At 42.8% G+C, this 144,179-nt stretch overlaps 1 protein-coding gene across 2 annotated transcripts; it reads left to right on the top strand.

Annotated features, from left to right (window-relative positions):
• Nucleotides 1-37,475: 37,475 nt before the first annotated feature.
• Nucleotides 37,476-116,914, top strand: LOC147428106 (28 kDa ribonucleoprotein, chloroplastic-like). 2 transcript variants are annotated; one of them, XM_086496325.1, is made up of 4 exons: nt 37,476-38,137; nt 95,875-96,046; nt 116,197-116,243; nt 116,319-116,914. In XM_086496325.1, the coding sequence occupies exons 1-4, from the start codon at nt 37,560-37,562 to the stop codon at nt 116,647-116,649; spliced, it is 1,128 nt and encodes a 375-aa protein (XP_086352451.1). In that variant the 5' UTR covers nt 37,476-37,559; the 3' UTR covers nt 116,650-116,914. The 2 variants fall into 2 exon arrangements, with proteins under 2 accessions (XP_086352451.1, XP_086352452.1); XM_086496326.1 differs by having other exon boundaries at nt 37,476-38,104.
• Nucleotides 116,915-144,179: the final 27,265 nt, after the last annotated feature.

A 144,179-nucleotide genomic window follows, 5' to 3' on the forward strand; every position in this document is an offset into this window, starting at 1 on the left:
TAAGAGATTCTTCTTGATCCCAAGTACATAAAGTGCATCAACAAGTGTGAAGAAACTGCCATTAGCAGCAGTAAGCTCAATCTTTCCAACTCCCTGAACGGGATAAGAGGCATTGTTGGCACAAGTGACAGAATTCCCATGAGGGACAGACTCGAGAGAGGTAAACAATTCACGATGTGAGGTAATGTGCTTTGTAGCACCACTGTCGAAATACCACACATGTTGTTGGGCTCAAGCCCTTGTCGGTCATCTATTTGTGGAAAACTCCCTTGGAGCATGCAGAGGGGAGTTAAGTTAGAAGTCGAGTTGTTTTTGCATGGCTATCTAAAAGCCTCTTATATATGTAGAAGTTTCACATAAGAAAAATATAGGTAGCGTGTTCTTTTACTTCACAAAAACTGTGTCGAATCTCTCTCTCTCTCTCTCTTCTCTCGCCTTCTGCTGCATCTCCACCTGCACCACCATGCATCCCCCGTAGCTGCAGCACCAACAACTGGTATCAGAGCTTGTTATCGGCCTTGGCTCGACTTAGCGCGCGGGAACCGCTGTCTACAAAGGGGAACATGAAGCAGTCGACCTGCATCAAAATGAGCACGCTCTACATCAGCATGAACGCCCTGGCTTGAGAAGCATTTGTCGACACTGTAGCACCTGCCAATTCGGCCTCTTGAGCATGTTGTGAAGCAAACAGTAATCGGCGCTGTCGCCTGTAGAGAGTTCGCCATTTCTGGTTTTTTTTTTTTTAATTTCCTGTTTATTAAACTGTCCCCTTATTTGAAGTCTTTGCATTTAAGTGAGAGCCCATTCACACCTCGCATGAGCATCCACATCCTTTGGTGCTCAGTCGTAGCAGATAGACAGGTGGTTTTGAAGGCTTACATAACACTAAAAATTTCCAAATTGATAGCATATTGGAAAGTTTTTATTCAAAGCTTATAAACCCCAATTTGAACGGCAACAAACACAAAGTGGTCTTCAACATTATAGCTCTGAAAGCTGCTAAGAGCATAGCATCATATCAAAAGGACGCTCGTTTTTAGCTACATGTGCAATAACCAACAGCGACCACCCTCATTACCAAGCTTCTTAAAGACTTCAATATGACATCAAAAGTCGACAAATTCAATGGATCCGGCTTCCACACTTGGCAGATCAAAGTTAAAGGCTATTTGATGCAGAAAACCTTATGGACGTGGTCAAGCCTCTCGCAGCCGACAAATCTAGAACATCCGCTGCAGTTACAAGGGCATTATCTGCCAAGCTACAAAGGAAAGACGAACAAGCCTTTGGTATTATCCTAACCTCCTTAGAAGACGATTTTATTCATTATTTGGACGATGTTGATTCTTCAAGTGCTGAAGCTCTTCGGTGCCAAAGCTAAGTATTCAAAAATGAGTTTAAAAATGGAATTATATTCCATCCGCATGCGTGAAGATGAAAATATTTCAGCTTTAGCCATTAGACTGAAGAGTATTAGAACTCAACTTGTTTATGTCGAAGCTTCAGTACCAGAAGAAGATCTCATAGCCATTTTGTTAAAACGTTTGACTGACAAATTTCATCATATTGTTACTGTTTTAAAAGAGAAAGATCCGCTGCCCTCCTTGGATGGTATCATAAATTGATTGCAGGAAGAAGAACACAGGGTACCTAGTACCAATTCTACTATCATTCCCAGTGCATATACAGCCTCGAATGCTGTATTCCCCACCAATTCTTCTAATACTTCCAGTGCATATGCATTCACTAAATGTGTTGCTATAGCAGCTTCATCTTGACCATTCAATGGAACCAGAACTTGTGCCATTTGTGGGTGCAACAATCATCAGACGAAAGACTATTTCAAGAAGAATCCTTGTGTTCACTGTGGTAAAACAAATCATCCGTCAAATGAGTGCTTTCAAAAGGGTAAAACTCAAATTCATGTGGTTGAGGAAGACACTGAATCTCCAATATATTCTGTTGATGAGGAAATTTATTAGATCAACTCTTTTCATGTTGTTTAGTCAAAATAAATTGTACGGGCTATAGACACTACCACCCATGAGTGGCAAGACCTCCCAATTTATCAGTTTTTGTTCTCAAGTACCATTTTGTCCGCTCCTCATGAGGTTACTCGGTACACCTTAAACCCAAGGTTTGGCAATGAACCAAAAACTCCACTTTTGGTAGCTAATTTTTTGATCTACACCCTATCTGTTCAAGGGGGGTTACTCACCTAGCACCAGGTTATGGATAAACCAAAAATCCTTCGTTGTGAGAAAACCTAAAACTCACGGTTGACGAGTATACCAAAAAAACTCGAGGTATCATGGGAGGGTCTGTCTAGTTCGGGCTTGAGGGGGGGATTGTTGGGTTCAAGCCCTTGTCAGACATCTATTTGTGGGAAACTCCCTTGGAGCATGCAGAGGAGAGTTAAGTTAGAAGTCGAGTTGTTTTTGCATGGCTATCTAAAAGCCTCTTATATATGTAGAAGTTTCACATAAGAAAAATATACGTAGCGTGTTCTTTTACTTCACAAAAACTGTGTCGAATCTCTCTCTCTCTCTCTCTCTCTCTCTTCTCTCGTCTTCTGCTGCATCTCCACCTGCACCACCATGCATCCCCCGTAGCTGCAGCACCAACACAGGTGAATCTGTAGCAACTGACAAGCATGCATCATGGACAGCAGGATTGTAAGTGCACTCTGCGCTAAAAACCCATTCTGCATCAACATCACATCACAGTCTCCTTCACAGAAGACTCAACAATGGCTGCATTTGTAGTGGAACCAGCATTTGTAGTGGAACTGCCCTCTTTCTTCTTAGCCTCTTTGGCCTTCAACTTAGGACATGACTTGATCAAGTGATCATTAGCTTTACAATAATGGCAACGCATCTTCTTTTGTCCTTATCACCAGAATTGCCTGACGAAGTGCTGCCAACAGAAGCATTACGAACAGAATTTTTGCCACTCGCAGCAGAACCATAAGAAGTGGCTGCATTGCTGTTACCACCCTTTCTTTGAGAAAAAATAAAAGCATGTTCAACTGCACGCTGCCTAGTCCTGTTTTTTTTTGGTAAGTGACTCTTGCAACAGCAATGTGCATAATGCATCAAACTTGACAACTTTAGGATTTCCTTGGGTCGTCAATCTCCTAGTACTAGCAAAAGTCTAGTAAGAATCTGGTAAGGCATCAAGAACAGTCTGCACAAGGGAACTGTCTGAAATGACTTCTCCTGCAAAAATAAGTTGCTCATCGATATCCTTGACACTAGCAAGGAAAGTGTCCATATCATCTTCCTCATGCATAATCTTCGACTCCAGCTCTTTACGCAGCAAAGCAATTTTAGCCTCATGGTGACTTGCATAAAGACCAGCCAAAATATCCCAAGCATGTTTTGCAGATTTTGCTGAACGAATGTGAGGAACAATGGTGCGCTTCACAGACAACGCAATCAATGCATGAGCCTGCGCATCCTTTACATCCCATCAGGAGAAATATGAACCTTGCATGGGCCTTGTAAGGAATCCTAATTTTTAGGGATTAAGGCTAATGTTGTGTGGGGTTTAGAAGGCAAGGGCATTGAAGAAGGTAGTTTTGAGTAGGCTTTTCTAGCCTTTTTTGTAGACAAATGTAGGATGTGGACCTAAAAGGTTGCTTTCTCTCTCTAGCTTTTTTTAAAGTGAAGGAAGCATAGGGGTGTGTCCACATCAGCAATTCCGTGGGTCAAAAAGAGTCAAAATTTGACTTTTTTTATAAAAAAAATCATTTTTATTTGTTTTTTACTTAAAACTCCCTCCCAACATATATACATATCCAAAAATCATTTTTTGACCCATTTTTTAACCCACAAGCTTAGAAAGTCCATTTTTTCAAAAATCTTTTCCCCCAAAAAGTAATAAACATTTTGTTCTCTCATCCTCCTCCCTCCTCCCTCCTCTCTCCCTCTCCCTCTCTACCCCTACCTTCCTCCTCCTCCCCAATCTCTCCCTCCCCTCCCTCCCTCCTTCTCTCCTCCCATCCTACTCGGCCTGTCAACCCTTCCCCCTCTATCTTTTCATCATTTGCTTCCTCATGCAACAGCTTCCATGGTGCTCACGGACATCACAAATGGTTTGCTTCCACCACCACGTACTCCGCACACCAAAAGCATACATATTCGCTTACCCACGGCATTTGCACCGAAGACCACTAGTGAAGGTGATCAAAGGTCATCACAGGAACGTCGCACCGCTTGTGAGACCAATGTTGACATTTGGGTGGATGGCCATTTGTACCCTTACGATCCTATAAGCCGCTTCCATCCACCGTTTAATAGCCTTTCCACATTTCTTCAATTTCTTGGGAGGGGAGAAGCAAGCTTGTTAGGCTATTGCAAGCGGCTGTGTATGGGTGCAGGTGCTTCTTTGCATATGTGGATGCACGAATGTCAAGCTCTTCACCTCAAGACGACGGCATTACAAGAGAGTGTTGCCTCTTCGAAGAGGGTAGTTAAAAGTCTTGAACAACAAATGCAAGAAAAGGAGTCCCACATCCAGAAGCTTACCAACACCATCACATACTTGAAAGAAACACCCCTTGGTGCAAGGGAACGCAAACGCCCGTATTCATCCATTGAAACTCTTGCACAAGCCGGAGGAGCACGCAAACGACGAGTTACAGCCACAAGGTGATTTGGTCTTTACTTGCATGCTGCATTCTTACTTCACACTATTTTCTAACATTTATGTTTATTTGTTGCTAGAAACTTCATCCAGGAGGCATGCGGTGGAACAAGCCAAGATAATCGAGTCAACCTTCTCACTAGTTGTCTCAATACCGAGGACGTTATTTCTATCTTACAATCACCTGGAGGTAAGCACATTAAGGATGCAGTCACCAAGGACCTTATGCGTAAATTAAGAAATGTGGTTAATGATGATGACGTTCAACAAGCTTGTGATGAGGCTGGAATCAGTACCAAAGCCTATCGGGCTATTTTTCAACTCCTAAAGGATGCCCTCAAAGAACATGGCATTGTGGAAAACCTATTTCCTGTTCCTCACAAGGTCAAGCTCGCAAAGAAGGCCACAAACGAAGATGTGTTCTCCCGCATTGGGACATACCTACACATTGAGGACACAATGCCAATTTCCCTTTATGCTTCGTGCGCAACAAAGACAAGGGGAAAAGGTAAGAAACAATCCATAAGACCTTCGAATAAGGGCTTTCCTTACACAATGTGGAACAATATTTTCGTGGATCTTAGAAGGCTTCAAGAAGCCATGCTTAGATTTTACGAGTTACCTGAAGAAGGTGACACACTTTACTTTTTTCTTTGGTATTATTCTTTTCATAGAAGCTGAAGTTTAAGGTCTTAGCACTATTTATTTTGTAGTGCTTGGCACAAAAGTCACTTTTGTGCTGAAACTCGATGAGTGTCAAATAGTGAAAGGCCGAAGGTTAGAGAGGCTAAGTGTCACTCTAATGAACGAGGCCCTTCTGCAAACCAAGCGAAGGGATTCAGTCGAGCCATATCCCACCCTATCTTTTAGCGTGCAATCAGAGAAAGACATTTGGTGGTTGGGTGCTATTGAGGTGCCCAAAGAGACCAATGGAGTACTTTCGTGGATTTTTGAGAGAACTCCATGGATCACAGAAGTAATACACTCCCAAATTGCAGGTCAGAAGTTGGAGATTGAGGGCTTTGGTAGTTATGATGTGGAGTGGCACTTAGGTGGGGATTTGAAGACCATAAAGTGTTTGCTTAGCTGCAAACAAGGGGCTTCTTCTCTCATGCCTTGTCCATTTTGCACTCGAGGGTACAAACCTAATGGACAAAAATCACATAAGAGCACTGCAAAGGCCAGTTACATGCTTCCATGGCAAGGGCATGGAGAACAAGGGTTAGATTGTCATGATGTCGGAGATGAAGGTAGAGAATGGGAAGCGTCTATTCTGAGATGTCCCATGCTCAATGCCCCAGACCGTGATCAAAAGGACCACACTTGGAATCCAATCTTTCGATTTCCTCTATCGAATGTACATTTTTGTACATTACACGCATTCATGCGTATTTTTGATAGGCTATTGAAGCTCCACATTGACTATGCTTTCACAATGAAGCCGTTGGAAAAGTCCCAGGAAGCGATCGAAAGAGTGGAGATACTCTTGAATTCCATTGGCTGTCATGGTGGAAATGTGTCTATAGTTGCTGCAAAGAACACAGGGGAGGCCCATGAAATTGCTCAACAAGTGTCAATGAGTGGACAAAAAGCTAGACACTTTTTGAAGAAAGTTTTCCAAGGAAAGCCAAGTCGATATGATGCTCAAAGCAGCTCCAACCAGCAGGCAGGTAACCTTTGGGAGCTTTGGAAGGAGTTATGCAAAGCTACTACTGACAATGATTCAAATGGCGAGCTTGCAAACAAGCGCAAGCAAGTTTGGGCCCATTTTGATAAAATGGTCAAGCTTATGAGCCTTAACAGCACAACAGAAGAACAACGGCAATCATTTCAAGAAGCTTTGGCGGATTTTACCAAGGTCTTCACCCTTTCTTGGGGTGAAAATAACATCACACATTACATGGTAAGTCATTCATGGTGTATTCATTACAAGGGATTGTTTTTATTTACTAATGTGGATCGTTTGCTCATGTGAACAGCATATCTTATTTGCGCATGGTGCATTTTTTATGCACAAGTATGGATCGCTTGAAATTTTTAGCACTCAAGGCATGGAGAAGTCCCATTATCGAGCAAGGGGAGTGTACTTCAAAAATACTCGACATGGTGGTGGAATGGTGCAATCCAATTATTTGGAGGAGATGTTCAACTGGTTTTTTTGCACAACATTTGCTTGTAAGCTCACAATGGAGCGTGCGCGACAATCCAAGATTGCTATTGAAGTGCGCCAATGGAGTCGTCAAGAGCATAGCAACAAGTGGCAAATGTCGCAAGGTCCCACCAAGCATGTTGCATGGCGGCGATGCAGAGTGCGACAAGGATCAAAGTGGATATTGCGCGAGTCACTAAACGTGAACGCAGGGTCCAACTCTTAGCGACATGTTTATTTAAAAAATAATACTTCTTTTAAAAAAATTAGTGTGAACAGGGCCCTTTTTAAATGGGCCCTTATAAATATTGCATGCTCTCATAAATCACTCATTTCTTAAGAACAGGTGAGCTCTTACCAACGAAATGGCGCGCACCAAACAAACCGCGAAAGAGCATCCGCCTGCCAACAAAAACACCCTCCAAGGATGTGAGAAGCCGTCATGGCTTAAAGGCACAAGAAAACGGCCACGAACACCTGGCCGTTCCAGGAACTCTTCTAGTAGTGGGCATAGTGGTAGGGCACGAGAGTCATCAAGGACTGTTGAATCTCCACCTCCTCAAGATATAACACCTGGAAAGAGAATGAAGCAACGTGCCCAGCGCTGGAGAGAAGTAGAGGGCCAGCAAACATCAGAGTCCGATAGAGAGCAGCCGTCGCGCCCCCAATCACAAGCAGGACCATCCAGGACTTGGGTGGTCAATACAGACACCGAATCAGAGAGTGAGCCACCATGGCTGCGAGAAAACATACCGCGCACACACCGGGTGGCCGTTGGGGGGAAGACATTGCCTCAAGGCAAGGGAGCTCTCCCCACACGACAAGATCGGCAACCAAGGGAAGAGGAAGAATCAAAACAGGCTGCAGAACCAGCCCCTAAGCATGTAAACAGACGCAAGTCTAAGTTTTTCAAGAAGCCTTCACGCCGCCCGCCAGCAAATGTGCAAGTGCCCCCAAGACAACCGCAGCGGCGCCGAAAAATAGCAAGGACATTTGCAGAAATCCGCCACTACCAGAAGACGACGGAGCTCTTGATTCGACGTGCCCCCTTTGCTCGCACTGTGAAGGAAGTGCTTCAAAGCTATGGAAATCAGTATAGAATGCAAGCAATAGCGCTAGAGGCTATTCAAGAAGCTGCAGAGGCCCACATCATTTCAGTGTTGGAAGATACCAACCTATGTGCCATTCATGCAAAGCGAGTGACAATACAGCCAAAAGATATGCAGCTTGCACGACGATTGCGAAGAGACTTCGAGCATTAGCCGAAGTTACCCCTCTTTTTGTATTGCACACCCTTATCTTTGTAATGATTTGACTTTCCAATGACAATATGATCAACAGTTGTGTCTACTCTGTCTATTATCTTTGTAATTTCAAGTTCTGTATGTAATTGTAGTCAATTTCAGTAAATTTGTGCATTTTAAGTAACCTTAGGGGTAGATAAGCCTACAAGGGGCAGAAAAAGGCCTGGCCACAAGGGCGCGCAAATGGCCCATCCAAAACTAATGGATGGGCCATTTGCGCGCCCTTGTGGCCAGGCCTTTTTTTGCCCCTTGTAGGCTTATCTACCCCCAAGGGTACTTAAAATAACCAAATTTACTAAAACCTATTGGTTTTGCATCAATATTTTATATGGATCCTTATGGACACCTTTTTTTGGTCATTTCAAGCTTTGAATTCCTTATAGGATATCAAAACAAATAACATATTGTGAAACCAAGTGTCCAATGTAATTTGACTTTTTGGTGCAAGGGTGTAGTAGGTAGAGCTAAAGCAACTGATAGTTTGCTGGAAACTTCATTTCATAATTGATTTGAGCTTTTCTAGTGTCCTTGAGTGTGAACATATACTGGAATTTCCATAAAAAGGTTGCATTTAAATGAATGATGCAAAACCAATCCATTGCAATAAATTTGTGCTTTTTAAGTACCCTAGGGGGTAGATTGGCCTATAAGGGGCAAAAAAATGCCTGGCCACAAGGGCGCGCAAATGGCCCATCCAAAACTGATGGATGGGCCATTTGCGCGCCCTTATGGCCAGGCCTTTTTCTGCCCCTTGTAGGCTTATCTACCCCCAAGGATACTTAAAACAACCAAATTTACTAAAACCTATTGGTTTTGCATCAATATTTTATATGGATCCTTATGGACACCTTTTTTTGTTCATTTCAAGCTTTGAATTCCTTATAGGATATCAAAACAAATAACATATTGGGAAACCAAGTGTCCAATGTAATTTGACTTTTTGGTGCAAGGGTGTAGTAGGTAGAACTAAAGCAAGTGATAGTTTGCTGGAAACTTCATTTCATAATTGATTTGAGCTTTTCTAGTGTCCTTGAGTGTGAATAGATACTGGAATTGCCATAAAAAGGTTGCATTTAAATGAATGATGCAAAACCAATCCATTGCAATAAATTTGTGCTTTTTAAGTACCCTAGGGGGTAGATTGGCCTATAAGGGGCAAAAAAATGCTTGGCCACAAGGGCACGCAAATGGCCCATCCAAAACTGATGGATGGGCCATTTGCGCGCCCTTGTGGCCAGGCATTTTTTGCCCCTTATAGGCTAATCTAACCCCCTAGGGTACTTAAAAATCACAATTATACTCAAATTGACTGCAATTACATACCTTGAAATAACAAAGTCAAAAACCAATTCATATCACCAATTGAAACAATTTTCAAGATTGACAAATCAGATTGAAAAGAATTTGCAATATAGAGAGACAATTTCAAATATTTTTTATTCCTTCTAGCACGGTGATTTTACATCATGTATCTGAGGAGTTCAGAATTTTTTTGACCATTTCCTGGCGCCTATTTTGCGCGTAAGGCAACTCCCCAGTCAAGAGGGACTGCGCTATGGCATTTGGGTCAGTTAAGCCAATGGAAGCATGTATCCCTATCTGGGCAAGCACTTTACCACGAAATCCAGTTCCAAACGCTGGGCATACAAGGGATCTACGCACTAGGAACACTTGATGCGCAGTTTGAGCAATGGTACTCAAACACAAAAACTTGCTCAAAGCTTTTAACGACCAAGTCATAAAATGGGCTTGGGGAGTAAATTCATTATGGATAATGGCCACATCGCCAGGGGGGGAGTTGTCCGAGGTAATGAGCAAGGGAAGCTTGAGGTCCAAAGCCCGTCCGCTTGCCACCCGTCCTTGCAACAAAATCATCAACCTCCACAACATCCTGTCATAAACCGATGAAGGTTGAGAAAAAAGACAACGAAGGATAAAATAGTAACATGAAAATTAGGATACAGTTTACCTCCTGCTCCTTGTCATCCTCCTCCCTGTTGCCCTTTGCATCCTAGTCAATGGTCCCATGCACCACAGATACAAGCTTTGGATCATCAGATGGGAGGTTGCATAATGGCATAGGCATCCTAGCAGCCTCAACCTTGGCTTGCGTGGCTTGGAAATCTTCGTCATCCACGTGCAACTACTCTGCTGCCAGGACCTCCGCACATACAACTGCAATAGTGTCAGCAACAGAGTCCCCATCTGGCAAGAGCTTGCTTTCTAGGGCATCTGGCGTATTGTCTAAGGGACATTTGCTGTTGTTGCATAGCACGCTCAAGCATTCATCCATGCGCAGGCCAAATGCTTTTTCCAAATCATGCAGGAACACAAACTCCTCCCCATCCACTAACACTGAGGAGAAGCGGCTAATTTCTACCTCTGGGATAGCCACATCCGTCAGTGGTAGTGGCACTGGAGTGTCACTAGGGCTAGCCGCAACTATGGATTTCTCAACCACTTCCTCAAGACCCCTAGGGTACTTGAGCTGGTGTGCTTTTCCTTCCGCTGCAGGGTTCATGGGGATAACCTGCTACTCCTTGGTGTCCTTGATAAAGGACCCAACTTGAAGGTGTAGTAAGCGGAGCTCCTCCAAATCAGGTTCCTCGCTCACCAAGAAGATAAATGTTGCGAGCCGAGAAAGGTACTCCAACCCCAACTTGCGCTTCTTGAGCGCTGACACCCCAGGGGCTTGCTCGTCCAAGTAATGGCCTGCATTGGTTGCAATTTCTTGGAATCGTTGCAACCTCTTGGCGAATGGGCGATCACCTTTGTATATATAGCGCAAAAGATCGCAAGGCACCCAGATCCCTGCATGTGGGGGGATAGATACAGAATATTTTATGATGTGCTCCTCCATGAACGCAGAAATCTCCTCAAATGCATCCATGTGAAGGGCAACTGTGGCGTCAAGGTCAGGGAGACGAGTAAAAAAGGTGTGGAGGTCCAACTTCCCTTTGTATTTGGTGTCCTCGAGGAAGAGGATGAAGCGTGACAAAGGGGTGGATGTGGGTACAGATGCAGAGGCTGTGGCAGCATCCATGTTTAGCCTGGGGTGTGGATAGAGAGTGGAGGAGCTCAGGAGTTGCAAAAGTGAAAATAGTGAATGAGTTAGGTGGCCCCCCTTTTATAATGTACCCTTTTTTTGAGACATTAAAAAAAAAGGCACTTTCACCAAAAAATGATTTCTCATCCCAATGCAAAAAATTATATTAAAAGGCATGATTTGCCGAAGCAAATCATGTTGATTATAGCGGGGATCAATATGAAAATTGCAAGAGTTACAAAGTTATAAGATCGATAGCATAGTTCCATCTATCCCCCAGTCCTCCTCGACCTTCAATTTGTCTTCCATTCTCTTCCCAATCTGCGGACATTCATTACAATAAGCATCTAATGATCAACAAACCATGATGTATTGAAAATGTGGTGGAAGGATTCTCAACTTGTGACCTTGTAAACGAAATTGTGCTTGTTGAAGGGCCTCAAAACCCATAATAACCAAATGTTCTCGAACATTACTGAGAGTCCAATGCTTGTTCACTTGGACTGCCTCCAAAGCATCGTTGGGCATCTTCACTGCAATGTCAAAGCTTGCAATAGCGCCGTCTACACTCTGTAAGGGAGTCCACACTCCAAGCTTGCACATCCAACGATCATAGTGAAATCGTATGTACAAGGAGGTGCGGGATTTCAAATAGCGCATTCCAATACCTGAAGCTCCAACCTTACAACGGTACCGGTCCCCGTTGTGCATGCCCTCCACAAAACCCCAGTCCTCTTCTAAAAGCCTTCCTAATTCCTCGTAATGCGCATCTTTACATACAAGCATTGTGGTAGTCTCCACAAATCCAAACTCTTTAAAAATGTGCACAAAACAATGAATAGGCAAACACCAGCTCAAGCCCACAGACCTAGAAGCTTTAGAGTATTTCAAAGAGTTTTGGACATCCATTATCATCTTTTGCTTGAAAGATGCTACCGACCACAAATCTGGGACCGGCCACTCCATACTTAATAAGGAAGTTACTTTGATGGGTTCAAGCGTTCCAAATGCTTGTGTAGAAGTAGGGACAATATAGGAGTGAGAATAGAAGAAAATCCTTCTTTGAGCCAGTTTGGTTGGGCAAAGATGCGGGAACATTATTGCTCCAATATCCGCATGTATAGCATTGAATGTGTCGAAGAGACTATGTAGTGGCTGCTCCTCCACCAACGTGGATGGAAATATGACTATAAATGCATGACAAATGTTAAGTATGAATCCATAATAACATTACACTGTGATTTCACACCTAGCTTTGTATTCTCAAAACATGTACTTACAATGTGTTGGAAATCGAGGTGGTTGTTGCAAGTGCATGGTTGACATTGAGAAAACATGTTGCACAATGGCTATGGTCCCCTTGTCTTTGCGGTTCTTGAAGCCAAGGAGCTTTCCTTTCCAATGAAGATCCAAGTTTGCACGATTCCGCACACGATGAGGGCCAACAGCAAATGGTTGCATGTATACCCAAGCACCTTTGGTGAACTCTTGTGGCACCCACTCATCATCTACACCTCTAGTGTTGTGGCATGCAAGTGCTATGACCTCATCCTTTGGTCGCCTTTGCGAAGTAGAGTTGGCCATGGTTGAGCAAAGCAAACTAAGAGGAGGAGAAGAACCTTGCTTGTTGCTACAATGTAGGTGTGATAAAGTGATATGAGAAAATGGTCAACCCTTGTGGCAATGGGAGGAGAAGATGGACAACCCTTGCTTTGTCGCACTGGGAGAAGAAGGTGGATAAGCCTTACTTGGTGTGGCAATGGAAGGTGGTAGGGGAGGAGAGAGGAGCTTCCTTGCTGCAGCAATGGAGATGGTGTAAAGAGAGACAGTGTTGGAGTAGAGGATGAGTGTGATGGTTGCAACCAAGGAGGGGTTGGAAAAGGGGTTCTAGAGAGAGAAAATCCCTTTTTGCCTAATAACTAATTTTGGGGGAGCTCTGGATAGCAAAAAAAGATTTTTTAAAATTTTTGAATTTTAGGGTTTTTGGATGCACATTTTGACTTTTTGAGATCAAAAAATGCTTTTTTGACCATAAAATAGTTTTAGGGGGGTTTTCAGAAGATGAAATTTGAGTTTTGAAATTTTTGAAAAATTTCAAATTTTTGGGATTTTTTCAAAACCGGATCAAAAAGGAGGGAAGTTGGAGGTTCCATATGGCCCACCCCCCCCCCCCCCCCCACCCCACCTTCTCACTAGGTAAGAGCCCATTTAAAAAGTGTAAGACTACTTTGTCCCCCTACATTTTTGAGGGCATAGAGTGTGTCCACCACCCTCTTCTCATTGGCCGGCCTCTAATTAACCTTAATCCCAAAGGGCCCCTAGAGGGTTCATATTTTTCCTAATGCCAACGAGCTTGTCTGTCGTAGGCAAAACAACTCTAATAGCAGCAAGACCTGCAACATCCTCAACATCGCCTACATCCTCAGAACCAGGACGTACATCAATGCCCTGCACAATGTTTCAGACACCCTTTGACACAAGAACATGTTGCATCATATAAGCCCACATAGGGTAGTTGTCCCCATCCAACCTGTCCTCAGCAGCAAACATCTTGAACACATCTGTGTTAGTGTTGTCCGCCATGGTAACTACTGCACATAAACCACGACATACATCAATGCCCTGCACAATATTCTAGGCGCCCTTTGACACAAAAACATGTTGCATCATATAAGCCCACATAGGGTAATTGTCCCCATCCAACCTGTCCTCAGCAACAAACATCTTGAACACATCTGTGTTAGTGTTGTCAGCCATGGTAAATGTTGCACCTGATGTGAAAACTGCCCGAAAATAGGAGAAATGGAACGGGAACAACACATGCTATATAGCAAAAACCGTAGAAGACTATAAGGCACCTGTTATGCAAAAAACGACACTGACAAAAACTCTACACAAAATGACGAAATAGCGTGTGCAGCACTGCCTGTAGTGGAAACGGAGGCCGAAATGAGCCCAAATCAAAAATCTGAGCAGACTGAGCTCTTCGAGCACGCCCGAAAATTTTGTCGACCTGCGAACGCTTGCCAAAGCACACTGAAATTGGAGAAAGTGAGCAGGCGTGTGTTGGAGCAGCTAGCGACTAAGCCCGGGAGGACGTAACCTGCTCTGATACCAATTGTTGGAATTAGGGTTGCAAAGAAACGCACACAGCTTGGAGAAGATGAAGGAAGCTCAAGGCACACAATAGAGAGTGTATTACTTAGTGTGCAATGGAAAGACAGATAGCCCTAGAGTGATGGGCCTATATACAATGCTCGGGGGAAAAAACCTCCTAAAGAGGGAAAAAATTCCCCTGGCGATCCTAATGTGTTCACGCGTTAGTAAATTTGTGTCTTGTTTCACGTATATCACACTTGCCAATATGCCTTTCACTTGCTAGTACTCATACTAATAGTAAATCGATGACATGTATAATGATTACTAGATTTGTATAATAATGACCTAACTTCAAAACATGGTCCATTTACTTCTAGAACTTTCGATATGAAGTATTTCTAAGTTTCCAAAAAATATGTTTTTGCTAACAATGGTTGTAACATTTAATGGCCTAGTAACTTGTGTGTAGCGGAAAATAACATAAACATAGTGAGCATTTCATTAGAATAGATTCCTAATGAGCATAGCAAGAGTGCTTGGATGGAGAGAGCAACAAAAAGCATAACACCTAGTTAGAAAGGCATGAACAATACTTCAAAAAAAGAGAGAAATTAAGCTATTGACAATAGTTGAGGACCGGATTTACAAGGAGCAGGTCCCCCCTCCAAAAGGCTTTGTATTATAGGTTTCCCCCATCAAGGGAGAGATTTTACAATACAATACTTTGTGTTCCTTCAATAACTTGTTGGTGCAATGAAGATGGAAGCTTCAAGCACCTAGCTCACACTTATAAAACACAACATCAATTCCCTCACGGTCTCAGACCCAAGACCTCACACACCTTCGAAGATGGTGAGAGCTAGCGGGGTATGAGAGTCGATTGAGAGGAAGAAGGAGTATTGTTACGCGAAAGAAGTATATCTCCTCACATAATCACTCATAATAGCTTAGCATAGCTTAGTAATTAGCATGGTAGAGGAGACGAGCATGCATTGGAGCTTGGCTCTTGGTTGGATTTGCATCACAAAGCCAAGAGTTGTTGGTGTAGGCCTCCCTTCTCACAAGCTTGGAGTAGATGATGAGCTTTCCATTAAAGCTTGAGAATGAGAGAGAGTCTTCTTTGCTTCACACATGAGATTGTGTGAGTGTGTGTGTGTGATAATGCCTTGCCAAAATCATCCCCCTCTCTCTCTCTTGGTCGACCCCTCTTGATTTTTACTCATGTTGGCATCCCATTGGACCCTACAAAGCTTAGCCAATGATAATTAAGAAGCACAAGTGATAGTCTTGTGACATGTGTTCCCCTTTCCCCTTTTGTGAGAGCTTCAGGTAATTAAATAATGCAATTAAACTCTTATTGGACCCGTTAGTCTTCTGGCCAATAGGAATCAGGCAAGCCATTGGGCTATTGAATGCTCATTGGACCCCTTGGGAGACTGTCCAATAGTCTTCTAGAGAGCTTAATTCCTGTTGGTTCTTTTATCAAGTGTTTTAAAATGAATTAAACTAAATGTACTCTAGCCTAATTCTCATTGGTCCGCCTCTATGGCCATCCAATAGGATTTGAATGCACCTTGGGGACAACTGGGCTAGGGAGCTGACATGCGTCCCCTATTCCCTTTGTGTAAAGGGAGCCCGTTAGACTGTGTGTGTGTGTGTGTGTGTGTGTGTGTGTGTGTGTGTGTGTGTGTGTGTGTGTGTGTGTGTGTGTGTGTGTGTGTGTGTGTGTGTGTGTGTGTGTGTGTGTTTTTTCTCCTCCCCTACAATTTGGGCTCGCCCCCTCCTATCTAGGGATATGTGAATGGTCTTCTCATAAGCATTCAATTTTACCTAGAGTTTGACCATTGGACATAACCTTTGAATTTTGGAACCTTAGCATTTTGGAAGTTTTAATGGGCTGAACCGTAGGTCTTTGAAGCCCATTGTTGCACATTTATCTTTTGCACATGGCCCCCCCTTTGGATCCCTATTATGACCAATCTGTCAGCTTAACCAATATTCTAGCTTTTTCTCCCCTGGTACTTCCCCATATTAAATGATCAATTTACCATGAGAAAATCATTTAGGAGAATTAGATATTAGTTATTATGACATTACCTCTCTCTTGAAATCATAGTTGTCCTTGACTATGAGGTAGAGAAGATAAAGCCTATTCATTAGTCCTTTTTCTAGTGGGTAGAGGATCCCTATCTTACCCTACGACATTGTTCCAGAATAGATGACTAATCCATTTGGTGTTTGAGAGCCTAAGTTTCCACAAGCATGTTTGCGCATTAGTCCTATCAATCTTCCATAGTAGAGTGACAAGCTCTATTTGGTGTTTGGAAGACGTCTCTCCGCAAACCTGATCCTAAACATGCATACTACTTAACATTTGTGCACTATAAAGGAAAAGAGAGTCTTATAAGACAAAAACTTTGTTCAATTTAAACATTTGTGCATTTGCTTACTCTAGGGAAGCATTGTAAGCATTGACAAGGTTTAGGTTATTATTTAATTGTATGCCTTGCATCCATCTAGCATCTTCAAAAGGATAGTTCTTAAACTTAATAAGATACCGTCGAATAATCTTACCACTTCTCAATACCTTGTCTTCATGTCGGAGAATGGATTCGGGCTGCAGCACCTCTTCTTGGTCCTCGATCTCCGGTGGGTCTTTAATAGTTGGTTCTTGAGGTGGCTCTCCACTGTAAGGCTTTAGTAGGCGCACATGGAAAGCATTGGGTATGAGACAATGACTAGGCAACTTGAGTTGATAGGCCATCTCATTGATTGGTCTAAGAATCTGGAAGGGACCATAGTACCTTTTTGCTAACTTAGCATAGTACTTTTGGTGTCCCGTAGGATTTTTTCCCGTCATGTGCCTTAATCGAGCCTTGGAAAATTTAACCAAGACCCAATCATTTTCTTTAAAAGCTTGGCTCTTCTGTGATTATCAGCAACATCCTTTTGCCTTTGGTGTGAGATAGAGATAACATCCTTAATCTTTTGAAAAGATTCTTGTAAGTCTCGGCTATACTCATCTGTAGTGAAGATCTTCCCATGTACTTTAAGTAGCAAGGGACTTTTGGATCTTCCCTCAATTACCTTGAAAGGTGCTTTTCATGGAGGTATGTACAGTATTATTATAGGCATACTCCACTAAGGCACCTTTCAATTACCTTGAAAGGTGCTTTTCATGGAGGTATGTACAGTATTATTATAGGCATACTCCACTAAGGGTAAGTACTTCTCCCATTGGGACCTTTGACCTACTTTCGCTACATAGGCTTTTAATAGATCAAGAATTGTTAGGTTAGATATTTCACTTTGGCCATCCATTTGTGGGTGATAGGCCGAAGAGAAGTTTAGCCTTGTCCCTAAATTCTCAAAGAGACCCTTCCAAAAATTACTGTTCATTCTAGGATCTCTATTCAACACTATGGACACTGGCAAGGCATGGTACTTGAAGATTTGTGATATAAAGAGGGTTGCCATTTGATGGGCTTTGATAGTCTTTTTAACAGGTATAAAATGAGCTTGTTTGCTGAACCTGTCTACTATCGTCCATATTCCCGTATCCCCATGGATAGACTTGGGCAATCCAAAGATAAAGTCCATGGATATGCTCTCCCATGGTGAATTAGGGATTGGAAAAGGTTGAAGCAATCCAGGTTTCTTCCCTCTATCTTAGCATATTACACATTTAGAAACATACTCTTGTATGTTTGCTTTCATGGCAGGCCAAGAGAAATATGTTTCTATCCCTTTTAGGGTAGACTGAATCCATCTATGCCTCGCATAAGGAGGAGCATGAGATTCATACATTACTTTCTCACGCAGTGAGTTAGTAACGCATAGTCTATTGCCATAGAGAAGATAACCATCTTGTAAAGTAAATGGTTCCTCTTTCTTCCCTAGTGCAAGGGCTGAAATCACATCTCTATAATCGGAATCAATAGCGTACTCATCTATCATAGAAGTTAAATCTTTGTGAGTTACTATGGAAACCGCATTCACTCTCAGCCGTCTTCAGAGTGCATCGGCTACTTGATTATGCTTGCCAGCAATGTGAGCAATATGAAAAAGAAATTGCGAAAGGAAATTTGCCCACCTCATTTGTTTGTCGGACAGGTTGGTCTGCGTCATGAAGTACTCAAGGCTTTGGTGATCCGTCCGCCGCAGAATGAAAGGAGTCCCCAATAAATAGTGCTTCCACGAGTCTAAGGCATGTAGAACTGCAAGAAGTTCCTTTTCATATATTCCTAGAGCTTGCTCAACAGGGTCGAGCCTTCGACTTTCATAGGCTATGGCGTGCCCTTCTTGGAGTAAAACAGCTCCAAGGCAATCACCACAAACGTCACATTGGACCTCAAATGACTTTGAGAGATCCGGTAGTGTAAGCACAAGTTGAGAGATAAGATTTTCTTTGAGCTTTTCAAAAGCATTGTTCTCCTTGGCAGACCATGTATACCTAACGTTTTTCTTTGTTAATTCATGTAATGATCCCGCGATTTGTGAGAACTTTTCTATGAAGCGTATATAGTATGCACACTTACGTATAAAGCTTCTTAGTTCATGAAGATTCCTTGGATTAGGCCATCCTTTTATTACCTCTAGCTTTGATGGATCCATTTGGATGCCATCTTGAGAGATAATGTGACCTAAATAATGAATCTCTTGTAAGAAAAACTCACTTTTCTTTCGATTAATATAAAGTTTATTCTCTCGTAAGGCTTGAAATATCATCTGGAGGTGTTGCTTGTGCTTGTCTAATGAATTAGAGTAGATGATAATATCATCAAAGAACACTCCAGTAAAGGTTCGATGAGGCCTCAATAGCTTCTCCATCAAGCGGTTAAATGTGGCTTGTGCATTGGTCAAGCCAAAATGCATGACAATGTATTTGTAAAGACCAAACGTAGTGCAAAATGCAGTCTTTACAATGTCCTGATCAACTATCCTTATTTGATGGTAGCCACTTTTTAGGTCAATCCTACTGAAGTAGGTCAACCCTTGTAGCTTATCAAATAGGTCTTCTACCCGTGGAACGGGAAACCTATTTTTCATAGTGATCCTATTTAGTGCTCTATAGTCGACACACAAACAATATGTGTCGTCTTTCTTTTGCACTAATAACACAGGTGAACAAAATGGAGATAAGCTAGGCCTAACCCTGCCCTTCTCAACTAACTCATGCACTTGCCGCATAATCTCCTCTTGTTGAGCTTGAGAAACTCTATAAGGAGGTTTATTAGGTGGTGAACTTCCTGAAAGAAGTTCAATTGCATGGTCATCATTACCTCGTTTAGGAGGTATAGTTCACAAGGGATGCCGTCAATAAAAACATCTTGAAATCCCTTGAGAAAATTGGATAACTCTAATCATGTACACGGAAATAGAGCTCTTTATTGACTTATTGAAAGCTTGCGTATGTAAAATGGGTATGGTGTTACCCAACTCCTTAGCATCTATGTACATATCTTTTTCCTTGAACCTAAAGTAGATTTTCCTTTTAGGAAATTTAACATTGGCAGCCATGAGATCAAACCATAGTGCCCCTAGGATTACATCCTTGTGCTTGAGAGGAGAGATAAAGAAGTCCTCTTTGTCCACATAGCTTTGGACATGGAGCCTCAATTTCCCAATTAAGGGAGTGACTAAAGCTTCTTGCCCCTTTAAAGCACCATCGGTGGGTAGGAAATCTCCCATCTCATAGGCTTGGATGCCTAGATTGGTGGCCAACTATGTGGATATGAAATTGTGAATAGAATTAGGGTCAAAGAGAATAAAAGCATCATGTTCTCTTACCTTTCCCCAATCATGGCATAGAGGAGATCCTTTATGGTGAGCATCCTCTTCTTGGATTTCGACCAAGGTAGCTCTAGGAGGCTCATTTCGTGTATTCTTGTGGGCACAAGCACGGTAATCATGCCCTTGTTCCCAGTGCTTGAAACAACGGTTATCCTTACGATAACGCTCAAGCTCTTCAAGAGAGAGTTTATTTTTGCCTTTATAAACTCCCTTCTCCTTAGCTTTGTTGTTGTTGGCGTTGCCTTCAGGAGACTTTTGGACTGTGTCCTTCCCCTTAGGCTCATTATTATTACGATCCTTGTTCTCCGTGGGCTTAAGATTTCTCTTAGCCCCTTGTTGGAAATTGATTCGTGAAGCCACCATGGTATGGTGTATGACCGCATATATAGTGTGTGGCCTTTGGGAGTTGACATACTCCGCCATATCTTGTTAGACCCGCACAAAATTGTTGTTTTTGCTCTCCAAAATCCATCTAGTGGCTTTGAGCTGTAAGTCCCAAAACTTGTCTACATATTTGTAAATAGATTCATAGGGAGAGAGCTTTAAGCTTCACCATACGGTGAGTACTTTGTATTTGGCATCGGTAGCCAAAAACTGCATCATGATGGAAGCTCTTAAAGCTTTCCATGTTTGTGGAGCTTCACCATTTGCCCGTAGGCTAGACCACCATTGCCTGGCAGACTTTTGAAAATGCATAGCTACATGGTGTAGCTTAGAGGACTCTGTGAAGCCCTCATGTCCAAACGCCACATCGAATTATTGGATGAAGGCCAAGACTTTGTCCGTAGCACCAAAGATGCCATCGAAGGTAAGGAAAGAGACATTCTTTCCTCCCTCTTTGAACTTCTTGAGCTTGGATGACCTCTTTCACGTGGCATAGGATTTCCTATGGCCTCTTCTTTTTGGTGATTCGAAAGTTGCACCATCACTTTCTTCAGAGGAGGAATAATTTGAGGAGGATGGAGAAGAGGGTGACCTCTTTCTCGCCTTTTTCTTCCCTTGTTCCTCCTTGTCTGCACCCTCACTTTCTTCATAAGAGGAACATGATGAAGAAGATGGAGAAGAGGGTGACCTCTTTCCCACCTTTTTCTTCTCTTGTTTTCTGTCATCCCTCTTTGAATTATGGTGTGGAGAAGTGTGCGATGGTCTTCTCTGTTTAGGGGGTGTTGGAGAGCATTTTACCCGCCATCTTTGTGGAGCCATCTGCGCCGAGGTGGTAGGAGACTCACTTCTTTCTCGTTCTTTTGGTGGGGGACTCTTGAGTTCTCCTTTGGGAAGGAGATGCGTCGTCAAGTAGTAGATTTTTGAGCCCTTCGTACGGATCCTCTTCTTCTTCCCGAATCGGAGAGAGGCCTCTTTTGGAAGTCTCACAAGGAGGATTCCTAGGTACTCTCTCTTCTTGGTGGGGAGTTTGGAGAATCCCATGAGCACGTAGCTGCCGTTGCACATCACTTTGGAGGGATGGATTGCCATGGCTTATTGAAGCCTAGAAACAAGGTATTTAACAAGCATAGGGGCATCATTACTAGCCTGCTCATCATCAAAATCAAAGCTATCAACATTAATTTCACTCTCTTTTCTATTGTCAGCCATTCTAACAACTTTTAGGTGTAAATTTTTAAGCGTACTTTGGCACTTCAAGCCCTAGTTGCTACTCCTCTTAACCCCTTTAGAAAAGCACTCAAGCTCCTGTACCTATGGCTCGAATATCATTAATTGCAAGGAACAGAAGAAAGAGACTTTCAACACCAAAACAACACCGGCTCCTATCAAGCTTCTAATAGCTCAATAGTGGTTAAGCCATAGGCAGGCCCCGTAGGACTCCACTATGAAGACCATAGCTCTCGATGGTGATGCCCCGTTATCTGCACGAAGCAAGCGCACTGCAAGGCTGAAAAATCCCTATTCTACTTACTCAATTGCAATTAATAATACCAACCATTTATAGGTAGCTTGAGGACCTCCCTTCTTGAGCAAGAAAAGAGAAACCTTGAGCTGTGATACCAATGTGACATTTAATGGCCTAGTCACTTGTGAGTAGCGGAAAATAGCATAAACATAGTGAGCATTTCATTAGAATAGATTCCTAATGAGCATAGCAAGAGTGCTTGGATGGAGAGAGCAACAAAAATCATAACACCTAGTTAGATAGACATGAACAATACTTCAAAAAGTGAGAGAAATTAAGCTATTGACAACAATTGAGGACCGGATTCACATGGAGCCGGTCCCCCCTCCAAAAGGCTTTGTATTATAGGTTTCCCCCATCAAGGGAGAGATTTTACAATACAATACTTTGTGTTCCTTCAATAACTTGCTGGTGCAATGAAGATGGAAGCTTCAAGCGCCTAGCTCACACTTATAAAACACAACATCAATTCCCTCACGGTCTCAGACCCAAGACCTCACACACCTTCGAAGATGGTGAGAGCTAGCAGGGTATGAGAGTCGATTGAGAGGAAGAAGGAGTATTGTTACGCGAAAGAAGTATATCTCCTCACATAATCACTCATAATAGCTTAGCATAGCTTAGTAATTAGCATGGTAGAGGAGACAAGCATGCATTGGAGCTTGGCTCTTGGTTGGATTTGCATCACAAAGCCAAGAGTTGTTGGTGTAGGCCTCCCTTCTCACAAGCTTGGAGTAGATGATGAGCTTTCCATTAAAGCTTGAGAATGAGAGAGAGTCTTCTTTGCTTCACACATGAGATTGTGTGAGTGTGTGTGTGATAATGCCTTGCCAAAATCATCCCCCTCTCTCTCTTGGTCGACCCCTCTTGATTTTTACTCATGTTGGCATCCCATTGGACCCTACAAAGCTTAGCCAATGATAATTAAGAAGCATAAGTGATAGCCTTGTGACATGTGTTCCCCTTACCCCTTTTGTGAGAGCTTTAGGTAATTAAATAATGCAATTAAACTCTCATTGGACCCGTTAGTCTTCTGGCCAATAGGAATCAGGTAAGCCATTGGGCTGCTGAATGCTCATTGGACCCCTTGGGAAACTGTCCAATAGTCTTCTAGAGAGCTTAATTCCTGTTGGTTCTTTTATCAAGTGTTTTAAAATTAATTAAACTAAATGTACTCTAGCCTAATTCTCATTGGTCCACTTCTATGGCCATCCAATAGGATTTGAATGCACCTTGGGGGCAACTGGGCTAGGGAGTTGACATGTGTCCCCTATTCCCTTTGTGTAAAGGGAGCCTGTTAGAGTGTGTGTGTGTGTGTGTGTTTCTCTCTCCTCCCCTACAATTTGAGCTTTCCTCCTCCTATCTAGGGATATGTGAAGACTTTATGGTCTTCACATAAGCATTCAATTTTACCTAGAGTTTGACCATTGGACATAACCTTTGAATTTTGGAACCTTAGCATTTTGGAAGTCTTAATGGGCTGAACCTTAGGGTCTTTGAAGCCCATTGTTGCACATTGCTCTTTTGCACATGGCCCCCCCTTTGGATCCCTATTTTCCCTCCTTTGGATCCCTACTGTGACCAGTCTGCCAGCTTAACCAATATTCTAGCTTTTTCTCCCCTGGTACTTCCCCATATTAAATGATAAGTTTAACATGAGAAAATCATTTAGGAGAATTAGATATTAGTTATTATGACAATGGTACTGATATTTATTGTTTGGTTTTAGAGAGAACTCTCTCTCTCTCTCTCTCTCTCTCTCTCTCTCTCTCTCTCTCTCTCTCTCTCTCTCTCTCTCTCTCTCTCTCTCTCTCTCTCTCTCTCTCTCAGTATACATATACTTGAGCAGCTCACTTAATAACTTTGCACCTTCCACAAAATCGGTACACACCAATCCAAACATTCTATAGCTATATGTTAAACTATAACTTCAATCATTGAAATTAAAGGCGTGTGATAAGTTGATGTCATCACTTGTCCAAATAAACTAGAGGGATAACAATGAGTTGTAAGATGATCATGATATAATAGTGATGTAAAATTGCCCCCCCTTTCATCGATGAGTTTCTGAATGGGATGCATACGTTGGTGAACAAGAATCTAGACACTCAAAATTAATATCCCACTACTAACTAAAAATAGCATTTCCATATCAATTAGCATATTCCCTTTAGTAATCTACCAATAAATAAATTTGTAAGATATAGTTCAATTGCTTTGGTATGAAATGAGTGCAGTCTTGAAAATTCCTTTGTGCGTTTTGCCCCTTTCTAGCACAAGCTTTCATATTGTCTATATCATTACCTCCCACAATTTTAAAGATTAGACCACAATACTTGGATGTCAATATCACAAAGTTCAAGGTGCAACAACAGTGGGTAGGTCTTACGAGTTCCATCTAACTTGGCTACACTATGGTATGCATATTGTACCTTCATTAAGTGCATGATCTGCATATGGAAATCATAGCACGAAAGTGATTCTTTCCAATGATGAATTTCTTGCGTTTAAAATGACTGCACTATTTTGGTGGCGTAAAGACTTCTTCTCAATGTATCATGGTCACCTCCTAGCTCATCTAGTGCCAAATTCTCCTAGTTAACACTACACATGTGTACCTCATCTAGTGCCAAATTCTCCCCATTAACAACTCTCGCAGTTAACACTAGACATGTATACCTCTAAATCTCTATTCTAGCACAAGACACAAGTTTATGCTTGAAGATTTTGACTGATCAATAATCTCAATAGACAAATTATATGTGTGAATTGTGAAGATTGGATTGTCAAACTCTCCAATGCAATTTTTGCTTTATCATACCTCCTTATATCTTTCACTATCTTTAAGATAAGACCTAGCAGAGTTGATCGTTACAACTTGCATATAGAATTTCAATACTAATTATCTACAAATCGACAACAATATCCTTTGAAATTGTCAAGTAAGCATGCCTTGTCCGTTGACTCCTGTGGATCTCCTCTTGGCCACCTTGTTATTAATTATGTTTAGGATATTATCTTTCATAGGTTGACCACCAACTAACCTCCATCACTTTAGGTACTATAAGAAACCTATATAAGAATTTAAAAAAAGGATGTACCACTCTCTTTTTGAAAATAAGTCATCTTATTGAATTAATTTTTGAGGTTGACATGCACCCCCCATTCTCTCTCTCTCTCTCTCTCTCTCTCTCTCTCTCTCTCTCTCTCTCTCTCTCTCTCTCTCTCTCTCTCTCTCTCTCTCTCTCTCTCTCTGTGTTGACCGCTGGGTCAACAACACAACATAACTCAAGTTTCGTACCAAAGTCTTATCTTTTGCGAGTTATGAAATGCTGCGGATTATGGCTATAAACGTCATTTGTAATGAGTAGTTATTCTAGTTTCAGAAGCCGGGGTGCAATGGCACTTCCAGATTGTAAATACAAAGCCATTTGACCCTTTCAACCCCATTTTTGGTTAAACCTAAGGTAGCCTTAGTATATAAGGTACCTAGGTCATTTTGTAAAGAGACTTTTATCATAATCAAACTTGAGCGCTGTCGTCTACTGTGTGTGAGAGAGAAAGAGAGTGAGTGTGAGCTTCATCCTCTCGCTACGCCCCGCTCGCTCAACACATTGGAGATCCGACTGCACCATTGTTGTAGGCTCGAGGAGAGCTACGCGACAACGCCAAGCATTCCACGCGAGACGAAGCGCACACACCGACGCATCTACGAGCTATTTGTGGCCGTAAGTGTATCAAACGATGTCTGTTTTCTGCGTGCTAGTAGTCTATAGAATCATGGCGACATAAGCTACGCATAGGTACTCATAAATTTCAGTTTCGGGCACTTTCAAAATTCTGCTCTGTCATCCTACGCGTTTTCCGCAGACGGGTTTAGAGTGAGGGTTTTGAGTGTAGAAGCTTAGGGATAGGTGTATCCTAGTGAGGGGATGGTGTTCCTTAAGTTTCGTATGAATCTGGCATGATTAGGTGAGTTACCTTCCGTATGTGTGTATGTGGCTAGGTGGTGTAGTTGAGAGCAGTGAGGTTCTTGATTGTGGTTTAGTTGGCCTTCCAGAGTGTTGTATGTGTAGGATGGTCTCAGCCTGACAAGCTTAAGAGATTTCCTCCGTGTGCCTATCGTGTCATATGTGTCCTCGATTGACATTATGTTGATCTAGGTAGTGTTTGCATGCACTTCATGGGTGTGTGAGTCTCCCCCGTCCAACATTGGCGCCGCTGTCGGGGACACAAGGACCTAAGTAGGTTTCCTACTAACACTCGTGTGATGGTTGCTTGATTTAGTTTTGGCTAAAGAAAGCGTTTTTCTTAAGTGGATCCGGAAGAGGATATTCCGCGATCAAGTGGATAGCCAGGAAGCGTGTGTCTTGCCAAGGGTCTGCGACTAGATAGGTTTAGTTAGGATATGTGGATTAGAGTAGTTGCTGGTAGTCGAGTGATTTGTGAGGTGATAAAAGCGTTTACTAGTCCATGTGTGGCAGTGAAGCGTTTTTCTACTCATAGATGCAAAACCCCATATGATTTGTAGGAGTAGCTTTAGGTAAGTGATCTGATTCTGATCTAGAGCTATTCATCACTAAATTATTTGCTAAAGTACTTGATTGCATTTGAAATCACGGAAAAGTGTGCTTTTGAGGGTAAAAATGCATTAAACAAGCTTTTGTGGATATTTTTGTATGACTGACTGATGCTATGCATATAAAAGAGCAATTGCAAGGATTCTATGAAGAAAACCTGCAATTCTGTAAACATAGACATCCTACGCGTAGGATGTCTCAAGAGGGTTTTGGAGACCAAATTTTGAAATTCTGAGTTGACCAGTGGATTCAAAGGGTAGGTTTTACCCTAGTAACATATTGACTTGGGTGTTTTTCCCTACTTTTGTTGACCTAAAGCCAAAAGGCGGAGTCAGAAAACGCAAAATTTCAGAAAAGGCTTAAAATGAGTGATTTTTGCATGTTTTTGCAATTGTGAAGCATACTTGCACTTGCTGAGAGCATAAGGAAGCATCAGGGACACTTCAGTCTCAAAAAATCAGCAGTAGACATCCTACGCGTAGGATGTCTACAGGGTGATCTGGGCGTTTTTTTTGAAAATCTGAGGTTACCAGTGTGTTTAGAAGGTAGGTTTTACCCTATTTTCACCTGGAAAGTGGAAATTTGACCAAATTTTGACAGATCAAGACCAAAAGATGAGAATGGCCAGACATCCTACCCAAATTGTGCCCAAGGCATAATTTTTGAGACCAAACCATAGGGTGACTTCATGTGCATGTTATACATGATGTTTTGAGTGCATGGGATAAATTTCATCTCATTTGAGTCAGTGAAAGGGAAGATTGAGCGGACTTTAACACTTTTGACTGAAAAAGACAAGAACAGCTAAAATTTGGGACTTTTGAAATCCAAACCAAAATTTAAGCAGACCATTGGATTGCTGACATCAAGGGGAAGCTTTGGGTTAAGTATGGGGTCAAACAGGCCAAAAAGACATCCTACGCGTAGGATGTCATATGTGTGATTTTGCACTCCAAACTTAATTTTGAGCATACTAGAGTGATCAGCACCTTAAGGAGAGTCTGTAGTTCAAATTTGGGTTCATTCTGAGCAAAAAGACATCCTACGCGTAGGATGTCTCCTGCATGATTTTGAGACCAAAATTCTACTTTGACCATACCATGCTGTCATATAGCCTTAGGCAAGCCTCCTAGTCAATTTTGGTCCAATTTGGAGTTGAGTTGACTTGGGAATTCATCAGAACAGACATCAGGATTTTGGAACAGATTCTTGATCATTTGACCAACCTATAGGTGTCAAAATCAAAAAGTAAAAATAGCTGTGAGTTAAGCACATCAAGGGGAAGCTACAGTGCAAGTTTCAGCTGAAACAGAGCAAAAAGACATCCTACGCGTAGGATGTCTCTAGCTTGATTTAGGACTCCAAACCAACTTATGAGCACACCACTGTGATCAGCACACCAAGGAGAAGCTGGGGTGAAAATTTCAAGTCATTCTGAGCAAAAAGACATCCTACGCGTAGAATGTCTCAAAGCCATTTTTAAATCCAAATGAAAATATGAGCATACCATTGGGTTGCTGGACTTAAGGGGAGTCTATGAACCAAATTTTGTTAAATTCTGAGTATATAGACATACTACGCGTAGGATGTCTCTAGGCCAGTTTTAGGGTCTAACTGTACTTTTTGACCATACAGAAGTGTTCACAGTGTCACAGAGATCCCAAATCTTCTTCCATTCTAAACTGCATTTCATTGTTTTGGCCATAACTTTCACAAACGGTATCGGATCGGAAAAGTTTTTATATCAAAACGTAGCCTGAGAGCGGCTCGACAGATCTTAGTGCAAAACTTGAACCATATAGTTCAATTTTGAAAAAAACATCGTTTGAGGCCTCAAAATTCATCCGGAAGTCAGAGGTGTCTAAAAGCTACAATTTGCGAGAATTGTGACGAAACGGTTGCGGTTTTGGACAAAGTTTCGACTTTTCCCTAACCAAAGCACTTGAACACGTGGACTAAGTCTACTTGTATTAAGAAAAAGCTCTTAAGCCCAGAAATCATGTCTACCCAAGATTCAAACGCAGCTTACACAAGATTGGAGATCTTGACGATAGAGGAATATCCTCCCACAATGGATCTTCCAAACTTGCAATTGATAAAGACCCATCTTGTTGAGAGAGTTTGGATGATTGGTCATGAGAGTGAAGGACTATATAGGTACATTGACGACAATGAGGTCAATCTTTATAAGTGCTCAGATCCATACCTAGAAGAGATAACGGATTACAAGCTCTTATATGTCTACACATACGAAGTCGACTGTCAATGGAGATCTATAGTTGTCGACAAGTATGGACGAGAATACAGAGTTGTAGAAAGCACAAATCCACAGACTGTACTAGAAAGAGGTGGATATTTGGTCAATGAAGGACCACAAATGCCTCCACCAAACACGAGAACTCCTATAGGAATTCCAAGAAGAGAGCCACCAGGATTCCCTTCAAGAGCGATAACGAGAGAAGGATTGGGAGAGTCTCTGGTTAGACTTGTAGACAATCGACGAGTTAGACCATCCCAAGTCCAGAAATGGGTAAACAGAAAATACTCCGGAGATGAAGATCCGAGAGATCACGTAGCGGCTTTTAGAAGAGTGATTAGAGCAGAGGAAGTTTCAGATTTTGCGACACAGTTTGCAGGATTTGGATTGACTCTAGAAGATGATGCAGCTACTTGGTTCGACTCGGTGGAAATATGGGATTTTGAGACCCTAGATGAGCTGTTTGAGGAGTTTATTGAAGAATTCTTGCCAAAAGGCATTGCTCACAACACGGTCTTGCAAATTTATAGATTCAAACAGAAAGAGGATGAATCAGTACGCAAAGCATCATTACGACTCAAGAGATATGTTAAGCTCTGTCCGAGAGCGGAATTACCTACGCAAGCACGACTGATGCTGATCTTTATCCAGGGAATGAGACATACGGGCCTTCAAAAGGATCTGCATATGATAAGGAGGATGACGTTAAACGAGTTGATCAAAGAACCTCTTTATCTAGTGGATAACTGTGAGGCATACAAAGAAAAGGACTTAAAGAGTCAAGGAGATGGCACATCCTCTCAGAACAGTGTTTCACAGATAAGTGAGTCCATTGCCAAGCCAACGGCACCTATTGATCAAGAAAACCTTATTGACGACTTGGTCAAGAGGTTGATTCCTCTTGTAAGGTCTGATTCGGGAGAACCGAAGTGGTGTGAAATTGAGAGAAAATGGACGAACCATACGGAGGAAGAGTGTTATTATAGCATGGAAAATGCTAGGGAGAGGTATGTACAACCTGTTCCAGAAGCACCTACTCCACCTAGATACATTACGGGGAATGCGCTAAGACCAGTAAGAGTTTTAAGGCCACAGCTTGTCTTAGGACAACAACCTCCGCTGCCAGGTGCTAGAATGCCGGTAGACATGAGATACATGCCAATGATGGAAGCATCAAATAAACCAACGCCAGTACTAGCTACAATGTGGTATAGCAACCAAAGTGAGTACTATCCTTCGGAGCAACAAAATGTGAGAGAAACACATGGAGTGGTGAGGCCGGTACAACCTCCACCTCCTGGGTTTCAGTCGAAAGAAAGAAGGTATGAAATGGACGAAAGGACATTACGATTCATTGAAAATAACGGCTTATCTAGGTCAAAGCTTGCTTATAGCCAAGAGGAAATGCTAAAAGAATCTCCTCAACCAGAGACAGATTGTCACAAAAGTCGTGACAACCACTTGGTCAAACAATGTCCTCATTCGGAGATCATTGAAGTAAATGCCTATTGTCTTGAGTGTGGCATCACTCACTTGATCCCCGATTGCCCGAAAAAACCAAACCAAATCAGGAAAAGCACGACAAATGTATTAGGGATTGTTCAACTACCTAGTAGCTCAGAAAATGAAAATGTCGTACCAGTTCAAGTGGTTACGAGAGCACAAGCCCAAAAGAAAGCTGATGAGAATCCAGAGACAAAGAACACGAAAAGTGACACGAGTCCAAAGACAGATGATGGACCAAAGACCGACGCACCTAGTCAAAAAACCAAGGGCAAACGAAATAGTTGGAAACCTAGAAAGACTAGGATGAAAGCACGCAGGGAACGAGAGCAAAAATCCTTAGCTGAGAAGCTTATCGAAGCTGAGGAGAAGATAAAACAACATGAGGAAAAGGAGGCACCTTCTCTTACACATATGGTTAAACCTCTAGAAGAACCATCCACGGATGAGAAACCAAGAAGTTCTAGTTCAGAAGGATCTGTGTTGGTAGAGAAGTTTAATGAGACATTAGATGCCCTCTTGAAAGCCTATGATGCGAGGCTCAAAAACAACCAAACCCAAGAACAAAGGTGGATGACATATCCCTATGCGGAATTAGAAAAGCAAAGGTTGGAAATGTGCAGAAAAATGATTCAAACAGCCCAATCTTTACTAGAACCACCAGTTGCAAAACCTGAGGATGTGATCCGCGTCATGCCTACACAAGTAATCCCACCAAACCAGGAACTAAAAGATCCAGATTCTAGTCATGAGCACAGAACAAACCTCAAAGACCCAACATTAGAACCAAGGATAGTACTGAATACCACGGATAACTCTTCCAAGGGATTTCACCAAGCTATACCTGAGGATTGTAAAGAGGTAGATGGTCTTGACGAATTGTGGAAACAAGTCAGAGAGGCCAATGAAGCCGATGACCCAAGAAGACGAGTAGACAAGACTGGTGATGAACGAGGAGTGTTTCTACCACCAATAGAGGAATTTGAGACTGGATCTCAAGTGAATCTAGACGTACAATCGTGTTGGGGCGACAAAGGATCTGTACCATCTATGGATAGTCAACCCCATTCGCTAAGAACACTACCATCCTATATGGGAGAGTACGAGACCAAGTCAGATGTGGTTGCAGTCCCATCACAGAGACTGTCTCCCAACAAGGCCATCGATTCAAAGGGGCTAGTAGATATTCTATCTACCCCAGTCACCTGTACAATAATGTTAGGTGAGCTGCTCAGAATAAGACCAAACATGTGGGCTAATGTGGGTAAATGTCTAGAGAAATTTGGTGTAAAAACCCCAATGCCTCAAATCGAGGAAGGCATCAAAGAGCTTGAAATGCCTCAACTAAATACTAGGCCAATGCCATTAAACAAGTAGGCGAGTATTACAAGGGAGAAGATGGAAACACCACCCTTCCTGTGGAATTCAATGATGTAAAAACCATGGCAATACTTGACAGTGGAGCTGGTGTGGCCATTACAACCAAAGAGGTTTGGAAAAAATGGGAAAAATCTGCCTTGAGATCCACACGAATGACCCTGCAGCTTGCAGACGGACACAAGGAAAAGCCCCTAGGACTGCTAGAAAAAGTACTTGTTACTTCTTGTGGCATTGAATATGAACACACTTTTGCTATTGTTGACTTTGGCAAGAAGAACAACTATGACATCATTCTGGGAAGACCATTCATGCGACAATTGAAAATGGTCCAAGATTGGGGTTATGACCATATATACCTGAGACATATGGAAACCATAACAAAGGTAAACTTGAGGGACCATAGCTATAGGGATGTGACGAGAACACCGGTTGAGGAGTTTGATTCCGCCACAGTTGCAGGATCAGAACTTCCAGCTTGGTTAGGTAAGCCTAAAGAACTGTGGATGTGTGGAGCTTCACAATGTAGTAGCTTGAAACGTGAGGAATGTATCCTAGAGCGAGCTATGGAGGATATGGACTATATCCCAGAACCATTTCCTGAAGAAGAGTTAGAGCCTTTTGGATGGGAACACATCTTGGCTACTCTGGACGTGTGCATCGTGGAGGATGCTCCCACAACAAAGTTTTGTGATGAAAATGGCTATGATGTCGTTCCTTATTTTGCAGTGAGTGTAATCCAAGAAAACGAAGAAATCCAGACATCAACAAGCTCTCGAAATAAGGAGCAAACAAAGAAATGTGGAGAATCAAAAGATGAAGAAGACGACGAGTTCTATGACTCTGTAGGACACTTCGAGCTTCAAGAAGATCAACGACCCGGGAATCAATGTCATCGCTACATGAATAAAGTGCATCAAAAGTGGATTCCAAAGTCCTCCAAGAAACTACCACCCACGAGCAAACAGACAGTAACTTTCCAATACCAGCCAAAAAATCAAGGGAAAGTACAAGAAGTCAACCTTGCTGAGGATAGTAGTGAGAGTGATGAATCTTACGACATCCCCTATCATCAACTCAGGCCATCACTATCACCAACCCCTTCAGCAACAACCATGACAGGTCAAAAGAACAGGACAACAAGTCAAAGCCAAAAAGCTCGACAAATCTGGATACCAAAAAGCCAGATCGGCAAAAAACAGATATGGATCAAGAAGACAAAGATCTCTAATGACAAATCACAAGATCCAACACCAAAACAAAAACAAGGAAAGCGTGCACGAACGGGTAAGAATATCACAAAGTTGCAAGCTTTCACAACTCAGGTTTGGGCTCCAAAGAAGTTGATTCATGCACAAAAAAACCAAGAATTCATTTGGATTCCAAAACAACCACAGTATCAACTTTCAAAGCCTGAATCCCGTCACCAACCAAGCCTACAAGGGCTGAAGCAAAGACCATTGTTGACTCACACAACAAAAAGGTGGATCCCAAAGAAGTCTCTTCAAACACAAACGAAGCACGGGCAAGTATGGGTTCCCAAACGAGAGCCAGCAACAAAACAGCCAATAATCGCAAAGAAATGGGTCCCAAAGAAGAACAACAAAACTGTTGTCAGTGCATCGCCGCTTGAATTCTTACAATTCTTCCTACGATTACAGTACAGTTAGAAGAGAGCAAGTCGCTTCAATCAAGCAACGATACAGGAGCTTCAAAGACCATTACATTGCTTAGAATAGGAAGCCTCACCAACAAATGCCAATAACCAAATTGCTTATACCCACATCTTGCACAACATAAATCTTTTCCATGCATTGACTGTGTATGCATAATAGGGCTACATTACAAGGCCTGCATAGGCACAACTTTTAGTTGCCCAAGCACAACACATACCCTTTGCGATACCCTGTCGTAAAGGATGACTCCAAATAGGAAGGGGGGAAGCATTCTGAATGCGGACCTAACATTATGACTATTAGAGGGCAATGTTTTGTGAGATGCATTGAATTTTTGCGTTTTATTGTGATAATTTTTTGACGAAATTTAGAGTATATGCCCTCATAGTAGTGTTACAGAGGAGTATGGGGACAAAATCCATATATGAGCCCCTAGGGACATGTGTATAGTGTACATCGCATTTAGATTTCTATTTAAATGATTTTTTTTTTGTTGAGTTGTTTTAAGATTTTCCTTGTTTATTATTAAGAAAAAAGAAAAAGAAAAAAAAATCCATAGTCCACATGAAGAAAAGACTAACGAGAGGCCTGAGCACTACAAAGAGAAGAAGGTACAGGAAAACGATGAAACTTCACGACGTATGTCTCAGCAGCCACTACAAGAGCCGAAGAACTTGTCACAAAGCAGTGTAAACTTCCAACCGAAAAGTCATACAAGTCAAAGTCGAGTAGCTAAGCCACAAAATGAGTGAGGTATTAGTCCCAAAGCTTCAAGTAATATTCTCTGTGGTCTAAGTGTCTTAGCTATTCTAGGTACTGCTCAAGCTGGAAGAGTTGAGCATATTTACGTTGTGTCGCTCATGCTGGTATAGGTGAGCAAAAGAGTCGAAGTCTAAGTACTTACGTCTGGTGAAGTGAAGGAGAAGGTCCAAAAGACACTCACGTACTGAGCACTGTGAGATACGAGTGGAGAAACTTCTACATCGAAAACCCTTCTTGGAAAGGTGGAAGCTATTGAGACATCTTTTGATGTCACATGTGCTACATTTATTCCTCGGAGCACCCATCATCTCCTTCTTTCACATTGCATGCTTTTGTTGACAAATTTCTCGTATGCATATAGAGTGTTCCATAATTGGCACTTGCATTATGCACTCTTTCCGTGTTTCACCCAAGCACTCACCTTTCATGAACATGTACTTCACATTCAACTGCTCAACTCCAATAAGAGCGTATACCAAAGGCATTTTTTTTCCACCGGGTTTTTCTCTTTGGTCATCCAGGTTTTAGACCCTAATCTAAAGACACATATCACCATCCTCTTGTACATATTCCTTCTACATCAACAATAAGGAAATGCTACTCAAATCAATTGACAAATGAATTGGAGCACCAATTTCAGATCATAGCATACTTCTCCTCAATGGCGAGTCGAAGAATGGCCTACAATGACAAAGCTGCAGACAACACTAACAACAAAATAACTCAGGAATAAAGAAGTCCCCAATGAAGAAGAGCAGACATAAGTGTAATCAGAGGATCACAAATTCTACAGATTGTAGAAGTTGTTTCTGAGAATCACAAATACTCCGAATTCACAGATTTGCTGGAGCAATTGATGGATGGAGCTTTATCTATCCATGATGATAAGAGTCAAGTTAAACGACATTGGGTTCTTTTTGAATTTAGATCTGGCAGTAGACCTATAATGACAGAAACAGATGCTGCAGCTCGGAGTGTGGATGTGAAAGACATAAAGTTCGTCATCAATTATGATTTTCTTGAATCATGTGAAGACTATGTACATCGGATTGGACGAACAAGACAAGCTACTGCAAAAGCTATAGTCTATACTTTCTTTCCAACAACAAAACGACAACAAAAACCACATCGGCATCGACAATCAGGTCATGTCGGGGACGACATGAACGCGGAAGGGGGGGATGTTGACCGCTAGGTCAACAACACAACATAACTCAAGTTTCGCACCAAAGTCTTATCTTTTGCGAGTTATGAAATGCTGCGGATTATGGCTATAAACGTCATTTGTAATGAGTAGTTATTCTAGTTTCAGAAGCCGGGGTGCAATGGCACTTCCAGATTGTAAATACAAAGCCATTTGACCCTTTCAACCCCATTTTTGGTTAAACCTAAGGTAGCCTTAGTATATAAGGTACCTAGGTCATTTTGTAAAGAGACTTTTATCATAATCAAACTTGAGCGCTGCCGTCTACTGTGTGTGAGAGAGAAAGAGAGTGAGTGTGAGCTTCATCCTCTCGCTACACCCCGCTCGCTCAACACATTGGAGATCCGACTGCACCATTGTTGTAGGCTCGAGGAGAGCTACGCGACAACGCCAAGCATTCCACGCGAGACGAAGCGCACACACCGACGCATCTACGAGCTATTTGTGGCCGTAAGTGTATCAAACGATGTCTGTTTTCTGCGTGCTAGTAGTCTATAGAATCATGGCGACATAAGCTACGCATAGGTACTCATAAATTTCAGTTTCGGACACTTTCAAAATTCTGCTCTGTCATCCTACGCGTTTTCCGCAGACGGGTTTAGAGTGAGGGTTTTGAGTGTAGAAGCTTAGGGATAGGTGTATCCTAGTGAGGGGATGGTGTTCCTTAAGTTTCGTATGAATCTGGCATGATTAGGTGAGTTACCTTCCGTATGTGTGTATGTGGCTAGGTGGTGTAGTTGAGAGCAGTGAGGTTCTTGATTGTGGTTTAGTTGGCCTTCCAGAGTGTTGTATGTGTGGGATGGTCTCAGCCTGACAAGCTTAAGAGATTTCCTCCGTGTGCCTATCGTGTAATCTGTGTCCTCAATTGACATTATGTTGATCTAGGTAGTGTTTGCATGCACTTCATGGGTGTGTGAGTCTCCCCCATCCAACACTCTCTCTCTCTCTCTCTCTCTCTCTCTCTCTCTCTCTCTCTCTACCATTACCATTTGACATATGGCCATTTTTCTCTCAATTGGTATGAGAGCAAGAATGCTGGAACTTGCTGAAACTTTTTTTAACAAAATGTGCACTTCCCAAGGTGGGTGTTATGCTTTTAACTATAACATAATTACACTAATTAACTTAGCCTCTTCATTGTATATGACAACAATAAAATATCGTGTTGAGTGCTTGTAAGGTTTGGAGGCCTGCCAAAATATCAAAGTTGGCGGCATAAATTTTAATTGCCACTCTAAAAGTAGAGTTTGTGTTACCACAATTGAGAGGGAGCATGTAAAAGTCCATGCTCAAAGACAAATAACAGTTGTCTCTACTTTGCACGGTCTACCAAGGCTGGTCTTTTCACATTGTTCAATGTCCAATCCCATAATCATTGCATGCTCCGCCCATAGAGCACCCATATCATATATGCTCCCATCAATGTTCGGGAAAAGTGTGTCTCAACTCACAATCGTGCCGCTTTGAAATTTAAAAACGCCGATTATGAAGAAAAAGAAAAATCCCACTTTGATTTTGAAGAAAGTAGTATAAATTAGAAAAAATCTGGTGAAATTAAAAAATTTTCCTTATGGAAACTCTATAAAAATTCTGTCTCATACGAATGCCAAAATGTAGATACACGCTAGTAGGTGGTACCCAATCTTTTTTTGATGTTTATTATTGAAAGATCCCCTCTGGAAAAGCGAAGGGGTGCAGAGCGAAAGGATGTTGCAGTCTGTTGATCGCTCGCAGACATGCGGTGACTTGCGAGGAGGGAGGCAATGCGAGGCAGCATGGCGAAGGCCACGAGAGCGCAGGGGCGCACCAATGAGGCACAAGCCATATGATTTGTTTTTTTTATTAATAAATAAATTGCACCGGAGGCAGTAGCATTGTGTGCCAGTTCGACTGGTTACGGACTTTTCCAATGAGCTTTGAACCGATGGAGTTGAGTTCGATACCTGGCACTTCCGTCCCATTTTTCAATCAGTCGGAGGAATTTTGGAAAGTAATCTATATCTATACTACATATTGAGGAGACTGGTTTTCTAGTGCCATGTGTCAAAGTTTGCTGCATCCTGTGAGTTTCGGTTTATTCTATATTATATATTAAGTCCAGTGCCACGTGTCAAAGTTTGCTACATCCGGTGAGTTTTGGATTATATGAGTGAGGGGGAGAGGGGGAGAGAGAGAGGCCACCGAAGGCAGCCGGCCGTACTAGTGGAATATAATGGCGCTAGTAGAGCTCGAACTTAGGGCGTGAGTCGAGTCATGGCGAAGAGAAGAGACGAAGACGAAGAAAGGCTCAAGCGCAAGCGTGCCAAGAAGCAGAAGCTGGAAGAGAAACATGAATCAGGAAAGATTTCCAAACGCAAGAGAGAAGATATGAGGAAGGTGAAGCATTCCAAAACTCTTCACAATGAGCAGGATTTACACTCTGGTAGCAGCTTTGAGGAGCACAATTTTAACTCACAAGGACTGCAGCTGCTTGATGATAACGAACATCCTGATGCTCTTCATGACAAAACGGAACAGTTCGAGGATTGCACAAATCAAGTTACAGTGGGCGACAAAAGGAAGATGAGAAGGGGTCAAGTTTTAGATGACAGCACTGCTCATGAAACCACAGAGTGCAAGAAATCCATGGGCAATGACACCATAAAGAAGAAAGTGAAGAAGAAAAGGGATCGATGGGGCCAGGTATTGAGTAATGTGGGCGACACGCAAGATGCTGCAATGGAAGATGACATGCTGGAAAGTACCGAAATTGCACCTAGTGAACACAGGAATGGAGATTTAGAAGCGAATCATGGCATGTATGCTTGTTATTTCTCTTGTCATGTTCATAGGTTAGTGAGCACCATGTTGCTTGCACATTCAACCTGAAGATGTAAATTTTATTCTTTCTACACTTGTGAGAGAAGATGTGTGGGGAAGCTCATGCAGTTTACCCAGAAATCTCGCGGTTGATGAATCTCTCTCTAGAGAGTGTTGATTTTTGCTATCCTGGGAGATTCTCTCTCTAAAACGGATAGTATCTCTCTCCTAGTCTGATTTTCTCTCTCTGAATTATAAGCATCTTGCTCGTCAATTTACAATAGAAAACTACCCCTTATCGTCTTTCCAAAACCTAAGTAAGTTTTTGGGAGAGGGGGCTGTTTTTTCAAGAGCTTGCTCTTTAAAATAAGAATAATAAAATTTGGGGGGGAGGGAGGGTGATTTTGTGCTGAAAACTGAAGTGTGTGTGTGTGAGAGCAAGCCTCGCTTTTCAGGAGGAGCTTCCTTCTTTTTGGAGCACTACATGGAGGGCTATACAAGTGTTGGAGTTTGCTACCTCTCAGGTCGGTCATCACGGAGTTGCTAGTGCCCTTGTATCTCCAGGGGCTGATCATCGGGAGTGAGGGTTGCTTTGTGGCTTTATCCGGCCTATGTAAGGTAGTTTTCTCATTTACAGGCTTGTTTTCGCCATTGTTTTACCCACCTTGTACTGTTGGAGGGGTCATATGATGTGCCTTTTAGTGACCCTAAGTCTAGGGCAGTTTTCCATGTTGCATTGTGCGAATCATCTATAGGCCTACTCCATATTTCTAATTTTTGTCCTAGGTTGTGGGACTTTTTTAGAGGTCAGTGTAGGGGGAGGCTGGACAAGCTCTTCTTTCTTTGGTTACCTGCCACTCTTCAAAAACACAGATTAGGGATCGACATGCCCAAGTGGTCTTGGGTTACGTGCGATCACAACATCAATTTTTTTTTTCTGTGGTTCTTTGTGCTTCTTTCCTTGAGTGATGATACCGAACACTGCCAAAGAGCTTTGATACCAATGTAATGTGCAGCGGAAGTGAATGATGGTGTATGGCTCAAGATGAGTGATCGATGAGTGCTCAATGTTCCTTTTACTTAGCGGAAGGAAGAGCCTTCCTTACTTAGAGAGAGAATGTGCAATGACCTAAACAAAGGAGTGGAAAACTGTGAGTGCAAAGTGCATGAGAGTGCTAGAGATAAGAGACGACACTAGATGGGTCCCAAATCTCCCTCCAAGGACCCCCCTCTCTATTGCTAGAAAAGTATTTGCTTTAGATTGCACAAAGTCTAGTACAATGCTTCTAGATGTTGTGGTACTTGACGACGACGACGTCGACGACGGCTAAGGGCTGAAAATGAAAAACGCTAAGGTTGATGCTGGCTGAAAATGGATCGCTGGTCTAGGACTGAATGTGCAACTGTGTTGGTGGCAACGATGACGACGAGACTATGCAAAAACGTTGGTGGGCTGAAATCTGAAAACGTTGGCCGGTTTGACGGCGATGGGCTGATTTCCGGCGAGGATCTGTTGCGGGAAATGGTGGCGTATCGCGAGGCTAAAGGTTGAAAACTGTTGGGAATCTGGCGTTTCCCTTGGGGCTGAAAATGATGGTGTTGCTGCTAGCCGCTAGGCTTCTGCTCTTGGAGTGAGAGGCTCTTATGCTTTGCTCCTCTGCTGAAAACTGAAGCGCTAGGGCTGCTTATATGTCTGCCTAAAGCTGGGTCGAGCAAGGCTTCCTACAGCCTCCACGATTTGGAAATAAATAATAAAGTCACTTATTAATGAGTGCTTATAAGAGGTGGTTCACGCGCGCGACAAGAGGTGGTTCCCACATGGTGAAATGCTTATGCTGTGTACGATTGCTCATGCTGGGTACTAATGAGTTGTGCAATTAGAGGGTATGCAGCTACTCTAAGTGCCTGGATATGCACAGCCTGCGTACAGGCTCATGAGGATGCCAAAACACTGCCTAGGCTACCTAAACCCTAGAATTAGGTACAACTTATCCACATGCACATAGGGTTAGATGTGCACGTGACCACTGACACCTTGTCTCTCGGCTACCTCGGGTCATCGCAACTTCTCCAGCCTAGCACCTGCAGCATCTTCTCCCAGCGTTCGACAACTCACTGCTTGCGGAGTAGTACCAGCACCATAGTACCATTAAGTACCCGCAATACCCCACAGTTTCATCGCAAAGAACCGGCCAGAAAGTATACGATTCCAGTCCTTAGCATCAGCAGAACCAACCAGCATCAGCGTTATTTCAACAACACCAAGCTTTGCAGTTCAGCCCTATGAACCCTTAGCGTTTTCAGCTTCCACCCTTAGCCTCGCAGTACCAAGCATCTCTTGCAAGTACCATCAGCATCTCGACATCTCAAGATTTAGGATCATTGTGACAACATTGTGCAAGTCAATAAAGCAAGTACTTGCTCTGGCAACAGAGCAAGGGGGACCCTTGACGGTGGTTGGGACCCGACATGGAGTGTTGTCTCTCTCTCTCTCTCTCTCTCTCTCTCTCTCTCTCCTTCATTGTGTCCTGTTCAGTTTCTCTTTTCAAGTGAGGTAAAGTAACCTTGTGTTTGTGCGAAGTACTAGATTCGAGCAAAAGCCTTAAACTCTTCCGTTGCACCTAACAGTGGTACCAGGGCTCTGGATGTGCTTCAGCTTCACGAACTTAAGGAAAGAACCCAAAGAACCCAAGCAAAACCAAGAACCCAAAGAACCTCTCTGAGTTTTTTTTGTCAAAGAATCTTCGCGTCCCTGCCTCGGACTTAATAGCCACTTTCACCCTCAGTCCATCGCGCATCTCACTCGTATTCATTGCTATGTCGTTGAACGAGATTGACATCAGCTTCACGAACTTAAGGAAAGAACCCAAAGAACCCAAGCAAAACCAAGAACCCAAAGAACCTCTCTGAGTTTTTTTTGTCAAAGAATCTTCGCGTCCCTGCCTCGGACTTAATAGCCACTTTCACCCTCAGTCCATCGCGCATCTCACTCCCGTATTCATTGCTATGTCGTTGAACGAAGATTGACATCGGATGCACGAAAATTCAGATCTTGAGTACCAAGATCTACTTGTCTTCTATGCGGATATGGAATCAATTGGTGCAAGGATCCTTAACTCTCTTCTGCATTTGCATTCGCATTCGCATGTAGCTTGTATCCAGTTCCGTCTACAAGCAACCCTTGGAAATACCTCCGAGCACCCTTACCTTTCATCTTCACCCGTAATGTTTTCACGACAGGACTATTCGAGTGGTAGTACTTGCTCGCAAGGCAGAGGCAGCATCAAGGCTGTTGAAGTTCAACACTTGTGTCTCACCTTTAACAGGGGGATGTCACGTTGTCAGGCATTTTTTGGATGAGCATAAAGTCACTAAGTCATGCCAAAAGGCTTGCCTACTAGCCTCATGTATATATGTGTACATAGTCTTGCAAGTTTTGGAAGTGACCATGTAAAAATTCATGTACAAAGGTGTGATTTTGTCAGGCTTGGGTGCTAATGTTTTGAGTTGTTTGAATCTCCAAAACATGGTTTTTAATAAGTATTTTCAGTCGTGTTTTATAGCTCGTGAATCAGACTTGTACATCATGAGTTATGAGCATCCACAGTTGGTGGTCTTAACTTAGAAAGTGATGGCAGGTGCATGTGACAAAAGCAATTGGGCAACTTGAGAGTCTTAAGATTATAAATGCTGAAATTTTAAATTTCTGGAGATAGCCGAGATGATGGGCTTCGAGCCGCGCATTACAGTGTGTCATTCAGTGATCGGAGCAGCAAGTTATGCCTCGGGGAAAGTTGTCTGAGAAGTCCTCTTGCTTGGGGAAGAAACTAGAAATTAATGGGGAAATGGGGAGTTTGGGAGCCTTGGGGAGGAGGTTGCTGAAGAGCGCGTGCGAGAGCGTGTGTGTGTGCAACAATGGAGAAGAGAGGAGACACAGGTTTGGGTGGACTCCAAACACAATAGTGTTAGGGTTATGAGTCCTTATTCTTTTATGTAGAAGGAATGGTCAGTGTTAGTTCCCGGTAGTCTTCGGCCGCAGTGTTGGGCGGCACATTGGGCTTTACCACCCCAACAACCTCCCACTTAAAGGACAATGTGCCTTTAAGCTGGGGTGACAATGTATATATATATATACAATACACGTAGACAATGACCATGATCATCTACCCAATGCCCATGAGTGCCCGACAATGTGTAAACCGCTCTGAAGGTAAGCCCTTTGTTAGAAGATCAACAGGGTTTTCAGTGGTGTGAATCTTGGCAAGCTGCAATCGCTTGTCCTCAAGCACCTCACGAATGAAGTGATACTTCACATCCACATGCTTTGTCTTTGCATGAAATACTGGATTCTTTGCCAATTGTATAGCACTTTGGCTATCACAATGTAACACAGGCATCTCAACATTGATTCCCAAGTCTCCTGTCACCAGGAGGTGTATTTTTTCCTGTTGCCTTCCGTAAATAAGTATTAGATATTTTTATTTATTTTTTTACTTGTTTTTCCTGGAACCCTTGAAAAGGTGCAAGTGGACATTGCATGGCCAGTGTGAAACGGCTGCGGCCGAATAGGTTTTTCATATCGGGAGTCTGGGTCGGTCAGTCTGGGACTGGCCAGGCCAGTTAGCACTGAATTCTGATGAGTATGGAAGCTTGTGTACGCCAAACTGGAATTTGGGCCACTCGTCAAGTCATTGACAACTTTATAAGTTGAAAGGGGCCAGTAAATTAACCCACATTGTAGATGTTGGTCAAATGGTAGTCTTCAATGATGGTCGGGAGACCGATAGGGACGCCATGGAAGCATCTCCTAAAATTTAGGGAACTGCTATTTTTGACCGGAAAATGTGTTCGCGTCATTAGCTCTGGGATGACAAGGGGAACATTTTATTGCTCTGTTGCCAAGTCAACTGACGCACCAGTTGAGATATTTTTAGCAGGGAAAGCCCAAACTCGGAAACTGGGCGACGTGTCAGCCTGTGAGCGATTCTGCCACTCTGGGAGGCAAAAACGAGCTGCATATCAACAAAGGGGGCGCCATTTTCAGCCTCAGGTGGATTGTAGCAGGTACAAAAGCTATGGAATGCTTTCCTTGCTCTCTATGCACAGTATGGTGACGGGAGTGATGCCCCACACGCTACATACTGCTCTCTTTCTCCCCTACGTACAATATGTTATGCCCCACTAGTGGGCTTCTCATTTGACCTATGTACAGCTGTGGGGAAATATGCTTTCATGCCGAGGCAAGAGCCTCTTTGCACAGGAACCGGTGTAGCTAGCTGCTGCACCAAAGCAGGTCCACGAGAGGGTGATAACCTCTCGATTGCGCAGTAAATTCAGCACTGTCTGCTTGCTGTTTTTACTCTCTTTTGAGACTCTTTTGTGCCCGGAATGTTTCCAGATTCAAGGGGCACCAAGCCCAAGGTGCAGGGAACAGTGTAGGGACCGTCGTGTGCCCAAATCAGGTCAAAAACAGGACTGAACCAGAAATTACAGCGACCTGAAATTTACTGTTTTGTGCTCCCGATTGAGGGATAATGCCAATGGGATAGAGTCCTGAGCTTGGAAACTGATTCGGATTAATTCCGGTACCGTTATGTTGCCGAAATTTTACCGAAGCTGGAGTGTACTAGCTAGATGCAGGTGTTATCTTCCAGGGACTCTCTTTTTGTAATTCCCTCTCTCTAAATTAAAGAAATACTGAAAGGGGCGCCAGTCTTTGGGGCCTACAGGGTGTCGGTCTCGTGTGCGCAGTGACATTTTAGTCGCTGGACGCAACTGTGTTCTCTTCCCTTCTCAGTGCTCTGTGTAAAAGTTAACAGGTAATTGAAATAGTACCGCCCTATACGTTGTACGGGCCGGTTATATGGTTCCATCGACGGGATAGTCACTTTTTCTTCAAAAAGTGCAGTGTGGATTGTTGTGGGTGAAAGCAACACAGAGCTTGTCGATATGGCAGAGAAGAGAGACCAAGTATCTGAAGAGGGATCTTCCTCACATGGCACAGAGAAAATTCCTTCAACTCTTCAAGAAGAGGACAGGTTGTTTAGAACTCAACTGCGTTGCTGTATGGACATGTTTCAGCAGTTGGCTAACAACCCAAGGATGCAGGAGTTCTTACAGGCTCCGACACAGGGTTTTCAGCCTCCTACACAGGGCATGCCTGAGCCGTTGCAGGAAAAGGAGATTTCCAATGCGCAGAGGACTCATGATGCTCGAGGGAAAGCCCATGTGGTTGAGCAACTAGCGGTGTCCAATGATCCAAAGCAACTTGCTTTAGCTGGACAGGAACCGTTTGTGAATGGTCAAGGGAGCAATGAACAGGCTATGCGTCAGACCCTTCCATTACCTAATACTTATCCTGATTATTTTGGAGGTGGTTCAGTGTTTCAAGCTATGGTTGGACCTTCCACAGGTTATATGCCAGGGAATGTGTTCGGGACAATGCAAACAGGTATGGGTAACCCTATGTACGCGAACATGGGTGTCCAACCAGGTTTTCAGGGTGCCTATGGCCAGTTTCGAGTGCCTGGAACACAATTTGGTATGGCTGGTTTTTCGCGCCATACGTACAAAATGCAGATATGACAGGGAAAACAGTTGATGCGAGTGCTGGAATGAACACTCATGGAGCACCACTGTTACAGGCACCTGTTTATGATAATGTGGCTCCTTTGAGGGGAGGAGTGCTGGATTGCAACTAATCAGAGGAACTGCGGACCAATTAAAGGCTTTGACCTTCATACAGCAGTTCGGATGCAGCTTATGCTGGAGGCAACTTCATGGAATCTTCAAAGATACGCAAGGCTGCCACTTTCTTGAAAGGGAATGCGCTTCAGTGGTGGACCGCATTGTTGAACCAGGGTCAAGCCCAAACAACGTGGGTCCAATTCAAACAGCTTTTTGTGCCTGCATAGTTGACAAACACTTTTGAAGTGGATGTAATGACAGAATGGCACGAGTTGAATGCTAAACAGTGTGCGAATCTGGAAGAGTACAATAACGGTTTTGGGCCGCACTGTTGCGAGTCAGCTCTTACAGGTTTGTGCCTTTGTCAGAACAGATTGAGAAGTACTGTTGCGGATTGCCCAAGAAAATCAAGGACTACTGCACAAAGACTACTGTCATGAATATGTTTCAGTTGATAGAGAATGCAAGAGTGGCCAACAATCTGTCAAAGGGAGATTCTGATGGATTTAATAGCCACAAGAAAGGGGCCCAGGGCAAACAGTTTTCAGCCAAGGGCAATGTTGCAGCAAAATCTTCTGAGCCTTCCGCAAAGAAGCCCTCCACTGAAGAAGGTGATACGTCCAAGAAGCAGTCTAAATCTTCTTCGGGACGAGGACAAGGACAAAAAAGGCATTTCTTTGGCAAAACTTTTGAAGAAAGGAAAGCTCTTAGGGAGGCCAAGAAATGCTACATTTGTGAACAGGAAGGACACTTTGCAAATGAGTGCCCACAGAAGAAGTCACATGATAAGGATGACAAGTCAGACTATAAAGGGAAGAAGCCAAAGCCGATTTGGTTCGAGATCAACCAAACACAGATGCCACTGAGCTGAGCAGAGCTTGGGGCAAAGTTAGAGACCAGACAGTGCTGGTTTTCTTTGATCCAGGAGCCCGTGCAAATTTCATATCACCAGAATTGGCATCAAAGTTGCGCATTCGTGCAGAGGTGATGGGTATGGCAGGCGAAGCAGGTTTGGCATGCCGAGGACATTCAGAGCCTGTTACTCCCATTCTGGGAAAGCTTCGTCTGCACATTCAGAGCTACGTGGATGCGGAAGAATTTCATATTATGCCGCTTGAGGGCTGTGATGTGTTATTGGGTATCCCATGGTGTTACAGGTTGCATGCTATGGTGGATACTTACAACAAAAAGATTACCCTTGTACATAGAGGAAAGACTCGTGTCCTTGATGTAAAGCTTAAAGGCGAGTCTGTTCCAGTTGTTTCTGCTTCTGCTATTTCATCTGTAATAAAGAATCATCTTTCTGCGTACTTGATCTTTGCAAAAGAAGTACCTCAAGTTGTATCTAATTTGTCTACCTTAGATAAAGACAGGTCAACTTTTTTGAGTGGTTTCAGTGATTGTTTTTCGTACTCTTTGCCAGGGGAGTTACCTCCTAAGAGAACTGAGGATCATACTATGGATCTTGTGCCAGGTTCTAGTCCACCGAATAGACCACCATGCAGGGTTAGTGCAGCCCAGCAGAAAGAGATTATGGGTCAGGTAAACGAGCTTTTAGAGAAGGGGCTGATTCAGCCCAGTTCATCCCCTTTTTGTTCGCCTGTACTCTTAGTGCAGAAGAAGGATGGTTCATGGCGCATGTGCATTGACTATCGCGCCTTGAATAAGAATACGATCAAGAACAGGTTCCCCATACCGAGGATAGATGACATTCTTGATCGGCTTGAGTGAGCGTCATTGTTTACAAGAATAGACCTAAAGAGCGGGTATCATCAGATACGCATTAGACCAGAAGATGTCCATAAGACTGCGTTCAGGACAACATTTGGTCTCTATGAGTTTCTTGTCCTGCCATTTGGTCTCACAAATGCTCCTGCCACATTTAATAGAATGATGGACAGAATTTTTAGACCACATAGAAACTTCGTGGGTACCTTCTTTGATGACATGATTGTCTACTCAAAGTGTGAAGAGGAGCATAGGGATCACTTGACCGCAGTTTTCAATGAGCTACGCAAGAATAGGCTACTCATTAATGCGAAGAAAAGTGAGTTCTTTTTGCAAGAGATTCACTTCCTTGGGCACATTGTTTCAAAGGATGGGGTACGCATGGATCCCGCTAAAGTGGAAGCAATTAGGTCATGGCCAGACTTGAAGTCCGTACATGACATTCGAAGCTTTCTAGGCTTATGTTCCTATTACAGGAGGTTCATCCGAAATTTTGCTGAGATTGCTTCTCCACTCCATGCACTGCAAGGAAAAGGAGTTACTTTCAAGTGGACAACCAAGGAAATTTTAGCGTTCAAACACTTGAAAGAGAAGCTAACTTCAGATCCGGTAATTATTTTGCCAGATCTTTCTAAACCTTTTGTGGTTCAATGTGATGCGTGTGGCCATAGTCTTGGTGCAGTTCTAATGCAGAATGGCTGAGTAGTCGCATATGAGAGCAGAATTCTTTTGAAGACTGAAAGGAACTTGCAAATCTATGAGAAAGAATTGCTGGCAGTAATTCATGCTCTCACTAGTTGGAAACACTATTTGCTAGGGGCTGATTTTGTTGTCCAAACGGATCATCAAACCTTGCGATATTTTCTTACACAGACGAAGTTGTCTGAGAAGCACATGCGATGGGCAAACATCTTGTCAATGTTCCATTTTCAGATTGTGCATGTGCAAGGGAAAAAGAACGTGGTGGCTGATGTGTTGTCACGAAAGCCCCAAATTTCAGCAGTGTCAATTCCGTACCATTGTGAACTAGACGAAATGAAGACACAATATGCTGAAGATTCAGAATTTGCAAGGATCTATGACCAGCTTGTTGAACGGCAACATCATGAGCACTATATGCTTAAGAATGACTTTCTCATGATGCATGGAAAGTTATGTGTTACTAAACAGTTACGGCCAAAGATTTTGATGGAAAGTCATGCTCCACCTTATGCTGGGCATCGTGGAATTGATGCGAAAGTGAAAGGGGTTGATGCATTCTTCTATTGGCCAGCTTTGCGTCAAGATGTTGACACACTTGGAAGATCATGCTTAGTATGCCAAAAAGTGAAATTTGACAGACAAAAGCAACCGGGATTGTTGCAGCCATTGCCGATCCCTGATAGGCCATGGGAAAGTATAGCAATGGACTTTATCTTTGATCTTCCAAGGACGCAAACAGGAAATGATGGGATTTGGACTATCATTCGTAGGTTCAGTAAGCAGGCCCATTTCATTCCTGTTAGGAAGAAGATAAAGCCAGAACACATGGTCAAGATATTCATGAGCAATATCTTTAAATATCATGGGATGCCTCAGTCAATTGTCAGTGACAGGGATCCACGTATGACGAGTCTTTTCTGGAAGGCATTGTTTGAGAACATGGGCACTACGTTCAAGTTCTCTTCTTCGTTTCATCCGGAAACTGATGGACAATCAGAAGAGGCAAATTCTACTGTCTTGGACCTACTCAAATGTTATGTCTCAGAACACAAGGCAACTTGGGAACACCATCTCCCATTGGTTGAATATGCTTACAATAACACTGTGCATACGTCAACAGGTAAGGCACCATTTGAGATAGTGGAAGGAGGAAAGAAAGTCCCGGCCATTTTGCAGACCAAGGACAAGATATTTGAGGCAGACAAGTATGTGCAAGATATGGATGAAACATACAAGAAGATAAAGATTGCTCTTGAGAAGACTCAGGCTAAGCAAAAGAAAGCTGCTGATCGTCACCGTCGTGAACTTGTATTTTCACTTGGTGATTGGGTACTTTTGCGCTTTGAAAAGGCCAGGTTAAGGAAAAGGAAAGGCAAGGAACGCTTGTTTCCTAAGCTCATATGCGATATTATGGTCCTTTTCAGACTTCAGAAAAGATCAACGATGTAGCTTACAGGTTAAAGCTACCAGAAGGCTGGAAAATACATAATGCTTTTCATGTCAGCCTTCTAAGGCCCTTTGTTGGTGATGTGCCAGAGAATATGCTTGATGAGGAACAACCCGAAGTGGAAGAATTGGATGAAATCCTTGTTCCTGAACAGATATTGGCACATAAAGAAAGAAAGGTTAGAGGAAAAGTTGCAAGACTCTATTTGGTGAAGTTCAAGAACTATCCATCGTTAGATGCCAAATGGATGGAAGAGTCTGAATTGGTTGATTCACCTCAGCTATTGCAATTGTATCTTGAAGCCTTTCAGATGGAATCCACAGTGACTTGATGCAGCCTTTTTGGAGCAAGGCAAGAGTATGTTTCATGATGCTCAAGAGAGTAGTTAAGCAATTGTATCTACTCTTTCCATACAGAATTTAGCTAGAGAAGTTTGTGCTCATGAGTACACTAGAAGACTTCTATGCTTGATATATGTGTCGTAGCCAGGTTGGTGGGATTGTTTAATCGTCCAATGCTACATTTCCGGAAGCATGTATATCTTGGATTCCCATCATAGAATATATGTGATATCAGGAGATATCCGCATGTATTATTGGCATGCAAGCGAGGTCGCTTGCAGTATTTCAAGGGTGGGGTGTGTCACCAGGAGGTGTATTTTTCCTTTTGCCTTCCGTAAATAAGTATTAGATATATTTATTTTATTTTTTTACTTGTTTGTCCCGGAACCCTTGAAAAGGTGCAAGTGGACATTGCATGGCCAGTGTGAAACGGCTGCAACCAAATGGGTTTCTCACATCGGGGATCTAGGCCGGTCAGACAGGGACTGCCCGGGCGAGTTAGCACTGAATTCTTATGAGTATGGAAGCTCGTGTGCGCCAAACTGGAATTTGGGCCACTTCTCAAGTCACTGCAACTTTATAAGTTGAAAGGGGCCAGTAAATTAACCCACATTGTAGATGTTGGTCAAATGGTAGTCTTCAATGATGGTCAGGAGACCGATAGGGACGCCATGGAAGCATCTCCTAAAATTTAGGGAATTGCTATTTTTGACCGGAAAATGTGTTCGCGTCATTAGCTCTGGAGTGACAAGGGGAACATTTTATTGCTCTGCTGCCAAGTCAACTGGCGCACCAGTTGAGATATTTTTAGCAGGGAAAGCCCAAACTCGGAAACTGGGCGACGTGTCAGCTTGTGAGCGATTCTGCCACTCTGGGAGGCAAAAACGAGCTGCATATCAACAAAGGGGGCGCGATTTTCAGCCTCAGGTGGATTGTAGCAGGTACAGAAGCTATGGAATGCTTTCCTTGCTCTCTATGCACAGTATGGTGACGGGAGTGATGCCCCGCACGCTACATACTGCTCTCTTTCTCCCCTACGTACAATATGTTATTCCCCACTAGTGGGCTTCTCATTTGACCTATGTACAGCTGTTGGGAAATATGCTTTCGTGCCGAGGCAAGAGCCTCTTTGCATAGGAACCGGTGTAGCTAGCTACTGCACCAAAGTAGTTACAGGAGAGGGTGATAACCTCTCGATTGCGCAGTAAATTCAGCATTGTACGCTTGCTGTTTTTACTCTATTTTGGGGCTGTTTTGAGCCCAAAATGTTTCCATAATCAAGGGGCACTTAGCCCAAGGTGCAAGGAAAAGTGCAGGGACAGTCGTGTGCCCAAATCAGGTCAAAAACAGGGCTGAACCAGAAATTACAGCGACCTGCAATTTACTGTTTTGTGCTCCCGACTGAGGGATAACGCCAGTGGGATAGAGTCCTGAGCTTGGAAACTGATTCGGATTAATTCCGGTATTGTTATGTTGCCGAAATTTTGCCGAAGCTGAAGCGTACTAGCTGGATGCAGGTGTTATCTTCCAGGGACTCTCTTTTTGTAATTCCCTCTCTCTAAATTAAAGAAATACCGAAAGGGGCGCCAGTCTTTGGGGCCTACAGGGTGTCGGTCTCGTGTGCACAGTGACATTCTAGTCGCTGGACGCAACTGTGTTCTCTTCCCTTCTCAGTGCTCTGTGTAAAGTTAATAGGTAATTGAAATAGTACCGCCCTATACGTTGTACGGGCCGGTTATATCTCCCACCAGCCGACCAAGCCATATAGCTTCCTTGCAAGCTTCTGAAGCTGCAACATATTCAGCCTCTGTAGTAGACAAGGTAACACAATCTTGCAAACGAGATCGCCATGAAACTGCACCTCCAGTGAATTCAAAAACATAGCCTGAAGTGGACCTTCTCTTGTCCAAGTCTCCTGCATAATCTGCATCCGTGTAACCAATTACATATGCTTCCTTTCTTCCAAAGCAAATGCACATGTCTTTTGTATCATTCAAATATCGAATAACCCCTTTCATTGCCTTTAAATGTTTCTTGCCTAGATGTGACATATATCTGCTAACAACTCTCACTGCAAAAGCAATATCAGGACGTGTAGCAATCATAGCATACATCAAACTCCCAACTGCAGATGAATAAGGCACTTCTGCCATTTCAGCCTTTTCCTCTTCAGACTTAGGGCAATCATTTTTAGAAAGTTTCACATATGGAGGCACCGGAGTACTCAATGCCTCCCCCTTCTCTATATTGAAACGCTTGAGTACTTTAGCAATGTACTCAGATTGAGACAAATAGATCAATTTCTTGCATCTGTCTCGCTTAATGCGCATGCCAAGGATATGGCTTGCTTCACCCATGTCTTTCATTTCAAAGTTTGAATGTAACTCTGACTTCAAGGCTGAAATCTCATCCTGCATTTCCCGACAATTAACATATCATCCACATAAAGGACCAAAATCAGCAAACTACCATCGTTAGCTCGCTTAGTGTAGAGGCAATGGTCCATGTTGCTACGTTTGTAGCCTTGAGAGAGCATGAACGAGTAGAATTTACGATACCACTCCCTTGATGACTGTTTTAGACCATAAAGAGTCTTTTCTAACTGACATACCAAGTTTTCATTGCCCTTCTCAACAAAACCTTCTCGCTGCTGCATATAAAATTCTTCTTGAAGATCACCATGCAAGAATGGCGTCTTGACATCCATCTGGTCAAGTTCCATGTCGTCTTTAGCAACCAACGCAAGTACACACCGCAAAGTAGTCATCTTGACAACCGGAGAAAAGATCTCATCAAAGTCAATACCCTGCTGCTGCTTAAATCCTTTAGCAACAAGTCGTGCATTGTACTTGGGTTTATTATCATGAGGTGTAATTTTTTGCTTGTACACCCATTTGCATGGTAGTGCCTTTTTACCTTTAGGCAACCGAACCAACTTCCAAGTTTGATTCTTATGCAATGAGTCCATTTCTGATTGCATAGCTTTCTCCCACTTTGCCTTGTCATCCATTGACATGGCTTCCTTATAGTAGGAAGACTCTCCGCAATCTGTTAACATAATGTAGTCCAATGAGGGAGTAAATCTATCAAGAGGTCTTGAAACTCTTGTAGACCTTCTAATAACTGCTTGAGCTGATTGTCCCTCAGCAACATCTTGTACTGCAGGAGGATTCTGTACTTGTTGTCTGACATTAGGCACTTCAGCCCTATTGTGGACAATTCCATCTTCGTGGAAGATAACTCTCGTGACCTCCACTGTATGCACAGGCTTTTTATGCATCTTTTCTTCATTGAAGTATACGTCATTACTGCGAACTATCTTTTAGCTTCAGGATCCCAAAACCGAAATCCCATCTCGCCAGGATTGCCATAGCTAAGAAATATGCATTTCTTTGACTTAAGAGCCAACTTGCTTCGAACTCCTTTGGAACATGGCAATACGCTTCACAGCCAAAGACTCTAAGATGCTTGTAAGAAGGTGGCTTCCCAGACCAAAGCTCTTCAGGTACCTTCTCATCTAAAGCCTTGTTAGGAGATCTATTAATAAGATGGACAACAGTTGCTAATGCTTCCGCCCAAAATCCATTAGGCAACTCTGCATTAGACAACATGCTACGTAACTTCTCTTGTATGGTACGGTTCATCCTCTTAGCAACACCATTTTGTGGAGGGTTATATGGAGCAGTCAACTCTCTTTTGATGCCTTTGGAATCACAAAAATTCTGAAAGGCTTTAGTGACATACTCACCACCATTGTCTGACCTTAAGCACTTTACTTTCTTGCCAGACTGATTCTCCACTAATGCCACAAAATTCTGAAATTTTGAAAGAATTTCACCCTTCTTCCTGAGAGGATATACCCACACTTTCCTTGAGAAGTCATCAATAATTGTAACAAAGTACAATGAACCTCCCATGGATACGTTATGCATAGGTCCACATACATCACTATGCACTAACTCTAATGGCTCACTTTTTCGAGTGCTTTCCCTTTTGTGTGGTGACTATGTTGTTTACCATAAAGACAATGCTCACAAACTGAAAAGTATGAGAAATTGAAGCCAGGCACATAACCAAAACGAGATAAGATTTTCATTTCCTTTTGAGACATATGTCCTAACCGGCGATGCCACAAAAAAACACTTGGCTGCTCGATTACACAAATTACATGGTTTTTAACATTGGATACATGTAGCATGTACAAAGTCCCAGACTTTGAACCATGTCCGACCACTAAAGAACCTTTGGTGATCTTCCTCGAACTATCACCAAATGTGCAGTAATATCTTGCGTCATCCAATTGTCCTGTACTAATCAAGCTTTTGGTAAGCTTCGGCACATGTCTCACATTCTTGAGCATGAATGAAGAACCATTCTGAAATTTCAGCTGCACATCGCCGACATCAACTATGTCACAAGCAAAATCATTGCCAAGACGAACACGAGCTTTACGGGCTGCATTATATGTACTGAACCACTCTCTGTGAGGAGTCACATGAAACGATGCACTTGAGTCAATAACCCAATCCTGGAAAGCATAGTCATCAGTGGCAACCAAAAATGTTGAATCCATGGCAGATGTGAGATAAATATCTCCATCAGAATCTTCAACAAAAACATTGTTGATCTCTTCAATCTTTATACTGCTAGTCTTACCTTCTTCCGACTTCTTGTCTTTACCTTTCTCTTGTTTCCACTTTCGACAGTCTTTCTTCATATGACCCTTTTTGTGACAATGATAGCACTCAATGTCTTTTCGGCCACGTGATTTCCTACGAGATTTTCCTCTCTGATTCTGCTTGTCCTTTTCTTGTGATTGACCACGAACAACGAGAGCATTGCTTGTACCACGAGAAGTATCAAGATTCTTCCTTCTAACTTCTTCAGTAAGCAAACTGCTCTCAACATCAGCACATGTTAAACCATCAGGAGGTGCTGAGTTACTTATGGCTGTGCAAAAAGTATCCCAACTTTCTGGCAGCGTAACTACCAAGAACATTGCTTTGACTGAATTGTCAAAATTGACTCCCTGCGCAGAAAGCTGACTGAAAATTGTGTTGAACTCATTGAGATGGTTGCACAGGGGTGTGCCCTCATCCATCTTCAAATCAACTAACTTTTTCAACCAATAAACCTGTGATGTTGCACTTTGCTTCTCATACAGGTCACATAACTTCTTTCACAGCTCATAAAGTCTTTTCCATGTTCACATTGAAGTACACATTCTTTGACAAAGTCAGCATGATGGTGGACCTGGCAAGCTCATCCGACTCCTGCCAATCATACTCATCCATATCCTCAGGCTTTATCCTTTCATCTTTATCGGCCGGATCTGCTTCTTTTGTACTAAGACATTGTAAATTTGTTTCTTCCAAAATGGGAAGTTAGTGCCATCTAACTTCTCAATGTTGAACAAAGAGTTCTCCGATGATGAAGCCATCACTCGACAAGGAACAAAAGTGATAGATCCGCTCCACTAAAGAAGATGATAGAAAACTTGAAAAATTTCGCCAGAGTATCCTCTGCAAAACTGACTTGTGAACCCAAAACAAATGTGTACAATGACTAAAACGCTGACCAAAGTGGCTAAACCGGCAAGATAAAATCTCAAAGAACTGTCACTGTCAATGTCTCCAACTCTAGAAGAGTCTCTCTGACCAACTGAACACTGTCAAAGGCATACGCATAAAGATGACAGCAATGCCAACAATGGCGGGTCAGCAGATGCACACCAATACTGCACTAACCGCATAAACATACATCCTATGTCGATGCCAAAACTATGGGGATGTCGGGGGCTCGCTCCAAAACCTGTATCACCGAAAGGATCTCCACATTTGAGAATCCCCCATGTTAGGTGCAACGGAATGAATGTTGTATTTCCTCAAGATTAGTGATCTTTACTGCTCAAGGTTCCTTTTAGTTCTTATGGAAAGAGAGAGCTTTCCGTCTTGTGGTGAGTGCAATGATCACGAACAAAGTGAGTGGATTGTGCGTGCAAGTGAATGAGACTGAGAGAAGGAGAGAGAAGAGATACGACACCGAGAGGTTGTAAAACCCTCCTCCGAAGGCCCCACTCTCGTCGGCGAGAGTGGTCTATTCTTTGATTGCACAAAGGTGTACAATGTGTATGCAATGGACCATGCAACTTGGTCTATGCCGATGACGACGACGGTGACGATGACGAAATCTGAGATCTTCTAATCGCTGAATTTCGGGACTGTTTTGGTGGCTGAAAATGACTGTTTTGGCTGCGTTTTCTTGGCTGAAAAATGAGGTTTCTTAGGGCTGAAAACTGATGGTCTTTACGCGCTGAATCTGCTACACTTTAGGTGAATGATGCCGGTCTTAATTTTCTGCTGAAATCCAAAAAACGCCAGGGGCTGAAATTGGTCCTTCTGTTGCCGGGGTTCTGCAAATGCAAAAACGCTAGGCTTGTCGTGATGACGCCGGGGCTGATCTGCTGTGCACAAATCGCCAAGGCTGATCTGATGCAAAAACGCTAGGTCTTCTGTGGAGAAAACGCCAGAGTAGTCGCGGGGGTTGGTCTTGCTGAGAAGTTGCCTGTTGAGCAAGGTGCTCCTGCTGCCTCTTCTGCCAGAAAGTGCTAACTTGGGTTTGCTTATATATTAACTTAGCAAAATTGTCCTATCTACTTTTGTTGGAAAGTCACTTAAAAATAATAAGTGAAAATACCAATAAATAGGAAAATAGGCTAAATGCACAGGAAAATTTCCCTAACTGATACTAATGGATTCTGATCGGAATTTGCGATGATCATGCTGTGTGCAACCGGAGGATATGCATCTATGCTAAGTGACTGGGCATGCACGGTCTACGAATAGACTCACAAAAGTGCCAAATCACTGCTAATCTAAACTGACTGGACTGACTGAACCCTGCTGTGGTGTAGCTTGTCCACGGACACATAGGGTTGGGATGTGTCACGTGACATTCCCTCCTTTTCAAAGTGAGGTACTGGTACCAAACTGTATGGCGTCGAGGGAGATCGCCAACAACATCCGGAATCCTGGAAGGGACTCTTCGCCGGTCCACTCTGATGTGTGGGTCGTGCGGTACTTGAACTTCATAAAGGTCTGCAACGCTTGCTTCTTTGGGCCGCGCCGAAAGCGACAAAGTCTTCTGAATCTCCTTTCTTGCTTGAACTTCGTCCAGAGTCTTGCTTCTTTCGTCTTCAAGAATCTCCATGGCTGAAAATTCCTGAAACAATCTCCAACACAAAACCATGAACATACCCATTCCATGTAAAGTGAGTGGAAAAAATGTTGTCTTCTCTAAAGACTGTGTATACAATGTAGATGAACATATAGACGGAGTTACAACCCGTTCATCAAACATATGCAAACAATGCGATCGAATCTTTTCTGTTTGATCGAAATCAATCAACTGTGGCAAATCACAATGGAAATGCCCATGCTTGGTACTCATACAATCATGTGCTCGTTCGGAAACTGTGTCATGCCAAGGAAGAGACATGGAATGTGACTTCCTGACATACAAACTTTTCAAATTTTCATGCACAATCTGCATACATTCGTGCTCATCCATGAGAGAAACGTGCTCAACATACCATATGTCATGCCTAGGAGAAGGGATCACATAACGATGCTGACTAAAATACAGGAAACCGTCACGAATGAAACACTCGAACAATGCGTTCGTGTCAATCATGCGAACACATAATACTTTCTGTGAGGGTTCCTTGGACCAAGGCTCGAGAGCCAAGATCGCTTCTTCGGGATCTATCGAATCTTCTTGTGGGGGATCTGTGGACCTCGACTCGAAAGCCAAGATCGATTCTTGGTGATTGATCGATTCTACAACGAGGTTAGCTTCGCTAGAAAAAGCATCCACTAACACCTCATCCTTGTGAACAATCACATCTTCATGCAATTCATCATGCTTGTGAGAAATCACATCTTGATCATGCAAATCATCATGCTTGTTAGAAATCACATCTTGATGATGCAAATCATCATACTCGTCATTGTCATCCAAATCATTATGCAAATCATTGGCATCCAAATCATCATGCTTATCATTGTGCTTCAAATCATCATGCAAGTCATTGTCAATCAAATCATCATCATGCTTCACACAATCATGCAAAGCTGGTGTATCATGCTGTGGAGAAAGAGAGACTGAGAGAATCTCCTTTTTCCAATTCTGTTGTATCTGTGCTTGATCTTGAGAAAAGAGTCGCAATAACTCTTGCATTTGTGCTTTGTTCTCGCGATAAAATTCTGCTTCTATGGCTGCCCTTCTTTCTTGGTACTTACCCTGGATGACTGCCATATCTTCTTCGTAGGCTTTTCTTTCTGCTTCTCTTTCTTGGTCCAACTCATCCATAGGAGTTAGTGCAATCTTTGTTGTAGATGGGAAAGGGTCGGAAAAACCTCCTGGTGGGGAAAATTCTTCTTCGCCTCTCTCATGCTCATCACCTCCAAGCGAAGTATCCATTCCGCTTTGAGTGATGATCATTCTGAAGTCGTGGGTTCTGGTGGGTTCTTGGGGGTCTTGGGTTCTTGAGGTTCACGAGGAACTTGGGTTCTTTGAGATCTTGAGTCTTGGGGGTCTTGGGTTCTTGAGGTTTTCTTTCGCTTGCAAATCGCGTTGGAGAAGGATCTTCTCTTCACCCGAGTTCTACTCCTTTCTGCGGGCGCACCCCTTGGCGGCCTTGCGCTCACACCAAGGTTGCTTTTTCCCACCTCACGTCGATTGGCCGGCCGCTAAGTGCACGGTCCGCTCTCAATGAGTGAAAAGAGACACAAGGGGAGGCTGGACAAGCCCTTCTTTCTTGGGATTCCTGTCACTCTTCAACAAAACACGATTAGGAATCGCTACGCCCAAGTAAACTTGGGTTCGTGCGATCGCAACAAGCAAAAAAAATCTTGTGGTTCTTGTGGTTCTTTCCTTGAGTAATGTAGAACACTTCTAAATCTCTGATACCAATGTTAGGTGCAACGGAATGAATGTTGTATTTCCTCAAGATTAGTGATCTTTACTGCTCAAGGTTCCTTTTAGTTCTTATGGAAAGAGAGAGCTTTCCGTCTTGTGGTGAGTGCAATGATCACGAACAAAGTGAGTGGATTGTGCGTGCAAGTGAATGAGATTGAGAGAAGGAGAGAGAAGAGATACGACACCGAGAGGTTGTAAAACCCTCCTCCGAAGGCCCCACTCTCGTCAGCGAGAGTGGTCTATTCTTTGATTGCACAAAGGTGTACAATGCGTATGCAATGGACTATGCAACTTGGTCTATGCCGATGACGACGACGACGATGACGAAATCTGAGATCTTCTAATCGCTGAATTTCGGGACTGTTTTGGTGGCTGAAAATGACTGTTTTGGCTGCGTTTTCTTGGCTGAAAAATGAGGTTTCTTAGGGCTGAAAACTGATGGTCTTTGCGGGCTGAATCTGCTACACTTTAGGTGAATGATGCCGGTCTTAATTTGCTGCTGAAATCCAAAAACGCCAGGGGCTGAAATTGGTCCTTCTGTCGTCGGGGTTCTGCAAATGCAAAAACGCTAGGCTGATCTGCTGTGTCGTGATGATGCCGGGGCTGATCTGCTGTGCACAAATCGCCAAGGCTGATCTGATGCAAAAACGCTAGGTCTTTTGTGGAGAAAACGCTAGAGTAGTCGCGGGGGTTGGTCTTGTTGAGAAGTTGCCTGTTGAGCAAGGTGCTCTTGTTGCCTCTTCTGCTAGAAAGTGGTAACTTGGGTTTGCTTATATATTAACTTAGCAAAATTGTCCTGCCTACTTTTGTTGGAAAGTCACTTAAAAATAATAAGTGAAAATATCAATAAATAGGAAAATAGGCTAAATGCACTGGAAAATTCCCCTAACTGATGCTAATGGATTCTGATGGGAATTCCGATGATCATGTTGTGTGCAACCGGAGGATATGCATCTATGCTAAGTGACTGGGCATGCACGGTCTACGAATAGACTCACAAAAGTGCCAGATCACAGCTAATCTAAACTAACTGGACTGATTGAACCGTGCTGTGGTGTAGCTTGTCCACGGACACATAGGGTTGGGATGTGTCACGTGACACCCAGCTCAATAAAACCTTACCACGACTCTCAACAATAGGCTTTGCATATTTCCATCACAATACATAAACCGCATAAGGTCTTACATCAACCAAAGAAACCCTTTTCTGTAACCGCTGCGGCGGTTTGTCTGATATAACAGACCCTCAAGACCTTACATCAAATATGTATGTGACAGACATTGCATAAAGAGTTTGCAACGAAAACTTGTACGCAGAAGAACCGACGAGGGTAGACCCACCCTGCTGTCTGAACTGAATATCTCTCAAACTGTGCAAAATTTGCAGAAACTTCCTCCTTCAAAGTTGTAGACCACGCGAAAATATTGGGATCACGGGAATGGACTTGAAATAAGCTGTTTTTACAGATCAAAACAGATCTGTAAAAATCTGTAGCTTCTACTTCACGACCTACAGGTAGTCTGAGTGACGTATTTCAAAATTGGTAAAGATTTTGAGAAAACTTTCTTGTGCAAAGTTGAAGAGGATGAAAAACCGGTCAGGAATTGCGGGAATCGGCTTAAATGAAGAGGTTTTGGTAGGCCAAAATAGATCTGCAAAAACGTGTTGCAGTTTTTTTTTTTGCTGCTTCTCCGCTTGCCTCCCCGATGAGCTTCAATGGTGCTCCCAATCCGTAAGCTTTGATACCAGTTGAAGAGCACGTGCGAGAGCGTGTGTGTGTGTGCAGCAATGGAGAAGAGAGGAGACACAGGTTTGGGTGGACTCCAAACACAATAGTGTTAAGGTTATGAGTCCTTATTCTTTTATGTAGAATGAATGGCCAGTGTTAGTTCCCGGTAGTCTCCGGCCGCCCAACACTTAGGCGCGGCACATTGAGCTTTACCACCCCAACAGTTGCCATGTGTTATGGGGATGGTTATTCAAGATATTTTCAGCTTATCGTTGCTCCTGAAGACCGGAAAAAGACTACTTTTATCACGCCATGGGCTTGTTTCTCCTTTTCCTGCCTTCCTTTTGGGTTGACAAATGGGCCTGGAGTTTTTGAAAGAAAAGTAGATTGGGTCCTTACCCCGCTCCTTGGGAAGTTTGTCAAAGGATTCATAGATGATTTCTGTGTATACAATTCAAGAAAAGAGCATGTTCAAAAGCTTGAAATGACTTTTGCAAGGTATAATGAATGCGGGGGTCAGTTGAACCCTAAGAAATGTCATTTGGCACAACCAAGGTAAAGCTTCTTGGACACATGATTTCAGAAAATGGAATCGAATCAGATTCAGAGAAAGTGGAGGCTTTGTTGTTGCTGTCATCTTCAAAAGATACCAAACAGTTGGCCACTTTCATAGAGAAAGTTAAATCTCTGTCTCGTTTCACACCTTTGGTATCGCAACTATTGTATCCATTGCAGCAAACAGTTAAGAATGATCTCTTGGAGTGGTCTTGTGACTGTGATGATGTTTTTGACAAAGTCAAAGAGGTTTTGAGTACACTACCCATTATGTAAGCTCCTGATTGGGAAAAGGAGTTTTATGTTAATCCATCAGTGGGAGATGATGCCATTGGGGCCATGTTATTGCAAAAGGGGAAGGAATGAAGCCAGTTCATTATGCTAGCAGAGTGAAGACTCCTCATGAAAGAGATTTCTTTGAAATTGAATTCATGATGATCCGTATGGTTTATGCTTGCAGACGATTCAGACACTGCTTGTTGCAAAAGTCATTCACCTTTCTCACGAGTTATTCATTGCTTCCACAACTGTTCAATAATTCAAATATATCAAAAACTGTGATGAGATGGGTTATTGAACTTCAAGAGTTTCAGTTCACCTTTTTGGTGGAAGAGAGTACTCAGGCTACCCTGGCAGATTTACTCAGTTCACCTTTTTGGTGGAAGAGAGTACTTATAAAGACACTCTTGTTTTGGTTAAAGAAGAGGTGGTGTGTCACAAAGTGATGACGTGGCGGACAGGAGAAACCCTAATTTCTGCCAGAAACCCTAAAATTCCTGCAAACCCTAGTTTTTGCCAAAAACCCTAAATTCCGGAAATCACGGAGGCGGATTTTTTTTTTTGGAAAATGATGAGCGACGCGAATTTTGCTTTTGCTTTTTTTTTTAATAAAAAAAAAAGAGAAAAGACTCTCTAAGAGAGAGAGAGAACTGATGCTTTTGATTTTAAAAGCTTTTGGGGCTCTGCTTTTGGGCATCCCTTGTAACCTTTAAATTAGTGGTGAGGGCCTCACTTCTCAGAGCATCTGGACGCAGAGTCTGAGAGTGAAACCCTAACCGCTCTCTTGTACTTTGATGATTGATAAATACAAAAAGAAATACCGAAAGGGGCGCCAGTCTTTGGGGCCAATATCTCTAGGCACGGAACTCCGCCGGGCCAGTGCAAATCTATTGTGATCTGTGAATTGTTTTGAAGTGGTTATTTGGTGCTGTCGCGGTTGATTCTTGACTTGGAGTGTCCAAGTTTGTTACAGTGGTATCAGAGCACGGCCGATTTCTCTTCTACGGGAAATCCGATCCCCGAATTTTTTTTTTCCGCGGCACCTATGGCTTCAGGCAATGATCAGTCGACTCCCTCTGCATCTGGAGATGCGGGCTGGGATCACAACGAAGATTCAGACAGAGAGTATGGCCCGCCTCGGCCTACTCAGGCGGAGCAAACAGAGATGGAGCGTCGTCAATTGATTGGCGATGCAACAAAGATGATGCTCAATTTTGCCAAGGACCCGAAGATGGTAAAATATATGAACCAGACCTCTTTGAAAGAGGTACAGATGGAGTGGCAGAGAACCACAACACCACTCCCGAAACCCGCTCTCAAGAAACCTTCTACCTCCAAGAAATATACGGAGAAGGAACTGGAGAACGTGGTTGATGCACGGATTGCTCAGCTTTTCGACGTGCAAAAGAAAGGCAAAAAGCACGGCAAAAAGCAGAACAAAGGTACTGACTTCCCGGGATATTTGGGTCGTCAGTCGACATTCGACAAAGCAAAGAAACGGAAGAAGCGTGTTCGATTTGAAGGAGTACCCAGTGCTTCTTCTTCTTCTTCTGACAATTCTTCTAGCTCCTCGGATTAGAGCGAAGAAGACAGAAAAAAGCAAAAAGCGAAGCAAGACACAAAGCTTCGGAACGGGCAAGAAAAAGGCAAAGAAGGCTACATCTCGCCCAGAGACTGACAGTTCTACTGAGGACTCGTCTACGGACAGCTCAGATTCCGATGACGGAAAGTTTTTTGCGAACAAGAAGAATTTTTACAAAGCCAACCAGTATGACTTTCTCGAAGATAACAGCAAGAAAGTCCGAGAGTTTAAGGAAGGTGGCCACTCGATCAAGTTTGATACTTTTCAGGATACTCAGATGCTTCGAAGGCTTTGTCTCTTATACAGCAGTTTGACATCGCTTTCGCGGGAGGACGCTATTCAGAGCACTCCAAGATTCGGAGAGCTGCCTCTTACTCTGAGGGGAATGCTCGTACTTGGTGGTCCACGCTTCTATTAAGCAAGACTGTGCCAGTTACATGGCTGAAATTCAAGAGGCTTTCTTCTTGGTTGACTCAAGAGTTTGAGCGAGATATACGAGCTGCTTGGAACCATCTCCGGATGACCAAGAGCGATACAGTGAATTCTTATTGTGAAAGATTCTGGAGCTCTTTTCTACCCGCCTCTTCATTCAAGAAGATCTCGTTCAGAGAACAAATTGAGCGGTTTACCTTGGGTCTACCTACAGAGATCCGAGATCACTGCTTGGAACAGAAGTCAGCTTCTATTCAGGAGTTGATGAGTCATGCGAAGCGGGGCTTTGCCATTCACTCTGGCAGTCTGACCTACCCCACAGATGAGGCCATGACACAACGAGCCAAACAGACTTCTGGGAATGAAAGTAGAATGAAAAAGAGCAACCCAGAGAAAAAAAAAGGATGCACGACCCAAGCTTACTCCTGAGGAGAGAGCTCGCTTCATCAGAGAGAGGAAGTGCTTTGGATGCGGGAAACATGGACATATTTCCGCAAAGTGCCCTGATAAGGCACAGAAAGAACAGAATGATAAAGACGACGACAGGTCTGAGAGTTCGAGAGCAGCTGAGGAATGTGGCAGAAAAGGCAGATAGAAAAGCAGAACTGGTACCACATGGCGTGGGACTTGCACCGAATCAAATGAATGAAAGTACAAACTTTGCCGTTTTTTTTTTGGGGCAAAGTGAAGGATCAGGAAGCTCTTTTGAAGGAGCCAAGGCCAAGTTCTTTTCACTTGGAATTGGCGGCTCGATTTGGAACTGCGCCCGACAGACTGACGCCACTGGCGGAGGTAGTTCGACTGGCACCCGGATGGGATGTTGCCATTACACCGAGCATTGGCAAACTTCGTTTGCAATGACAGGGGTGTTCAGGGCACGTGAGTGACGTTCTACTCGGGATCCCTTGGTACCACAAGAACTACGCCGTGATTGACTACCGGGCCGAGAAAGCGACTTTGATAAATGAAGGGCTTAGAGATTGTACTTGATGAACTTCAGTTTTCTTACTCATTCTTTTGGGAGAACTGAACGATGGATAAAGATTGAATATGTTTTGACCTGAAGAAAAGAACGTCAAGATTTTTTTTTTTCTCCACGCTCATGCCGATTGCTTTTGAGAGGGCCTGAAGATCATACCATTGATCTGATATCTGGAAGCACGCCACCGAATCGGCCACCTTATTGTGTGAGCCGAGTACAGAATGGAAAGATTATGAACTCAGTGAAAGACCTCTTGGAAAAGGGTCTTGTCCAGCTTAGTACTTCACCGTATTGCTCTCCAGTGTTGTTGATTTTGAAGAAAGACAGATCTTGGAGAATGTGCATCGATTATAGCACTCTCAACGAAATCACCATCAAGAACAGGTTTCCGATTCCTAGGATCGATGATATACTCGACAGGTTACAGGGATCCTCGTGCTTTAGCAGGATTGACTTGAAGAGTGGATATCATCAGATCAGGATAGCGCCAGGAGATGTCTACAAGACAGCTTTTCGGACGACTTTTGGGTTATTTGAGTTTTTGGTGATGCCTTTTGGCTTAACCAATGCTCCTGCGACATTTAACCGGATGATGGACAGGATTTTTCGAGAGTACAGGCTATTTGTTGGCACTTTCTTTGACGACATCATTGTTTTCTCGAAGAATGAGGCAGAACACAGAGATCATCTGCTTCAAGTCTTTCAGGCATTACGAGATCACACATTAGTGATTAATGCTAAGAAAAGTGAATTTTTCCTACCAGAGATACATTTTTTGGGACACATTGTGTCAACAGCAGGAGTGCAAATGGACCCGGCCAAGATAGAGACTATCCGTGATTGGCCCGATTTGAGGATTGTCCATGAAGTTAGAAGCTTCTTGGGACTATGTTCATACTACAGGCGGTTCATACGAAAGTTTGCAGAGGTTGCTTCCCCTTTGCATATCTTGACACAGAAAGGAGTACCTTTTTCGTGGGGACCCACAGAGGTGACTGCCTTTCAGACATTGAAAGAGAAATTGACTACGGGACCTATTTTGACTTTGCCGGACTTGCAGAAGTCATTCGAAGTATATTGTGATGCTTGTGGTCGTAGTCTGGGTGCAGTCTTGATACAAGAAGGCCATGTCATAGCTTACGAGAGCCGTTTGTTCTCTAGGCCGGAGATGACAGCACAGATTTATGAGAAAGAGCTTTTGGCGGTTATCCATGCTCTTACTCAGTGGCGGCATTACCTACTCGGAGCGGATTTTATTGTCTTTACAGACCATCAGAGTTTGCGCTACTTCTTGTCACAGAAGCAGCTTTCGGAAAAGCAGATGCGGTGGGCGAACATCTTGTCACAGTTTCACTTCCAGATTGTCCATGTGCAGGGACAGAAGAATGTGGTGGCAGATGCTTTGTCTCGAAAACCGTTGGTTCTGGCTATTTCCGCGATACATCATAGAAGTTTCGAGGATATGGTCGATCAGTGTGCCACAGATACAGATTTTGCAGATATTTTCACACGGATACGGGATGGGAAGACAGTAGCTGGATACTCCCTTCGGGAAGGCTACTTGATGAAAAAGACTATGTTGTGCGTTACACAGCCGTTGAGGGAAAAGGTTATGATTGATTGCCACTGTCCACCTTTTACGGGTCACCGCGGCATTGCTACCACCATGAAAGGGGTAGAGAGAGATTTCTTTTGGCAGAGACTGAAGAAGGATGTGGAAGAGTTTGTGCGCAGTTGCTTGGTATGCCAGAAGGTCAAGTTTGACAGGCATAAGGCACAGGGATTGTTACAGCCTTTACCCATACCCACCTGCCCCTGGGAAAATATTGAAATGGATTTCATTTTTTTTGATCTCCAGAGAATACAGAATGATCACGATGATTTTCCGATTACATGGCACGCCTGAGACGGTTGTCTCCGACAGAGACCCCAGATTTATGAGTTTGTTTTGGAAGGCAATTTGGGAGAACATTGGCACGCGGTTGCAGTTCTCGTCATCGTTCCACTTGCAGACTGACGGGCAATCTGAGATTGCCAATTCAGTGATTTTAGATTTATTGAAGTCTTGTATCTCGCATCAGAAGACTCAATGGGAAAAGAACTTACCTTTGCTGGAATTTGCCTACAATAACACGATAGACTCTTCGACGGGGAAGATGCCATGTGAGATTGTTGAAACTGCTGCGAAGGTTCCATCCTTCCTGAGCACGAAAGATTAGAAATTTGAAGCGGATGAATATTCGCGAGATTTGGATACGGCTTTTGCCAAGGTTCACGAGACTTTACAAAAGTCTCAAGAACGACAGAAAAAGGCAGCGGATCGCCATCGTCGCGACTGGAAACTGAAGGAGGATGATTGGGTGCTCTTACTTTTGAGAAGGCACGCCTAAGAAAAAAAAAAGGGAAAGGAGAGGCTTTTTCCAAAGCTTAGTATGTGATAGTACGGACCTTTCCAGATTACTGACAAGATAAATGATGTCTCCTTCCGATTGGACCTGCCAGATACTTGGAGGATTCATAATGCATTGCATGTGAGTCTCTTGAACCCTGTTAAGGGTGATGTGCCTGATGATGGGGAGCTTGATGAGCAACCCGAAGTGGAAGAAAACGAGGAGATCCTTGTTCCTGAACAGATTTTGGCACATAATGATACGAAGAAAGGTAAAGTCCGAAGGCGGTTCTTGGTTAAGTTCAAGAACTTTCCTGCATTTGATGCGAAGTGGATGGAGGAGGAGGACCTAGCAGATACTCCTCGGATTGTGAAACTTTACCTCGATGTTTTGGTTTAGCATAGTCTACTCCAAACGGAACCCAGAAACTCAGCTTGGCCGAAGATCTGGTGCAGTGGGATGCACAAGAGGGGAGTCGCTCCACTCCTTTGTCAACAGATGCCTCGATTTTGATACTAAAGTCACTGATGTCTCTTTGAGCTTCAGGGATACTGAGAGCTGACAGTATTCTGCTGGATGACTTTATGAAATGGAATTCCTGATTATGATACTGATTTGTTCTTGACTTCTTGTGAGTGCAGGAACTGATAGCCGAAATGACTGCAGCATTTTGGTCTGATTGATCTCGAATAGACATGGTTGCAATAGGGGTTAGTCAATCGGACATCGATGAGGTCCCGATTGGACCTAGATGTGATTGCTAGCTACATTGCCGATAAATCATGGTCTAAGATCCGAATGAATGTTGAATGTCATGTGATGTCCTGTGATGTTTGGTGATGTCCTGTGATGTCGTGTGATGTGACTGTTGATTTTGTACATGTGCTAGATGTGTGTTCCTAGTACGTAGGTACTAACAGTCAGTGTCTGCTAAGACGGTTTATGGCTTTTGTCGGTTTTGCGACGCGAATTTTGCTTTTGCTTTTTTTTTATAAAAAAAAAAGAGAAAAGACTCTCTAAGAGAGAGAGAGAACTGATGCTTTTGATTTTAAAAGCTTTTGGGGCTCTGCTTTTGGGCATCCCTTGTAACCTTTAAATTAGTGGTGAGGGCCTCACTTCTCAGAGCATCTGGACGCAGAGTCTGAGAGTGAAACCCTAACCGCTCTCTTGTACTTTGATGATTGATAAATACAAAAAGAAATACCGAAAGGGGCGCCAGTCTTTGGGGCCAATATCTCTAGGCACGGAACTCCGCCGGGCCAGTGCAAATCTATTGTGATCTGTGAATTGTTTTGAAGTGGTTATTTGGTGCTGTCGCGGTTGATTCTTGACTTGGAGTGTCCAAGTTTGTTACATGGTGCGAAAGAAGAAAGTCGAAACTCTTGCCATTTCTGATGCTTCACTGTTATACTTTGATGGTTCTTTCCGAAGAAGTCATGCTGCTACTTCAGGAGGCATTGTCATTTATGATGCACAAGGAAAGCTTGTAAGGAAACAAGGACTAAAACTTGATGCAAAAAGTAACAATGAAGCAGAGTACATGGCTCTTGAAGGTGGTTTGCACATTTGCTTACAATTGGGAATTAGATGCTTATAGATCAAAGGAGATGCCTTGTTGGTTGTGAAGCAAGTATTGGGAGTATGGAAGAATAAGAATCCTAAATTGAAGAATTTATGCTTCAAGGTGAAATCGTTGCTCAAAAAGTTTGAAGCATGGAGTTTGCAGCATATTGAGAGGTCTCAAAATGAAGAGGCTCATGATGCTGCTCAAAAAATGATCACTTGTGTGCTTGTGTGTTTGTGCTGAAGGCAAATGCCCCTTTATCTCATGGGAGGAAAGTGTTATCAAAGGAGATGGATTTTTTGTTGACAGGTGTCCTACCTGAAGGTTTACCATCTTCCAAAAAGTATGCGTTTATAAGAAAAGGCAAGAAATACAAAATGCTTGATAATGTGTTGTACATGAAAGGAAGTGATTTGGTTTTGCGTCGTGTGCCCTGGAAAGAGGAAATCTACAAGATCTTGGAAGAAAATCATGAGGGATCTTATGGAGGCCTGCAAAATACATAAAATAACACGCTACAGACAATAAAACAATAAATCTGCATACCTGAATCGTCGCACACTTTATTGAGAGAGATGAAGTTCTTTGTAGATCTCGGATCATAGAGATCACGTTGCATAAAATTTTGCAAGAAGGCTATGTATGACCAAGCTGTTACGTGACACATCCAACCCTATGTGTCCGTGGACAAGCTACAGTATGACCAGGGTTCAGTTCAGTCAAGTCAGTTTAGAATGGGAAGTGATCTGGCACTTTTGTGAGTGTTTGCAGACCGTGCATGTCAAGACACTTAGATTAGATGCATATCCTTTGGTTGCACACATCATGACCACCAGATTCCAGTCATATCCCATCAGTAGCATTTTTACAGTGCATAGACCTATTTTCCCTATTTTTGATATTTTTCACTTATTTATTAAGTGACTTTTGTTGGGAACTAGGTAGGGCAATTTGACTAAGTAAATATAAAAGCAAACCAGAGCTAGCACTTCCTGCAGATGAGACAGCAGGAGCATTGCTTAACAGGCCACTTCTCAACAAGAACAAGAACCCCTCTCAGCAAGACAATCCCCCCTTCATGCTAGCGTTTTGATCAGCCCTTAGCTTGGCGTTTTTTCCAAGACCTGCAATCTGCGTTTTCAGCCAGCCAGTAGTGTTTTCTGTCAACAGTAGTAGGGCGATTTCAGCAGGGCAAATCAGTGCTTAAGAGACCAGCACTTCAACGTTTTTGCCAACTTGCATCAGCGTTTTTTGCACTGTCAAACCAACGTTTTCAGCAAGGCAAAATTCAGCAGATAGAAGAGCAGAATTTCAGCGTTCTGCATCAGCCAATTCAGCAGACAAAAGAGCAGTAGATCCAACAAATTCCAAGCACGAAAGACAACGTTGTTGCACATCAAGTCACATTAGCAGATAGCCTCGTCCTCGTCGTCACCACCGTCGGCCTCGACATAGCCATTAAACTTGCATTAGCATCATTGTATCAGATTGTGAATCAATAGTAGACCGCTCTCGCCATAGATAGTGGGGCCTTCGGAGGAGGGTTTGACAACATTCTGGTGTCGTATTCTCTTCTCTCTCTATCTCTCAGTCTCAGCACCTTCATTCACAGTGTTTATCCAATTTGTTTGTGTCCATTGCACTCTCTCACTAAAGGAACGGAAGGCTCTCCCTTCCATAAGTAAAAGGAACCTTGAGTACCGTTCGGAGCACTCATCTTGAGCAAAGTTCAACATTCACTTCCGTTGCACCTTACACAAGCATGCAACGGGATGTTAACCATTGGTGCAAGTCGTGTTTGCCTTGCCAGAAGATGGGAAAGAGAATCTTGAAGCCCGAATTACGACAAACAATTCTAGCTTTTGATATGTTTGAAAAATGGGGTCTTGATACTATTGGACCATTACCTATGACTAGCAAAAGAAATGCTTACATTTTGATAGCAGTAGATTATTTATCACGATGGGCAGAAGCCAAGGCTGTCAAACAGATTACCAATAAAGAAATGAGGAAATTTGTTTATGAGCATATATGCTGCAAGTTTGGTCTGCCCCTAGAGCTACTTTTTGATAGAGGACCAGGATTTAGAGGGGAGCTGTTCGATTTCTTATGCGAGAAGCTCAATATATAGCAGAGGTACAATTCTACTTATTATCCACAATGCAATGGTCTCAATGAAAGGTTCAATGGAGAGTTAGTGAAGATCTTGACAAAGATGACCCAAACACATGGGAAGACGTGGGATTCAGAGTTGCCATGTGAATTATGGGTCTACAGAACTGCTATCAAAACGAGCACAGGATTTTCTCCTTATCACTTGGTTTATGGCAAGGAAGCTTTATTGCCAATTGAATTGGAAATTCCTGCACTCAAGTTATTGTCATTGGGAGATGAAGAGCAAACAAATACTTGACAGAAAAGGTTGTTGGATCTACAATATTTGCAATTGGACAGAGTTCTAGCTTTGAGCTACTATGAAGAAGTGACAAAGAAGGCTCACCTAAAGGCTAATGAATGCGTACAGGATAAGGAAATTGAGAAGGGTGATCTGGTGTTACGATACAACAGTAAGTTAAACAATACCTTTCAAAAAAAGTTTCAAATCAAATGGGAAGGTCCTTTTACTATTTTCAAGACGTTTGATAATGGCACATATCAGTTAGCAGATTTGAGTGCGACACAGCATACATATCGTGTTAATGGTTACAAATTGAAGAAATATGTGGCACGTTTGATGACAATTGTGACAGATGAGATGATATCAATAGAGGAAGACAGTGTGGAAACATCTGAGAATGTAAATGAGGTTTTTGGGAATGAGCTGCAGCAGTTGTTCACCCTAGGAACCTCCGCTTGTCATGAATGATCAAGCAAGCTAGGGGGGTTTGGTAAGCTATGCCAGGCCTTTTTTGGATGAGCATAAAGTCACTAAGTGATGCCAAAAGGCTTGCCCACTAGCCTCATGTATATATGTGTACATACCTGCAAGTCTTGGAAGCGACCATGTAAAAATTCACTAAGTCACTAAGTCATGCCAAAAGGCTTGCCCAATAGCCTCATGTATATATGTGTACATAGCCCTGCAAGTCTTGGAAGTGACCATGTACAAATTCATGTACAAAGGTGTGATTTTGTCAGGCTTGGGTGCTGAAGTTTTGAGTTGTTTGAGTCTCCAAAACATGGTTTTTAGTAAGTATTTTCAGTCGTGCTTATAGCTTGTGAATCGGACTTGTACATCATGAGTTATGAGTACCCGAAGTGGCCGGTCTCAACTTAGAAAGTGACGGCAGGTACATGCGACAAAAGCAACTGGGCCAACTTGAGGGTCTAAGATTAGAAATGCTGAAATTTTAAATTTCCGGAGATAGCCGAGATGATGGGCTTCGAGCCGTGTATTACAGTGTGTCGTTCGGTGATCGGAGCATCAAGTTATGCCTTGGGGAAAGTTGTCCGAGAAGTCCTCTTGCTTGGGGGAGAAACTGGAAATTAATGGGGAAATGAAGAGTTTGGGAGCCTTGGGAAGGAGGTTGCCATGTGTCATGGGGATAATCCCACATGAGAAGGAAAAAGGGGAGAATGGGGGGTATATAGGCCAAAGGAGGACCCCCTATTGTTTGTATCAATTGGAGAGAAGCTTGGCTTAGTGGGCTTCATGGGAGAGAGATGGCACATTTTTTGAGTGCACACTCAGTTGGACAGGCGCCTGGACATCCCTTTTGGTCCACCGGCCACTTAACCCCATCCCATCCCATTCCTTAGTCAAAGGGTCACTGACACTTCATTTTTCACCCAAAAAAGTCCAAAATTGAACCAATTAAAAGGTGCCTACAAATGAAGCCTTGTCGGCTGAGAACAGAGAGAGCTCATTTTTGAGCAAGAGAAAGGACACCTCCATGTTCGAGTGGTCATAACTTCTTCATTTCTCATCTGTTTTTTTCCTATGGATACTCTAGGGACATCTCCACGAGACGATTTTGTCATGATGTCCTCTGTTTCTCCTAATTTCGAGTGTGTTCCATGCTTGGAGGGTTTTTCATAAATCTCTACAGGTTTTTATCACATGTGTTTTCGGCGATGTGATAGTTCTTCCTTCCGATGGTGTGAGTCGTGCAAGGCTATAGAGGCACTTGTTTTTCTTGCCGTTTGCATGCTAACAACGTGTGCACTGGAGTTGAGCCACGTGGACAACCTTCTGCTATAGTCTAGCGTCAGTCCTAGTTTAGCATAGGACCTGAAGTACTGCCAACAATTCTTTCTCATAAACTTAGAAGTTCTTTTCGGCCTTCAAAAGAATTCTGCTCTCATATGCCACTACTTGACCATTTCGCATCAAAACTACACCAAGGCTATGCCAACATGCATCACATTGAACCATAAAAGGTTTTGAAAGATCTGGCAAAATGATTACGGAATCTGAAGTCAACTTTTCTTTCAAGTGTTTGAAAGCTGCAATTGCTTTAGCTGTCCACTTAACAGTAACTCCCTTCCCTTGTAGTTCATGGAGTGGGGAAGCAATCTCAGCAAAATTTTGGATAAACCCCTTGTAATAGGAACGTAAGCCTAGAAAGCTTCGAATGTCATGTACAGACTTCAAATCTGGCCATGACTTATTTGCCTCTTCCCACTGTCCATGAGTTTGTGGATGAAAGGAAAATGAGAACTTAAGCGTAGTGCCAGGTGTAGCGGAATTGAAATGGTGAATATCTAGGTTTTTACACTTACATAAATCTTTACTCCTTTCCTTGTGTTAATGATTGCTTTTAGCATGAATGATCGTTCCTTTTATTTCCTTGGAGAGAGAGAGAGAGAGAGAGAGAGAGAGAGAGAGAGAGAGAGAGAGAGAGAGACCCGATGGGGTCCCAAACAACCCTCTCAAGGCCCCCCCATACTGTTGCCGATGCGGAATTTGCTTTTGATTGCGTAAATGGAATGTACACACATGCAATACCTCAAGTGCCGACTCTATTGACTCGAATGGGGAATGTCTCCGTGGTAACTCGTCAAGATTAAGCACCTCCAGGGGCTGATTTGATGCACCTTTGGATCCGTTTCGATGTGGGATTGCGGATGGCCGCTAAGGGGTAGACCTGGGGTTGATTTGGACTCCGGATGTGAGAGGAATGAAGGGCTAAAATCTTGATGACGCCGATGATGGATAGCAATGGGAGCACTCCATGCGGCGAGGAAATGGCTCAGAAGAGGCTCAATGGGTTGTCGAAGTACTAGATTGGAATGGGAGGACCGGTGAGGACAAATCAGATCCGTTCTGGCGAGGGAAGGGGCTGAATTCAGGTGCCTACTGTCACAAGACAGGCACCATGTGTCAACGAAAAAGTACAGACTGAACAGACTTTTAGCACTTCAATAACAACTGAACTGAAAGAGATAGAGAGCACACGCAACATGGAGTGGCGGAGTTCCACCCCAGAGAGTATTAGCCCCAAACCTTGGCGCCCCTTTCGGTATTTCTTTATATTGCTTCAACTGAGTACATGCCGATACTCCACCCTTTGCACCTTCGCACTGAAGCATGCTAGAGACTGAGCCCTCTGCACATATTTAAAGGCCCTTGGCCTTGAAAAGCAGTTACATGAAAAGCATTTTACATGAAAAGCATTTAAGTTCTAAAAGCACTTAGCCTTCCAAAAGGAGCTAGAGCGTTTTGTGGAAATCCGTATAGGTGCCACGTCATTTCATGTAGGTGTTTTGCTGCATGTGAACCACCTATTAACTTGGTATTTATTATTAAGTGATTTTCAGCAACTTAGAAGCATGGTCGTGGGGCTGAATTGTAGCCTGTTCGACCCAGCCTAAGTCACCTATAAAGGGCAAGCTTGGGCGCTTGTAGAAGCCAAAAGACCTAGGGAATTGGCAGGGCACCAGTCAGTGCTGCAGGACCAACAGTTTCCTAGCGTTTTCTCAAGCATGATGACCAGTGTTTTCCAGCCATGATGACCAGTGTTCGCAGCCAGCAAGATTAGCGATCTCAGTGAGAAGAGCAGCGTTTTTCAGCCCCTTGATCGTAGTAGATTTCAGCCCCTAGCCTCGTCGTGGTTGCAGGCCCAAGCCATCAACAATGCTGGCAGATCCAGCATTCTGCCATAGACCCGTGGTCGTCGGCGTCGTCATCGACACAATACCCGAGCAATTAGTACCCCTTACGCTTGACTTGGCTATGCCTAGCTTCCCATAAGGATCATCGGGCCCGCAAAACCTCATCGTTGACTTCACCGTCTTCGACATAGACCCGTTGAACCTTGTCGTCGACTTCACCGTCTTCGACATAGACCCATCAAGAACCTCGTCGTCATCGTCGTCGTGACATAGATCCACAGAACCTCGTGTGTCACGACACGCCTATGTCCTCAGACGTTGGCCCCAGCATGGGGGAGCTGCCGGATGGTGGCTATGGTCGGGTTGTAAGGATTCTAGGTACTAATCCTTAATTTAAGTACTTAAACTCATGATTAAGACTTAAGAAACTTGAATTGAACTCAGAAACAAGACTTAGAAGACTCTGTATTAATTGATTGAATGTGTGATAAAAGGGCTCCTTATATAGGAGACGAAGAGAAAAGACACGTCTCTTGGTGAAGACACATAACTTTAGACGTGTAGACACATCCTTTCGGCGAAGAGCTGCAACCAGTGGGCGAAGAGTCGCACCTGTAGAGCGTAGGGGTGTGACCAATCGTCGAAGGATTGTGGCTTTTGGCGAAGAGACTATTTTGGGCGAAGGGGTGTGACCATCCAAGCGCAGGGGTCCTCCTTGGCATGGCACTTCGCATATCTGCAGCTAGGAGTAGATGTAATACTGTTAACATAGTCACAATCATGACATTCCCTCCCATTTAAAATGAGAGCCCGTGTCAAAGAAATGACTTCTGATGTTGATAGAATTTTGGAAAAGCATTGAATCTTCGAAAATCTTCAGTCTTTGAGTTATTGGAAACCTTTGTCTTGAACCTTTGCTTCTTGCGAAACCTTTTTGCTTTGACTGCTAAATCCCATGTCATTGCATTATTCAAAGACTTTTTAGAGGAATCTGACATAATCAGGTTAATTGCAACAAGTGTTTGATCTTCAAAATTCTTCATGCAATGTAAGATTTCTGGTTCAAAATCTTTCAGTAACTGCGAAATATTTGGGGAAGAGGAAATCTTCTCAAGGTACTCTTCAGATGGGATAACTTCAACTTTATGAGTCACTGGAGAGGATTTTGGCTTGAGTATAATCATCTTTCAATAATGAATCCCAAAATTCTTTAGAATCATCTTTAGGAACTGTCACTTCATGACTTACAATTGGCATATCATCATCCAACAAAGAATCAAAGAAAGCATAGTCGTCTTCAGACTCAGAATCTGCAACTATGTCCTTATCTTTGTCTGGTAACGAAGTATCACTTTGGAAAAACTTCTTGCTTGTAATCATCTTTGTCTTTAGCAATTGATTCAGGAGAAGTTAATGAATTCATAAATTCATCAATAATAATTTGCATCTGCATCGGAAATCATATTCTCTTTTTACTCCACTGTATCATGCTGTTTGACTAGTACACGTGGGGCGAATCACTCTTTCTGCATGAGAAAGCCCATGTAAAGTCAATTCTTGTCCATCTTTGAATAAATTGATAGTATGTCTTCGAAAGCTAATTGATGGATCATATTGGAATAACCAATGCTGACCAAGAATCATGTCGTAATAAGATAAAGGCATGACTTCAAAATCCAGTTGATCTGCATAAGTTTGAATCTCAAACTGCAACTGTCGAATTGTCTGATCACAAGTCAAAATTGATCCATTTGCTAATTCCACATCATATAAGTGAGATGTCTTCTGAGTTGGTAAGCCAAGCTGTTGAATTATGTGAGTGCTGACGAAATTATCCGAGCATCCGTGTCACGTGACACATCCAACCCTATGTGTCCGTGGACAAGCTACAGCATGATCAGGGTTCAGTCAATCCAGTCAAGTCTAGATTAGCAGTGATTCGGCACTTTTGTGAGTCTATTCGTAGACCGTGCATGCCCAGTCTCTAAGAGTAGATGTATATCCTCTGGTTGCACACCGCATAAGCATAAGCATTTCCATCAGATTCCATCAGAGTCAGTTTGGGGATTTTTCAAGTGACTTTATCCTAATTTTTCCTATTTTTGACATTTTTCACTTATTTATTAAGTGACTTTTGTTGGGAACTAAGTAGGGCAAATTGGGTAAGTTAATATATAAGCAAACCCAAGTTAGCACAATAGGGCAGATGAGCAAGGAGCACAACAGGCTTTTCCAAGCAACAGGTACTCCCTCCCTCTCTCAACAAGACCTCCCCAAGCCATCCCTTGGTGAGCCATCCCCATCATTGCATAGCGCCATACCTCTTCCCCCCTTGGCGTTTTCCCCACCTGTAGCCATTGCCAGCAAGTTAGCCCATTGGCGTTTTTACACACCTGCAGCAGCCCCACTTCAGAGTTTACTAACGCCAGCAACACCTGCAAGGAAGCAGCGTTTTCAGCCATAAAACGCAGCATCAGACCTGCAACAGTCAGCGTTTTCCAGCCTTCGACAACAGCCCAAAAACGCAGCATAATCATGCAAAGAACCTCAACGTTTTTGTCATCTGTAGGAGCCTCTTCAAACCAGTCATTTTCAGCCCCCCAAAGTGGTCCAGATTCTCAGCCATTACCCCTTTGTGGACAACAAATAGAAGAGCATCGAATTCAGCCCTAAAGTAATCATCGTCGTCATTGGCATAGTCATCCCTAAAGTAATCATCCCCGTTTGCATCAGCCCTAAAGTAATCATCCCCGTTTGCATCAGTCCCTGCATCATCATTGTACACCTTTGTGCAATCAAAAGTAGACCACTCTCGCCGACGAGAGTGGGGCCTTCGGAGGAGGGTTTTACAAACTCTCGGGTGTCGTATCTCTCTTCTCTCTTTCTCTCAATCTCATACACTTGCACGCACATATATCCACTCACTTTGTTCGTGATCATAGCACTCTCCATAAAGACGGAAGGCTCTCTCCTTCCCTAAGAACTAAAAGGAACCTTGAGCAATATAGATCACTAATCTTGAGAAAATAAAACATTCATTCCGTTGCACCTTACATTGGTATCAAAGCTTTGGAAGTGTTCTGTACTACTTAAGGGAAGAACCACTATTTCTTTTTTGCTTGTTGCGGTCGCACGAACCCAAGTTCGCTTGGGCATGTCGATTCCTAATCGTGTTTTGTTGAAGAGTGATAGGAATCCCAAGAAAGAATGGCTTGTCCAGCCTCCCCTTGTGTCTCTTTTCACTGAATGAGAGCGGACCGTGCACTTAGCGGCCGGCCAATCAACGTGAGGTGGGAAAAAGCAACCTTGGTGTGAGCGCAAGGCCGCCAAGAGGTGCGCCTGCAAAAAGGAGTAGAACTCGGGTGAAGAGAAGATCCTTCTCCAACGCGATTTGTAAGCGAAAGAAAACCTCAAGAACCTCAAGAACCCAAGACCCTGGGCTATGCATAAATCTACTGACCTGTGAGACTGCAAACTGAATATCCGGCCTCGTGTTGCATACATAAATGAGGCAGCCAACACCAGTTTGGTAAAGAGTGACATCAACAGGATCGCCAGCATCATGTAGACTCAACTTCAAACCTGTTTCCATGGGAGTGGCAATAGGTTTGCAATCCTCAAGTCCAAACTTACATAGCAATGTCTCTATGTAACTTTTCTGACACAAGGCAATACCACCATCACACTGCTTCCTCAAATATGTCACCATTCAAGAAAGCAGTAACAATGTCTGATTGATGTACATCCCAACCAAAATGAGCTGCCAATGCACATAGAAAACTCACAGTAGTCATACGACAAGTGGGAGCAAAAGTATCTTCATAATCTATGCCTTTTTGGTGTGCATAACCCTTTGCAACAAGTCGAGCCTTATGGCGATCGATCTCACCATTTGGCTTGCGTTTCAACTTGTAAACCCACTTCGTACCAAAGGTCTTTTTGCCAGGAGGCAAATCACATAAAGTCCATGTGTCATTTTCTATAAGTGCATCATATTCTGATTGCATGGCAGCCATCCAATTTTTTGAATTCTGTGCTTCATCAAAAGATAGAGGCTCTTCAACATCATGTAAGCTAGACACAGCCAAAGCATACCAATCTGATGCATAAGATGCATGGCGAGAGCCTGAACGAGTACGACTAGACAAAGGTGCATCCAATTTACTGTCACGCAAAGTGTGCACCAGCCATTTTGGCATACCTCTAGCCTGCTCATTTTCAGCCCTTTCCTCATCAAGTACATCATGTGTATCTGCATCAGTAATAGGCTGATCTGTAACATTTTCAGAAACCCCCATAGGCTGTACATTTGCCTCATTGGAACTTACATTCGTATTTCCACCACTGAAAAGAGGCAACAAAGTGTCATAAATGTCGTGTAAGCTTACATTACTATCTCTAGTACATGACAGCAAGGGCTGAACAGAATCTTCCACAAACACTACATCCTGTGAAACTAGAATACGTTTTGTTTGCGGATGATACAACCTGTAACTTTTGCTTTCAACACTATAACCAACAAAAATACATTTGACACCCTTATCATCCAATTTTCTGCGCTGTGTTTGTGGCACCAAAGCATATGCCAAACAACCAAAAACACGCATGTGCTCAATAGAAGGCTTTCTATCATGCCATGCTTTATATGGAGTAATAGACTGCAAAACTTTCGTAGGACACCTGTTTAGTACATAAGTGGCACACATGATGGCCTCAAGCCAAAAAGAATGCGGCAAAGCTTGACTTTTGACCATACATCATGCCATTTCCGTAAGTGACCTGTTTTTCCTCTCAGCAATTGTTGCTAAACTGGCTTTATTTGACAAGAAGATAATTCTAAATGAATTATTGGATTTATAAGTGAGAGGGTTTTCTCGCTTGGAACAACAGGAAAAATAATTCTAAATGAATTATTGGAATTTTAAGTGAGAGGGTTTTTCTCACTGGAGACATCCGAGTACAAAGTATTCCTAGTGCGTCGTTGAAAGTAATGACGGGAGCATTGTGAATGGGAATATTTGTAAGGCCACTAGGAACGGGTACTTCTGATGCGTCACATCGGATGGGTGACAGGGAGCATCGGGAAGAAGTATCCGACCATTCGAGAACGGACATCTCTGATGCGTCATAGGATGGGTGACATAGAGCATCGCGAAGGAGATTGTACCGTAAGTTCGGTAGGAAGTGACTTGGTGATGGGTATTCCTGATGCGTCACAAGGTGGGTGACGGGTGCATCGGAAAGGGAATATCCATAGTCGAGAGGAAATTCCGAATTGTGTTAGAATTGTGCACAAGGAAAGGCAAGCACTTGAATGAAGATGGGTTCAGAGGAAACTTTGAGGAAAAACAGATGCTTTCTGAGAAAGCGGGATTGCTTTTCGGGAAAACAGATGCTTTCCCGCGAGGAAGTCTATGTCTGCATTGCAACTGTGCATGTGATTGCATCCAGGGACGCTTGGGAAGTGCTATGAAAGCATTGTTTTTAACTTATAAGGTTTTCTTGAGTTTTTGGACAGATTCAGACCATTTTTAAAGGTGACCGGCTGCCCACTTAATGAGTGGGCAGCCATCTGATAAATAAGGCAATAGATCAGTCATCGTTTTCTCTCTCTTTTTCTGGCAGAACAACGAAAAAAAAATTTTCAAAAAAAATAAAATAAAAATGGCCGCGATCTCTACACGAGCAGCTATTCGTGCCCGTGGCTAGGAGCTATAAAAGCATCACATGCCCTCACTCAGAGGGGAGGACCAATCTTTGCAAGGAGTAGATGTTGCTGCAGATTTCAGCCGTAAAGAAGACGTTGCCGGTGATGCCCATGGCTGCCCCAAGTGTACCAGATGTCGTCAAGATCCAGTGCGCGAGTTCCCTCGCGAAGAAGTGCCTACGGAGCGTGTTTCCATCGCGACAAGCTGCTGTTTTTCTCTGTTTTCAGCCCATAAATGTCGTAGACGGGGCTGATTTACGAGAAGGAACCCGAGAACACACCTCTTTTGTGTGTAGGATTGGAAGAGAGGAATTTTCTATGTAGAGATCTCTTCAGGGGAATTGCGTTTCGAGAATCAAGTTGCGTTTCGAGCGTCAAGACTTTGAAGGTAACGATTTTCATGTTATGATCTTTGAGTATTTGATTGTAGGTGTACTTCCTCTTCGTGAGGGAGTGGGAGCTGAGGAAGGCATGAGCCTCTGCAGGAGAAAAGCGCTCTGAGGAACTAGAGCCAGATCAGCCCAAGGGCTTCGTACCCGAGTTTGGGAAGTAGATCCACGGATCGGAGAGAGGTAGTCTCTCAAGTTGTGATCCGGAAGTTGGGATTCCCAAGTAAGGACTTCGTGTCCGGGAAAGCAGAGTTGTTCTGCGGGAAGAGGACTTTGGAAAGAGAGTTGGAAAAGAGTTGCAGGGATGCCATGCCCTGAGTCTGGAAGGTGAGATCCAGAGGCGAGAACCTTGATTCTCGAGGAATTGGAGTAAGGAACGGAAGTCCTTTGGAATAGGGTTTTGCCCTAGGAATCGGAAGCTGAGGCTTCCGGGAACCATCAAGTCTTATTCTAGAACGAACGTGGTAATACGTTCGGTTCAAGTGCTTGTATAGACTTCTCTCAGTAATAAAGATACTATTACGAGGGGGGACCAGCCCATCTTCTGTCCCCAGTACTGTGTCGATCTTCTCACTCTCTCTCTCTCTTTCTCTATCTATTTCTCTCTATATCCTCTGGCTTCAATAATAAGTGATAAATCCTATTTATCCGAATGTATTTTATATTGTTATGCGCTTCCGTTTGTTACAGCAATACCATTTTGCTGAGGTGTATAAGGCACTGTATATTGGTGTTTTATCCCACGATTAGCCACAAATGCATTGAATTCATGAGACATATATTCCCCCCTCGATCGGAACGGAGGGTGCCCATAGTACATTTCGAGACATTTTCAGCCATAGCCAGAAATTGTTTGAAGCACATAAAAACTTCGGACTTCGCTTTAAGCGGAAATACCTATGCATGCCTAGAGTAATCATCAATGAAAGTCACGAAGTAAAGGTAATTGCCCAAGGACGGAGTTTGCATGGGCCCACAAACATCACTATGCACAAGCTGCAACCTGCAACCTGCATGGGGTCCGAACTAAACCATCCTTTGGAAACTTAGAACGCTGCATCTTACCCAAAATACAGCCTTCACAAACATGTTTGACAGGTGCTTCAAGAGGCGGCAAAGAAGCAACCATATCAGATTTCTGCAAACGCAGCAACCTGGCAAAATTCATATGACCAAAACGTACATGCCAAAGTTTTGCATCTGAAATAGCCCTTGAATCTGCAACAGCAATGCAAAATTTTGTCCACACTTGTCATACAAAGTGAGCTTATACAGCCCACGGCACAAAAGGCCAGATGCAACAATTTGATCACCAAAATTGAGATCATGAACTGTACATCTGTCATCCAAAAATTTGACTTCAAGTCTCGCAAGTGCGGATACAAACAAGAGATTCTTCTTGATCCCAGGTACATAAAGTGCATCAACAAGTGTGAAGGAACTGCCATTTGTAGCAGTAAGCACAATCTTTCCAACTCTCTGAACCGGATAAGAGGCATTGTTGGCACAAGTGATTGAATTCCCATGAGGAAGAGACTCGAGAGAGGTGAACAATTCACGATGTGAGGTAATGTGCTTTGTAGCACCACTTTCGAAATACCACACATGTGAATCTGCAGCAACTAACAAGCATGCATCATGGACAACAGGATTGTAAGTGCACTCTGCGCTAAAAGCCCATTCTGCATCAACATCAGCAACACGGTCTCCTTTCACAGAAGACTCAACAATGGCTGCATTTGTAGTGGAACCAGCATTTGCAGTGGAACCACCGTCTTTCTTCTTAGCCTCTTTGGCCTTCAACTTAGGACACGATTTGATCAATTGATCATTAGCTTTACAATAATGGCAACGCATTTTCTTTTTGCCCTTATCACCAGAATTTCCAGACGAATTGTTGCCAGCAGAAGCATTAGGAACAAAATTTTTTCCACTTGCAGCAGAACCATTAGAAGTGGCTGTATTGCTGTTACCACCCTTTCTCTAAGAAGCAATAAAAGCCTGTTCAACTGCACTCTGCATAGTCTTGTTTTTTCTAGAGAGTGACTCTTGCAACAGCAATGTGCATAATGCATCAAACTTGACAACTTCAGGATTTTCTTGGATCATAAGTCTCCAAGTACTAGCAAAAGTCTAGTAAGATCTGGTAAGGCATCAAGAACAGTCTGCACAAGGGAACCGTCTGAAATGACTTCACCTGTAAAAATAAGTTGCTCATTGATATTGTTGACACTAGCAAGGAAAGTGTCCATATCATCTTCCTCATGCATAACCTTCGACTCCAGCTCTTTACGCAGCAAAGCAATTTTAGCCTCATTGCGACTTGCATAAAGATCAGCCAAAATATCCCAAGCCTGTTTTGCAGATTTTGCTGAACGGATGTGAGGAACAATGGTGCGCTTCACAGACAACGCAATCAATGCATGAGCTTGCGTATCCTTTACATCCCAACGAACTTGTTCTGTCGTAGGCAAAACAACTCTAATAGCAGCAATCCTTGTAGCAAAACCTGCAACATCCTCAACATCGCCTGCATCCTCAGAACCAGGACGTACATCAATGCCCTATACAATATTCTAGACGCCCTTTGACACAAAAATGTGTTGCATCATATAAGCCCACATAGGGTAATTGTCCCCATCCAACCTGTCCTCAGCAGCAAACATCTTGAACACATCTGTGTTAGTGTTGTCAGCCATGGTAAATGCTGCACCTGATGTGAAAACTGCTCGAAAATAGGAGAAACGGAGTGGGAACAACACGTGCTATATAGCACAAACCGTAGAAGACTGTAAGGCACCTGTTATGCAGAAATCGGCACTGACAGAAACTCTGCACAAAATGACGAAATTTCCTGTGCAGACCTGCCTGTAGTGGAAACGGAGGCAGAAATGAGCCCAAATATAACCGTCCCGTACAACGTAGAGGACGGTACTATTTCAATTACCTGTTAACTTTACACAGAGCACTGAGAAGGGAAGAGAACACAGTTGCGTCCAGCGACTACAATGTCACTGCGCACACGAGACCGACACCCTGTAGGCCCCAAAGACTGGCGCCCCTTTCGGTATTTCTTTATTCAAATTAAGGTAGACGATCTGACCACTTAGCCCAAGCTTTCACAAAGCTGTCCAAACCTGGCGAGGGCTGAAAACGCAAGTTTTCGACCGGATTTCGACAGCATAACGGCGCAAAAACCCCTGTAGGTCAAAAACACCTGTCTAGGACGGATTCCCTCGATATCTGGAAGCTTTCTGGTGAGCTGTCACAGAAATTCAGTGGGCTGTAATTCTCTATTTTTCAGTGCCGGGAGCCCAAAAGCCTGTACACACATCCCAAGGCTCTCACAAGGCTCCCCCGATGTTCCCTTGTAGTTTAGGTGCGAAACCCTAAACCGGCAGAAAAACACAGCAGGCTGTAATTCCTTGTTTCGGATCGTTTTTAGCGGAGCAAACACGCCTACGCGTGTCCCAAGGGCTCCCGCACGCAATGGGACAGTTCCCCTGTGAATTGGACGAGTTTTCACGCGAGAAAACTCTCCAAACTCGCAATCTTTCGTGATGGAACTGTGCGTACCTGTGGGGGATTAGCAATTAGCTAATCCGGTTCCTGTTCAGAAGGCTCTTGCCTTGGCAAACGCGCATAAACCCCCATAACTGTACATAGGTCAAATGAGAAGCCCACTAGTGGGGCATAACATACTGTACATAGGGGAGAAAGAGAGCAGTATGTAGCGTGCGGGGCATCACTCCCGTCACCATACTGTGCATAGAGGGCAATGTAAGCATTCCATAGCTTCTGTACCTGCTACAATCCACCTGAGGCTGAAAATGGCGCCCCCTTTGTTGATATGCAGCTCGTTTTTGCCTCCCAGAGTGGCAGAATCGCTCACAGGCTGACACGTCGCCCAGTTTCCGAGTTTGGGCTTTCCCTGCTAAAAATATCTCAACTGGTGCGCCAGTTGACTTGGGCAGCAGAGCAATAAAATGTTCCCCTTGTCATTCCAGAGCTAATGACGCGAACACATTTTCCGGTCAAAAATAGCAGTTCCCTAAATTTTAGGAGATGCTTCCATGGCGTCCCTATCGGTCTCCTGACCATCATTGAAGACTACCATTTGACCAACATCTACAATGTGGGTTAATTTACTGGCCCCTTTCAACTTATAAAGTTGTCAGTGACTTGACGAGTGGCCCAAATTCCAGTTTGGCGCACACGAGCTTCCATACTCATAAGAATTCAGTGCTAACTGGCCCGGGCAGTCCCTGTCTGACCGGCGTAGATCCCCGATGTGAGAAACCCATTTGGTTGTAGCCGTTTCACACTGGCCATGCAATGTCCACTTGCACCTTTTCAAGGGTTCCGGGACAAACAAGTAAAAAAATAAAATAAATATATCTAATACTTATTTACGGAAGGAAACAGGAAAAATACACCTCCTGGTGACACACCCCACCCTTGAAATACTGCAAGCGACCTCGCTTGCATGCCAATAATACATGCGGATATCTCCTGATATCACATATATTCTATGATGGGAATCCAAGATATACATGCTTCCGGAAATGTAGCATTGGACGATTAAACAATCCCACCAACCTGGCTACGACACATATATCAAGCATAGAAGTCTTCTAGTGTACTCTTGAGCACAAACTTCTCTAGCTAAATTCTGTATGGAAAGAGTAGATACAATTGCTTAACTACTCTCGTGAGCATCATGAACCATGCTCTTGCCTTGCTCCAAAAAGGCTGCATCAAGTCACTGTGGGTTCCATCTGAAAGGCTTCAAGATACAATTGCAATAGCTGAGGTGAATCAACCAATTCAGACTCTTCCATCCATTTGGCATCTAACGATGGATAGTTCTTGAACTTCACCAAATAGAGTCTTGCAACTTTTCCTCTAACCTTTCTTTCTTTATGTGCCAATATTTGTTCAGGAACAAGGATTTCATCCAATTCTTCCACTTCGGGTTGTTCCTCATCAAGCATATTCTCTGGCACATCACCAACAAAGGGCCTTAGAAGGCTGACATGAAAAGAATTATGTATTTTCCAGCCTTCTGGTAGCTTTAACCTGTAAGCTACATTGCTGATCTTTTCTGAAATCTGAAAAGGACCATAATATCGCATATGAGCTTAGGAAACAAGCGTTCCTTGCCTTTCCTTTTCCTTAACCTGGCCTTTTCAAAGCGCAAAAGTACCCAATCACCAAGTGAAAATACAAGTTCACGACGGTGACGATCAACAGCTTTCTTTTGCTTAGCCTGAGTCTTCTCAAGAGCAATCTTTATCTTCTTGTATGTTTCATCCATATCTTGCAGATACTTGTTTGTCTCAAATATCTTGTCCTTGGTCTGCAAAATGGGCGGGACTTTCTTTCCTCCTTCCACTATCTCAAATGGTGCCTTACCTGTTGACGTATGCACAGTGTTATTGTAAGCATATTCAACCAATGGGAGATGGTGTTCCCAAGTTGCCTTGTGGTCTGAGACATAACATTTGAGTAGGTCCAAGACAGTAGAATTTGCCTCTTCTGAGTGTCCATCAGGTTGCGGATTAAACGAAGAAGAGAACTTGAGCGTAGTGCCCATGTTCTCAAACAATGCCTTCCAGAAAAGACTCGTCATACGTGGATCCCTGTCACTGACAATTGACTGAGGCATCCCATGATATTTAAAGATATTGCTCATGAATATCTTGACCATGTGTTCTGGATTTATCTTCTTCCTAACAGGAATGAAATGGGCCTGGTTATTGAACCTACAAATGATAGTCCAAATCCCATCATTTCCTGTTTGCGTCCTTGGAAGATCAAAGATAAAGTCCATTGCTATACTTTCTCATGGCCTATCAGGGATAGGCAATGGCTGCAACAATCCCGGTTGCTTTTGTCTGTCAAATTTGACTTTTTGGCATACTAAGCATGATCTTACAAATGTGTCAACATCTTGACGCAAAGCTGGCCAATAGAAGAATGCCTCAACCCCTTTCACTGTCGCATCAATTCCACGATGCCCAGCATAAGGTGGAGCATGACTTTCCATCAAAATCTTTGGCCGTAACTGTTTAGTAACGCAACTTTCCATGCATCATGAGAAAGTCATTCTTAAGCATATAGTGCTCATGATGTTGCCTTTCAACACGCTGGTCATAGATCCTTGCAAAATCTGAATCTTCAACATATTGTGTCTTCATTTCGTCTAGTTCACAATGGTACGGAATTGACACTGCTGAAATTTGGGGCTTTCGTGACAACGCATCAGCCACCACGTTCTTTTTCCCTTGCACATGCACAATCTGAAAATGGAACATTGACAAGATGTTTGCCCATCGCATGTGCTTCTCAGACAACTTCGTCTGTGTAAGAAAATATCGCAAGGTTTGATGATCCGTTTGGACAACAAAATCAGCCCCTAGCAAATAGTGTTTCCAACTAGTGAGAGCATGAATTACTGCCAGCAATTCTTTCTCATAGATTTGCAAGTTCCTTTCAGTCTTCAAAAGAATTCTGCTCTCATATGCGACTACTCAGCCATTCTGCATTAGAACTGCACCAAGACTATGGCCACACGCATCACATTGAACCACAAAAGGTTTAGAAAGATCTGGTAAAATAATTACCGGATCTGAAGTCAGCTTCTCTTTCAAGTGTTTGAACGCTAAAATTTCCTTGGCTGTCCACTTGAAAGTAACTCCTTTTCTTTGCATTGCATGGAGTGGAGAAGCAATCTCAGCAAAATTTCGGATGAACCTCCTGTAATAGGAACAAAAGCCTAGAAAGGTTCGAATGTCATGTACGGACTTCAAGTCTGGCCATGACCTAATTGCTTCCACTGTAGCAGGATCCATGCGTACCCCATCCTTTGAAACAATGTGCCCAAGGAAGTGAATTTCTTGCAAAAAGAACTCACTTTTCTTCGCATTGATGAGTAGCCTATTCTTGCGTAGCTCATTGAAAACTGCGGTCAAGTGATCCCTATGCTCCTCTTCAGACTTTGAGTAGACAATCATGTCATCAAAGAAGGTACCCACGAAGTTTCTATGTGGTCTAAAAATTCTGTCCATCATTCTTTTAAATGTGGCAGGAGCATTTGTGAGACCAAATGGCATGACAAGAAACTCATAGAGACCAAATGTTGTCCTGAACGCAGTCTTATGGACATCTTCTGGTCTAATGCGTATCTGAGGATACTCGCTCTTTAGGTCTATTCTTGTAAACAATGACGCTCCCTCAAGCCGATCAAGAATGTCATCTATCCTCGGTATGGGGAACCTGTTCTTGATGGTATTCTTATTCAAGGCGCGATAGTCAATGCACATGCGCCATGAACCATCCTTCTTCTGCACTAAGAGTACAGGCGAACAAAAAGGGGATGAACTGGGTTGAATCAGCCCCTTCTCTAAAAGCTCGTTGACCTGACCCATAATCTCTTTCTGCTAGGCTGCACTAACCCTGTATGGTGGTCCATTCGGTGGACTAGAACCTGGCACAAGATCTATAGTATGATCCTCAGGTCTCTCAGGAGGTAACTCCCCTGGCAAAGAGTCCGAAAAACAATCACTGAAACCACTCAAAAAAGTTGACCTGTCTTTATCTAAGGTAGACAAATTAGATACAAGTTGAGGTACTTCTTTTGCAAAGATCAAGTACGCAGAAAGATGATTCTTTATTACAGATGAAATAGCAGAAGCAGAAACAACTGGAACAGACTCGCCTCTAAGCTTTACATCAAGGACACGAGTCTTTCCTCTATGTACAAGGGTAATCTTTTTGTTGTAAGTATCCACCATAGCATGCAACCTGTAACACCATGGGATACCCAATAACACATCACAGCCCTCAAGCGGCATAATATGAAATTCTTCCGCATCCACATAGCTCTGAATGTGCAAACGAAGCTTTCCCAGAATGGGAGTAACAGGCTCTGAATGTCCCGGGCATGCCAAACCTGCTTCGCCTGTCATACCCATATCCTCTGCACGAATGCCCAACTTTGATGCCAATGCTGGTGATATGAAATTTGCACGGGCTCCTGGATCAAAGAAAACCAGCACTGTCTGGTCTCTAACTTTGCCCCAAGCTCTGCACAGCTCCGTGGCATCTGTGTTTGGCTGATCTCCAACCAAATCTGGAACAAGTCCTGCACTGGTCTTTGGCTTCTTCCCTTTATGGTCTGACTTGTCATCCTTATCCTGTGACTTCTTCTGTGGGCACTCATTTGCAAAGTGTCCTTCTTGTTCACAAATGTAGCATTTCTTGGCCTCCCTAAGAGCTTTCCTTTCTTCAAAAGTTTTGCCAGAGAAATGCCTTTTTTGTCCTTGTCCTCGTTCCGAAGAAGATTTAGATTGCTTCTTGGACGTATCAGCTTCTTGAGTGGAGGGCTTCCTTGTAGGAGACTCAGAAGGCTTTGCTGCAACATTGCCCTTGGTTGAAAACTGTTTGCCCTGGGCTCCTTTCTTGTGGCTATTAAATCCATCGGAATCTCCCTTCGACAGATTGGTGGCCACTCTTGCATTCTCTATCAATTGAAACATATTCATGACAGTAGTCTTTGTGCAGTAGTCCCTGATTTTCTTGCGCAATCCGCAATAGTACTTCTCAATTTGTTCTGACAAAGGCACAAACCTGTAAGAGGTGACTGGCAACAGTGCGTCCAAAACCGTTTATTGTCCTCTTCCAGATCCGCACACTGTCTAGCATTCCAGATCCGCACACTGTTTATTGTACTCTTCCAGATCCGCACACTGTTTAGCATTCAACTCGTGCCATTCCGTCATTACATCCACTTCAAAAGTGTTTGTCAACCATGCAGGCGCAAAAAGTTGTTTGAATTGGACCCACGTTGTTGGGGCTTGACCTTGGTTCAACAATGCGGTCCACGAAGCGCATTCCCTTTTAAGAAAGTGGCAGCCTTGCGTATCTTTGAAGATTCCGTGAAGTTGCCTCCAGCATAAGCTGCATCGAATTGCTGTATCAAGGTCAAAGCCTTTAATTGGTCCTCAGTGCCTCTGAAAGTTTCAAACTTCACTCCTTGCCCACCTTCCTTGTAATCCTTAGGCTGACTCAAAGGAGCCACATTATCATAAACAGGTGCCTGTAACAGTGGTGCTCCATGAGTGTTCATTCCAGCACTCGCATCAACTGTTTTCCCTGTCATATCTGCATTTTGTACGCATGGCTGCGAAAAATCAGCCATACCAAATTGTGTTCCAGGCACTCGAAACTGGCCATAGGCACCCTGAAAACCTGGTTGGACACCCATGTTCGCGTACATAGCGTTACCCATGCCTGTTTGCATTGTCCCGAACACATTCCCTGGCATATAACCTGTGGAAGGTCGAGCCATAGCTTGAAACACAGAACCACCTCCAAAATAACCAGGATAAGTATTAGGTAATGGAAGGGTCTGACGCATAGCCTGTTCATTGCTCCCTTGACCATTCACAAACGGTTCCTGTCCAGCTAAAGCAAGTTGCTTTGGATCATTGGACACCCCTAGTTGCTCAACCACATGGGCTTTCCCTCGAGCATCATGAGTCCTCTGCGCATTGGAAATCTCCTTTTCTTGCAACGACTCAGTCATGCCCTGTGTAGGAGGCTGAAAAACCTGTGTCGGAGCCTGTAAGAATTCCTGCATCCTTGGGTTGTTAGCCAACTGCTGAAACATGTCCATGCAACAACGCAGTTGAGTTCTAAACAACCTGTCCTCTTCTTGAAGAGTTGAAGGAATTTTCTCTGTGCCATGTGAGGAAGATCCCTCTTCAGGTACTTGGTCTCTCTTCTCTGCCATATCGACAAGCTCTGTGTTGCTTTCACCCACAACAATCCACGCTGCACTTTTTGAAGAAAAAGTGACTATCCCGTCGATGGAACCATATAACCGGCCCGTACAACGTAGAGGGCGGTACTATTTCAATTACCTGTTAACTTTACACAGAGCACTGAGAAGGGAAGAGAACACAGTTGCGTCCAGCGACTAGAATGTCATTGCGCACACGAGACCGACACCCTGTAGGCCCCAAAGACTGGCGCCCCTTTCGGTATTTCTTTATTCAAATTAAGGTAGACGATCTGACCACTTAGCACAAGCTTTCACAAAGCTGTCCAAACCTGGCGAGGGCTGAAAACGCAGGTTTTCGATCGGATTTCGACAGCACAACGGCGCAAAAACCCCTGTAGGTCAAAAACACCTATCTAGGACGGATTCCCTCGATATCTGGAAGCTTTCTGGTGAGCTGTCACAGAAATTCAGTGGGCTGTAATTCTCTGTTTTTCAGTGCCGGGAGCCCAAAAGCCTGTACACGCATCCCAAGGCTCTCACGAGGCTCCCCCGATGTTCCCTTGTAGTTTAGGTGCGAAACCCTAAACCGGCAGAAAAACACAGCAGGCTGTAATTCCTTGTTTCGGATCGTTTTTAGCGGAGCGAACACGCCTACGCGTGTCCCAAGGGCTCCCGCACGCAATGGGACAGTTCCCTTGTGAATTGGACGAGTTTTCACGCGAGAAAACTCTCCAAACTCGCAATCTTTCGTGATGGAACTGTGCATACCTGTGGGGGATTAGCAATTAGCTAATCCGGTTCCTGTTCAGAAGGCTCTTGCCTTGGCAAACGCGCATAAACCCCCAGAACTGTACATAGGTCAAATGAGAAGCCCACTAGTGGGGCATAACATACTGTACGTAGGGGAGAAAGAGAGCAGTATGTAGCGTGCGGGGCATCACTCCCGTCACCATACTGTGCATAGAGGGCAATGTAAGCATTCCATAGCTTCTGTACCTGCTACAATCCACCTGAGGCTGAAAATGGCGCCCCCTTTGTTGATATGCAGCTCGTTTTTGCCTCCCAGAGTGGCAGAATCGCTCACAGGCTGACACGTCGCCCAGTTTCCGAGTTTGGGCTTTCCCTGCTAAAAATATCTCAACTGGTGCGCCAGTTGACTTGGGCAGCAGAGCAATAAAATGTTCCCCTTGTCATTCCACAGCTAATGACGCGAACACATTTTCCGGTCAAAAATAGCACTTCCCTAAATTTTAGGAGATGCTTCCATGGCGTCCCTATCGATCTTCTGACCATCATTGAAGACTACCATTTGAACAACATCTACAATGTGGGTTATTTTACTGGCCCCTTTCAACTTATAAAGTTGTCAGTGACTTGACGAGTGGCCCAAATTCCAGTTTGGCGTACACAGGCTTCCATACTCATCAGAATTCAGTGTTAACTAGCCCGAGCAGTCCCTGTTTGACTAGCCTAGATCCCCGATGTGAGAAACCCATTTGGCTGCAGCCGTTTCACACTGGCCATGCAATGTCCACTTGCACCTTTTCAAGGGTTCCGAGACAAACAAGTAAAAAAATAAAATAAATATATCTAATACTTATTTACGGAAGGAAACATGAAAAATACACCTCCTGGTGACACCGAATCAGAAATTTGAGCAGACTAGGCTCTACGAGCTCCCCCAAAATATTTGTCGACATGCAAACGCTCGCCAAACCTCACTGTAATTGGAGAAAGTGAGGAGGCGTGTGCTGGAGCAGCTAGCGACTAAGCCCGGGAGGACGTAACCTGCTCTGATACCAATTGTTGGAATTAGGGTTGCAGAGAAAGGCACAGAGCTTGGAGAAGACGAAGGAAGCTCAAGGCACACAATAGAGAGTGTGTTTCTTAGTGTGGAATGGAAAGATAGATAGCCCTAGAGTGATGGGCGTATATACAATGCTCGGGGGGAAAAACCTCCTAAAGAGGGAAAGTGCCCCGGCGGTCCTAGTGTGTTCACATACATCACTACCACATGTATATGGTAACAAAAACCCTCTCACTTATAAATCCAATAATTCATTTAGAATTATTTTTATGTCAGATAAAGCCAATTTAGCAACAGGTACTCCGGGAGAGAAAACTGTATCGGATCTCTGTAAAAATATTGTCGTCGCCTTGAAGAATTTGTCCAGCATTAAAAAAGGGGACTGATTTGTGTATGAAGGGAGGGACAGATTTTCGCTCTGGGCTGGCTTGCGCACACTACAGGAGGAGGGCTCGTTGGTTTTTTTTCCTTTGCGTACTCAAGCAAGAGCAGCGTGAGTTTTTATAATTTATCATTCAAACCATAAGTTGAGTGGTCCTTTTAATTAATGTGAGTGTCCGGCCATGTTGGGCAGCCACTTTGGGGTTTTAATAAAAAAAGGCTTGCGCTGCTGGCTTAAGGTACTGGCGTTAAAATGCTTACGAAGAGCAGCCAGCGCACGCATGAAGACAACGTTTGGTGAAAAAACGCAAGGCTGAAGGCTGGTCGAAGAGGCACGCAAGGCTGAAGCCTGGTTGAAGAGGCACGTATGCCCGCATGTCGTGCGCCAAGGGGTGCGAGATTGCATCGCGAAGAGGCCAAGGGGTGCGAGCACGAAGGGGCATGCCATTGGGAAAGGGTCTGAACACGAAGGGGCAACAGGAGGGCCACCACCAACATCACCATTCACGGGTAGGTGCGTGCACACACACAGTTCTTCTGTCTTTTATTGTTTTGCACTGAAGTAAGGAAAATTCAAGTTACCTCATGCGCGCATGCACATGCGTACCACCTTTCTTTTGCTTCCATGCAACTCCTAGTAGGGGTAGAGTGTAGCGGCGAGGTGAGAGGCTCACAACCTTCGGGTCTGGGGAAAAAAAATTGCTCTGATACCACTATAAGGATTCTAGGTACTAATTCTTAATTAAGTACTTAAACTCATGATTAAGACCTAAGAAACTTGAACTAAACTCAGAAACAAGACTTAGAAGACTTTGTGTTAATTGATTGAATGTGTGATACAAGGGCTCCTTATATAGGAGACGAAGAGACACAAATGAAAAGACATGTCTCTTGGTGAAGAGACATGACTTTAGACGTAAAGACACATCCTTTCGGCGAAGAGCTGCAACCATTGGGCGAAGAGTTGCACCCGTAGAGCGTAGGGGTGTGACCAATCGTCGAAGGAGTGTGGCTTTTGGCGAAGAGACACGTCTTTTGGGCGAAGGGGTGTGACCATCCAAGCGCAGGGGTCCTCCTTGGCATGGCACTTCGCATATCTGCAACTAGGAGTAGATGTAATACTCTTAACATAGTCACAATTGTGACACGGGTGGTTCGTCCGACGCGTGTCTGTAGGCCGTCTGTATAGCCTGGAGATCCACTCCCTGCGCTTGTTTCACATTACCATATTTGTTAGGGGGAGAGTGATGCATGACAGCGGAATCATCGTGCTACATGAGACAAGGGAAGAAGGCAAGCTTTCCATTAAAGCTTCAAATCTGAAAATCCACTTACAAAACTAAAAGTGCAACCTCCACTCTCATATTTGGCGCCTGCAGGTGAAAGAGAACTTCTGAAGTGTGTGTTGACCAACAGGTGGCTCTCCTTTAGCCATGTGTCCACTATGTCCCTTATGGTTCAATTTCCTATCCCCTCCCAACTTATAAAGCTGTCAGTGACTTGCAGAGTGATCGAAATTCCATTTAGGCGCACAAAAGTCCATACTCATCGAAATTTAGTGCTAATTGGCTTGATCAGTCCCGGACGAACTGATCTAGATTCCCAATGTGAGAAACCCGTTTGGTTGCAGCCGTTTCACATTAGCCATGCAATGTGCACTTGCACCTTTTCAAGGATTTCGGGGATAACAAGCAAAAATAAAATAAATAAAAATATGTAGTACATATTTAACGAAAGCAACGGGAAAATACACTTCCTGGTGACCCTTGTGGTGAAGCTCTCGAGAAGGCATTGAATCGTTTCTTCCTCCACTTCTAGTAACCCTCTTTGAAGGTCCTTGTTCCTCTTTTTAATACCTGCATTTCTCTTCTACAAATGCTTCATTGTTTTTCACATTTGGAAAGATTTGCATTCATTGACAAGGAGTCCATAGGAATCGGGATCATCCCAACGTGTCGTCTAGTGTATGCCGTCACTAGCTTGATGTGGCAATTCTTTAGTAACCTTTCCTTTCTGTATTAACTCCACTTCTACCATCCTTGAAGAAGACAAGCTCCCTCTTCAAAGCATCTTTGAAGCTATTACAAACCCTCCTACCATGATTGGTGCTATGGCACAATATACGTCTATGCAAGAAGCCTTCTTTACTATGAAATCGTTGCCTCAATGGTTGCCCCTTTGTTTTCGACCTCGCTACTTTGAGCTTCAATTTACGCATCCCTTTGACAAACTCATTTGGCTTATTGAATTGAATTATCAGGTGTGGGAGAGTCACGAGTAGCTTGTTTACTGCCATCTTATCTCTTTGACATTGTCTTTTGGCAAGTAATAAAACTGCATCCTCAACCCCCTTCCACTTGGTCTTCAAGCCCTATCGTCTTTAAAAGTAGACCCAAGTTCTTGAAGTTCTTTATTCTCAGCTTATAAAAATATCTATCTTCTATGCATCCAAAGTAATCTATTTTGTTCAGAAAATTGAACGCAGCGTCCCTCAAACTCCCCTAGTAACTCCACATGAGATAGTCCTTTTAGCCAAACAATCCATTCCAAAAATGTACTCTGTGTAACCCACTTTGGACCTGCCTTGAAGTACTCTTGCTTTAGAGATAGCTTGAATTTGCAGTTAATTGTGTGCTTGAGTGTGAGATAGTTAATTTCAACATGCTCTGATTTGCCTTGGAGTACACTTGCTTTAGAGATAGCATCCTTATTCTCTTATACGCTTTGATCTCTAGAACCAAAACAACGCTCAAGCTTAAAACTCATTGCTGTTTCAGTTGCAGGCACCATATTTAGCTCCATCTCATTTATATAGTGTTGGAGGTACTTTGAGACATTGTTTCCATCAAATTGATCCACTTTGCCCACAATAGAACGAAGAGTGTTTGTGGTAGACACTTCCCTCCTTTAAATAGCTTGTTACTGTTGCATAAATAGAGCAAATGCGTGAAACATTTTCTTTGTAGTGGCTTCAAAGTGTACCCCTTGTTGTGTTTGTTGATCATTCTTAGTTTGCAAGATGTTTTATCAAACCCTTGAACTCTCACATTGGCTTGTTTCTTATGAAAAAGTGTGTTCAGAAGTTCACGGTACTTCCAAGAAGGCATCGAGCCTTTGACCGTGAGTTCGTGACTCAAATGAAATTGCAAGCCAACTAATGCAAGCAAGAAACACAATGTACATCAATTCAACCATGGAGGCTCCACTCACACTCAAGCACACAATTAACTCCAAATTCAATTATCTTTCACTATTTCATATGGCCTCGCCTTGAATTGCATAGATACAACACTAGTTTAAACCGTAGCTTCCTCCCTCAATTCTCCATAAACACACATTCCTAGAAGCTTTAGCTCTTCCATACACAAGTCCACACACTAATTTGAGAAGAGAAAACCCTAAATGACACCCTCACACACTCAAAAGCAACAAGGAAGCAAGACGGGACTGCACTTTTTGCACTATAGAGAAACCCTGAGACTAGTCCATGAACGAGAAGGAAAATGGGGATATTCAGCTATAAGCAAGCACCCCTTTGCATTCAACCATGGCACGATGATTAATGTGGCATTTGTAACCGTTTTTGACCCAAAGTATGACTTTTAGCCATTTTATTGCTACTTTTGGCAATTTTCAACCCTAAAGATGACCTTTATTTTAGAGGGAGAAAATTATTCTGGGACCCCATTATATTTCCACTTTTGATGGCTTCTTGAAGCAGTTCACGTGTGTTACCACATATAGGGATCGACCGTGCGTGTCAAAAATTCCTAGGCGAGATGGGTGCTATAACATAATCCATCTGACTGATTCACACTCTCAAAATATAATAAGGATTATTAAGAGTCTGAGAAGGCCAATGGTGTCGCATCCAGGTATGACTCCGTGGTAAATCAACCGCTTTCAAACACGTCACACTATTATGTACATTATATCATCCACCTCCATACATCGAAAGAAATACAAAATGAGCTATAAAATTGATTTCACATTATGTCAGTAACAACAGCGTGTTTGATGTATAGTGCATGTTTTCATGCTTTTGTACACTTTTGATTCTTTGTGTTTGTGCAAGTCTTTCTTTTGTTCAGTCCACTCAGTCAGCACAGGCTTTTCTTTTAAATGTAAGGTTGAAACTCTGAAAGTGCAGTTTTCTCACCTTTTAAGCTCATGTCCTTTTTCCTTTTTTCTTTTTATTTTACCTTGAAAGAATTAAAAAAGGGTTTTCCAATTTTTTTTTCGACAGATGCGAAGGTGATTATGACAATAAAACAGTTTGTGCTGGAGGAATGCCGTACGACACAACTGAGGCTGACATTTTAGAACTTTTTGAGGAATGTGGAGCCATTGATAATGTACATTGCATGAAGTTTGCCGATACCCAAAAGTTTAAGGGCCTTGCATTTATCACATTCAAGGTAACAGGAGAATATGCCTTTTTAAACTTTGGTTTACAGCGTCTAGTTTTTAGCTCGCTATTGCCTCAGTAAACTTCTTGTCGTTGAAGGAAAAGGCGTTTTTTTCACCCAGCAAGTTACATCATTAGAAATCCCTTCTCAACTGAGGCTGCTAATGCTAAAGCAAGCCTGAGCAGAGACCCCCAAACGACCTACGAATGCCTCGATTGTGTACTCCCGCTTCTCCTAACAAAGGGTTCTTTGTTACGAAGGTGCTATTTTCCCTTTTCGGTACCCCTTGTGCTGCAGCCAGCCTCCTTTGATTAGCCAATGCTATTAGCGTGTCCTTATGTAAGTTGTGTTGAGTCCAACGGAATTCGATTCGATAAACTGAAAGGTCTCTTCTCAGCTTGTTTCTACTTCAACATTTTTTTCGTCCCTAAATAGCTGTGAAAGATGTCCTCAACCAGCTTCAAGTCCTGTGATCTTCAAGGGGCCTTGAAGAGACGAAAGAGCCTGCTAGGCATCTGATTGATAATTAGAAAATCCACCTTCGTAGAAGGGCACAATCTCGAAGTTTGTCTCCTACTAGATTGATAGCAAGCCAATCTGCATTTCAACTCATGGATTAAACCTCTATAAGCCTGCTTGAGAGCTCCTAACAATACATTCTCTTGAAGACACACGACTCCCTACCCAAGCAATGGAGACAATGCTTAATGGCTTCGGCGTCCCTTGCAAGTGCCTCTGCTGCACCATCGCCCACCCTCAAGCATGCACAGGCTTGTAGGCAACCAATGTGTCACCCCCTCACCTAGCAACCATCTGCCCGCCACCCACCTGTTCTTGTAAAACGCACTCTCAAGCCAGGAAGGGCACAAAAATGTGACCTGAATGTAGTAACAGAGCTTAAGAAACAAGAGAGAGGGAAGGACTGGGTCGGCCCCGGCTCCCATAGCTGAGACAAGATGGGTTCATGTCCTCTCCATACAGATTTCTCATTATCACAAAGGGGAACATGTTTACAAACACATAAATGGGAAGGTGGGGCACTATGCCCACTTGTGTTCCCCATGCATGAAGGCGAGAGTGTTTCTAGAGAGAGTAAATCCCTTGGGTGTAGGTGGTTTGACTAGAGTGCGAAGGCTCTTGGATATGAAGGATGAAGTCTTTATCTAAGAGAGAGCTTGATTTCCCCTATTTACCTATTAACTTACATTTGGCTAAAGATTAAGCCCTAAGCATGTACTTGCAGTGTGCTCATCCTTCTCTCTTGTTACCATAGCCCTGCGAGAGTATACTGGAGTGGGTAGGTGTATTTTCGTGTTGCCTTCTTTAAATATGTACTACATATTTTTATTTGTTTGCCCCCGGAACCCTTGAAAAGGTGCAAGTGGACATTGCATGGCCAGTGTGAAGTGGTTGCAGCCCAACGAGTTTCTTACATCGGGAATCTAGGTTTGTCAGTCGGGGACTGGTCAAGCTAGTTAGCACTGAATTCTGATGAGTATGGAAGCTTCTGTGCGCCTAAATGGAATTTTGGCCACTTGGCAAGTCCCTCCCAAGTTGGGAGGGTTTAGGAAATTGAACGGTAAGGGGCACAATGGACACATGGCTGAAGGAGAGCCACCTGCTTGACAACTCACCTCTCCAAAAGCCTAGCTTGGGGGCGCCCAATAGAGAGAGTGGGCTGTTTTTACTCATTTGTGAGTGGATTTTCAGGTTCACAGCTTCAATGGAAAGCTTGCCTTCTCCCTTATCTTATGTGGTGCGATGATTTGCTCTTGCACAACTATCTACCCCACACATTCAGATTGTAATGCCCCACTAGATGGGTTTCTCAGTTGATCATGCATAGTTGTGTGGATTTATGAGCATTTGCCAAGGCAAGAGCCTTTTGAACAAGAACAGGAACAAGATTAACGAATTGCTAATCCCCCACAGGTACGCAGCACGAAGAATTATGAATTTCGAGAGTTTTCTCGTGTGGAAACTCATCCAAATCAAAGGGCAAGTGTCTTATTGTGTGTGGGAGGTGTTCGCTCTGTCCATACCAACCCTAAACAGAGAATTACAGCTTGCTGTGTAAAATTGCAGGTTTAGGGTTTCACTCCGAAAGTGCGTCTAAACATCACAAAAGCTTTGGGGAAGCTAGAGTCTTCTTTTATAGGAGTTTGGGCACCTGTTAAGAGGCTGAAACAATGAAAAACAACGCTCTGAATTTTCTCGTGAGCCCTCAGAAAGCTCCTACTTTGCACGGGAAGTCACCCCCAACTTGTCTTTTCAGCCTATATGGATTATAGCGTCATTATGTTGTCGAAATTGGGCTAGAATCTGAAATTACAGCTCTAAATAGGTTTGGACAGCTTGTAAAGATTACTCAAGGATTCCCTTTTCAATCAAGTAAAGAAATACCGCAACGAACGCCAGACTTCGAGGCCAACAGGCTGTCTGTCTACATTGCGCATGGCATTCTAGCCGCCGGATGCAAGTGTTCTCTCTCTCTCTCTCTCTCTCTCTCTCTCTCTCTTCCTTCAATACTCTATGGGATAAACAGGTAGTAGATTTTGTACCGCCCTTTACAGTTTACTCAACGGCTATGAAGAGAGCTCACTGACAATTGCATTCTACGGATTATCACAAACTGCTGGCGTGTCAATCCTCTGAAGAACGGAGCCAACTTGCAGATCCCGAACTGTTGGAATTAGGGTTACAGAGAAACACACACAGCTTGGAGAAGACAAAGGAAGCTCAAGGCACACAATAGAGAGTGTGTTACTTAGTGTGCAATGGAAAGATAGATAGCCCTAGAGTGATGGGCGTATATACAATGCACGGGGGAAAAAACCTCCTAAAGAGGGAAAAAATGCCCCGGCGGTCCTAGTGTGTTCACACACATCACTACCACATGTATATGGTAACAAATCCCCCCTGGAGTGATGCGGTGAACGAGAGCTGGCACATGAGTAAAGGGAAGTGCCATGCCCTGAGGACAGGATCAGTCCACAAAGGGGAGTAAGCCCAAAGCTTTGCAGAAAGCTTCAAGCTTCTCACGAGACAATGCCTTTGTGAAAAGATCTGCAAGGTTGTCCTGTGTTGGCACATAAGCCAAGCTGATCTCTCCTACTGAGAGCCTCTCCTTGACATAGTGGTAATGCACCTCAATGTGCTTTGTGCGAGCATGAAAAACTGGGTTCCTCGCAACTGCCAATGCGCTCTGACTGTCAGTGTAGATAGTGTTGGCAGTGTCCTGTCCAACACCCAAATCAGCCATAAGACGTCTCAGCCATACACACTCAACCGTAGCTGTGAAGACTGCCTTGTACTCAGCCTCACAACTCGAAGTGGCCACAGTAGGTTGCTTCTTGCTCAACCATGATATACATTAACTGCCAAGCATGAAACAAAAACCACTTGTGGGCACTCTCGTGTCAAAACAACCAGCCCAATTTGAGTCCAAAAAAGCATGTAAGTCTAGCGGCAATAATCCCCCCTTGGGATAAAACAAGCCAAGATGTAAAGTGCCACTAAGGTAGCGGAAAATCCTCTTGACAGTCTGCCAATGCTTAGACCCTGGGCTATGCATAAATCTGCTGACCTATGAGAGTGCAAACTGAATATTTGGCCTCGTGTTGCATACATAAATGAGGCAGCCAACAGCAGTTTGATAAAGAGTGACATCAGCAGGATCGCCAGCATCATGTAGACTCAACTTCAAACCTATTTTCATGGGAGTGGCAATAGGTTTGCAATCCTCAAGTCCAAACTTACATAGCAATGTCTCTATGTAACTTTTCTGACACAAGGCAATACCACCATCACACTGCTTAAACTGTATACCCAAGTAATGATGCAACAGCCCCAAATCTTTCATCTTGAAAGTAGCATTCAAATCAGCCTTAAATTCAACAATATGTCTCTCATTTGGTCCACTGATCAGCATGGCCAGTGTGAAACGGCTGCAGCCGAATGGGTTTCTCACATCGGGGATCTAGGTCGGTCAGACAGGGACTGCCCGGGCCAGTTAGCACTGAATTCTTATGAGTATGGAAGCTTGTGTGCGCCAAACTGGAATTTGGGCCACTCATCAAGTCATTGCAACTTTATAAGTTGAAAGGGGCTAGTAAATTAACCCACATTGTAGATGTTGGTCAAATGGTAGTCTTCAATGATGGTCAGGAGACCGATAGGGACGCCATGGAAGCATCTCCTAAAATTTAGGGAACTGCTATTTTTGACCGGAAAATGTGTTCGCGTCATTAGCTCTGGAATGACAAGGGGAACATTTTTTTGCTCTACTGCCAAGTCAACTGACGCACCAGTTGAGATATTTTTAGCAGGGAAAGCCCAAACTCGGAAACTGGGCGACGTGTCAGCCTGTGAGCGATTTTGCCACTCTGGGAGGCAAAAACGAGCTGCATATCAACAAAGGGGGCGCCATTTTCAGCCTCAGGTGGATTGTAGCAGGTACAGAAGCTAAGGAATGCTTACCTTGCCCTCTATGCACAGTGTGGTGACGGTAGTGATGCCCAGCACGCTACATACTGCTCTCTTTCTCCCCTACGCACAGTATGTTATGCCCCACTAGTGGGCTTCTCATTTGACCTATGTACAGGTGGGGGGAAATATGCTTTCGTGCCGAGGCAAGAGCCTCTTTGCACAGGAACCGGTGTAGCTAGCTACTGCACCAAAGCAGGTACACGAGACGGTGATAACCTCTCGATTGCGCAGTAAATTCAGCATTGTACGCTTGCTGTTTTTACTCTATTTTGGGGCTGTTTTGAGCCCAAAATGTTTCTAGAATCAAAGGGCACTTAGCCTAAGGTGCAGGGAACAGTGCAGGGACAGTCGTGTGCCCAAATCAGGTCAAAAACAGGGCTGACCAGAAATTACAGCGACCTGCAATTTACTGTTTTGTGCTCGCGACAGAGGGAATATGTTCGTGGAACAGAGGGCTTACCTTAGAAACTGATTCGGATTGATTTCGGTATTGTTATGCTGCCGAAATTTTGCCGAATGTGGAGCGTACTAGCTGGATGCAGGTGTTGTCTTCCAGGGGCTCTTTTTGTAATTGTCTCTCTCTAAATTAAAGAAATACCGAAAGGGGCGCCAGTCTTTGGGGCCTACAGGGTGTCGGTCTCGTGTGCGCAGTGACATTCTAGTCGCTGGACGCAACTGTGTTCTCTTCCCTTCTCAGTGCTTTGTGTAAAGTTTACAGCTAATTGAAATAGTACCGCCCTCTACGTTGTACGGGCCAGTTATATGGTTCCATCGACGGGATAGTCACTTTTTCTTCAAAAAGTGCAGCGTGGATTGTTGTGGGTGAAAGCAACACAGAGCTTGTCGATATGGCAGAGAAGAGAGACCAAGTACTTGAAGAGGGATCTTCCTCACATGGCACAGAGAAAATTCCTTCAACTCTTCAAGAAGAGGACAGGTTGTTTAGAACTCAACTGCGTTGTTGCATGAACATGTTTCAGTAGTTGGCTAACAACCCAAGGATGCAGGAATTCTTACAGGCTCCGACACATGGTTTTCAGCCTCCTACACAGGGCATGACTGAGCCGTTGCAGGAAAAGGAGATTTCCAATGCGCAGGGGACTCATGATGCCCGAGGGAAAGCCCATGTGGTTGAGCAACTAGCGGTGTCCAATGATCCAAAGCAACTTGCTTTAGTTGGACAGGAACGGTTTGTGAATGGTCAAGGGAGCAATGAACAGGCTATGCGTCAGACCCTTCCATTACCTAATACTTATCCTGGTTATTTTGGAGGTGGTTCAGTGTTTCAAGCTATGGCTGGACCTTCCACAGGTTATATGCCAGGCAATGTGTTCGGGACAATGCAAACAGGCATGGGTAACCCTATGTACGCGAACATGGGTGTCCAACCAGGTTTTCAGGGTGCCTATGGCCAGTTTCGTGTGCCTGGAACACAATTTGGTATGGCTGGTTTTTCGCAGCCATCCGTACAAAATGCAGATATGACAGGGAAAATAATTGATGCTAGTGCTGGAATGAACACTCATGGAGCACCACTGTTACAGGCACCTGTTTATGATAATGTGGCTCCTTTGAGTCAGCCTAAGGATTACAAGGAAGGTGGGCAGGGAGTGAAGTTTGAAACTTTCAGAGGAACTGAGGACCAATTAAAGGCTTTGACCTTCATACAGTAGTTCGATGCAGCTTATGCTGGAGGCAACTTCACGGAATCTTCAAAGATACGCAAGGCTGCCACTTTCTTGAAAGGGAATGCGCTTCAATGGTGGACCGCATTGTTGAACCAAGGTCAAGCCCCAACAACGTGGGTCCAATTCAAACAACTTTTTGCGCCTGCATGGTTGACAAACACTTTTGAAGTGGATGTGATGACAGAATGGCACGAGTTGAATGCTAAACAGTGTGCGAATCTGGAAGAGTACAATAAACGGTTTTGGGCCGCATTGTTGCCAGTCACCTCTTACAGGTTTGTGCCTTTGCCCAAGAAAATCAGGGACTACTGCACAAAGACTACTGTCATGAATATGTTTCAGTTGATAGAGAATGGAAGAGTGGCCAACAATCTGTCGAAGGGAGATTCCGATGGATTTAATAGCCACAAGAAAGGGGCCCAGGGCAAACAGTTTTCAGCCAAGGGCAATGTTGCAGCAAAGCCTTCTGAGTCTCCTGCAAAGAAGCCCTCCACTGAAGAAGCTGATTCGTCCAAGAAGCAGTCTAAATCTTCTTCGGATTAGACCAGAAGATGTCCATAAGACTACGTTCAGGACAACATTTGGTCTCTATGAGTTTTTTGTCATGCCATTTGGTCTCACAAATGCTCCTGCCACAGTTAATAGAATGATGGACATAATTTTTAGACCACATAGAAACTGCATGGGTACCTTCTTTGATGACATGATAGTCTCCTCAAAGTCTGAAGAGGAGCATAGGAATCACTCGACCACAGTTTTCAATGAGCTACACAAGAATAGGCTACTCATTAATGCGAAGAAAAGTGAGTTCTTTTTGCAAGAGATTCACTTCCTTGGGCACATTGTTTCAAAGGATGGGGTACGCATGGATCCCGCTAAAGTGGAAGCAATTAGGTCATGGCCAGACTTGAAGTCCGTACATGACATTCGAAGCTTTCTAGGCTTATGTTCCTATTACAGGAGGTTCATCCGAAATTTTGCTGAGATTGCTTCTCCACTCCATGCACTGCAAGGAAAAGGAGTTACTTTCAAGTGGACAGCCAAGGAAATTTTAGCGTTCAAACACTTGAAAGAGAAGCTGACTTCAGATCCGGTTATTATTTTGCCAGATCTTTCTAAACCTTTTGTGGTTCAATGTGATGAGTGTGGCCATATCTTGGTGCAGTTCTAATGCAGAATGGCCAAGTAGTCGCATATGAGAGCAGAATTCTTTTGAAGACTGAAAGGAACTTGCAAGTCTATGAGAAAGAATTGCTGGCAGTAATTCATGCTCTCACTAGTTGGAAACACTTTTTGCTAGGGGCTGATTTTGTTGTCCAAACGGATCATCAAAGCTTGCGATATTTTCTTACACAGACGAAGTTGTCTGAGAAGCACATGCGATGGGTAAACATCTTGTCAATGTTCCATTTTCAGATTGTGCATGTGCAAGGGAAAAAGAACGTGGTGGCTGATGCGTTGTCACGAAAGCCCCAAATTTCAGCAGTGTCAATTCCGTACCATTGTGAACTAGACGAAATGAAGACACAATATGCTGAAGATTCAGATTTTGCAAGGATCTATGACCAGCTTGTTGATGGGCAACATCATGAGCACTATATTCTTAAGAATGACTTTCTCATGATGCATGGAAAGTTATGCGTTACTAAACAGTTACGGCCAAAGATTTTGATGGAAAGTAATGCTCCACCTTATGCTAGGCATCGTGGAATTGATGCGACAGTGAAAGGGGTTGAGGCATTCATCTATTGGTCAACTTTGCGTCAAGATGTTGACACATTTGTAAGATCATGCTTAGTATGCCAAAAAGTCAAATTTGATAGACAAAAGCAACCGGGATTGTTGCAGCCATTGCCGATCCTTGATAGGCCATGGGAAAGTATAGCAATGGACTTTATCTTTGATCTTCCAAGGACGCAAACAGGAAATGATGGGATTTGGACTATCATTTGTAGGTTCAGTAAGCAGGCCCATTTCATTCCTGTTAGGAAGAAGATAAAGCCAAAACACATGGTCAAGATATTCATGAGCAATATCTTTAAATATCATGGGATGCCTCAATCAATTGTCAGTGACAGGGATCCACGTATGACGAGTCTTTTCTGGAAGGCATTGTTTGAGAACATGGGCACTACGCTCAAGTTCTCCTCTTCGTTTCATCCGCAAACTGATGGACAGTCAGAAGAGGCAAATTCTACTGTCTTGGACCTGCTCAAATGTTATGTCTCAGAGCACAAGGCAACTTGGGAACACCATCTCCCATTGGTTGAATATGCTTACAATAATACTGTGCATACGTCAACAGGTAAGGCACCATTTGAGATAGTGGAAGGAGGAAAGAAAGTCCCGCCCATTTTGCAGACCAAGGACAAGATATTTGAGGCAGACAAGTATGTGCAAGATATGCATGAAACATACAGGAAGATAAAGATTGCTCTTGAGAAGACTCAGGCTAAGCAAAAGAAAGCTGCTGATCGTCACCGTCGTGAACTTGTATTTTCACTTGGTGATTGGGTACTTTTGCGCTTTGAAAAGGCCAGGTTAAGGAAAAGGAAAGGCAAGGAACGCTTGTTTCCTAAGCTCATATGCGATATTATGGTCCTTTTCAGATTTCAGAAAAGATGAGCGATGTCGCTTACAGGTTAAAGCTACCAGAAGGCTGGAAAATACATAATGCTTTTCATGTCAGCCTTCTAAGGCCCTTTGTTGGTGATGTGCCAGAGAATATGCTTGATGAGGAACAACTCGAAGTGGAAGAATTGGATGAAATCCTTGTTCCTGAACAGATATTGGCACATAAAGAAAGAAAGGTTAGAGGAAAATTTGCAAGACGCTATTTGGTGAAGTTCAAGAACTATCCATCGTTAGATGCCAAATGGATGGAAGAGTCTGAATTGGTTGATTCACCTCAGCTATTGCAATTGTATCTTGAAGCCTTTCAGATGGAACCCACAGTGACTTGATGCACCTTTTTGGAGCAAGGCAAGAGCATGGTTCATGATGCTCAAGAGAGTAGTTAAGCAATTGTATCTACTCTTTCCATACAGAATTTAGCTAGAGAAGTTTGTGCTCATGAGTACACTAGAAGACTTCTATGCTTGATATATGTGTCGTAGCCAGGTTGGTGGGATTGTTTAATCGTCCAACGCTACATTTCTGGAAGCATGTATATCTTGGATTCCCATCATAGAATATATGTGATATCAGGAGATATCCGCATGTATTATTGGCATGCAAGCGAGGTCGCTTGCAGTATTTCAAGTGTGGGGTGTGTCACCAGGAGGTGTATTTTTCCTTTTGCCTTCCGTAAATAAGTATTAGATATATTTATTTTAGTTTTACTTGTTTGTCCCGGAACCCTTGAAAAGGTGCAAGTGGACATTGCATGGCCAGTGTGAAAAGGCTGCAGCCAAATGGGTTTCTCACATCGGGGATCTAGGTCGGTGAGACAGGGATTGCTCGGGCCAGTTAGCACTGAATTCTGATGAGTATGGAAGCTCGTGTGCGCCAAACTGGAATTTGGGCCACTCGTCAAGTCACTGCAACTTTATAAGTTGAAAGGGGCCAGTAAATTAACCCACATTGTAGATGTTGGTCAAATGGTAGTCTTCAATGATGGTCAGGAGACCGATAGGGACGCCATGGAAGCATCTCCTAAAATTTAGGGAAGTGCTATTTTTGATCGGAAAATGTGTTCGCGTCATTAGCTCTGGAATGACAAGGGGAACATTTTATTGCTCTGCTGCCATGTCAACTGACGCACCAATTGAGATATTTTTAGCAGGGAAAGCCCAAACTCGGAAACTGGGCGACGTGTCAGCCTGTGAGCGATTCTGCCACTCTGGGAGGCAAAAACGAGCTGCATATCAACAAAGGGTGCGCCATTGTCAGCCTCAGGTGGATTGTAGCAGGTACAGAAGCTATGGAATGCTTACCTTGCCCTCTATGCACAGTATGGTGACGGTAGTGATGCCCCGCACGCTACATACTGCTCTCTTTCTCCCCTACGCACAGTATGTTATGCCCCACTAGTGGGCTTCTCATTTGACCTATGTACAGCTGTTGGGAAATATTCTTTCGTTCCGAGGCAAGAGCCTCTTTGCACAGGAACCGGTGTAGCTAGCTACTGCACCAAAGCAGGTACACGAGAGGGTGATAACCTCTCGATTGCGCAGTAAATTCAGCATTGTACGCTTGCTGTTTTTACTCTATTTTGGGGCTGTTTTGAGCCCAAAATGTTTCCAGAATCAAGGGGCACTTAGCCCAAGGTGCAGGGAACAATGCAGGGACAGTCGTGTGCCCAAATCAGGTCAAAAATAGGGCTGAACCAGAAATTACAGCGACCTGCAATTTACTGTTTTGTGCTCCCGACAGAGGGAATATGTTCGTGGAACAGAGGGCTTACCTTAGAAACTGATTCGGATTGAATTCAGTATTGTTATGTTGCCGAAATTTTGCCGAATCTGGAGCGTACTAGCTGGATGCAGGTGTTGTTTTCTAGGGGCTCTTTTTGTAATTCTCTCTCTAAATTAAAGAAATACCGAAAGGGGCGCCAGTCTTTGGGGCCTACAGGGTGTCGGTCTCGTGTGTGCAGTGACATTCTAGTCGCTGGACGCAACTGTGTTCTGTTCCCTTCTCAGTGCTCTGTGTAAAGTTTATAGGTAATTGAAATAGTACCACCCTCTACGTTGTACGGGCCGGTTATATCTGGATTTAAAGTGTGGCTAGACAGTCGTCTAAGAAAGGAAAGCAGAAGCAAAAGACACAAAAGGATGATACGTTTGGTACTGGTGAGAGAGTTGAGGAGGTGATATATCATAAGCATGGAGAACAGGGGCATATTTGGAAGAGTTGCCCGAAGAAGTCAGATTTAGATTTGTAGTTCGGTGAGATGGCTGCTATTGCACATGTTCCGGCTTTTACACACTTTGCTCACATACCTTCATCTTCTTCAAGGACTTCTAGGTGGGCAACACTCTTTTCTTTCATAGCACCAGGCTCCTACTTCCTTGCAGAGCCTAGAGGACCTGTTCAGTTTTTGGAGGATGGTGTGTGTCACAGGGTTGGGCACCCCAAGTTGGGAATCTGACATGGCTCACGAGAGAATCACTTAAAATACTTCACAACTTTATCACACTTTAAAATTAGAGTCGACACGGCCCGGCGTAGTTCTGTGCCTAGAGATATTGGCCCCAAAATCTGGCCGCTTTCGGTATTTATTTTCATATTAATGCTTGAGCAAAGTACAACACCAGCGGGACCTCTGCTCTTAGACTCTGCGTCCAGATGCTCTCAGAGTGAGGCCCCAAGGGTCTTATTTATTTTTACAAGGGATTCCCCAAAAGCAGAGCCCCAAAAGCAGTTAGACTCAAAAGCAACTTGTTCCAAAAGCATCTGGTCCCAAAATCTGCCAAAAAGCAGCTAGCGCAATTTGCGGAAATCAGTACAGCAACCACGTCAGCATGTTAGCGTATATTGCGGGATTTTCGTATGGCAGCCATGTCAACATGTCAGCGCATATTGCGGGATTTCCGTACAGCCTTTGCCACGTCATCTGTATGCTAGCCGGCTGGTCATGCCACGTCATCAGTTTGTGACATACCCCCCTCTTGGAAGAATTGTAATCGCTCTCGATTACACATGCAAAATCAAACAATAAGCCATAAACTAGTTCAGTAGACACCGACTCTAAGTACCGATGCACTAGACGACACAAATCCAGCGCTTGTGCAAAGACAATAGTCACATCACATTCAGATATATCACGTAGAATCCATTATGATCTAGGACCATGATTCTTGACAACGTATTTAGTAATCGCATCTAGATTCGCCTCGGACCTCACTGATGTTTGATTAACTCATCCTATATTGCGATCATGTCCATAGATTTCTCAAGACCGAAATGCTGCAGTCATTTCGTAGATCATTCCATCTGCACTCAAACACAGTCATGTGTGAGTAATCATTTTTGGGAATTCCAATCCATCAATCAGATACTGAGTTCATATTGTACAAAGTGTTTCAATCATTCAGTTCTAGCTGTGTGGCCATCTCATCCCTCGGGAACTCTTGATGCGCTCACGACAGTTCCATTCAATCATCCATCATGATTCAAAATTCATATTCTTATCGTTATCAGGTTTATTCTGGAGCTATCATTGCTCCCAATTGCATTCATCATCATCGATTTCACCTGTTATTTGCACACAAATAGCAAGTTCCTCCAAAAACATTAATTTCATACATAAATCATAATTATCTTCAAGAATTTCCATTTCAAAGTTCTTTATTCATTGAACATGGAGTTCACAAATCACACACTTAGTTCATATTGAACACAATGTTTCAATCATCTAGTCATCTCATCAATCCAGAAGTCTTGATGCACCTAGATCCCTGTGTAGCCATTTCATCCCGTAGGAACTTTTGATGCGCTCACCATAGTATCCAATCATCTCATTTATATGGGAACCTTGATGAACTAGAATCATTCATCATTCAACATTCCTCATGCGTCATCATCCATTGATTCAAATTTCAAAACAAAATTCATCATTCTTATCTTGAATCAACGGATTCATTCCTGAGCTGCCATTGCTCCCGATTGCGTTCAGATGCAAATTCTTTGTCATGCCATCCTCAATTTCACTTACAAAACATGAAAAATTTCAAGCAAATGGTTCACCTCGTTGCAAAAGAGTTGATGTCCGGCTCCATGCTTCCAAATGCTTTCATATGCATGTTCCTCGCTCCTAGTAGTTATCTGCACACAGATAATAAGAGCTTCCAAAAACATTATTTCCACACATACTGATTTTTTTTGCAAAAACCGTAATTTTTCAAAATTGTTGGATATAAGATCTGTTCATAGAGCTTGTTGAGAGGATCAACTTTGTCTTCTGTTGCATATTCAAATTCTCAACCGTTGAAGAGATTTTAAAGGTCTTTTGGCAAACTTCCTTGCCAAAGTGCCCAAGTGCTCTGTTTGCTCTTTGTAGAATCGGTATGCTTTGAGAAAAGCACACGCCTAAAGCTCTGATACCATTGTCAGAGGCTTGGGCACCCCAAGTTGGGAATCTGACACGACCCACGAGAGAATCAATCAAAATACTTCACCACTTTATCACACTTTAAAATTAGGGTCGACACGGCTCGGCGTAATTCTGTGTCCAGAGATATTGGCTCCAAAATCCGACGCCCCTTTCGGTATTTATTTTTATATTAATGCTTGAGCAAAGTACAACACCCGCAGGACCTCTGCTCTCAGAGTGAGGCCCCAATGGTCTTATTTATTGTTACAAGGGATGCCCCAAAAGCAGTTAAACTCAAAAGCAACTTGCTTCAAAGTCATCTGGTCCCAAAACCTACCAAAAAGCAGTCAACGCAATTTGTGGAAATCCGTACAGCAGCCACGTCAGCATGTTAGCGCATATTGCAAAATTTCCGTACAGCCTTTGCCACGTCAGCTGTACGCTGCCCGGGTGGTCATGCCACTTCATTAGTTTGTGACAGTGTGGTGGACTAGTCAAAGGTTGTACATCTTTGCGATATTCACAAGACACGTGTATGTTGGCTTTTGGCATTGTGAGTAGGACTTCGGATTTGGATGTTAACTACTTCGGAGAGGAGGCATGGCCAATCTATGACTTTTCCTCTAACCTATAGCTATTGATGACATGTCCACATAGCATAATGGTGGTTGCTAGCACTTGCTGCCTTTGGACGACATGATTGTCTATCCTCTGCCTTGCAGTATTCTGTAGAGAGGTGTGTTTGATGCAGTGGTGGAAGGGATGTGTAAATTTCTTCGCCGCTCTTGTGATGAGCGCGCGGCGGTGTGTGCAAGTGATAGAGCACGCGAAGATGTGCAGGCCTTGAGGCTTGAAGCGGAGGCACCATGCTGCAGAAGGGAAGCGCTAGCAGAACGAAGAGGGAGAGAGAGAGAGAGCTCACGTTTTTGGGGAAAACTCAATAAGTGAGTTTTTGGGCTTTCCCACTTTTATTATAAGTTACCTTTAAAAAATGTGTCCAGGTTCATATTACCTAAACAAAGTATAAAAATGTACAAAAAAGGGTTATTTAGGCCTTTAACCCAACAACCTCCCACTTAAAGGCATAAATGACGCCTTTAAGTTGGTAACCAACTCCCACCAGTTGTATGCAATGCTCATGTTGAGCCTTAGCAAGACTCTTGGTGAGAACATCTGCAGGGTTATCCTGTGTATGGATCTTAGTCAAGCTGACTAGACCATCCTCCAATACCTGTCGTATGAAGTGGTACCGCACATCTATGTGTTTGGTACGCGCATGAAACATGGAATTTTTGGCTAAATAGGTAGCACTCTGGCTATCACAACCCAACACGGGTGTATGAGCAAGCATGCCAAGTTCTTTTGCAAGTCTGCCCAACCAAATGGCCTCTTTTGAAGCCTCTGTGGCTGAAATATATTCAACCTGAGTAGTACTCAATGCCACAATTTTCTGTAACCTAGAACACCAAGAGACTGCACCACCAGCAATGGCAAATACATATCCACTGGTAGATTTCCTGGTATCCATGTCACCTGCCATGTCTGCATCACAATATCCCTGCAACTTTAAGTCACTTTTGCCATAACAGATACACTCTGATTGTGTACCTTTCAAATATCTCAGAATGCATTTGACAGCTTCCCAATGCACTTTGCCAGGATTCGACATGTATCGACTAACAACTTCCATTGCATAAGCAATGTCGAGACGAGTGGCAACCATAGCATACATAAGAGAACCACAAGCTGATACATAAGGGATTCCCTTCATTGCTTTCAATGCCACCTCATCCTTTGGGCAATCTGCTTTGCTAAGCTTAGTGTATGGAGGTAAAGGTACTCCAAGAGGCTTAGCATCAGCCATATTAAACCTGTCAAGTACTTTTGCAATGTACCTTTCTTGAGATAAAAACAACAATTTCAGCTTTCTATCTCTTTAATACGCATGCCCAAAATATGCTCTGCATCACCCAAATCCTTCATAGCAAATGTTGAATTTAGCTTACGTTTCAGAGCATCAAGACTAGTTTATGTTTCCCGGCAAGCAGCATGTCATCAACATAGAGAACAAGTATGATGGGACTACCATCTTCATCCCTTTTCGTATACAAACAATGATCTGCATGGCTACGTTTAAAGCCTTGAGACAACATAAAAGTGTCAAACTTTTTATACCACTGCCGTGATGATTGTCTCAAACCATACAGAGCCCTTTTCAGTTTGCATACAAGTTCCTCATGTGTAGGAACTACAAAACCTTCAGGTTGTTTCATGTATATGTCCTCTTCAATGTCACCGTGCAAAAACGCCATCTTTACATCCATTTAATTCAATTCCAAATCAAGCACTGCAACGAGAGCAAAAAGGACACGTAAAGTTGTAAGCTTTACAACGGGAGAAAAGATTTCTTGAAAATCAATTCCTTCTTTCTGTGCATATCCTTTTGCAACCAATCTTGCCTTGTACTTGGGTTTTTCATCCACAATCTTAATCTTGTATACCTATTTGTTAGGAAGAGTCTTCTCCCTTTAGGCAATGGCACAAGATCCCAAGTATCATTTGCATACAAGGATTTCATTTCCTCTTAAAAACAACATCCCGGCTACGTACAACCCTTTTGAGCTGAGGTAACCAAATCCTGTAACCCATTTCGCCTTCTTTACCATATCCCATGAAGAGGCCTTTAATGGACTTCGCATCTAGTTTACTCCTCAACTCAGGTCTAGCATGCACAAAAGCCTCGCAACCAAAAATGCGTAAGTGATCATATGAAGCAGGCTTGCCAAACCAAACCTCTTCAGGGATGGCACCTTTCAAAGACACGTGAGGGGATTGATTGCATATATGCACTGCAGTTTTCAAAGCTTCTCCCCAAAATCCATGAGAGAGATTAGCTGTGGACAACATGCATCTCACCCTCTCACAAAGTGTCCTATTAAATCTTTCAGCCACACCATTAGAAGAGGGGTTGTATGGCACAGTAAGCTCCCTCTTAATGCCCAAATTTTCACAAAATTTGTTAAATTCAGCACTTGTGAACTCCCCCCCATTGTCCGTACGCAAGCATTTTAGCTTTCTACCTGTTTGGGTGGTCACAAATGCATGAAATCTCTTAAACGCAGCAAAGGCCTCATCCTTAGATTTAAGTAAATAAACCCAAATTTTCCTAGAATGATCATCAACAAAGGAGACAAAATAGCATGCACCTCCCATAGACTTAGTAGGCATGCTACATACATCAGAATGTACAAGATCAAGCACAACAAGATTTACGAGAGACACCAGAGTAATAAGAACACTTTACTTGCTTGCCATATTGACATTCATTACAAAAGTTAAGCTTTGTGCCTTTAGCATCAAGCTTGTTCAAAGTACAAAGTTTAGAAAGGCCCTTTTGGCTCATATCGCCAAGCCTCTTGGGCCACAACTCTATGTGAGAGTTAATTTCAGCCAATGCAATAAACTTGCCCAACACGGCCTTTCCATGCATGCAGTAAAGTGTCCCTTTCTTTGTGCCCTTTACAATCAACCTTGAGCCTTTAGTCATTTTCCATGATCCTCTCTCAAACAAGATGCTGTAACCATACATATCCATCTGACCAACAGAAAGCAAACTCTTCTTGATTCCCGGCACATATCTAACATCATGCAAGACAAGCTCATTTGTTCCATCTATGGAGAGATGCACAGTGCCAATACCCTCAATGGAACATGCATGATTATTTCCAAGGTATACATGGCCACGCTTGCCTGTATCAAAAGTAGAGAAACACTCCTTGATAGGAGTCACATGAAATGAAGCACAAGAATCAACAATCCAAGTTTGGGATAATGCATCATTGACGATCAACAAAGCATCAATAAGATCACCAAGATCACTCTTGGTGATCTGCATGTCTTGTGAATGAACATAAGATAGGCGTCAATGTCATAAGCATCATCATCTGACAAAGTGGCACACAAGATGTCCTCTACATCTTACAGCTCCTCAATCACAACACTAAAAGCCACATTGGTCTTCTCTTTGTCCTTTGAGATATCCTGTGCATCTGTCTCGGCTTCCTTCTTCTCTTTCTTTTTGTCTCCGCTATTCTTTTTCCGTTCTAACTCGGCTTTGTAGTACCTGCAATCGGGTTTCTTGTGACCTTTCCTGCCACACTGATAGCAAGTCACATCACCCTTGCCTTTGCTGCCATTTCCCCTTTCCTTACTCTTACTCTTACTCCATTGTGCATAGGGATTCTTCTTTTCTGTCCTGCCTCTAACCATGTTGGCAGAGCTGCCTCCCTCTCTACTTGCTTTCCTCCTGATTTCCTCATTCAAGATAGAACCCCTAACACCATCAAAGGTCAAATTGGGGTTATTGGACAATGAAACCACCAATGTTTCCCATGACTCAGGTAAGGTCATAATCGAGAAGATAGCTTTCAGTTTATCATCAAAAGGGGGCAAGCCTGAATCCTGTAACTGCGACAAAGTACCTGCGAACAACGACAAGTGCTCTGCAATGCTCTTGGACTCATCTAGTTGCATGCCAACAAGTTTTCGCATCAAATGCACTTGGTTGACAGGCGTTGTATTCTCATACATTTCGTTTAATTTCTCCTATACATCAAAAGCTCTTGTGAGACCTTTCACATCAATGACTGTCTCATCGGTCATGGCCATTTTAATGTATGTAACAGCCTTCCTGTTCAGGCTAATCCAGGCTTCATCCATCATATTCTGTAGCTTTACGTGTTCAAGTGCCCCTTCACAATCCTTAAGAAATAGGATTCCCTGGATCCCGTCTTTTCAAAGATCGAAACCCGTTCCATCGAACCTCCTAATCTCGAAGAGATTCTTCACATCCGAAGAAGATGAGGCCATAGTTGCACGAACAAGAGGGCTAATACGCTGAATTTTTTGGGGCAAAATGTATAAAAAACCGGAGTATACCCTCACTGAGGTGTACACTACAGTTCCAAATGGTCACATGAGCAATTTGGAGCAAAATAGGTCAATTCAAGCACAGAAAACAATTTTTGAAATTTATGTGCAGGAAATTTCAGCGAGCGAATTTGTGCTCAAAAACAACAAATTTAGTTGTTTTTAGCCTCACAGAACGTACATAAAGCTAATGCACAGCCTTTAGAAGCATGTAAGAGCAAAAGCCCCAATTTGTAGCATCAAATTGCATGAAATTGAGCCACAAATAGTTATACACAGCCAAAATTTGTCAAACGTGTGTAGATTGCATCGATTTGCACTTTCCCTAATGTAGTCGCATCATAAAAACACTTGCAGAAACTTGCGTAAATCTGAAATTTGCTGAAAACACCTGATTTAGGACCTGTTTTTCTGCAATTTCAGTGTTTTCGGGTAGCGGAGACTTAGTAGAAGTGTTCCCACACCTTAATACATCATTTGCAAAACCTGTATTTTGCTGTCATAACCTGTAATTTGCTGATTTTGACCTAATTTAAGCCTGTTTTAGGTCAATTTGGCTTGCCGGGAGCTCTCAAGTTTCCGGGGACGAGTCCTTTGGCGATGAAATTGCAAAATATCGCGTGAAAGTTGACCTCCTTTGCTGAAAATCAGCGTTTGCAGGTTTGGGAGCAAACCCTAATTGGGCTTTGATATCAGTTGATGAGCGCGCGGCGATGTGTGCAAGTGATAGAGCACGCGAAGATGTGCAGGTCTTGAGGCTTGAAGCGGAGGCACTATGCTGCAAGGGAAGCGCTAGTAGAACAAAGAGGGAGAGAGAGAGAGCTCACGTTTTTGGGAAAAACTCAATAAGTGAGTTTTGGGTTTTCCCACTTTTATTGTAAGTGACCTTTAAAAAATGTGTCGAGGTTCATATTGAACCTGGACAAAGTATAAAAATGTAGAAAAAAGGGTTATTTAGGCCTTTAACCCAACATCTTGGAGCCCGAGATTCCTGGTCTTGTTGTGTACCCAGGATCTGAGACGGGGTGTAAAAGAGTTTTGGAGGTCATCTTCTAGGTTTCCCCGTCTAGATCTTGTGAGTGAGGTCTTCTTTGTGGCCGTGCCCAGCCTTGTGAGGCTTTTCTAGATTCTAGGCATATGGGGGGGGGGATGTTCCAAATTTGGTATGGCCGGCCCTTTTTATTTCCCAGTTCTAGGGTTGTGGGTTTTTTATGGGAGTGGACCGGGCATTTTTGGTGCTCACCTATATAGGGAGGAGGGGGCGTCCCCACTTTGGTATTATATTGTGTAGAGGCTTGTAATCTCTTATTAACAGATTGCCCGGCAAGGCTTGTCCACTCTCTCTCTCTCTCTCTCTCTCTCTCTCTCTCTCGTTCCCTTGTCACCACACCTTTCACTGCACTTTGACAGTGACAACCTTCAAGATCTTCCAAATGGTCCTTGGTCTACCCTCCAAGAAGTTTGCGCATGGTCAAATGCTTATGAGCATTAGGTAGAGATCCAGACTACACATTTTGTATAGGGGAGGTTGTTGGGTATAAAGGCCGCTGTGCCTTTCACCACATTGTCCAACTGCCCACTGACTCACTGACCCACTAACCTTTCTCATTCTTTGGAGACGATGCAATAAGGGTTCATATCCCTCTGCAGACATTTTTTGGTTCCATGGTACATATATTTTGATTAGCTGGCTTTGAGGACAGGTGCTGGGTGCCTAGATTTCAGGTAGAGATTGCCTTTTGACCTTGTAACAAGTGGCCAGGATTTCCTCTTTAAGTTGTACTGCTGAAATACTTTCCAAAGGGTAGGTAGGTACCGCCTGCAATTTCTTTAAATAGCTTAGCCTGCCAGACTAGCTAGGCCCTTTTGATCTTGGTCTTGAGTGATAAAAGTGCAGTGAAAAAATCTACAAGGCACCTCTATTTTTATTAACTGGCTTACCAGGAAGCGTCTCTCTTTTCTAGAAAAGAGAAAGACCTGGTTCTGGTTTGATTTCTATTGAACTACTATGCTGCTTGCAGACAGAGGCTGCTGCCACAAAAGCTCTTTCGTTGGATGGTGTAAACATGTAAGATATCACCATGCTGGTTCATGTTAGAACGAAAATTCTTTTTCTGTCGATAATTGTAGCTAGAACATGCAGGGGTGGTCGTCATATCAAAATTGAAAAAGCCAAGGCGGGTGGAAAGGTGCTTCGGGCTCCACCAAAGAGGGAACCTGGCTCTTTGTCTGTGTACATTGGCAACCTTAACTGGGACATTAAGAAGATCGATATCATGCGGTTTTTCAAAGGGTGTGCCATCGATGATATCCGGTTGGCACATGACAAACGTACGGGTGATTTTCATGGTTACGGACACATTGATTTCTCTGATGAGAAATCTCTGAAAATGGCTACCAAGATGGACCAAAAGGAGCTGCTTGGAAGACCAGTGAAGGTTTCGTATGCTGTCTCCAAGGGATCCAAGGGATGAGTCACATATCGACAAGGAAAATAGAACTGGATCTAAGTAGCAATTTTGCCAACTGAGGTACTAAATGAGGGCTTTCTAACATCCTTACAAAGGTGATATTGTTCTGTTTATTTTTTAATTTTCCCCCTCAATTGTTAGTCCTAGTTGCGAGTGGGTGACTTTCAGGCGTTTCGAAGTTTCTGCCATTGGCTGCGTTTGTAAATGTTTCTGTCTAGCTGTTTTGCAAGCCTCTACATTAATGAGAAGATGTGATGTCCTTTGGCTAGATCTATGACCTTGTCTAAGTTGTAAGCTCAGTCTCTCTCTCTCTCTCCTTCAGTACAGTGATAGGCTATGGTTGTGGTGACCATAATTAATCATTCGTCGATTGAAATTTATACCTTGTGCAGTTTGTAGTGTGACATGAAGCATTTCGTGGTTTCATCCATTTCGAGGTTTCGAGGTTTTGAAACATTTCGTTTCAGGGCAAGCAAAAAGAGAAATGGGTTTTGTAATAATTATTTATTTATGTTTATATAGATATATGTACACATATATCTATATATGTATGTGTGTACGTACACAATGCACACTCTCATCTCTACTCATAAGCACACATGTATTAAGTGTGTGCATGCATGTAAAAGTAAAGGTACACACATACATACAATGAAAGAGACCAAGGAAGGTAGAGACAGAGAGATCAAGTGCCCATTGTGTTGGAAGCTTGAAAAAACATAAGCATGCACGTATTAGGTGTGCATGCATGTAAAAGTATAGGTACACACACACATGAGAGAGACCAAGGAAGGTAGAGATAGAGAGATTGAGTGTTCATTGTGTTGAAAGCTTGAAAAAATAGAGAGAAAATATCAATTTTCTTGCATGAGAAAAAAAATCCAAATCTATTCTTTCCTTTGCATCTGTAGACATTCCATGTTTTTGTATCATTATGTCGCTAAATATTGCTGAAAACTAGTTGAATACCGGCTCTTGTTACAAAGATTTAAACTTCAATGTCTTAACTGTTTTCAGCAAGTTTTGCGTTTCGATTGTTTCATCCAAACATTTCGTAGGTTTCAGGGTTTCAAAGTTGCAAAACCTCTAGCTTGAAACACGTTTTGGGTATTTTGCCGAAACATTTCACGCGTTTTGGGGGTTCAAAGCTGCAACACGCGTTTTTATGTCGCATTGGTGTAGAGGTTCACAATCCAACTTATTTATGTGTTGGTTAGGGAGAAATATATTGCTCTTATTCCAAACAAAAGAAATGTTATTCCAGCTAAATATTTTTTAATCAAATAATCTCACAAGAGTCTGATGCATACAACTTTCACATTGAACTAGTTTGAGGTAACTTTTTGGAAGTTGACACTCTTGTTTCGATGAGAACTCAAAAAGCCCAACATCACCGGGCTTCTTTCAACATCACCTATGTCAGTGTTTATGAAACCCTTTTATCCACATTGCTGGCTGCCCCAAAAAACATACTGATGAGTGGGTTTTGTCTATTTTTAATAATACGAACGATAAAGAATCAACTTTTTTCATCAGGGTGGGTTTCAGAATCCTAGAAAGGTTTAATAACGATAATTGTTATTTAACCACCACATCTACTAATTGTAGAAATTGTGGAGATCTAATGGTGTTAAAAAGATAACTATGGTGACCTGATGGGGTTTAATTGGCACACATTGCATGCACCCTTGACCACCTCTTTATATGGACATGGAAAGTCTTGATGTTCCACTTTCATAAGGCCTTTCATTTCCTAGCCTCACCCTTCACTAATGCATTTGAGATGTTTTGAAAGGTATTTTATTTTTCCAAAATTGCAGGGACGTAAGAGTGCGAAAGAAATTGTACGGATGGCACTGTTTCTTCTACAGATACAAAGTGGAATGTGGTTCAAGCATTCTTTATATGCATGAAGCACCTCTTTTATAACTAACATTGGTTACCTTTGGGGCTATTTTTTCAATGGCCTTAAAAATGCCTTTTTCAATTGCAATCCTTCTCATAAGAGCCTAGCTTGCAATAGCATTTCCTTTTTATGCACCAACATAAAAGCATCCACAATTCCACCTACTTAAGGGCGTTCAAGTTTAACCTCTTCTCTTCTTGTATATAACAAAAATGTTCAGGAAGAGGAAGGCCATTATCAAAAACTACCTCTTAAGGAACTCCAAACTTGTAGCATGTGTGAGAATCTTCTTCTAATTCACCCTCAGAATGCTTTGAAATTCTATCTATTATTTCATGGCCATCAAAATGTAATTCCCATTTGGGGTAGTGGGTGGATTGCATTTACTCCGCACTTTTCAAATGGCTCGAATAATATACAAACTTTTCATGTGGCTTCAACACAAGGATCGAGGGGTCTTATTAAAGGAACTTCAAAAAGAAAATTTATAGATTGAATAGAAAAAGGGTGTGTTCTAATCATGAAAAGTTTCACAGCTAAGGGATTTTAATAAAACCCCTTGAGCACATGTAATATAGTAGTTTTACATAGATTGAATGCCCCAACATTCCTTTCAAGGCGTCAAGGAGGTGTTTACCCATATCTGCCTTCTTAACTCTAGTCATTATTAAAGACTACCTCTCAAGGAACTCCAAACTTGTAGCATGTGTGAGTATTTTATTCTAATTCACCCGAAATTCTGATTTGGGGTAGTGGGCAGATTGCATCTATCCACACTTTTCAAATGGCTTGGAAGGTCACCAATAATATACGAACATGTCGGGTTGGTTTGATAGAAGGATAGAGGGTTCTCATTAAAGGCACTTCAAAAAGAAACTTCACGAATTGAATAGGAAAATGCTGTGCTATAATCCTCGAAAATCCACAAATAACAATTTTTTATAATACACACGCAATATAGTAGCTTTACATAGAGTGAAATCCCCAACATCCCTTTCTGGATGGATGTAATCCTTCTAACATGAAAGCTCTTCTCCATAATCGATCCTTGCCCTTTTGGTAAAAAGGGGGCTAATTATGGGACATCATAATTGAAGCCCCACGCTCTTCATATTTTAAGGTGCATTTGGAGTTTTGTTCGTGTCTTCTTCTTTGCGAGGATTGAATCTTCTCACCAAAAAGAACAAGGTGGTCTTCACATGGGCCTTCAAAAGGCAAAGAAGTGACTATTGAGGGGTCATGGGAGTAAAAATTCTATCTTACAAAAGTTAAATTCATAATAATGTGTGTGTGTGTGTGTGTATGAGAGGGAGAGAGAGGGAGAGAGTAGTGTTTAAAAGAAACTTTTTACTTAGCCCTTAATGTAAAGGGTAGATTTATAAAATTTAATATATTAATTGCTATTTATGATTAAAAGTGTACAAACTTTAGCCATAACAATTAAGGTACAAAAAATAGAAATAGATAATTATTATTTTAATTGAAGTCACTTACAAAGCTTAGAAATACACATTTTAAAAGACTATGAGCTATTAATTATTTGCCTATTGCATTCTTAGAGAACCTCATTAAAAGGGATCTAAAAGCATGCCTCCTTACAATACATCTTGCTCTATTGGATCTGCCATGGAGGGAGATTGGAGCTTGAAAGAATCATACATGTCACTATATAAAAGTACTCGTTCACAAAAAATCATCGAAACATATTGAATATTTTTTTTTGTAACTAGTTAATATATTCGATGAGATGACTTTATGTGTGTGTGTGTGTGTGTGGAGAAGAAAGAGAGATTTAGAAATCTACTTTGAAAGGATGTTTGGTTTAACATTTACAATCTAAGACTACCAACGTCCATCGTTCAAACCATCCAACAAATCGTTCAAACCATCCAACAAATCATATACTGACAATTGTGAGTTTGGCAAAAACAAATACATTTACAACATGAGATGAAAATTTCACATTTACTCATTTTCGGCATGCACAAGGGGCATTGCCTTAACTTGCCTCATTTTTTTGCCTTGACTAAAATGAACTTTGTATTTTTTTCGGTTCTTATTGGATACAATAAAAAATCAAAACCCTTCACTAAATGTCTTCATTTCAAAGTGAGTAAGTTTGCTCAATTTTGAATCCATTTGTTTGGATAGGAATCTACAAAGATGCCCTCGGGGCTTTGAGGAGAAAATGCGAGGAAATGGAACGTGCACGCGAGCGCGAGAGAGAGAGAGAGAGAGAGAGAGAGAGAGAGAGAGAGAGAGAGAGAGAGAGAGAGAGAGAGAGAGAGAGATGACATTTGTCAGGGCCAAGGCCGACAGAGACAAAGAGGATTTTTTTGCTATCGCAGTTATCTCATGCTGTGTGTCAGAGCCAAGTTGGGTAGGAAAGAGAGTTTTTTTTAAATATATATAGCCATTTGGATGTAGGGAGTCCTTGATGATGGTGCTTCATTAACCTTTTCTAGTGGCTTTGTAAGGATGTGATGCTAGGCATCCTGATTAGGAACAAACTCTGCTTTGTGGTGGAAGGTACAGAGAGCCTTGGCGGGATTGAAGGCGTGGTTGAGAGCTATGGCTGAGTCTAAGGGCACAACTAGAGAGACATTGATATGTAGGAGCTTGATGGCAAAAACACAGAGAGAAACCGTCTGTGTGAAGGCGATGGTAGAGATAGAGATAGAGAGGTGGTGAAGCTTTGTGCTGACGAGACAGGGGGAGGGTTCTTTTCCTTTAGAATTCATAGATCCGACCTGAATCTGAGAAATAAATGGGTTTTTGGGGATTTTGGATCGAGTAGCTGGAATAAATGTAGATTTGTAGTTTTGTAAAGTGATCAGGTCTCCAACAATTTGAAAAAAATAAAAACTCCATCTAAAGTACAAGAGTGAAGGGTGTAGACAATGAAAAGTTTCTTGCATTTGGAAAACCACAAGACTTTTATTCTGTATAAAGGGGTGGCCTTGCCTATATGCAATATGCCATGCTTTTGCGAAATTTAGTTAATTTTTAAATGATTAAATGATATGTTTAAAATTTTTATGAAAAAATTATTATATTCAAAGTTTAAATCATTTGTTGCATCCCCTCCGAAAAAATTTTAAAAATTAACTATAGCTTTTGGGAAAGATCATTTAAAAAGACATGGTTTCTTTCTTCTCAATTCTTTCAAGACTTTTTAAGACTCTTATATCAAGAAACAAAATTTGAATGACCTTCATCCATATGGATACTAAAGCATTTAGAGGCCAACAAGGTGAAAGCTCACATAGGCAATTTTTTTTAGTGCCTTCACCTTCTCTTTATGGTATGTTTCAAAATGAGCGTGTCTTGTCTTTTCTAGACGAAGCTTGCAGAGAAATTTAAGGCAAAACAAAACTAAAGTGCAGGGAAGTGTATCAAGGCACGGATGTGAACCCTACATCTTCCCTTCACAAGAAATCTCACGTATTTAAAAAATATTTAAATACAAATGGATGTCAAAAGTCAAAAACTTAAATTATTCCACCTCTTACACACTTACGCACTTACATGTCAAACATTAGATCCATCATTATTAAATTAACATTTGTGTAAATTTTTTGGCTTTCGAAAACAAGCCTTAGTAAAGAAAGGAGTTAGGCATACATTTGATTATTTAATCATTTTATATACTTATTGGACCTACCTTTGCATGTGAAGCATGTCAAAGAGTTTGTTTATAAATACTCATTGCCCAACTAGCAAAATGTATAGGCAACATCCTACTATTATGGGGTCTTGTTATAATAGTACAACTCTATTTGTATTCTCCTCTAGGGTAGGGTTTACATGAAAAGGAGACTCCCAACAAGGAGCAATTAGAATGGGTAGATTAGACAAAAGAAGTTTGATGCTATTAAAGTAGTCAGTTGGATCCTTAAACCAGGCCAACTCAAATATTTTCCTCGAAAAAGGACAAACATATAGGCAATTTTTGTGGTTTAACTGGTTACAAAGATGGACCAAAAGTGGTTGCTTGGAAGAACACTAACAAGGGATCCAAGGGCTGAGTAACATATTGGCAAGGAAGGTATTATTAAATTGAAGTAGTAAAATTTTCAAACTAAGGTACTAAACAAAGGCATCAACAATCCCATTTTTGTATCCAGGTATGTCCCCACGATTTTTTTTGAAGCAGGTCTACTTAGAGGGAATCTCATGAGATACCCTCTTTGACAACCAAAGCAAAAGAGCGCTCGTCGACAGTTGGCATGCAATGACAGATATAATTCTCTCCTCGCAGAATTTGCCGACGGTGATTGCGATAGCAGGAAGATCGTCTGTTCAAGACCTCGGATGCAGGAGTAGAGTCTCTCTCTCTCTCTCGCGTCTTCGTGATACAGAGCATCCGGATGTGCATCGCATCTGGTGCCGAGGAAAGAGGTGGAGAGAAGTTTGTGGCGTGCAAGGGTATGGCAGTTTTCTCTCATTTGCCTCTCTATCTGTCTTCCTTCCCTCTCTCTCTCTCTCTCTCTCTCTCTCTCTATGCCAGAAAGGTGCAGGCAACGATATCACTTACGAGAGAGTATAGACCGTAGTTGGTGGCAATCATCATAGCATGCTCTTGATTTCCAGTTGCATGTGGCCATGAAGGGGAGAAATAAAACTTTAATTAATTTCCTAATTTTGGCCTAGTCTGATCACTTTTGCAAGTCCAAATACCCAAATTTCCCTTTCTATCAGCAAGGCCTCTCCCTTTACCATGAGTCTTCTTTCTGTGATGTTGGGTTGTGTTGTCGACGATTGTTTTTTGGCTTGTCCAAAGGGCAAAGCCCCTACAATTGCCTTCTCTTTTTTTCTCTTTCTTTTTTTTGGGGGGAAGGGGGGGGGGGGGGGGGGGGGGGGGGGGGGGGGGGGGGGGGAGGGCGGGGGCTCTTGAGAAAGCAAAGAATTCCTATTGGAAGAGTAAACAGAATGTAATCTCATGATGAGGTTATATTCATGAGATGGTCCTCATGTTACCTTTTTTCTTTTTGCCATAAGCACACTTTGAATCAATTAGAGAGAGACAAAATGATACATGAGCAAAGTCCAAGGAAGGTACATAGAAGTCACCAAAAACTAGAGACTTCATCATGTGCAAGGGAGGGAATCCAATCCATTTGGAGGCTTTTTAGAAAACCTTGCGTTTCTTGGATCTGCTCGTTAACCCTTTTAACCCGGTCTTCTTGGTATTCTTTGTGCAGGGTTTCATAAGGAACAATAATCTGTTTGATGTAGGTCATACGTTGGTACTGTGGTCAGTTATATCCTTGCCTCTTCTAGTGACTTGAAGTTGTTGCATGGTTATAAGAAGCAGGAATACTTGAAGTGGAGGGGGAAAAATGAAAAGCTTGATGTTGGCTCAAGTAGCCAGAACTAATCCTTGTATTATTCCCCATTTGCTTCCTTGCCTCTCTCTAGTGGACAACAATTTGGTCTACTCAAGGTATGGAGAAGTCCCACTATCAGACAACATTTCCCCTATGAAGTCCAATATGAGACAATACCCTCCATTAGGAAGAGGATGGGGTCTAGGAGGGCCTCTTTATTTGCTATGAGATTATGGAGGTGATTAACATTTTGACAAATAGATGCATGCCATGTGTGCAAGAATGTTGGGTGTGTAAGAGAGGTGTAAGAGTGGTCAAAGGATGCACGTTCCCTCCCAAAAAGCTCTCACACTTGGAGTCTATTAAGCACCTTTATACACATAAAAATTCCTCTGCCTCTAGATACTCCAAAAAATTCTAGTCAACCTTTGTTCCAACAAGAAAAAGAAGGTCAAACTTTTCTCCTAACAACAATTGTTTCCAGTAGAGGGTAGAATCCTAGAACTTGAGGGGAAGATTCTAAATAGATGGAACATGTCCTCCATTCATGACTTTCATCTTGGACAACCAAATCCCATCTTGACTAAGTTAGGAGCAGCGCCCCAAATAGATTTTTATAGTACAAGCCATAAGAGAACCCATTTCTTGGGATGGATACATGTGGCCCAACGGCTATGGACCCTGAAGGCCCAGAACTTCCTAACATTGTTGACTAGCCATCTCGTGTTCAGAGTGGAGTGGATAGAGGGGAAGGGTTTAGGAGGGTAGATTAGAGGATGAATAAGCTTGAAAACTCCTCTCCACTTGAACACTGTCAAGAAGTGCACAATGCAGCTAGGAAAGAGGGTCTCAGTAGTTTCTCTTGCCCAATGACTCTTGGAGTAATAAATCTCGTGACTCGTGAGTGGTCTCGACTTCATCTTCATTGTCCAATAAGCGAACCTGTTTTACTCCTCCCCTAGACTTGTAGCATCCAACAATAGTTTCATCACCTTGCTCGCCATAGACCTATACTCCCTGTGCATTTAAAGTCTCTTCTTCACCCTGCGCATGGATAGATTTTGTAAGCGACAACCAATTTCTCTTGATGATATCAATTATTTCTTCATGGAACTCCTTATTCGCTATGCGAAGGACCTCACCCAAGGTAAATTCCACCTTACTATTCAAAATTCTCTCTTCCAAAACCTTTTTGAGATCATTTTCTGGCTCTATATTAGATTGGAGTTTGTAGGCCGGACCCTTTGCTTTAGATTTTTTTGCATCCTTCTTATTTTCTTTAGAGGCTTCTTGCATAGGCACTCTGGGGACATGCATCTATTCGGGGAAGTTGATCTAGGAGGCATTGTGTCATTTCTGCCTCCATTCCTTGTGGCCAGTTTCAAAGACCCTTCATCCCCATTCTCATGCATGTGTTTCTCTTTGACAAAGGCCTCGTTGGCTTTAATGCACACATGCACTAACAAAGAGTCTACAGAGTCATTCCAACCTGTTTCTAGCCGAATAAAATTTCGAGCTTCATCCTTAGTTATTTTACCATTCGCAACAGACTTTATTGCCCATGGCCATAGTGCTCCAATACCATTAGATGCTTCTTCTCTAACCTTGACTCCTTTCTGCTTAATAGGCTCCACCTTCAACCCATAGGTGGCTGCCTCAACCATTGAGATAGCATGGCTAGTAGCCATGTCCTCAACTAGCTTCTTCATCCCACCTTTGCCAAAGTTTGTCCCCAAGAAGTTTACCCGTTTTGCTTAAGTGAATCTTGCCATCTTTAAAGAAAACAAGCTCCTTCATCAAAGCATCTTTGAAACTTTCACAATCCCTCCTTCCATGGTCAATAATATCACACCATATGCATCTATTTATAAATCCTTCTCTGTTTTGAGGTCGTTTCCCTGTAGATTGACTTGATAGTTACCCCTTCTCTTCTAGCCTTGTAAGCTTTAACCTTAGCTCTTGCATTCCTTTAACAATATCATCGAGTATGGATTTGTCACTCTTTGGAACCACAATCACAGGCTTTATGGGACTCTTGGGAACACTTGGGGCTTGAGTAGGATTGACTATCATCTTGTCTCTTCTTCGTTGTCGCTTAGCTAGCAATGTAATGGCATCTTTGACCTCATTCCAATCAGTCTTTAAGCCTTGTTCAGCATCCTTGTCCTCAAGTAGTAACTCCAACTTCTCTTGAATCTCTTTGCATGTTGCCTGCAAAAATAGAATTTTCTTCTCTGAGTTTAGGGTAGCCTTTTTAGTCCTTGAAAGTTGATCATAGCGGCGTTCAAATTTCCTTAGCAGTTTCGAAGGAGAAAGTCCCTCTTTTTGGCCAAACTACCCACTCTAAAAAAGTCCTCTTTCTCACCCTTTTGAAGTCGTCCATGAAATACTCTTCTTTTAAGGCTAACTTGAATGCTTCCCATGTTGCCTAATACTCATTTCTAATTCCCCTTACATGCTCTCTGATCTTAGAACCACAACTAGCTCAAAACTTTGTACCATCTCTACTTTGAGCACTCAATGCAACTCCATCTCCTTTACATACCGACAAAGATACTTTGTTACATCTTTACAATTGAATTTCTCCATTTTCTTTACTACAGATTGAAGTGCTTTGGTTGAGGAAAGCTCCCTCCTTTCAGCAGCTTGTTGCTGCTGTATAAACACCGCAAGGCTTCAAACATTTTCATTGTGACAAGATCAAACCGAACCCCGTGTTGATGTTGTTGCTCCATAGATTCAAAGCTTTGATTTGAGACCTTCAATGAACCTTTTGAACCCTCACCTTAGCCTACTTTACGTCAAGTTCACCAAACTTGTGTCAAGAAGTGCATGGTGTGGCTAGGAAAGTGCCGGGTCTCTGATAATGAGGATTTTCCACAAAATCAAGTGAGATGGAAAATTTGAAGCTAAAAACACACTAAAAAGAAAAAAACTCCACCCATAAAATCTTCTCTTTGAAAAAGAACCAATACCAACTCAAAACTCTTATGTGTGTAATGATTTGGTGTAGAAATATAATGGTGTAAAACCCCTAATGTGTGAATTTTTTAAGGAATATAATGTACCCTTTTCTCTTAAAATCTATAATGTAGACTCGCTCCCAATTGGCCCAAGGAATGCATGTGACAAGTTTGGTAACATTTGGTTGAGGAGAATGCTACTTGTTTAAAGCATGATACAAGCAATCCAGAAATCTATCAAACCATAAAGGAAGCTCATACTAACACTAACATTGTTGGTGTGTGGTGGATGGTTTGACAGATGCAAGGGTCTATGGATGAGGCCTCCACTTTATGTGGATGGGAGGGAGGGTTAGAGACATGTGTTTAATATGTTGTCAAGTACATGTTTCTTGGATGATGGTATGCTTGATGCTGTTTGGTATGGAGTAGGCAATTTGTAGGGGAATGCAAGGAGTGCTGAAGGTAGGTTATGGGCAGCCTATATGCATGATGGTCTATGTAATGGGGTGGTGTTACAAATGGGTGGAAGGCACCAATGGTAGGTCTTTGATTCAAGTGGAAGCTATGTGATATAGGGGTTGGGGCAACCCACTTGAAGGTTTGGTAGTAGGCTGCAATAAAACTATGTATATATGGTTTTGGTTTGTTGATAGTGTTTTCCAAGTTTTTGCAGTTAGAAGTGGAATAAAGTTGTTTTTTGGTTGAATATAAATGTTCAACTAGGGGGTGCGCAATGATGGTGCAGCCAAAGTTGGTCGACCATAGAAGATGACATGGGCCAGTATGTACAAGCTTAGAGAAGCATGGCAAAGTACAGAAGAAAATACAAAGATCCTGGGCAGAAAGGTGGTAGTGGATATGTATGCATAATGTGGTTTTATAGACCAAAAAGGCTCAAGGATGGGCCTGACAGGTTGACTGGTGAAAGAGGATTGCAGGGCTATTTTTTGGCTTGAGGATGAAGAGCTTGAGTTGTTGAAGGAGCAGGTCCAGATGGCTTATCAAACGGAGCTATGGAACCCAAGATATTTGAGTTTGAAGGTGTAGCGCATTGCAGATTTGGGAAAGACGGGGTAGGTGATGCTAGGTAGTTTGAGCCCGTTTCAGTGGATAGATGCATAGTGATTGATTTATGGAGCATGTTGGTCTTCCTAGATTGTCAATCTGAATCAAAAATATCAATATATGGAGCTTCGAAGTTTGGCCGGGGGTCGGTTATGTGCACGCCCGACTGCATTGGAAATTGGACCATTGGGCATCATCTTTGGTTGGACCAGGTTTTCAAAGGTAGAGCACTTCATACGGAGTTGTCAAGAAGTCACTGCTTGTCAATCGGATACCCGGAATAAGAGTTATGTTGCATGTTAAAGTTGATGCCAGAGGGCGGCAGTGCAGTGCCCGATAGTTTTTCCTTGTTTTTGCGGCCTCGGTTGTCGAGCTTGGAAATGTCAAAATACAACAAAGAGCAAGGGATTTGAAGTAGAAAATGGGGAGTTTTGGTTGGCTATGATGGCTCGAAAATCGAAGTCCCGGTGATTGAGCTATGCCGGAGTTTGATGGTAGTTGTCGAGAGAGTGGGTGCAAATGATTTTCTCCTTTCTTTATGGCCTTGAATGGCGGGCACAATGTGGTCTGAAGGCAGTGAAGCTTGCATGATTTGTAATGGGAAATGAGGGGTTTCAAAAGAATGTTGTGGCCTGACCATCGGATGTGGGAGCAATAATTGACAGAGCTCTGAAGAAGCAAGGAAAAAAGGGTTTTTTTTTTAAGGCTTGGGTGAATTTTTTTGAAGCTTGGGAGTAGAGAGCACCAGTGGATAGGTGTTGCATCTTTAGGGATTTTTGCATTGAGCTCACTTGGACTTTCCACTTGTTGTGCTAGCTCTTGTGTAGCTTCATCTAGATCTATGTCTATTTCCATTTCCATCTTGTCTTCTTCTTGTCCATAGTGCTTGATGTTGCTCGCATGGATCTATCTTCTCCCCTTGCTTTGGTTCTTCGTGGGGGGTCTCTTCATGCTTACTTTCTATTGTGTGGGGTGGAGAGGGTACCTCCATAGTGATATGAGAATGTGTTTGATCAGTGGGCTTAGTCTTTGGAATATCAAATGCTCCAACTTTTTCTCCCTTTGCCCTTTCCAACTCCTCTTCTTGATATATCTATTTTAACTCTACAAGGGGATCCTTTTTCATGAAATGCATTCTTCATTTTGAGATTCATGCGAAGGTTTGGTTGCCAAAAATCCTCAAAGTCCCCTTGCAAACCCCTCTCTCTTTCAAAACTCTCTGTGTGTGTGTGTGTGTGTGTGTGTGTGTGTGTGTGTGTGTGTGTGTGTGTGTGTGTGTGTGTGCGACGGTGTGAAGGATTGGGGGGGACTGGCCTCTACAACACCTCAAACCAACACGAAGAAAAGAGGATGAAGAGAATATGTCTCTAAAGATAATGTGGGCTGATCCTCGCTCACAAATCTTGACAGCTTCGCTCACACTCAACCTCGACTACCCCCGACTAGCTTCCCTCTACACTACTACAACTCCCACTACACTTGAATGCATTAAAGGAAGCAAGGGAATCAAGAAAACTAGAGACAAACAATGGAAATCTCTGCACTTTTCCTCATAAAACCAAGAGTTTCACTTCTTTTCAAACGCTCTTCCATGTGCTAGTAGAGACTCCATAGGCGCTCCCATATATACACATAGTCTGACCAAAACCCATCCAAATCAAAGTCAATTTGAAAACCCACAAAGTTCAGAAAAAAAATCAGAAAAAGTGATGGAAAACCTTGCCTTGTTGAGTATGTACAAGCAAGGAATTGCAACGCATAGTCTACCCTCGACTAGATGCAACAAAGGAAACTACACATAACATGGTTGCCATGCCTCAAACCCAAGATGAAGAGAGGTCAATATGCAGAGCTAAGCACCCACTTTCATTCGCCCATTGAGGAGAGACACACTCTCAACTCACCACACCAAGCTCTCGCAAGGCAAGAGGGGCACCTCTACATTGAAACCCCCACCCTTCATCGCAGGCTGCAACATCACATAGTTTCTTATTCATAGCTGAATATCCCTCCTCACTCATAAACCCAAGCTGATAGAAGTTCAGTTTTTGTTCATATTTTTAAAGCACTAACTCACTTTTTGAAGTCTTGACACTTCTATGTATAAAAACAACAAAACTATGTATCCCACACAAATGGCCCACATGCGTAGAGACAGCTGGCACACACCACCTTTGTACACTTTGTACAAGCATGCTTTCCAAGGGTCAAAAAATCATTTAAAAACAATCCTCAAATTCTTTGGGGTGGCCCGCACCATTTTGCCAAAACACGTCACATATTGCCCCCCCAACAAGCATGGAACACTTTCAAGTGTTCCATATGCATTTCTTGCTTCATCACATGATTCTTGTCACATAAGGCTTGAGCCTGACCCCATTGACTCTTGCCTTATGAATCTTTCTATACAATTTCTTGAGTTGATAGCTTCCATTATCAAATACCTCATGCACCACAAAAGGACCTTCCCACTTTGCCTTGAACTTTGTTTGAAAGGTATTGTCCCAAAGCACTATTATACCTCATAACCAACATGCCCTCACATAGCCATTTCGCCTTTATCTTTCATTAAATACATCAGCCCTTATTCTTCCCAAGTCTTCATAGTATCTAATGGCACTTTTTTCTATCCAACAAGAGGCTATGCATAGATTTCAGTCTCTCCTTTACATGCTCCTCCTCAACCAAACTATGCTTCAAAATGAACTCCAATGAAGGAAGCATCACATTAACTGGCATAACACATTCTTCGTCATAAACCAAATGAAATGGAGTGAACCCTGGGGATAGGTTTTGAGTCATTGTACATGCCCACAATGACCTCTCCAAATACATATCCCAATCTTTTGGGTGCTCTTCCACAAGCTTGAACAATATCTTTTGCAAAACTCCATTGAATGCCTCCACCAATCCATTGCATTGTGGATGATAAGGAGTAGTATACCTATGTTTGATTTCCAATTTCTCCACCAATTCAGTGATAAGGTCATTTCTAAACTCTTTCCCTTGATCACTTACAAGCTCCAATGGCACTCCAAATCTACAACATATGCAATCAAAGATAAAGTTGCATACATCTTTGCTTGTAGCCCCTCTACTAACCTTTGCTTCTGGCCATCTTGTCATATAATCCACTGCACTTAGTATGTAGTGCTTCCCATTTCTTTCAAAACATGTTTGCAATACATGCTCTTCCTCATGAAGGGATTCCCTTCCAAGATACCTTGGCTCTCTAATTATCATTGCATGGACATCCTTTGTGAACACCTGTTCTGCCAACTCCTGAGCCCTTACATTCATGTTTTGGGGTACATGCCATATTTGAAAGGAAGAAAAAGACTTTAAAAACTTTCTCACTTTGAAAAACTAGCCCTTCATGACTTCTTGATTTACCTTCCATGTACCTTGAACTTGCTGCACAATCAACATAGCATCACCTTAAGCCTCCTTATATGCCTTTTGACACATTCTTCCAAGCCCAAAGAGAGGCTTGCATACTCAGTCTCATTATTACTCTTTACATCCACTTCTTGATGGGAATTGTTCAATCTCATGCCAAGATTTATGTACATCGTTCTTCACTTTTCTTATGTAGTAAACTGGACTCATATAAGATTGCTTTTTTCCTTTTTGCATCAATACCGCACCAATAGCATGCTCACCCACACTCAAGCTCAAGTAAAAAATTTCATCCCAACAAGGAGGCATCATCAAAGGTAGTATAGATAGCTTTTCCTTGAAGTCCTCAAAAGTTGTTTGCTCATGCTCAGTCCAAAGAAAAGGGTCTTTTTGTGTTGCCTTCTGCAAAGGGTGCACATATTCAACAAGCAAGCATACAAAAAGACCTTCACAAGTACCTTAGCTTTTGTATAAAATTGTACTTTTAGGAATCTCCATCATAAGCAAACATTCCACTTTTTGTAGGATCTGGAGCTATCCCATTCTCACTTACCTCATGGCCAAGAAGTATCACTCTAGCTCTTGCAATTTTACATTTCAAAGGATTGAGTCGACCCCCATCATCATCAATCCTTTAAACACCATATCAAGCTTTTTCAATGAAGCATTTATCACTGTAAACACAAAAATCATCCATAAAAACTTTTACAAAGCTCCCAAGGTAAGGCCCCAACACTTTGTGCATCCAACTTTGGAAGATAGCATAAGAATTCATTAAGCCAAAGGGCATTACCATATAGCAAAACACTCCCCATGGGATCCAAAAGCTGGTATTCTTTTGATCTTCATATGCAATCCCAATTTGAAAATACCCTAAACCCATCACATACCGAATATCTCTCATGACCTGCAACAGTGTCCAAAATCTCATCTTGAAAGGGAAGGGGATAGTGAAGCCTCTTTGTTGCCGCATTTAATGGATTATAGTCCACACATATTCTCCATTTATTTCCCTTTTTTGGAACTAAAACCACATGGGAAACCCATTTTGCATCATTCACAAGGTAGATAAAACCAACTAGCAAAAGCTTACTCACCTCCATCTCCAATACCTTTCGTTGAATGGTGCCCAATATCCTTAGCTTTTGAGCAACAGGCTTTGCAACTTCTTTGAGCTTTATTTCATGAACAACACTCTTTGTTACCCTCATTTGAGCATAATATTTGGTAAACAACTTGGGATACTTATCAAACAATGCATCATATGCCTTTCTCTCTCTCTTGACTAGTCAAGTCACTTGCAAGCATGTCCATTAATTTAGCTTTTGGTACATTCGCGGCTCATGATCAGCCCCGTGGTCACTTTTTGATCTCATAGAATCTCCTTTATCACAATTTTCATCATATACATGTATCCCAGAAAGATCTACATCAAGATCAAGAAGACTCTGATCATAAACCTCATCATCAACACATGTAGAGGATGCAGTAGAAGAACTGTCACACATGTCATAAGTGAATGGCGATAAATCTTGATGCATAGCTGGTTCATCATCAATTCAAGCACCTTACATGTTTTCATATCATATCTAATCCTCTTGTCTTTAGGCCTATCCACAAAGAGGTCAATACATCTCATGTACCATGTACCTGTCGTGACCTCATAACAATCAGCCAAGGTCTACCCAATATAACTGGATATGCCCCAAGCTTTGCACGCATCACATGAATGTCCATGAGAGCCCTTTTGCCCAAAAAATCAAGCTCCAAGTCATGAATGACTCCCAAGAATTTCACTCTACTACTAGTTGCCATCTTCACACTAAACAAGGATTTTCCTATGAGCTGCAATCCCAATTGTTGCATTGTTTCCTTTGTCATAACGCACACTTGGGCTCCACCATCCATGTAAGCCTTATTCACCCTCTTTCCATGTATCCAAGCATCAACTACAGGCAAAACATCGGTAACTTTATGAGGCTGCACTACATGTGCATCACACGTCTTTACCTTCACCCTTCTAACACTAGCTAGTTTATGCCAGTGCCTTCTCATACTTGAGCTCAAATGCAAGAGTTTCCCATATGATATGTCAGAACTCTTGTTCTTCAAGTCTTCTAAGAGGCTGTATGTTGATTGACCCTTCCCAAGTTGAAAATCATCCATGCCTATCCTTCTTCTCCTTGCTCTGACATTTGCATGCATATTACTTTCAGCCTCTTCCATAGGTGCCTTGCCTTCATCTACATCTCTCCTTGGCTTTGTCCTTGATATTTCCTCTTTGAAAAGGTCTTCACTCCTCCCTCATTTTTGTGCCCTTGTTCTCTTATTTGTCAATACATCAACCTCATCATCTTCATCTCCCTCCTCAACTGCCTCCAAAATTCCTACATTAAACTGTGGAGGTGCTTGAGCTTGATTTTTTCCTTGTTGTTGTTCATGTCCTTGACCTTGGAGTGGTTGAAAATTTCCATTGACAATGCCTTCATTACCTATTTGCCTTTGTATGATAGGATATATACCTCCTGGCTCTATCCTTAGTTGATTGCAATTGGGCGATATATGCCCTCTCTCCTCACAATTGTAACACATCAAATTATCACCTCTATTCCTTTGAGGCCGTTCTCCTTGAGGTCTTCTTACTTGTTGTTGGATGGTTTGCATAGCAAGGTTGAGGTTTCCTATTTTCTTTGTAATCTTTGAATGTCTTGGTGAAGGGATTCATGTCCTCTATTGTCCACTCTTAGAGCTTCCACAACATGCATATCCAAAGGCAAAGGCTCAACCACATTATTCATTGATACATAACCATCCCTTTGATGTACATTTGCTTCTCATTTCCTCTTTGCCTTCTCACCTTCTTTCTCCATTGCTCTCTAGCAACTTTTATTGCCTCATTGTAGGTCCCTGGGTCCTTGAGCTCCACCTTGTCTCTAATGCTTTGATGTAAAAGAACCACAAACCTATCTTTCTTCAAGAAATTAGGGGGCATTTGATTCTCTTCAAGTCCCTTTATGATCTTTGTCCAACAAGCTTCAAACCTGTTTATGTGCAGATTGATGTCTTCATGTTCTCCTTGTTGCAGCTTGCTTATCTCTCTCTCCACAAATACTCAGGATCATCCTCCTTCTCAAACTCTTCTCTCAAGGCATGATAAAGAAGATTTCAATTTCCCTTTACATCATCTACAAGCCTATCTTCATACCATTCATGTGCTTCACCTTCAAGTAGCAAACTCACCAAACGTACCTTGAATGCACCATCGTCCCTATTGCTCTTCAATGCGATCAATTGGATCCTTTGGATGAACTTGTCCACATATTATCCTTTCCCACCTTTGAAGACTTCATACCCATCTCTTGCCATAGGCCTTGAGTTGAATCTAAAGATCAAAACCCTGTTAGAATGATTCTCTTCTCCTCCGTGGGGGCACCAGTTTATGTGAAGGATTGGGGGGTTGGCCTCTACAACACCTCAAACCAACCCAAAGAAAAGAGGATGAAGAGAATAGCTCTCTAAAGATAATGTGGGCTGATCCTCGCTCACAAATTTTGACAGCTTTGCTCACACTCAACCTCGACTACCCTTGACTAGCTTCCCTCTATCCCGCTACAACTCCCACTACACTTGGATGCACTAAATGAAGCAAGGAAATCAAGAAAAAGAAAGAAAAAAATTTATTAAAAAAATGGAAATCTCTGCACATTTCCTCATAAAATGAAGAGCTGCACTTCTTTTCAAACGCCCTTCCATGTCCTAGTAGAGACTCTATAGGCGCTCCCATATAAACACATAGTTTGACCAAAACCCATCCAAATCAAGGTCAATTTGAAACCCAAAAAGTTCAGAAAAAAACTCAGAATAAGTGATGGAGAACTTGGGAAAAACCTTGCCCTTTTGAATATGTACAAGCAAGGAATTGCAGTGCATAGTCTACCCTCGACTAGCTCCAACAAAGGAAACTACACACAACATGGCTGCCTTACCTCAAACCAAGATAAAGAGAGGTCAAATATGTAGATCTAAGAACCCACTTTCATTATCACATTGAGGAGAGACACACCCTCAACTCACCACACCAGGCTCTCGCAAGGCAAGAGGGGCACCTCTACACCAAAACCCCCACCCTTCATCGCAGGCTACAACAACACATAATTTCTTCTTCATAACTGAATATCCCTCCTCACTCACGACCCCAAGCTGATAAAAGTTCATATTCTGATCATATTTTTAAAGCACTAACTCACTTTTAGAAGTCTCGACACTTTTATGTACAAAAACAACAAAACTATGTACCCTGCACAACTGGCCGGCATGCGTAGAATCAGCGGGCACACACCACCTTTGTACACTTTGTACAAGCATGCTTTATGTACATCCAAGGGTCACAAAATCATTTAAAAGAAATTCTTAAAGTCTTTGGGGTGGCCAGCACTATTTTTCCAAAACACGTCTCATAGCGCTTCTATTAGACCGGGGTTGTCTTGTGAGCTCTCTTTGGCAGTCTCTCTTCAACTTTTTCTTTCCCTTTAGCATTCTTTTCTTTTCTTCTTCTAACTCTTGATCAACTTCACTTTCTTTAGAGGCGTTTTCTTCTAGTTCCTCCATGTGGCCTTCATCACTCTCTTCATCACTTTTGAGTCTTTGCTTTTGAGTCTTCTTTTTTGGGGTGGATTGTTGGTTCTGCATTGATCGTGGAGTACGAACACCATTCATAGGCATTAGTTGGACTTCAAAGAAAAAAATCACTTGTTAAGCCGGAATTGAGATTTTGCATATCAAATTCACGATTAAAGCCAAATAGTTACTACTTTGACCTGTAAAAGCAAAGTGCAAGGATCAACAAGCTAATCTGGAAAAAAATTACATCAGAGATAATAAGCATGCTTATTTTCCATATCATGACTTTGACATCAAAAGTGGATTTTGGCTATCCATAGCGGTTGTAGACACTAAAAATTTATAGGATTTGAAGTTTGGGAAAATTTGGATGCATGAATGCCTAGTTGGGATCACTCTTGGACTGGAAGGCTCTGAAAATGACTAAGTGTTGGTGAAATATTTTGGAGCATCGAAATTGTCCCAAAATCAATATGCAGGCTTGTAAGGGCATGATACAGCTGATGGGAATAAAAAATTGCAAGTTTGGACTCATTTTGCACCAGTGGATACTAAGCACTCTTATTATCTACTATGCTATTTTTTCATCTTTGTTGCATTTTCTTGGCTTGTGCAGGTTGTACATGATGTTCCGCTACTCTAAATATGTTTTTATACTTTTTGGATTTGGAAGTGGGTCCCTTGGGATAAATTTTGGAATTTGGAAGCTCTAGTGTGTTTTTTGATGGTGTGATCATTACATAAGTGATTTTTGACATGTGAGGGGGTTCAAGACCTTGATGCATCATGAGGATAGGTTCATGAGGAGAAAATGCCAAGTTGGGCCATTTTGGGGTTAGGAGATAATAAGCATGCTTATTATCTATACAACTTTTAATGCTGCACACTTGTCCTACATGTCTAGTGAGTAACCCTTAGTCCTAATTTGAATTGATTTTGGTCTCCCTGAGTTGTTTTTATACTTGGTCCTTTGTGTGCATCTGTCACACATGTCAAAGCAAGGGACTTGCCATACACTGTGTGCGAGCCACAAATGGCTACAAGCACACAACCAGACTAATCTAGCAAGCTCAAGAGAGCAAGGGTGTGTCACTCACCACCCTACGCTCGCCCTCATGGAGGATTCCTCGCCGTGAAGAAGAGGGAGTTACCGCCGTGCCGCGCTCAATCGCCTCGCGTGCCGCCGTGCCGTTGCAATGCTCGATCACTCTCTCTCTCTCTCTCTCTCTCTCTCTCTCTCTCTCTCTCTCTCTCACGCATACACACACACACAAGGAGATGAAGAAGAAGATGGAGATGGAGCAAGAGCACTCTTCAATTGCACAAATGAGAGAATGAGTGATTTTTAGGTTTAGGTGACTTTTATATCAGCTTGCCCATTCACACTTGGGCGCCCATGCTTAGCCAAGTAACCCTTGAATGTTCCAGTTAGAGTGCGCCTCTCATCAGCGATCACTCTTATCTTTTTTCTATTGGACCGACAAGCCCGACCCATGACTACTAGAAGTGGATGCCGGCTAGAAGTGGACGTCGGTGGTTAACATCCTCTAACTTTGTTGGTTTTTCACATGGAACTTGTTATAGGCCACTTTTCTTCCAACCAAGAATGGGGTGGTGTCCCATATACCTTGAGGAGCGTCCCTATTGAATTTGGTCCTATTTGGGGTGGTTTTGAGGCCCTGGCTAAAAAATGATGCTTTGTGGTAGTCCAAGCCAATTCCTGGTGTTCGAGGCCTCAACTGAGCTTTCCATTTAGTTCCAACAAGGTACATTGGTTATGGAACCTATATGAAATCCTCTTTATGAAGTCAAATTGTGATTGCGACTCCGGCCCAATTTCAACTCATTATCTATAGACCCCCCCCCTAGCCTCGAGTCAAATGGCTATATGAGTCATTGGGAATATTTTAATAGTGCTTTCTATGCCCCCCTTTAAGTTTCGTAAGATTTGGTCCATAGATATGGTAGTTCACCTTGTGTTTTCCCGGGAAGGTTCTGCTAACCTAGGGTTTTTTTGAGCTACCTCGACCTCGAAAACAAGTTTGAACATGCTTGTTATAAGTTAAGAACGTATCCCTCATGTCTCGTGCGAGACTATGTAGCGTGAAGATAAATAGAAGCAGACGAAAGATGCACAAAATACAGCTCTAAAGACTCGCTCCAAGCTCTCCAAGAACGCAAAGTAGAAACGAAACTAGTTTTGGCCAACCTGGGCTATACATACTTGGGCTTCCCGACTCATTTTCTTCCAAATTCCCCGGTTAGTCCTACTAGACTAAGTAGTATTCTTTTCTTTTGAAAATTTTCTCATTACTTCGTTAGCGTAGAAGGCAAAATTGCAATGCTACCTTCTCATTAATCCACGTGGCTGCTCTCCCCGCTATTTTTACAAGCTCGCTTTTCAAACCGCTTCAATACTGCATACTTAATTTTTAACAAGTTGTGCACGCTTTATTACAGGCAGCACTCACGAACAGCTCCCTCTCTGCAGAGCAGATGCAAAGCGAGGGCATGTCTCCAACTGCAATCAGAGGCCTATTATGACATTGTTACTCAAAGGATATTGCATTAAGCTCCCTCTCGATGTTTTGTATGGAATGTCGTATCTTTTTAGAAGATGCGAAGCAAGGGCCTCTCTCCAGATGGAATCACCTACCGGTGCATCTTGAAGTCATATGGCTCTATGCAAGATGCTGATATGGGCAAAAAAATTTACTATTATTACATTATTACTCAGAGGCTGTTGCATTCAACTCCCTCTCAATGCTGTTGAAAGTAGATGTTCAAACCATCTTAATCTGCACCCTGTTTATGCTGCTTCAGACAAGTTTGGAAGAGCAAGAATCATCGCATCTTTGAAAACACAAGAGCTCAGAAGATTAGATTCAAGCTATCAAAGCCATCTTGAAGGGTATCCTTTTCGAAATTATCTTTGCGGGGTGGATGAAATATCTTGTAAGCGTCATTGGTTCTGAGTCCACATAGCAGCAATTTTTGTACTACTTCACCGGATGCAAAGGCAAGGTTTCAGATGCATCTTTCACCTTAAAGGCCTATACCCTTCCACAAGACGTTGCCATGGATGGGAGTATGTATGCTCGATATGTATGTCGAATGTGATGCCCTTACCAAAGCACGTAAGTTCTTGATGTGCATCCTTTCTGGGAGTGCTTTCATTTCAGGGTATACACAACATGGTTGTGGCAAGGAAGCTTTGGGTTCTTTTCACAATATTCGAAGCAAAGACCTGCAAGCACTTTGAAAACCTCCCTCTGGATGAGATAATTCATGATGAGAGTGCTATAGTCAAGGGTTGTTCAAAAAGTTCAAGCTGCAATGCCTGGCATTGTCTTCGTCAATATGTATTCCAACTGTGGTGCTCTTGAGAAAACATGAAAACTACTTGAGGAGCTTCCTGTCCAGAATGTCATCTCTTGGAATGCATTGATTGCGGGACACATGCAACAAGAGCAAACTTAGAAATCTCTTGGCTGTTTTCAATGGATGCAAAGTGAGGGCCTCTCTCTAGATGCAACCACATAAGTGTGCATCTTGAAGGCATGTGCCTGTACGTAAGATGCGGCCATGGGCTTATAAATTGACTCTGATTTGTTAGTCAGGGGCTGTTGCAAAAAACCTGCCATGCCTCGCAATGCCTTGGTTGAGACGTATGCTAAATGTGGTGCACTTTAGAAAGCACAAAACGTGTTTGTGGAGCTTCTTGTCTCGAATTATTAGTCAAGGGCTGTTAAATTCACTCTGATATTGTTAGTCAGGGGCTGTTGCAAAAAATTTCCATGCTTGGCAATGACTTGGTTGAGATGTATGCTAAATGTGGTGCACTTCAAAAAGCACAAAACGTGCATGTGGAGCTACCTATCTCAAATGTTGTCCCTTGGAGTGCATTGATTATAGGATACGTGCAACAGGAGCAGGGTCGGAAAGCTCTCAGCTATTTTCAACGGATGCAGAGGGAGAGACTCTCTTTAAATGAAATCACATACACGTGCATCTTTAAATCACACAAGACGCTCATTTGGGATTAAAAATTCACTCTGATACTGTTAGCAAGGGGCTGTTGCAAAAAATTTCCATGCTTGGCAATGCCTTGCTCGATATGTATGCTAGATATGGTGCTCCTGTGCGAGATGTCGTCTTTTGGAATGCACTGATTGCAGGATATGCCCAACAATGGTGGGCCAGCAAGATCTGGATTGTTTTCAGCAGGTACAAAGTGAAGGCTTTTCTCCGGACACTGTCACCTACTTGCGCACCTTGTAGGCATGTCGCTCTATGCAGATTGCTCTCGAAAAGAGATGGCATGCTTGGCACTGCCTTGGTCAATATGTATGACAAATGTGGGACACTTCAGTAAGGGTTGTTCATAAAACTTGTTGTGCTTGTGAATGTCTTGGTCAATCTATATGTTGAATGTGGTGCACTTCAGAAAGCACAAAGCATGCTTGCGAAGCTTCTATTCCCGAATGCCATCTCTTGTAGTGTATTGATTGCGGGAATGTGTGCCAACTGTGGGGCACTTTAGATACGGATATTTCAAAGAATTTTCGTGCTTGGCTTATGTTCTTACACAAGACTTTCATATGGGTAAGAGAATTCACAATCAACTAGCACTGCTTGGCAACGCGTTGGTCCACATGTATGTGAAATGTGGTGCCATCATGGAAACATGAAATGTCTTTATAGGCATGCTCTTCACTTGGAATGCGTTTGTCTGCAAATTACACCCAAAACGTGCTTCAAGAGCTTCCTGTCCCGAGTGCCGTCTCTCTTAGCGTGTATTGATTGCGGGATACACGCAATAGGAGCAGGGCCAAAAAGCTCTTGGCTATTGTCAACGGATGCAAAGAGAGGGTCTCTCTCTAGATGCAATCACAGAAGCGTGCATCTTGTACGCATGTTGCTATACGCAAGATTCCAACTTGCACTTGTAAATTCACTCTAATATTCTTAGTCAGGGGCTGTTGCAAAATTTTGCCATGATTGGCAATGCCTTGATCAAGACATATGCTAAATGTGGTACACTTTAGAAAGCACAAAACGTGACTGTGGATCTTCCTGTCCCGGATGCCCCCTACTACAATGTTCCTCTACCACTATAAAAGAGCCCTCTCGGCTCTTCTATACCAAATCTTGGTGACACAGGTTCAAGCTTTGCAAAATGTCCACTCTGTCTCAACTATCATGTTTGTTCAAAGCAGTGCGGTGATACGGAAGGTTAATTTTTGCATGCATCGACGATAATCGCACAATGAGTAAGCATTACCCTTTTCTGATTTTTAACACTGAGAACGCAGTGAGTGAATACATTGAAAATTGCACGATACCGTGGGAATGGCGCGTTGGGAGGATTGTGCAAACTCCCCCATGCAAGGAGAATTGCAGTTTTTTTTTTTGAAACATAAAAATGGAACAACAAACAATTAATAACATTGACATCATCTATGATTACAAACATTGATCTTGACAAAACTCTAACCCTCTTTGTGGTTTTCACGAGGTACACCTCTGAAACACTATGATCGGTATCCCAAACACGTTCTCAGGTAAAAAAATCTAACACGCTTTGATGAAACTCTCTCTCTCTCTCTCTCTCTCTCTCTCTCTCTCTGTGCTTCATTTTAATGTCTCACCTCCCAATTAATAAATATCTTAGACATAATTCATAGCATTAAATAATAGAATTTGTCGAATTTTTTCATTTAAGAAATGTTGAAGTGGCATATACAAATGACAAGAGTTCAGACAATAGAGCGAGATTAAATCAAAGAATTGATACAATCTAAAATCTAAAAACATATCTAGACATATCAACATTGGGATATGAAGATCATCGTGTTGTCGAAATAGGATTATGTCAACTCAAAGTAATAGGATTTGTGGAAAACAAAGCACAAGCTTTCTCTCTCTCTCTCTCTCTCTCTCTCTCTCTCTCTCTCTCACACACACACACACACACACACACACACACACACACACACACACACACACACACACACACACACACACACACAGAGAGCATTTCTCCTCTAGGTTCTAGTTTTCTCTTACCCTTGGACCCACTTCAATTCAATACAAATATGGCTGATGAAGCACTAGTTTGGATTTTGATTTCTCCTTTTCCGGGCCCAATTTAGGCTTTCTGTCATCGTTATCAAAATTGAACAAGATTTGACATGCTTGTCTGTCTTCCCTTCCTAATCAACAAGGTATCTTCTATTTCTCCAGCTGAGGCTGTTCACTGTTTATTTTCTATTTTGACCCTTTTTATTAAGAAATTAAGAGAAAAATACAAAATCCAAAAGATAAATATTTTGCATTTCTCCATCTGAGGCTGTTCACTATTTATTTTCTATTTTGACCCTTTTTTATTAAGAAATTAAGCGAAAAATACGAGAATAATCCAAAAAATAAATCACCAATCCAAGAATTACCTAAACACCCATAAACATTGGACGTGGTCGTATTTTTGAGGATTTCTCCATCTTAATCATGATTTTTACCAAAAAACACGCAAAAAGATTGAAAATTACAATATTCTTGGATTTTTTGATGATATACTATTTGCGCACACCGAGGGATTATCATATTACATTGTCACTATTCTCTTAACTTATAAGGACATGTTACTTGGACTAAAAAAACTCACACATTAACATATATACACTTCAAAACACTGCCCATTTTTTGACGATATTTACATACACCTAGGGGTTATCATATTACATTGTCCCTATTCTCTTACCTTATAAGGGCATCTTACTTGAATTACAAGAACTAACACATTAACATATAAACACTTCAAAACACTTCCCTTTTGTTGGTCTATTTCATCTATCTGGGTCCACATTGAGAATGCCTCCCCCATCCTTATCGAAGACCTCTGGGACGACAAGGTGTAGCCCATGTAGTGCAGTGCATGGGTAGTCAAGTCGTATCTATGCATAGCCAAGATTGGCTCTACCATGCTAGTGATGTCAATGCAGTTCAAAACACCATGTTGTGCAAGAGGAGGGTCTTGAGTGGAGAGCACAAGGGTTGTCAAAGACAAAACATCATGTTGGTTAACTCTCTAGAGGAGTAGATCTTAGACTCACAACTGTGCTCGTTCTTTGACAATTCATGGAGAACAAGCATCTGTTCGCATGGAATTAGTCTACAATGATGTCAATTGTTTTGTTGGTGTGACTGTTGAAGTTTTTGTACCCACTTGTCATTCACTTTGTTTGGTGTCTCCTTAGGTTTCCTTCCTTACATTGGCTTGGGTTGGGGCTTGGCTTCAAGTGGCCTCCTTGGTATCCACATCCATTTAGGCGGATGTAACTATTGTGACTTGTTTGTCTGAGATTGTGGAGGTGTTGATTGTGATTGCTATGTGTTGATCAACAATTGCTTGGGCACCCAAATATACTTAGGACTATTGTAGAGCTGAGCTTTTGGTACCCAAAATTGTTTGGTTCCTTGCATGCATGTGCTATGAGGATGAATTTGGTGTCGAATAGTTGACATTGGTGCGGTTTTGACTGTGCTTTCTAGTAGCTTAGATGTTCTAAGAGTAGCTTTCTACTCTTTGCGACTATGAAAAATGGTACTTTGTACATTCCCATATATGGAACTCTGAGTCTGATATCTTTGTTCATATGCTCATTGTTGAGAATGCAGATAAACATAAGTGGACATAGAAATCTATGTACAATGATATTGAGATTGATCAAACCCAATGTTGGAGTAAATTCCTTATAGCAACCTTTGACTTTAGTCCTGTAGTGCTCCAATGGTTGGATGGTTGTCCTTTTATAGGTTGAATAGTTTATTGCATTGAGCTCAACACCTATGTCTACGAGTGCTTTGACTTTGAATCCATCTTCCAATGTTACTATTATCCTCATGTCCAATCCATCCAGCCATTCATCATCAGTCTCCACTTCATCTTCTGCTAAATACTGAGTGAAGTGTTGAGGATGAAATTGAAGTGTATTGACTAGAAAAACTTCAGGGATTGGTTGCATTGCGTCTTTTTGCTTCAGAATTGAATGCGCGTCTCCTCTTGAGCTTCCTCGATTACCTACTATTGTTTGAGCTTATGCTCCTTGGCTGTGTGCATTATTTGCAAGAGATCTCATCAATCAATGGCAAATGGTACTTTCTTAAGCAACAACCACTAATCCAATTTTCCATTATTTCCCCATCCAAGGTGGGCAGTTTAATTGCCCCACTTGGTGAAAGACT

This window comes from Adiantum capillus-veneris, chromosome 23 (genome assembly GCF_014529385.1).
Source record: "Adiantum capillus-veneris isolate H3 chromosome 23, ASM1452938v2, whole genome shotgun sequence".
Taxonomy (NCBI): domain Eukaryota; kingdom Viridiplantae; phylum Streptophyta; class Polypodiopsida; order Polypodiales; family Pteridaceae; genus Adiantum; species Adiantum capillus-veneris.

Excerpts from the sequence above, each read along its gene's own strand:
- LOC147428106 (XM_086496325.1), top strand. The coding sequence starts at position 37,560 with ATGGCGAAGAGAAGAGACGAAGACGAAGAAAGGCTCAAGCGCAAGCGT. Across the intron at positions 38,138-95,874 it reads TTCTCTTGTCATGTTCATAG|ATGCGAAGGTGATTATGACA; the intron begins GTTAGTGAGCAC and ends TTTTTTCGACAG. Across the intron at positions 96,047-116,196 it reads TTGCATTTATCACATTCAAG|ACAGAGGCTGCTGCCACAAA; the intron begins GTAACAGGAGAA and ends TGCTGCTTGCAG.